The sequence below is a fragment of the Tinamus guttatus genome, unplaced genomic scaffold, assembly GCF_059628265.1.
Source record: "Tinamus guttatus ecotype Peru unplaced genomic scaffold, ASM5962826v1 Tinamus_guttatus_pri_ptg000314l, whole genome shotgun sequence".
Lineage (NCBI taxonomy): Eukaryota > Metazoa > Chordata > Aves > Tinamiformes > Tinamidae > Tinamus > Tinamus guttatus.
Genome location: NW_028288848.1, coordinates 12,453,549 through 12,595,645, shown reverse-complemented (window position 1 = coordinate 12,595,645; position 142,097 = coordinate 12,453,549). Strand labels below are relative to the sequence as shown.

The window sequence follows — 142,097 nt, the reverse complement described above, 5'->3', positions numbered from 1 at the left end:
TGTCAAAATCAGTGGTAGCTTTTCTAGGGAAAAGGGTGCAGAATCAACTCTGCTGAGCTTGAGTAAATATGTGTCTCACAGAGATGCCTACTATATGCCTCTGGATGGCCCTGTAATTCTCCCTTTCAGGCGCCTTTCTAAGGAGCATCTACTTAAGGTTGATCTTTGTCTTCCATCCACTGTTTAACTTGTATAGGACTAAATATGTAACTACCTCATCATTGTATCAGAGCAAGGGCTTAGAATCAGGGCTCCTGAATCCTCACTTTGTTACTGGGGTGGCCTTCAGTAGATGGTTGCACCTTTATGTCTGTTTTCTCATTCATGCATTGGGTAGATGGCAGTGCGCTGTCTTTCAGATATGCCTTGTGGCTGACATTGTTAACATATTTTGAGATCCTTGGATTTAAGTGGTACTGGAAATCACAGAAATTAACATTGCTGGTAACTGAACATGCAGTTCATTCTTAAGGGTGTCATGGATTTCCCTTAAGTAAAGGGGGTGTCTCTGGGAGTAAGGGAAATAGAGGCTCTTTGTGGAGTGCTGGGTAGGATTGCTGGCAGTTTGAGGCCACACCACCCGGGGTTAGATCTGGTTAGAGCTGGCAAAGCAAGCAGGATGGGATGGGAGTTCTGCTTGTATCCAGGCTTGCAGTCAGCCTGGAAACTCTAGAAACTCGAGGAAATACTTATTTATATGAGGTTAGGTCCTGGCAGATAAAAAACAGACTGGTCTAAGCTCTGGGCACCAAAGCGTTTCTGTCCCATCAAGCAGCTCCTCCCACTTGTGATGCCAAAACAAGACACTTTTCAGTGTACACAAAAGATGGTCTCAAGGGCTTTGCTTGGCACTCTGCAGTATCTCAAGGATACTCTTCTTTGCATACAGTACAGCAGCATCGATCACATCATTTGTGGTAATTAAAAACCCCATGGCAAGTTTCATCAGGGATGGGTGACAGGTCAGTTAATTATTTTTAGGAAGCAAAATTCCCTCTTCAGTACTGAACAAATTTTATATCTATTTCCCTCTACAGAAAGAGAAAAGCAACTGCAAAATTATCTTTTCCCAGGAGTGAGATGGTGTTGCCATAAATATTAATAGTATTTTTCCCCTCTTACTGTCCCTTTATACTGAAGGGCCAAATTTCAATGAATAGGGCCATGCAGCATACATTAATTACATGTTTGTTTGGTAAGGGACTGGAAGCATCGAGTTATTTAACCAGGGAAACTAAAGCTGATACTATTGCAAAGAGGAAGTGGATCTAACCTGAAATACAGATTTTCAATAGGAGAAATAAGACTAGAAAGTAGTAACATTGATAGAGGCTTAGCTGGTGAGAAATGAGATGCCAATGCATTCTCCAATGTATCCTGAACTGAGGAAGCCAGGGGCCCCGTTGTCCTCCCCTTACATGTTTGCATTATTCTATAGTTGCTTTCAGTGGAGCAGTGCTGGAGAGGGTAGGTTTGTCCATTGAGTTCTCACTGGGGCTGTTGGTTTCTAAGCTGCCAAATTAAGGAGCACAAGGTCCAGTGAAGCACAGAGCTGCCTCTACAGAATCAGCCCACCACAGAGTCCCTCCTTGCATGGGTCCTGGGAGACCTCGCTTGGAATACATCACTCATGTGAGACATTCGGGCTTGAAGTGTTTTGTCCTGGAGCAGGAGAGGATGATTGCACATGCTCCCTGTATTGTGACTACACGTAGGACAGCGTAGGGTATTTTGACACCGAGAAGACTTGATCAAAACAGAACACATTCAGAGAAAGGCAAAAAAAAGGCTAATATTCTAGTGTAGGCTGACACCTGAATGAATGAAAGAATGGACAGATGTGTGCTTAGGTTAAAGAGCGCCTTGTGACTCCCAGCAGAAGGGAAGTGGCGATGTATAAACATCTAAAACGTCCAAATATTAAAGGTTATGTATAAGTGGGTTATGGGGATGGACTGTATGGTGGTCTAAAGATCCACTCTTACCTGTTTTTTATTACTTTAGCAGGTAAGATGAAGAGCCTAATGTGAAGTTACTGTTTTGTTCACCTCATTTGAAATTTAACAAGTGAGTTCGAGAGCTAAAAATTGAGAGTGCTGTAGCTGAAGCTGTCACAGGTAGATTTGGCATAGATAATAGTCTTCCTGGGCTGGGCACACAGCAAACCCAAAAGCCAGAGGTAGGTTATCCCGAGCTCTCCTCTCAACTATTAGGTTTGCAGAACTGCTGGGCAAACAAGATGCCCACAGCCCAAAGGTAGGAGTAGGATGAGAAGGCTGGTATAGGTGGCTCTGTGTGACATGAAGTATGGTCCCATGAGTGTCTCTGGAGGGGTGGCTTTTGCGAGGTTCCTCGCAGCACGGAGTTCAGTGGGGTCTGCTGCTGTCACAGGTACTCGAAACCAGGGCAGGTGAAACATCGAAGTTCCTCTGTAGCTGCTCCTTGGCACGGGCTCAGAGTTCCGTGCTTGCTGCTAATTCTGCCAGGTCCGTATACCTGGCTGTCTGCTGTGTCCAAGCAAGCCATGTTCATCACTTTATCATCACCATTCTTCTCCAGGCAACCTACCACCTCTACCAAAAACAAGAAGGAAAGAAAGCCTAAAAGGGTAAAGAAGGATTTTCATTATGAAGTTAATTAGCTTCTGAGCCAAGCTGCACCTTTTCAAGAGGAGGAATTAGAGGGATTTAATTGCTTTATCAGCCTTCTCTTTGATTTTCAGCAATCAGGCCGATTCCATTTAATTTAACTGCCACAGATGAGAAGAAAATTGATGCACTCACCTGCCTTGGAGCAGAAAGAGAGAGTGAGAAAGAAAAGTTGGAGAAATTGGCAAATGTAGTGTCTGCAGATTAATGAAAACCAACAGCATTTGCTCACAATTGGAAATGATGTGCCTGCCCTGAGGTGTTTGGAGCTGCGTGTGTGCTGCTGTGCATGGTGATGTGAGACCCATCTTAATGGCAGAGAACAGGGAAAGGGGGTGGACCTGCCCTGGGGTAAAGAGGGGAATATATTTGTAAGATGATCAAGGATCAATTAATGGATGGATAAATAGCAGGGCTAGAGAGGAAAGGGAGAGGGAAGCGCACCCTAAAGTCTTGTGCATGAGCAGGGGAGGTCTGTGTGCTGAGCAGGGTTGCTGTGGTATTTGTTAATCCTCTTCCCGTGGCCTGCACTGGTTGCAGGCGAGACTTGGTTAATGCTGTTAGTAACTGATAATGTGTTCGTTCTGTGTAGGTACAGGAAAGACATTAGAAACTCCAGTGCAGACTTTTACTATGTACTGAATTCCCTTCCATCAGAATGGAATTTGCTATGGCTCCTTCTTTTATTCTTGGAGATACTTAATGGGAGGGAGAATGAGAGACAAGCAATGTGATGAAGGAAGCGGACAACAGGAATGAGAGGATGTGACAGGGATGGCTGAGGGGACAGTTCATGGTGAAGTGGTGAGGAGTACGTGGAGGGAAAGAGATTGAGATCCACAGACCCATGATCAATAAAGCCCAAACTATCATCTTCCAGCTAAGGAGCCTGGTGCACCAGGCTTTGCAAAGGGCCTGGTGATTTTTAAGTCCCTTAGACAACAGCCACGTGCAGCTCTGCAACCTCAGCAACCATCCTTGAAAGATATCTGGTTCTTGGCCAGAAGCTCAATGCCCCTTGCTTTTCAAAAAAATCAGGGCTCTTGAAGATGCCTTGAAACAGTCCGTCAAAAATGGACTAATCCAAGTAATTCTGGAAAATCATGACTCCAAATTATAATGTGGGTGTATTGAGAAGCCTGATTTTCCGAGGCGGAGGGCAGTAGGATTCCACTATTGCATTGCTCTTGAGAAAGGCTGATTCCCTCGCTTTCCTGAGACCTTTGTCTGATCCCTTCCACCCAGCAAGGGTGACACTCATCCTGGCTCTCAGGTCAAGTCTGTGTTTGAGTGAATATGGTGAGGGTGGCTGAATAAAAGTATTCAGAAAGATGGCATTTCATCTTAGTCTGACGTCCCATCAGCAAAGCTGATCGGCAGAATTAGCTTTTTTTTTTTTTTTCTTTAATACATTGTTCTCCCACCAGAAAAGTCTGTTCAGTTGAAAATAGAAACTTGTTTCCAGAATGTCAGTTTTACCAAAATTTTGTTTAGGAAACATTTTTAACAGAAGCCTCTCAAATGTGCTCAACACCTTCCATTTCACTATTGTGAGAATTAAATTTTTTTCATTTCAAAATATCTGTTGTCCCAAAATATATTTCATTTTATACCATTTAGAAGATTATTTAAACAAGAATGTTAAAATAAAACTTTATTAAATGCTTTATTAAATAAAGCATTTTGATTGACCCGAATTCATTTTTATGAGGAAATTCATTCCACCACAGATTTCTTTGCGGATTATGTCCAGTCCCTTGTTAAATACATTTGAAAACCAAAAGTTTTCTAAGAAACAGGAATTCTCAGATCCTGCACAGATATTCTGTCTGGAGGCACATAGTGCCCTGGCATTCTTGGTTTCTTTCTATTTCAAGTTTCACGTTTTTACGTGTCATGAGATCTTTGATATAACCTGGCAACCTGAATAATGTGTAATTATTTGTAGGAGACCACACTAAGGTTAGAGGAGGTTGGCTGTATTATTTTAGATATCCCTACGAAAACACAGTAAAATACAGCATCTCTTCAAGCAGCAGAGGGAGGACAGAAAGCGTGGAAGGGGAAGCAGAGCTAGAGAAAGCCCAAGTACCCCAGGCTGCACTGTGAAGCAGTGAGCAGCGGGCTCCAGAGCACAGTCTGCATCTACTGACCTGCAAAGAAGGGATTTAACTACCTGTCCATGCGACCTGGGTGCTAGACCATCTCTGAACTTGAAAGCAGTGATCAGTCCAGAGTAGTGCTAATAGGGTGTGTTTAGAGGTGAGATGTGTCACCTCACTTGAAAGTCGATCTGTACATTCTTCCCGGAGAGGTTGTGGAGTCTCCTTCTCTGGAGATCTTCCAAACCCGCCTGGATGCCACCCTGTGCCATGTGCTCTGGGTGTCCCCACTTGAGCTGGGGGTTGGACTAGATGATCTCTAGAGGTCCCTTCCAACCTCAACCGTTCTGTGATTTTTTGAGAGGGAGTTGGTTTTTTTTGCTCAAATCTAACACCTTTATGCATAGGCTTTATAGAGGAGCAGCTTTGTGGGCTGTAATGAAGGCTCTGGCAGGGACTTTCTCCCGGTGCTCCTCTCTGCTCGCCCACGGCAAGGGGTTAATAAGGGACCATTTCCCCACAAAAGCGCTGAGGGTGCATTTCCTCGCTGCGCGCCTGCCAGGCCTGGCCCAGCTCTGTGGATCAAAGGCTGGTTATCACTAATATTGAGCTGTTGTAACCTCTGTCCCCTTTGATTAACGTGGCGCTGCTGTGAATTTCTCAGTTAATCACGCCTTGGCTCACAGGGTCAGCTTGCAACTTGGCAAGTTCAGAAAACTACAGCAGAGGAGAGCAAGGTAAAATGTGTTATGCAAATGTGGTTATGATCGACTCTCCCCGGCGTGGGCCCTCTGCCACGGTGAGATGAGCAGGAGCATGTCCAGAGCAAGGGGTTCCCTCTGAGGAAAGTGGGATGGAAGAGCAAACTCTCCTGTCTTCCCCTGAACTTTCCACACGCCTGAGGAATGCGGGACTGGGGGGCTCTGACGCCTATGGCAAGGTGCAGGGTGTTGAGGGGAACGTGGCCTCCCAAACATTTTCCATCCTGAGAGCTATGGTTTGGTTTTTCCGTGGACTATGCTGAAACAAGAGCTTTGTCAATAGATTCAGGACTGCTGGCTTTGCTTTCCAGTCCAAATCATTTCTCAGAGCCTCAGGATGAGAGAAATTGGCAGGCACCACAGCAATCCAGTGGATCTAGTTTTAAAGCCTCCAGGAGGGTGAGCTGGTGTGCAGGCCATGAGGTGAATGTACAGGTTAAGAATGAAGGTCCGAGCCCAGGTATGGCCACAGCTTGAGATGGGAAATTCAGCGTAGCTGGCAGTGAGTTAGTCTAGGCAGCACAATAGCCTAGCCCCCATTTTGGGATGCTGAAGGATAGAAGTATTTAGTGGAAAGAGAAGGTCAGGAGAATTGAGTCTTGTTAGGAGACTTGCTCTTTCCCATTCTACGCTTCATTTTCTTGCAGGCACTGAGGTATAGTGGTACTGCCAGGCACGAGGGAGGTAGACGTGAGGTCTCCTGAGCACTCGGCTTATGCTGGTGCTTTAGGAAGGTGGCCTGTTCCTAGCAACCCCACAACTGACAGCCCAGACCTGGACTCTACAGGCATATGGGCATGCCATGTGTACATGCAGAGATCTTAATGATGTAGAAATACCAGCATATTATAACAGTGAAGCACTTCTACTGTGCTTGCAAAACTGAGCTGCATGCTGTCCTGCTGTATCCAAACGGAATAAGCTATGGCTTTATCCCCATGTTTGCCAGTACTGCTGGCTCTTCGTGGGTGGCTTTGCCAGCCTTCTATTGACCAAGGACTAAGTCCTGGCTGCTGGAGCTGCTCCTTGATGGTCTGTGGTGTAGGCGAGGTCTGTGCAGACTGGTAGTACGTGTGGCAAGTGTCTAGGCCACGGCTACGAGCAGTTCAGTAGCACTGCCAGGAACCAAACCCAGTGCTCTGAGTTCCAGCTCCTTCTGTGCTTTTCCTGGCTCTGTTTAGCTGCAACAGTGATTCTCAGACTCAGGATGTTGACTGCAGAGAAAGGGAATTTGCTCTTTCCACCAGCCTGACAGAAAGTTCCTTCTTTTAAAGGCTTCCTTATCAGTTCATATTCTCTACAGATTATCCCAAATTAATTTGCTAAATTGTCGTATCTTCACCTTCCTTCTTGCTCTATCTGCTTAGTGCAAGGAGTATTTTCCTGCCGCTCTTGGGACCTGTCGTACTCCCTGGCCGTTTTATTAAGAAGGGGTAAAACCACAGAGGGAAGAGTCTAAGGTGCTTGCAGGGAGACCCATTCTCATCCAGGAGAGCTGGTTGAGGTGGCACGGAGGGATCTTTCAGCTCCCATCGTGCCACAAAGCGCGTGTGAAGGGGTGAGCAGAGGTGTGGGCGCCTGGTGCCGCAGTGCCAGGCTGAGCGCGGAGCAGAGCACGGCAGGGAACAGCAGTGCTGCAGGAAGAATGAGCACGGCGGGGCATTCCTGATCAGACCCACTAATTAACTGCTTGCTCTTATTTTATTTCCTCCAATCTTTCTATTTTTGCATCATTTGTTTCCTTGTTCAAGCGAAACAGCAAGAAACTTTTTAAAATTTAGATTCAGGAGTGCTGGGGCTGAGCCCCTGCTGGGGCAAAAGTCCTGGAGCTCGGCTCCTGATGGCTCCTGATGGCTTTTGGGACGCCTGGCAATGTTTCACTGCCTCTCGCTCTCTTCCGAAGGCAGGTGCCATTCTGCTCAGCTGGGGCACGTGTGTCATTATGTCGCTGAACCTCGCGAGCGTGGGAGTGGAACTGCGGTACCTGCTGCTAGCTGAAAGACCCCTAAGCTTGAATTTTAGTGGGTAACGCATACAGATACCTTCCCACCATGGTCTCTTCACATCCATCTTTCCCTTGTATGCTCCTCGACACTTTAGCACTGCTGTGGTGTCTTACATTCCTGATACACAAATATCCTGTGTTTTTTAGAAATGTTAAAGCTACCATACAAGTGATTCATAAGAAATGGGCAGGAAATAATGAAAAATGACAGCTACGTACCTACAATCTCCTCTTTTTAAAAACTGCTAAACTGCAGCGCTTTTGCCAAAGTGCTTTGGGAAGATAGCGCAACACTGTTGTCCCCACTGCTTGGCTAAATCGTGGTTAGGGAGAAATGGTTCACCTGAGGGCATGCGAGAAATCAGGAGCCCAGTCAGGACAGGAAGAGGAGCTTGTCGTCGGTTGTATCATATTCCTTCTCTCTAGAGAAACTGTTTTTTCTGCAGCTCCCATTTCCGCATCTCTTGAATTTCCCTCTGATCTCAAGCCCTGGGTAGAGAACGTGGCTTCGCTCCGGGACGCGGTGGTTACCGGTGTGCTGGGGACGAGCACGTGCCACACGCTGGGGTGCTCCCCGACACCTCCTCCTGCGAGCCGCTCACAGGACCAGCAGTTTCACAGCCCAGGGGACTTCACCAGAAGTCATGTTCGGAGGGGAAAGTGCAGTCAGCCCAGCTTCAGGAGGGCTCCACAGAAGGGGAGCTGCACCTTGAACTTCCTCTCTCTACATTACAAGCAGCTGGAACTGTGAAAGAGTATGGTGGGCCGGACCCACGTGTAGGGCAGTTTCAGGATCTTAACCCACACGTACTAGGTTTCCACTAACAACAGTTGGAGAGCACAAACGAGCCTTCCAGAACCCTCTCAGTGGTGTTCTTTGCAGATCTGGATCTCTCAATCTGTGATCTTAGGATCTAAATGAACTTCGGTGCTAAATGAAATTCTAATCCCCATTAACCTAGAGGTCCAGGGTAAAACCTCGAGCCCTGTTTTTATCACAGTTAATCAGTTTCGTAGTGCCCCTCCCCATAGTGTCCTCATCTTCTGTCTGTCCTGCTTTCTTCCCCTTCTCCTTTTTCTTCTTCCTCATGCCCTTCTTTTCCCTCCTTTCTTCCTCTCGGCTTCTACTTTCCTGCCTGAGTTTGCTGCCTCTTGATTAAAATGTTGACTTTAACTTGGAATTAACCTGATTAATGTAATTGAAAGTAAAAGTCCGCTGCTCAGCACTTTGGGTGATGAGTGGAGATGGATTGAGAAAGAAAGCTTTCAGATTGAATACACTTCTCTCCTCTGGCTGTTAATTGCACCGTTTACTGGTACCTGACTCACTGACCGTCAGTGTTTAGTCCAGTTAATGATGATACACAGTCCATACTTTCCAGAGATAATTAAAAAACATTCCAGCAGACACTGTGCTGCAGAGAGCTTTCCTGTCTGTCGCAGTCAGCAGGCCCCAGGGGTGAGGGCTTGTAGTGTGCAGAGACAGCCAGCCCTGTCTCGGGGTGCCCCGCGCCGGGCTGGCCTTGGTTGTGCAGGTGTGGAGAGAGAGGAGGGGAGGCAGCCTCTCCACGTGCAGGCTATAAAGCGTCTGTCTCTGAACTATAAAATAATCTACTTGGGTGAGCATGAAGGCTCTCTAGGGTCAGGGGCCCATTTCAGTGCTTCCAAAGCACTTTGGCTAAGAAGCAGGATTTTTAAGTGGAGTTTTCTCCCTGCAAAGTCATTTGAGCTTGTATCCGTAGGGATATATCAGCACTGAGATAGTGAGAAGCAGGAATTGAAAGGCTTTGTGCATCTGGACACTGGTCTCTTGTGGCATACTTGTACATCTGTAAAATAGGGATGCTCACACTTCCTTACAGATGGGGAACTCTCACATGACTGTGGACAGAGATTCAGAGCAAATGCCTTGGCTGCTGCTTTCCAGGGACTCCAGGACACTGAAGTGGTAGCAGGAAAACCTTTCTCTCAAATAGAAGATCCATATGGAACCACACTGCGAAGAGGTGTGGAGAACTCTGCTGTTGTTGAATGGAGTATTCAGGCAATTTGTAGTGGTGCCAGCATTGCCTCATATATTTGCTAATGATCTGAAAAAAAGAAGGAATGAACAGAGAGCGTGAGGAACCATCTCCCACCTATCGCCAGCACCTCGCTCCAGCCCCAGCTAGCTCGGGTGCCAGCGCTGGGTGGGCTGATGGAGGTGAGGGAGGTCAAAAAGGAAGAGCTGAGGGAGCCGACCGCATCGGTGAGCAGATCACACGGGGAGCAGGTTCACTCGCGGGTATCTCCAATGAGGCCAACATTGCCACGGGCCCGCCCAGGCCCTTCTCGTACTCCTTTGCTGAGTTCTGCTACTTTCGTTTGAAGAACCTTTCTTCCAAAAAGCCGTCTTGTCTTGATCTGAAAATATCAAAACAGTAAGAACCCACTTTTTCTAATGCTATTTCGTTCCAGTAGTTAATCAGTGTTCATTGAAACTGTGGGCTGTATTTTTCATTTGGATTTGTCTCTATTTTAACTTCCAGCCACCGATTCTTGTTAAGCCTTTCTCTGCTGAACAGCACTTTCTGCCTTACATTTTCTCCCTACTCAGACACATCTGCATTAGACTCAGTGTAACACAGCGCACACCAGAGGCAGCGATTTGCGTTTCTTGTGAGCCTTCTCCTGTCAGCTCAAGGCAGAAGAGCTGGGTGTCACTGAGACCAGCCCGACAAGCAGGAACGCTCAGTTCGGCCCCGTCCACCCTCTTGTGTCCCGCTGCCATTTCCCTTGCACATCGACTATAGGCAGCGACCTGACTGCGCGCAGTGTTGAAGCTCTGGGGAAGAGGCTGGGATTTTAATGAGAGGAATGGGGTTAGTCTTTATATTATAGCGGCAATGAAAGGCCTCTCATGAGATCAGAGCCCTTGTCATGATAGGTTTTGTAAAAAATAGGAAGAGGCAAATTGTATCCCAAGGGATTTATAGTCCAAATAGCCTGGGAAGACTATATTCTCACAAGCATGGGGAATTGAGCCCTGGACACAAGAGGGAAGCAGAATAGGGACTGGCACCCTCATCTCCTCTTAGTCCAGCCCTGGAAATGAGAGAGCATCTTGAGAAACACTTTAGCTGCTCTTGCCATGCAGAAAGAGAGGGTGTTTTTTTTCATAGCATCTCTTAATCTTAGTTTGAAATCATTCCCAAAGCACTAGGTCTACATGTAACTGGATATTTTGTATCTATATATTTAAAAATACATATATATAAAGTACAGTAATACTTCAGGGGCTAAAAGGCTCCCCTCGTTGAGGCAGGCCATACCTGGAGGTGATTTTCACGTATTTGCCCGGGGCCCGTTACAGACGGGGTGACCCGTCTGGCTGTTCCCAGGCAGAGCCCCAGAGGCTGGGTTGCCCCCGAGCAGGGCCGGGGGCGGCGGAGGGCTCAGGGCCGTCCCTGGGCCGCGCTGCGGGCGCCCTGGCGTTGGAGCCGCCGCTGCGGGTGCCGGTGCCGCGTGCCCGGGGGTGCCGGCCGCGCTGCCCGGCCCCGGGGCGCAGCGCAGGGCGAGCGGCGAGGAGGCCGCGCTGGCCCGCGGCGCCGGCGGGGAGGCCACCTGCCTCGCGTTTGCTATTCCCTGCACACGCGCAGGGAGCCTCGTGCACTAAGTGACATCAAGGCTCATTATTTTCATCAGATGCCACATTTGTAACCTGTTACCGAGTAAATTGTGATAAAATAGGCTGGAGCAGCCCAGGCTCTGACTCCTGGTGCTGCGGAGGTTGCTGCGAGTGTAGCGGGCAGGCACAGAGCCTTCCGGGACTGCCAGCTCCGGTGCCTTGGGGAACAGCAGGGGACAGTAGGAAGGGGGTCGGGGAAGCTCTAGGGTGCATCCTCGTGGCAGGGGCATGCGATGGGCTCCCCGCTCGGAGCGCAGACACGCTGGTTGGGGAGCATACAGCAACAAAGTATTCTGAGGCCGGGCTGAGATATCTTCAGTTTCAACATGGAGAAACTGAGGTGTTGAGAAGCTAAGGCAGTTCTACAGGGTGGCCCCGTGTCTTCAGGATGCGCTGAGCTGAGCAGGGAGGACGCCCGCGCGGAGGTGCCTCCCACGAGCTCTCTGCGCTGCGTCCCCTGGCACCCTGGGGCGCCTGCCGCTGCCTTAAGGGGCCGTGGAGGAGATGAGATGTCCTGTGCTAGGAGCTGTGCGTGGACGCAGTGGAACTGTACCTTAACGTGCTCCGTGGAAGCTTTCTGGCTTTTACAGGCGTAATAAACAGCACATACGTAAAGATGCTTTGGGCATGAGTAGTATGTGTTACTGGTGATGGAACAGTGGGATATGCCAGAATATAAATGTAACTAGGAGGGGGGAAAGAACTTGAAAGTTTCTTAGGAGCTTCAGTACATCAGAAAGTGTGCTGTGGTCCAGGACAAGAGTAATTTTGGGGAAGTTTCGACAAAGTAGTATCATTTGTGATCAATGCTTCGCTTTGGCCAAGTCAAGATTTTAGAGCCTTTTTGGACTTTAATCTTCTTTAAATAAAAGATTGAAAGAAATGCTGAAGTGAAAAAGTTTTGAATAAAAATGTGAATGTTTACCATGTCCCTTGCAGAACTGGAAACACTTCTTTCCAAATTTTTGGATGTTTAAAATGTCTAAAACATAACGAAACTATGAAGGGCATTACTGATGTCAGTAATACTTTTTTTCTGTCAAAAAGCCACATAAACATTTTTTCTAACTATATGTACCTACCGCTGGGCTCTGGTTGGTAAATAGCTAACTAGATCCTGCTTTTTTAAAAGCTTACTGGCCCCCTATAATAGAAAGTCCCACTGTCTGCCCCAAAGGTCCCTCAGTTCCAGCTGGCAGCTCGGAAGAAGCGTCTCCGGGTCTGAGGAGGCGAAGCAGCGCGGGAGCAGCTCCAGGTGCCGTGGAGGGAGGCCGAGCTCTGTGCGCGCTCTGCCGCCCCGGGAGCCGCTCTGCTCCCGCTGGCTGCGGTGCCGGGGTGGCCGCCCGCGCTGCCCAGCTGTCACCGTGCTTGGCTGGCAGCCGCTGCAAACCGTGGAGCCTGCTTTTATGGGGCTAATTAATCTCTTTTAATTAAGGAAATCCTTCTACCTCATGTTCCTCCCCTTTCCTCTTTGCCTCTCTCCACCCTCCACAGCTGAAATGTGAAGTCCTTGAGCAGGAGCTGGTAAAATCTCCATCCTTAACAGCTCGGGTTATTTGTGTGGCAGTCCTGTGGCAGTGCTCGTAGCCCTTTGCACTTTCCTCCTTTGGTGAGGTAGCAGCTTCATCTTCATGGCCTGCTATCTTTGAGGCACCCTTGATTTCTCAGAACAACAACTCCTCCATGTAGACTTGTGGGCATGACTGGCACAGTGAGCTCTGCTAATGCCACTTGCATGCTCCAGGACTGTGTTTCTCCCCTTTAATTCTAATCCTTACTGCTTGCTCAAAATTTTATTTTCTCTCCTTCTCTGTGCACAAAGTCTAATGCTTTTACTTGTGTTATGAAACTTCTGGTTTCAAGGCAGAAAAGAGACACAAAAGTCGCAGGACTGGATACACCTGGCCTGGCCATCCCTGCCCCACAGAAACCCTGCTGCATGAGCAGTGCATGAGTTCTGCTTTTGCAAAGCCTGCCACAACTGCTGCTCCGTTTGTGAGATTCTTGTTCAAGTTTCTTTCCCCTTCTCCATACCTACATTCAGAGTGTCTCCCCTTTAGCTATGGGGGCTGATTTACATACAGAAGGGTGATCAGCTGTGGGAAGAACAGGCTAGCGGATCAAATACTAAGTGACATTAAGTGGCATCTAAGTGACATTACTTCGATTCTTTGCTGAGCTCTGTGTTGCAGTGTGACCATGCACACAGCAATTAATTCCCGTGCCTCTGCTCCGCAGCTGCGGAACGGGCCTGGCTGTGGGATCCTGCGAAGCCCTGCAGCAGCCTGAGGTCAGAGGGAGCGGTGCCTGTGCAGAGCTCGAGTGATGTGGTGGGGACATCCATGCAAATATTTTCTAGCTGCTAGAAAAGCTGTTCCTGTGGTTGGGAAGAATTGTATCATGCCTTGTTTTATGATGGAGCTTTGACATACACGCTGCATGGACACCCCATAGTTGTATTAACTTCTGCTTCTTCTGTTCACCCCTGCCCTTTGAGTCAGCACAGGCCCTCAGCCCAGTGGAAGGCAGAGCTGCAGACTGGCTACTTAGCACGATGAAGACCCAGGAGGATAAATCAGTACAAGGAGACACTTTGGCATCAGTAAAACTCACATGGCTCATACAGTAATTTCCAGTTTCCTCAGGGAGATGGAGGAATGCTTTAAAGAGTGGTCATAAGCAGGAAAGTGACTGTAAAGAATTAGCTCTGTCTCACTGGGTGCATCTGCTTCTACTCAGTCTTATTCTCACCTTGCTCATAATGATGTAAATTCACAAATGCTCTATTAAAGTTGACATGAGGAGTCCCTTCACGTATGCATTCCCTGTACACAGACTTGGGTGTAGCATCAAGCCTTTTTTACACCAGGGACTGTAAATGGCCAGCGCAAGATATGCATCTTGTAGCTTGAAAGGACTCGATCCAGCTCCTGGTTGTGCTGGAGACCACAGTGGCTTGGTGAAGGGTCTCGGCTTCCTCCCCTTATGGCTGCTTGCAAAAAGTCCACCTCAACATTGGCTTAGTCCCAACCCAGGAATACTCCTTAAGTGTTCCTAGCAGAGACCTTTGCCTCTGGATTGGTAAGGATTGCAGCCAAACTGCCATGTGGAAACATTGAACTTTCCTCCTTGAAGGTCAGTCTCATCCATCCTTAACAGGAGACCTGTGGATCAGCGTTTGCCCTCATGCATCCCCATGCTTCTCAAGTGGTGAATGAGTAACACAGGAGCTGAGGGGGCTGCAGGGTCACCAGTGACACGAAACCCGTCACCGAGCTGCCGGTACAATGAGCGCTGGGAGAGCTGCTGGCCGAGGATCCGGTGTCAAGGAGAAGTGGCAGGAGGTGAGAAGTGCCAGGAATGCTGCTTCCCAGCTGGCTCTGGAAGCAGCGTGTGCCTGCATCCGTCTGCGCTCAGATCAAAGCCTCCCTGAATTATTCAGGTGCTCTTTGAAAGCTCTCATCATGCAGAAAGTGAAGGCAGCTTGGCTCTCCTTGCTGGAAAACAAGCCCTCATTGTAAGCACCAAGGCCAGGCCAGGTTCCTCTGCTGCTTGCGGTGGCAGCATCGCTGTCACCGCTGCAACAGGAGTTCCCTTTTGGTTATGCTACTCTCACCTCCAGGCCTGCAGTGCATGGGCTGCCGGTCTTCATGGGCTTCAGCCAGTGCTTTGCACCCAAGCAAGCCCATTCCTGCAGGTCCACATTGACCCCTCGATGCCAGCTCTGCCAGTGGAACCAACATTGCTTAGTTTAAAGGGTTAAATAAGGAAGAGCCAACGGGAGGCCTCCAGGCGTGAGCCCCTCTGTGCCGCGTGCCCTGCACTGTCTGCATAGACAGGGCTGGGATGAGTCCGTCCAGCCTCACCAACTGAGATGTCTTCTAATATTTAGTTACATTTATTTTCTAAATGCCACCTCTAGCAGACAAATGATTCCCTTAAAACACAACTTTAATATTTTTAAACCCTGTTTTCTAGCCATGTCATTGAGAAGAAGTTGAAGGGCATCAACAGCAGCTGCAGCGCTGAATTTCACTGCTGAAGTTCACTTTTTGTCCCATCACTTTTCAGGTGAAGTGTAGGAACAACGCTGAAGCAGCAGGGATCTCTGGGGTTACCAGGTCTGGTTATTTTCATGGGAAAATGACTTGGCTAAGTGATGCGTTGTATTGGCTCCAAAAGAAAGCAGAATTCTTGTTATTTCTGCATTCATGTTCATCTTTACACTGCTGATGGTTACCTAAGAGTCTAGCAAAGGTTATTGCAGATCATGCATCCTGCAGCCCAACTAAAGATCATCTTTTCCTCTATACTTATTAACTGGGATGTCAGATTCTCTTCCTTTTCTCATGAGAAAATAAAGAACAGAAAACGTATTTTTCATCTGAATTTCTACATGAAATATTGGTTGCCTGCAAAAAAATGAATGCTAAAAAGCTCATGGAAAAACAACTGCAGTTGATCTTGGAAGGGATTTGTAGGCATCCCGTGTGACTAATAGTTGTCTCTCAGCTGAGTTTCCTGATCAGGCTTTATTTTCCATAATGCACTAAGATTTATTCGTTACTGGGTGGTGGTTCTGTGAAGATGGAAACATAAATATAGATACCTATAAATGCCTAAATACAGATTGCAGTTGAATCAGATATTCACCTTTTGAAAAAAAAAACTATTTTTTGGTCAGGATACACCCTTTAGTAAACCTCTGCCATATGGTAGAAACATATTTCCCTCTTTTACTCAAAGGTAGAGATGTGTGTCAGAGCTTGCCTGGGTTTTCTGGGAGGCCAGTGAATGTTCTCAAAACATAAAGCCCAGCAGGATGGAGAAGAAGGGTAGTCCAGCACGGGAGCAGATTGCTTGGGGAGGTTGTGTAACCTTCATCATTGCTCTTAAAGTAGGCTTAAAAAAAGGGTCAGAAATCAGGTGTTGTTGATCCCGCCTTGGCAGCACAGGTCTTGATGACTTCTTAAAGGCTACTTGAGCCTTTTCTGTGATTTTGTAGAAGAACAGAATGGCTGTTCCTGTTCCCACCGTGCAAGGAGCGCTGCTCCAAGAGGAGAATCCTGCTGCACAGGGAGGAGGGACGGTCCTGCCCTGGGAGAGCCTCAAGTGTGAGGCGAGAGGCAGCGGCGGGGCCGGCGAGCGGAGGGGGTTCCGTGAGCAGCACGAGACGCTGTTGGCGGCGGCGCGGGCAGCGCTCCGAGCGCGTGAGCAGCCCCGCGGCTGGCAGGCCGGGGCGGGCAGTGGGGCTCAGGAGGGTGCGGAGGTGGCAGACGAGGAAGCTCTGCGAGGGAAACGTGCAGGCGGGCACCCCTCCGCCCCGGAGCGGGGCTCTGGCGACCGCCCCCCGCGCAGCCGGCTCGCGCCGGGATAACGTGTTGCTCCCGCAAACTTCCTGCCGCCTCCGTTGCTTCAGCGTGGCAGGAGGAGGCAGGCGCGGGGTAGGGCCTGGCCCGCCATCCCACATGCTGTGGCATCTCTTCCAGTGACAAGAAGTAAAGTTGATGAGTCCGTACCAAGACAGTGAAGTGACCCCCGTGCTGCTCCACATAATTAATAAATAAAGCACTGGGGGAGTTTTTGCCATGCCGGCTGCTATGACAGGGCTGTCTACGGTGCACTTAAGCATTAAATGACCAATTTCTGTCAGACTAACTTCCCAAGCCTCTCTCTCTCTCTCTCTCTCTCCCTCACTCACAAAGCTAGCTTCCTCGCTCCCTGCACTTGGAGTTTTTCAGCAACTGATGGCTCCTGGTTCATTTCTGTGGAATTAATTGGTCCCTGAATGAATTCTGTTGACAGGGCAATTTATCATGTGTTTGGGTTGACAGTGTTGGATACCGGCAAAGGGGGGGAGTGGTGTGTGAGTGGGATGAGGGGAGATGGACAGGGTGGGGGTGGGTGGGAGGATGAAGAAGAGGAGGAGGAGTAGAAGAAAGAGGAGGTGGACTGGGAGAGAAGGGATGTTTAAGAAAAGAGAGGTACAATTCTCTCCCCTTTGGCTCCCTGCAGTACTGCTCTGTGCAATCGCTAATGCAGGGCAGGGATAGCGAGAGGATGGTGGGGAAGGCAGTGCTGCTTCTCTCATGGTGGGAATCGGATTGCTGCTTTTCCACAATTTGCAGTGTAGCTTGGGGGGAAAAAAAGTAGCAGATGCCTAAAGAAGTTTCCTGGTGTCTTCTTATCTCCGAGGTCAGTCACAAGCCCTGTTGTGTGTTGCCCATGTTTGTGCTTCCCTCTCAGGACAGTGTGAGTGGGAGACTGGGGACAGGTACAGTTAACCCTCCAAATGCTGTTTTAATAGGTGCTGAGTAGTGTATAATGCATTAGTATCAGCCACTGTATCTGCTAGTGAGGGCCACCAGAAGGCAGGGTAGCTTACAAAGCAGTATCAGTAATTTGGGTGCCTGGTTTCTCCTCAGTGTGGAGGGGAAGGGGATGTCTAATCTCTCGTGTGAATTTGGCAGTCTGAGGTTGCATCATTTCACAGCCTCCAGTTCTGGGACAATGAGGGACTTGGCAGCGCAGTTCGAGTCGCATCGTGGTTACATCGGCATAAAGATGTGGTTACTCTGGATTTTGGAATCCCTTTGTAGGCGGCACAGTCTGGGTGATCATTTTAGTTCCTCTGGCTTCACAGCTGCTGCCCTGGCTGCTGGTGGGCGGCTCAGGCCGCTTGCAACGTGGTGGCTCCGCTCCGTCCCGCAGCGCTCGCTCAGCTCCTCTCTCTCTCAAGACCAAAGGTTTCAAGGAGGCAGCCGATACATCAGTGCCCAGACCACAAAGGCAAAATCTGTCTGAAGACCAGGGTGACTGCTGAGTGGCAAGCCCCAAACTCGGGGAATGGAGAAGGGTAACTGGTGTGGTGGTAGACAGGCTCTTTCTTATTTTATTTGTTCAAATATAATACAGTGCTCGTTGGGTGAAAAGGGTTTTCTGAGCAGCAAGGAGATAGGCTCCTTGTTTAGGTTTGTCTTGATGATTTTGTTCTTACTCTGCGTTGGGGAAGCCTTGCAGCCTGCATCCTGCCTGAGAATATGTGAGCACCAGAGGGAAAATTTATTTCTAAACCCTTTTATTTCCCTTCTTTTGGTACTAGCACTCTAAGAGAGTGGTGCAGTCGGCTCCTTCTCTAGGCTCTTACAACAAGCTTTCCTTGTAGTTATGTAGCTAAATAAAGCTGAGATTCATCTTCAGTGCAGGGAATCAAACCTAGAAATACTCCTAGCAGAGGTGACAGGACCCAAAATAACAGTGGTGGCCTGAGATAGCTGCCCTGAGGAAAGGCTCCTGTGAAAGGAGCTGTGTTCAGTGTGGGATCTCAAAGCGTAAACTGTCGGGGGTGAGGACCCTCTCTTTGTTGCGGTGTGTAACGCGCCAGGTAAAATTGGTTACCTAGGAGCTAACATATACAAAATGATAGTGATGGCAATAGCAATACTGAACAGTGATTTTTTTTTCTGATTCAAAGTCACCCAAACAGATTAAGCTTAACCCAGAAAGTCTGGGAGACAGATGTGGTGCTGGGAAAGACCAGTCTGTGTTGAGGTAATCTGGTTAGCTAGAATTCCACAGGACAGGAACATTGTTGATTGCTAAGGAGTAGGAGCTGCACAGAAGTCTAATGTCTTTTTGTAAAGAGTGCCCTCACACACAGATAAATTATGTCCAAATACATATTTTATATATGTTTTTCCTATTGAGTACAAGATTAGTAGTGTTACAGCTTATAAATACCAAAATGAAGGACATAAATTTGGTAGCAAAGACTTTGCAACCTAATATTCAAAGATCTGACAAGGTCTAGCAGCTACAAGTTGAAACTGGAAATAAAGTGTGTTTTTAACAGTGCAGGTAATCACCTGTCAAAATATTTTAGCTCAGCTTCAGTATATTTTCCAGCACTAGATCGTTTATCCTTAGTAGTGAATGTTGGTCTGAAACAGACTCTTTTAGCTCAACCTCAACTACTGAACCTGCTGCAGGAATTAATTCAAAGAAGCCCTATGAGTATCTCCTATCAGAGGCCAGACAAGATGATCGCAATGTGCTGTGAGTCTCCTCTGGGGTGGCTATGGCAATGACCTTGAAAATGGCTCTCTCGAAAAGTCCCTGCCTGATTCCGGTTCCTCTTTCACACTGTTCATGCAAGTGTCACTCCTTTGACTCAACCTTCTGATGGAGAATAGTAGCTACAGAAGGCAAATGAGGCTTGTGGGAGGAATGATCAGGCTGTCCCGAACCAGTCAGGTGAGCGTGGCAGGGGATGCATTAATGGAGCACTTGCTGTCATTGAACTACATCAGCCAAACATCTGGGTCAAAGTACGGATGTTTGTATAGCAAAGTTATCTCCAATTATTGAAAAGACTAAAAACTTAAAGGCTCGTGTTGTGAAACAGAGATAAAAACAACTCTTGTGGTAGAAAAGGTGCCCGTTCAAAAATGAAATCTCCATTAGACAGTAGAAACGAGCAGAACAAAGTCAGCTCCAAGCAGGTTGCACATGGAACGAGCCAGGATACAATAGCTGCATAGCCGAGATGGCCTGACACACGGTTTACAGGTTATTCAATACGCGGGTCCTGCATCAGTGGCCATGATTAGAATTGTGGGCAAAAGTTATAGACTCAGTTACCTTAGTAACTTCCTGTGGCTGCCAATTCAGTGCTAAAAATACAAGTTCTTGGGATTTTTTTTTTATCAGTTTTGAATTTGTTGCTTTGTAATCTGATCAAATGTGTTCTTTTTCTTGTGTTCTTTTGACCTGCAGGATCTTGTTCTGCTAAGGAAGCCTCGAGCTTGACTTCTGGGGAATGTTCAGGAACTATTTTGATGAGTTCCAATTAAGGACTGTTTCTGACAGTGGGAGATGCAGAGGTCAAAGAGTGCCCTGAGCAGTACAGCAATAGACCACATGGAGCATAGATAAAAGGTAAGAAAATGGCATAATTGTAAAACAGAAAACAGAGCAGAAAATTCTTGAAGACATGAAAAGACTGAGAATTTGCAGGTTCCTTGAGTGAATATTTCAGCTAAGATTTCTGCCTGGAGCCTAGCACAATTCGATAGAGATACTTGAATACTTTATGGAGAAAATAATAGTCATAATAATGCTTTGCCTCCTTGCATAGTGTTTAAATTGTAATGGAAGTTTACAATAAATTTTAGACAGTCTGATCAGAAACAAGAGGTTTTTGTAGCCATGTCAAACGAGTAAGGAAGAATTACTGTGGTTGCTTGAAGATCAGAGATCCTCGAGTGCCCTCGCAGATTCCAGCTGGAGCTGGAGCAAGTCTGTTGTCCCTAAAGATCATGACAGAAGTGACATGAGAAAATGCCTAATCTTGGGAGAGAAGCAGGACAACTCAGTTTCTTGCAAGAGATGACGCTGACGATGGCATAAACAAGCAACTGAGGCTAGGAAAAGGAAATTCGGGTGACTAAACCGCCAGGCAAGCGGATATTCAGTCATGAGCAGGGCTGGCTCACTCTCATTGACATCTGAAGGGTCAATCCCGATCTTTAGATGTTTAGCAGCTCACAAGTGGCTTGCCATATCGATATTGTAGCTTTAACTGAGCTAAATAGGAGCTCTCCAATGAATGTGCTGGACTTAACCTCAGTCTAGAGAAGCATCCAGGTGGCTATAGGGGTGCAAAAGGCAGAGGTGTTGGTCAGAAAGGCCTCGTTGTTCAAGTTGAGGCCCAGAACTCATGGCATAAACAAGCTGGCCGTGATTAGTATCAAATGTGGGACACTCTGGGGACACTCTGGGACTTACAGCAGGAACTGCTCTGGTTCTTTGGTAGAACAAAGAGTAACATGACGGAGCTGTTTCTTACTGTCTTTGTGCCAGGGTATGTGGGATCCTCCACGGAGGAGGAATGGCTCATGTATGTGTCATGGGTGATGACAAGGGCCTTTAGTATCAGCCTCTCTCCTTTAATGATCCTTTTTTTTTCTCTCCTGTCTTTGGCCTCTTCAGTCTGGGCTGTATTCTGGGTGACTTGTGCATCATTTGAGTGAGAGATGACTGGAAAAGCTCATTTCAAGGAAGAAGTGTACATAGAGCAGGGAGCAACGGCATTACCTGGATGATCTGTGGCTTATAGATTCACCACACTTAGGTGACTTTTAGATTGGGTTAATGCAAGAACATGGGAGAGGACCTTCAATCACAATTCCTTTTGCCTGAGGAGAAGGAATAAGAGGATGCTTGCAGCTGTCTTTTTTCTTTCATCAACTTATACCTCCTTTGTCAGCAGCGTGGGGAATTTTGGCATGAGATTTGTATGTTTTGGAAAATTAAGAGCAAAGGAACACTTCTGCTGTTCTGGTGCATAAGGCAAAATCAGTAGTAAGATTCCTGTTGCCTTTGAGTCGTTTGCTTGGACATTTAATGCCTGCTGTGACACTCGCTGTTGCAGAGCACAGACGTGTATTGTGCACGACAGACATAAGCAAATCTGTACCTATGTAACCAGATAATCCAGGCTTGACTTCTTTGTGTTCCGAGTGGCTGCATAAGGGGAGAACTCCATCAAGAAGCTTTTACTTTTCCCTTACTAAAGCCCAGTTAATTCAGGGATTACACAAAACTAGGACTTTTGCTGGTGTATGGCTGGGAAAGAAGGACCCCGGAAGGCTTTGCCTCCTTTCCTGCCAGTCACCTCTGGACTGAACACAAACATGATGAAGTTCAGGCCTGTGATTTAGCCACATGAGCATCTGCTTTTCCCTGGCATATCCTCCTCCGTAATTCCCAAATGCCCGGGTGTCTCCCTCTCTTCCGAGAGAACAGGTGATGTCTGTGATCGGTTTCGGTTGGTGAAGGCAAACAGGTCTCAAAGCAAATCAAAATGTTATTGATTTTTTGCTTTCTCTATATCAGCCAACCAAAAAAATACATACGAAGAGGTAAAACACATGAATAACTAAACAATAACAGGTCAGAACAGGCAATCCATACTCAAAGATAAAAACAGAGAGGGAGCCGCAGGACAATATTGGAGGCATCAGCAAAGCCTGTGCCAGGTTTGCAGAATCAAAGACTGTTCCTAATTCCCTCTAGTGTTTTCACCCCTGTCCCCTCCTTTTGGTGCATAATTTTCTGGGGAGTCAGAGTAAAGACAGAGAAGTTGGGTTAAAGGAAAATAAATTTTTGGCGGCACCAGTATTTTTGCCAGAAATGTTGCTTTGTGGCCTTTCTCAAGGAAAGATGTTGCTGTTTGCTCTTCATTTTGTGGTAGTTCCCAGGGGCTTCAGGTATGGACCAGCTCACTATGCTACCTGCTGTACAAAGGCAAAAGAGCAAGAGAAGTCCCAATTCCTAAGACTAATAAGATGGACCAATGGAAGAGGAAGCACAATGGAAGGGTTGGGAAACAGGGTAAAATTTAAGTGCCTTCTGATTTGTAGTAAAATTTAAAAAGATGTTGGATAATGAATATATATCCTTTGTCTGCTACTGGTGGAAAAAGGGGAAGATTTTCCAGGTGACCTCAAATAATTTTCAGAAAAGGGTAAATTTAAATAAATAAATAGATAGAGAAATAAATAAATAAATAAAGTTCCAGTGCAATTAGGCACAGGAAAAAAAAAAAAAAAGATGGGTTTTCAAAGGTCCCTACCAACTATTGCCACAAAGATTTTTGAAGGACTTAGTGTCAAATGGCGAGGGTGAATAACAAAAGGTTACACAGTTCAGAAAACTGTCCAGTGTCCAGCTTGTTACTGGCCAATATATTATCAGAGTAAAATATCGACATGGGAAGAAGTGACGGGGAATCTTGCTTCACTGCTGCATGCATGTGCAACAAGCACAAGTGGCTCATGGACTGCTGGAAGAGCTGGGCTGTCCGTGGTTTTGCATGACTGCAGTGTTTGCTTAGATCTCTGAGTATGGGCTACGTTTGAGAGCTGTTTTTGGAGGTCTTGGCCAAGCCTGTGCCACAGCTGCCAGCAGTGCTTAGCAGAGTGGAGTGAGTCGCTTCCTCTCGCGGTGCTGTGTGACTGGAGGCAGGCTGGGCAGGACGGCTGCTCAGGGTGGCAGGACAGGAGCTCTCACCCTGCGCAGTGCCCGAGCCCTCATCTCGGGGACTCCAGGCGATGCTGTAATGTGGGTCATAATCACAGTTCACAGGGACCGTGTGTGGCTTCCGTGACTGTAGCCTGTGGCTCTACTGCTTTGTGTCCTTACTCAGTATCCCTTGAGCTGCCTTCTCTCAGCTATGACTTCAGTAAGGGTCTTCTCAAGACCCTCAGCAGCGATGTACAGATTGTATTTTGACCCTATACTCGCAGCCCGACAAACGTGTCTGTGAATGCTAACCAGCAGAACATGGTCAATGTTTGACCAGCTTCAGCTCTCACAGGTAAATCAGTGCTTTGCTTGCCCAGTCTGGCAGGCCTCAGGCAGTCGCTAAGCAAGAGCTGCCCTCCTCCACCTGGAAGAGTAACAGTGTTAGCAGAAGATTTTTGCTGTTGGTTTCTGAGATGCAGCTTTTTGTCTTGTGCTTTTGAGCCTGTAACTGAAAGTGTCTTGTGTCACATTTAGCATTCGTGCTACGTCCTTTTAGCCACCAGAAAATCTGCACAGTGTAAGAAATCAAAGCCTTTGCTAAATAAAATATGTAAAAACCCACACCTAGAACAGAAAGTGATACCAAGTCCTCGCCTTTCACCAGAGCCACGAGGAAAGCGCCAAGGCGCAGATGTTACTGGAAGCGAAGCGGGTGAAGCTCCCCTCTCCTGTCGCCCACCCCAGTCCCCAGTAGGGACTCAGGGCTCCAGGAACGGAGCCCCGAGCGCGTGCGGAGCCGGGGAGTGACAGGTGCCTCCTGATATGCCTAAATGAGAAGGACCAATCCGGGGAGCCTGCCCCGCTTTTGTTGTCATCTGCCTTTGCCCACGAAAGATGAGTTTGATTGACAGATGCATCAAGGTTCACAGTTTATTGGTTTTTGCAAAAGAGCCAGATCTGCCAATTTAGACAGGGGAGTGACACAAAACTTTCCATCTAAATGGACTAATTTTACCACAGGGAATTCCCAGGCAGAGAGCGCCAAGGCAGGCGCAGTCCTGTTTTATTTTTTAACAAGGACTGAATGACAAATATAAACGACAGTTCTGGGCTGACGGAACATCAGCATTTGACACTTCACAGGGGAGCGCTGAAATAAACAATAGGCAGAGAAATTGAATTAGAATCAGATGAGAGTCAGCTAGAGAGAGGAGGGCCTGATTCTCCACCAAATCACTTATAAAAGAGCAAACTGAATACTAAGTAGGTACAACATGCTCCCATCCTGATTTATTAACAATTTTAACCTATTAGTAGACCGCGCTGGCACCATGTAGATGAATCACTGGGCAAAAGTGTATGGTGGAGGAGACCTGTATGCAGGGGCAGGAGCGCACGAGGGGTTCCTGTTTGTGGCGTGGTGAGCTAGTTGCAATAATCTTAACCTGTGTTCCTTGCAGACCCTCCAAAATTAGAGAGGAAAAAGGATGACAAGTCCGTTTAATTTCTCTCCTGTTCCCTCCAGCGCATTTCGTGTCGAGTTCTGTCGAGCCTTCCCGTGTTACCGTGGAGCACCCGGCCTTGCCCTCAGCCATGGCTGGGTTCTTTCACTACCGTTTTTGCTATAGGCTCCGTCAGCTGCAGACACGCGATCCAGGGCACGTGGCGGGAATGGTTCTGGGCACAGGCGCGCAGTGGGACCTCCTAGTGCGGACACTTCTGCTGAAAAGAAAAGATTGCCTTGCTTGATAGTGTGGACAAAGCTTTAATAGGGAGAGAGGTTCTTGAAAGTTCCCTGTATGTTAGTCAGGTAACTATGTTAGCTAGTTATTGTGTGGTAGAAATTTGGATTTGTAAATTTTAAATGTATCTAGAAAAAGAGGCCTTCAATCTTTTTCAATTAGCACATAGTAAGAACAAAAACAACAAAAAGTGGAAGATAAGCTGCTCGTATAGTGAATGTAGGCCCATAAACTCGCTTCCCTTAGTTACACTAAAAGCAGCTTTCTTAAAAATAAACTGGAGAAGGTCTTGGTGCTAGGGGCTTTGGGGTGATTTGCTCGTGAACGATGATTTGACTTTCAGAGATAAGTCCCAAGTGGAGCCACGTTGTTGTTTAGGTGCTGTGACCGAGCACTTCTGGCGCGGTGAGTGGTGCCGAGGGCAGGTCCGCGGTTAAAGCGCCTCGTGACGGGGCTGGCGGGCAGGCAGGTGCTGTGTCTGGGTGGAATTTCACTCTGCTTAGGCTTAGAGCCTTTGGGTTTTCCGTGTAGATTTTATTTGTCTTCTTTCCATAAATGTTCAGCAGGGTGTGTGTGAAATTGGTCTCAGGCTGCAAGTCATTATGTTTGCAATATTTCATTGCCAGAGTGCCTTCTCCTCCTGAGTGGGCACAGAGGCAAAACCAGAGTAGTTCTGAGGCAAAGAGTAGGTTTTAAAAAGAGACAGTTTAGAAATGAAGCCTTTGTTGTTACGTTTTTCATAACTGAGAATTTGTCCTTCAGCCAAGACTGGCATGCAGTGGTGCTCTCTGAAACCAAGGCTCTGTGCTGCCTTGAGTTAAGGCCGTCCCTGAAAGGGCTTCCTGCCACTGAACCCATCAGCTGTGGCGCTTAGGCCGGGCAGCGTTTACTTACCAAGCTGGCAATGGGAGCCGAGCTGCCCGTAGTGAAGTTCTGCGCTGAAGCCTGGTTACTATCGAGCCGTAGAGCAGGACTGCGGAAAGCAGCAGCAAACAGCGTTAACGCGGTTAAGGACAGAGGGATGGAGAAACCCCCTCTGTGTGTGGGGGGAAGCTTGTAGCGTCTGAGCAGGGAATATAGGGGACAGGAAAGAAAAACAGTGCCCCAAGGAACATGCAGGGTTTAGATATGAGAGGGTAGTAGGCAGAGAATGCAAAAAGGAGAGATTATGGAAAATCCATGTCTTCCGTAGAGAGTGGAATGCAGAGGGAGAATGTGTCTGGGCCGGAAGACTTGTGAAGGCAGGAAAGGGAAGGAAAAGTGACAAGGAGACTGGAGCTGTGGGAAACGGTCAGGGTTTGCCAATGGGAGAGAACCTGCCCCAGGGATAAAGAGAAGCGTGAGAGAGAGTCTTCTCTGAGCAGCTGCTGTACGCAGAATTTGCAGGTTTCGGGGAGAGTTTTGAACCTGAAGGGATCACACTCTGATTTAGCAGCTTCCACCAAAACTTCACATAGCAGAAGGTAGGAGAAAAAACGAGTCTTTGCGCACAAGCTCTGCTATCAAATCAGCTCCTACCAGCCTCGCCAGCCCTTACAGGTCCATTCCAGGTCTTGGGACATTTGAGCTTCTTGGTAAAGCTCTAAAACTCAGCATCCCTATGATGAGATGAGAGGCTCACTTCCCACAAAAAGAAGCAAATTTCTGACCCTTGGAGTGGAAGAGACATTACTGAGACATGTCTATGACTGTGGTCATCTTGAAAATAGCAAAATTAAGTCAATTAAAAGTTCTTTTTATTTTCCATACATATATGTGTATAAAAATATACATACCCAAAATGGTATCTGGCGTTACACAAATTATGATTTCCAGTCTTGTGATTTTTTTGTGTGCTTCATTCATGATTTTTAAGTACTTGGGGCTGGCATTGCAGGCTCTAGCAGCCTTCTTTCGCTTCATTGCAGACAGCTTCTGAATCATGGTAAATTAACTGTCCTGAGAACGTTCCCAGCTTCTTTTCTAAAGCAGTCAAGAATTTGTAATGTACAGGCTGTTTACTATGCATATCTTCATTAACTGCTAGTTGTTCAGTGAGCTGATCTTTCCCTTAGCATTTTAAAGCATTTTACTTTGCATACAATCATCAGTGTGTAGATTTACTAGACAGTGATTTTCATGATCATTTTAAACATTGCTGCTGTGTTTGCTGTCCTCCTGTCTTTGGCATTTCCCCAGGTCTTCGCAGTTTTTCAGAGCTGATTGTGCGTGGTCTAGTAAATGTATCTGTGAGCTCACTTACTGCCTTGCAATGTGCATTGTCTGCGTGGATGTGGCACTGTGGATGCCTATGTGTACCAACTGTTTGCTTGATGATACTTTATTAGGCAATTTATTTGTTTTTAAATAAGGTTGTCTTCATCTCAGAATATTCAAACTTTTCTTTATTTTTCCTGCCAGAGTAATTATGAAGAAGATTTCTTTTAGGTTGCATGGTCTCTTAAAACATCCTTTTCCTCATTTGGAGACAGACTGTGGTGCTTATTTTAGTGTTATCAATCACAAGCATTTCCATACTGAGAAATGCCATTGATTATGGCAGGATTATTAGAGGAATGTAATAGTAGGCAAAGTGGTAGAAATTGCTCTTTCACACAAATATTTTCATATTCCAAGATATATAAGAGGGTTCGTGGAAGTTGCAAAAGTTTCACTCCAGTCATGGAGACTTATACAGGAACATCAGGATGCAGTTTTCTGGGCAGCTTTATGCAGGATATCAAATTAGATGATTACCCTACATTCTGGCTCTTTCTTCTAATATTATTTTATCAGAATGATTTTTGAAAGTTCGTTTTATTTGCCTTTGGTTCACCTGTTTGTTGATTCTTGGTCTTTCACCAGAGATGAAATCCCCTGGTGGTGAACATATGTTAGTAATTTCCTTTAATTCCAGTCAGATTAACTTCCAGGATCTCATGTATTAGTCCAGTGGTTGAGTCTCATCACCTAAACTCTGGTGGAGAAAGGTAATTTTGATGTCTTTTGATTTCAGAACTCTGAAATCTATTTTTTTTTTTGAGTTACGATACAGGTCTCTCACTGTATCAGAGTCTGGGCCTGTCGGTCTGGCAGCCTGAGGGCCCTGGAAACCCGGTGTCTCTGGCTTCAGGAAAGTTGCTGGGCACTTTTACTGCAACATTGTGAAAATTGAATTGGTTTTACAGACTGTTTAGATTTGAAAGTCAACAAATTGACTTTCAGTTATGGAAAATGCCCTATTGGAGGATTTTCAGCCAATTCTGTTAATGCTGGAAAGGAAAATATGAACTGAAACAAAGGGAACAATTTTAACTGACTGATGAGAGGAAGCTTCATGAAAGCATTTGATTTCGTGGAAGCATTTCTATGCAGACTTTCCTTAGGATGCAGGCACACCAGCAGAAAACCTGGCCCGACTTGCATGAGCTCTTGTGAAAACATTATAAAATGGCTTAAAAAAAATGCAGAAACAAAATGGATTTAGCCTAGCCCAACTCTGTGCTACAGTTTTACTCAGCCTTTATGACATTAAACTGCTTCTGACTTCTGGAGAATTAATGCTTGGCTGAGGGAAAAATGAGTGAGACCTCTGGATTTGGTATGTTTGTAGCATACCTTAATATCATGTCTAGCTCTTTGTTAGGCAGACGATGAATAGTTTGGAGAATGGGTTATTAATGACTTTGCATTTGGTTTTGCCCCCCAGCTGACCAAGACAGATAGAGATTAAGAGAGCGCAAGCTACAATAAAACATCAGGCTAATGGGATTCCTCTCATGAAACGAAAAATGGGGTAGCAGGGAAGTGGGGGTAAGGGATGAGCTGTCAGTCATCCTCCCTCCTGCTGAGACTTCACACAGCTCCCAGGGTGCTTCGATGGGGAGTCAGGGCCTGTTCTGGTAGGTGAAAATGCTTTTAGAGCCATGCTGAGCAGGTGGTGCTAATCCTCAAGTGGGGCTGTAAGGAAACAGGGGTAGAGTTGGAAGGGGTTTCAGGGTTACCCCGCATGTCTTTAATTTTGGTTTTCTGAAGTGCTTGGGGAGAGCGGGTGTATTATGGATCACTGGGAGATGGATGGAGGAGGGAGTGCTGCTGGCAGCACGCAGGAGCACAGGGGAGGTGGCGCAGCTCGGGCCTGCCGTGGGACCCGGTGCTGCAGACACGTGCAGTGCCCTCCGCCACGCGCCGCCGCGGCCGCAGCAAACACCGTGCGCGGTGTTTACATGGTGCCCGAAGGGCGCGAGCTGCAATGAGCACAACCTCCCGGAGACCTCCGGGGGAATCCGCCGGAGAGAGAGAAGTGGAGAGTGAGAGAGAGAAGGAGAAACAAGCCGGAAGCCACAAAAGTGACATACAAAAAAAAAATTGTTTTTATTTCTCATGTGCACAAAAAAGAAAAAAGAGGAGAGTCAACAGAACTGAAGCAATGAGGAGAAGCCAGGAGTGGCTGCAGCAGCCCAGAATGGGTATGACCCTGCGCCTAGCAATGGCCCCCTTCCCCATCTCAGGGCTAGCTCAGCCCAGTGAGCATTGGCAGAGCTGCTTATGTTAGATTTGTTTTCAGTTCTGGTGCTGTTGTTATCTGGTTCCTTTTCCTGGCTTGCAAGTTTGCCGCCATCCTGGACCCAGCCAAGGAGCACATTGTGGTGTCATTTGAGGGGTCCTTTGGAAGCCCTCATTCAGTCAATCCCAAAGAGGGCAGCTCTGATTCAGATTTATTTTCACCTGGGGCTGCTTTTTCTTAGGGAAAAAAAAAAAGAGTTTTGTTTTGTTTTGTTTTCTCCAACAGTTCAGTAAACCAAAATTCCTTTGGGAAAATGTTTATATGCACATATAATTATATATTCAAGAGGAAAAACAAGTGCAGTTTTTAATGTTTTCTGTTTCTGTTCATCATCCTCACATTCATGTTGTGATTAGTCCTGAAGTCTTGTTCTGAATTAGAGTCCTCACTATCGATGGGTCCGAAAGCATGCAGAGTTGGCCCTGGTTGAACGCAGCAGGGCCCATTGCACCGTCCCCCCCAACATTTACAGGTCACAAAGGTGTCTACAGCAATGGATTCACCCAGGCTCTCCTCCCACCCTCTAGCCCCACATCCCTTTGGGCTAAAAGGACATGGGAGCTTCAGAGAACGAGCCTCCATAGTGCTGCCCAATTTAAAATACAGGTCCCCATTCCTTCCAGCAAAGCGTATCATTTGAGAACTTACAAGATTCCTCCCCTTCCAAGAAAAATTGTCACACAACATTTCTGCTGGGTCACAAGCATAGCAACAGAGTTAATAGTGGAAAGAAGAAAAAGAAGAGAAAGCTCAGGAGGAAGAATAAAGAAATGAAGAGTGATTGATGAGGAAAAGGAAGGAGAGGGAAATGCAAAAACATTCATTATTATTCATAATAATACTCTGATAGAAATTTCTTTCCAGGATCTCAAAGCACTGAGGCAGTGCTATTTAATGCAGCTCCACAGTGCTCCAGTGAGCTCGGGTGTATCAGCTATACCCATTTTCAGGAGATTACAACTGAGGCATGGGGAAGAAATCAGACTTCAAAAGGTTCTCCAGAGCCAGGAGAAATGAGGAGTTCTGTCTCTCCCAGGTACTTGCTCTGATATCTGGATTCTCTGGAGATAAAAGTGCGCGGGGAATACACATTTCCATAGTGGGATGGGGGAAGTAGTGGGACCAAATATATGAAAGAGAGGGATAGAAGTAGAATGGAAAGAGGATGTAAGAAAGAAATGTCAGAGATGGAAAAGATAGCAGAATGACAGAGAGATGTGAGTGACAGACTTCGCTGGATTTTGCATAGTGATTTTTTTTTCTCCAATCTTTTTTGTTTTCATTTTTTTCTGTAAAATTCTTTTAAGAAACGTGAAAGAAAAATCCATCTGTAATAAAGCAACTGTTGGCTTTTTGGGGAAGGAGTCCTTCCAAGGTTTGGCTGTTCCCTCAGGTTTTGGATTTGTGCTGTGCTTTATTGAATACATCGTTTTGTTTTCAGTGAGCACAACGAGACTCGCACAGTACAGACAGCGTGTTCCTTATCTACAGGATGAGACGAGGCTGTTTTAATAACTACCATGATGAAGATGGAGATGAACTTATATACAAGAGGAATTGCCTTCACATTACACACATTATCTTCCTACAAAGCAGCAATTGTTTTTGCAAATAACATAATATTAAATAATTGGTAGAATTTTTGCGTTTCCTGCATAGTCCAGTCTAATGGAATCTATATGAATATTGATGGTTTTCTTCTGCATAATATCACCACATAAATCCCCGTGTCAGCTACTAGACTTTAGCTATAATACTGCTTTACAATGCATCCACCGACTGTAAATCAAAACAACCAACACAAGAAACTCTTTGGCAAATGTAATTCAGTACATTCGCATGGGGGTCTACAGATGGTGGTGGAAGAGGATTAGACTGCCCAGTCCTTTGCATAATTCTGCTATCCTTTTATTTTTCCTGATTCAACTGCTTGCTATAATCATGAACTTTTCAGACCAATCCAATGCCTGGTGAAAATCCCCCTTTATCCGTGGAGTTACACCAACAACGGACTTGGTCATCCAAGGACCAAATCAAGCCAGCCATGAGTGAGCTGACCATATTCTGCTTTCCCACCCTCTCTTGTATCCCAGGTTTAGCAAAATGCCATTCTAAAAATAAGCATTTCTCATCTACTGCTTTCTCTGGAGTGGCTTCCTGGACTGCAGGTTGCCAAGTGTGAGGTGTGTGAGTCTGCTGCTCTCTCAGCTCTTCAGGAGGTTCTGGGTGCCAGTACCCTGATTTACTGCCTCTGCCCTTGACCGTATGCTGTGTGGAAAGGGGTTGTGCAAAAGGAGGATGAACACTGCTGACAGACTGCACGGGAGACTGCTAACAGGCTTCAGCATCCGCCTGGTGTCTGTGGAGGAAAACAGAAAGGGTGCTAAAAGGAAATTTTTAGAAATTACTCAGAATTTGTTGAGTAAATGGTCAGAATAGAATGAGATAATGGGCCAGATTCTGGTCTCAGAGTGTAAAAACTCCGGTATTCACTGTAGGATGTGCACAAGACATGCACAGTAACGCTTAAAAGATCAGGACTAACCTCTTTGATTTTGTGCTGTATAGGAAGAGATTTTAGCTCTATATCTTCTGTGTAAGCACACCCTGACCCATACACTTATCATTTGGGTATCTCATTAAGAAGACACAGACCTGTGATCAGCTAGAGCCATGCAAAGGCTAAAAGTGTTTGGTGAAAGGGGCTTTCGGATCAACACAACTGTTTAGTGATGATGGAGTTCATACACACAAGTCGGAGACAGAATACTGAGTCTACAACCACATCTCCTCAGAGGCTGGGAACTTTGGGGTTTATGCATTATGTTGGCTATACACATTGCTCCACTGTTCACTTTTATGCCCTCAGGGGTTTGATCCTCATTCCTGTCTTGGTTCATGGGCAGTAGCCCACTAGTTTTGTGTGATACCCCTCTAAAACAACAAGGATCTGCTTTGGCAGACTTGATGCCCTGAGGATAGGCCATAGCTGCCTTCATGTTTCCTGGGAGTATGTTTTAGGAAGTGCCAGTGCAAGAAACAGTTTATGAGATTGCTGACAATACAGGAGTAATAAGTATTTCTATTGACAGTTAGCCTTTTGCAGAACAGTGTTTGCCAGCCACTTGAGAACAAAAAGAGCAGATAATCCCTAGAGAATCATCAAGTGAGCATTTGGGCTAAGGGGTAAATATTAGGGTGCACACTGTAGGGTGGAAGATGAAAAGATGATCCTGTATGTGGGAAATAGCTGGTAGGATGCAGACATGTGCGTTTGAATGTAAGCATACAAATTACTAGATGTGGAAGGGGACAGAGTGGGAACAAAAGAGGCGCATGCAGCAAGGCTGTAGTGGTTTGGAAATTAGGTGTTGGACACGGATAATACCAATATGGCCGTCTGGCTTAGGAGTCTGGAGAATGGGTGTAGGACATACCTAAAACTGTAGAAGCGAGGGCATAGGAACCTAAGGGCTAGGGAACCAAGCAATCACCCCAGGCAGTCCTGAATGTATCCATCTCAGTCTTAGCTGTCCAGGGGGCAGTCAGAAGGGCCCCGGGAAGCCCCACACTTTCCTTTCCACCACAGAGTGCAGCTAGAGCACGGCTGGGCTGGTTTTCTGTTTGCCAGCCAGTGACATGGAAAACATTTGCTGTCTCAGAGCACTTTTTTGTCGCCTAGTATGTTTGGAAACTTTGTCAAATGTGACTTGTCCACACTGCTCCCCAGAGAGAGAATTTGGGAAAGAGGGAGGAGGCGATGGGGGCAGAGCTGGCATCCAATCCTCTCCAATACCACCATCCCACTGTAGTGCAAAACAGAAAAGAAACAAAACCCGAGATTGAGAGAGGAGCATCAGTGTCAGAGGGACTTGCCTGCCACTTGGGTGACAGGGAGGAATGGGTTTGGAGTTTTATTTTTGTAGCTTTTTTTAATTATTATTTTGTGGGTTTTTTTGTTGTTTTTGTTTGCTTGGGTTTTTTAGAAAATCGGGGATTTGTTCTTCTTGTTTTTTTTTTTTCTTTTTACAGACCTTCATGACAAAGCATAAAAACACAGTTATATTTATATATCTATTTATATATTTCTTCATTTCATCAGCCGGTTTGTGAATGTAGCTCCGTCCTCCTGCCTGAGCTGATTGTGTGTCACCGAAATTGCGGGCGTTGGTGTGAGTTTGACCCCAACGCTGGCCTGCAGAGTCACCACGCGCGGTGCCGCCAGCCGCGGGGGAGGCCGAGCGGGAGAGTGGGGACGAGGTGCACAGAGAGCCCCTCAGGCTGCCGGTGGGTGCTCGGGCCTTTCCTCCCTTGCCAGGTGGGTCAGGGCTCTGTGCTGCCTTCTCCACTCTAGCCAGGCTGTTCCTCGGTCCTGGAAACAGGGTGGTCAGCCAAGGTCTTACATTTTGAAGAGTCCACCACAGAAGATGATTTCTTTGGGGAACAGTGTTTTGTGAGTGGCTTTCTCCCCTGCGTCTCCGTGCCCTTACCACTCCCAGGAGAAAGGGGTCCTGTAAGGCAAAGGCTGCGCTGCTTCCCAGTTCCCCTTAAGTCGTGGAAATCGCGGAGACTTTGGAGGGCTGGGCTTTGCCGTGGTGCTGCGAAGGGCCCCTGCAGCGAGCGGCCGGGCCGGGGGCCGTGGCGGTGCTGGCGGCAGCGGGCGCGCGGGCAGGCGGGTGTCGCGGGGCGGGAGCGCGTGGTCCGGCGCCGCCGTGGCGCGCAGGAAGGAGCTGGGCTGTGGGGAGGAACGGAGGAGTTCTCCTCAGCCGTCGCGGGGATGGAGGGAGCTGATCAGACAGGTACAATATGGAGGCCTAAGCTGTCGCCCTGCAGTTTCATGTGGTTTCCATGGTAACTAGTGGCGGTCATAGGCAGCGGCAGCAGTGGGAGGTGCGGAGCCCCGGGATGTGGCACTATAATAATAAGGGGAACCTGAAAGTTAACACAGGAGAAGAATGGACTGGTTGAAAGGACAAACAGTAAAAAAAATAAATAAATAAAAAAGTAAAACGATCAAACGAAGAAAAGAAACGAAGGACAACTAAAAACAAAGGAAAAGGAAAGGAAGGAAGAAAACAAAATCGGAAGAAGTATCTTGAGAGCTCAGCTCTTGTTGGGAGCCATGAAAGGCTACCTGCTGAGGCCAGCCAAGGACTGACCATATGTAAATGAAGAGAGATTACAGGGTCCCCTGGGTCTGAAGCCCCTCTAGGGCAAGGGGATTTTTTGCTCCATGAGGAAATGGTCTTGAATGGTCCTCCATGGTTCATGAGCATGAGGAAGAAAGAAGCATGTGAGCTTCGCAGCAGAAGAATCTCCTGCCTGCTCTGCAGTCACAGGGAAGCTGCCAAGGGCCGGATGCCCTCGGCATGTCATGAGTCAGTGTTAAAATAACAGGAGGGAGAGATGAAACAAAATTCCATTGTTTCATTGCTTGGGATTTTGGTCACATTTGGAATGAAAGCTGCTGGATGGTTATTGAATGTGTGTTAAATAGTGATTGATTATAAAGGTCATATTTACAGAGGTTTAACAACCCTGGAATAAAGTGTGCATCTATTATCCAGTTGTTAAACCTAAGTAAATATGTAGTTCATAATCACAACTGATTTATTTTACGTATAATAAATCTCCTCCTGTTCCCTTGCAAAGAAATATTGTGTTAGAAGACAGAGTCTTACAGGAATATTTTTTCCCTTCTGAAAAAAAAACAACAAAAAAGACTTTTTCTAGGCATGTTAGTGGAGCTAAATATACTGTAAGAAAGAGCCACCTGCCATTTATAAACATAGTTATGGAGCCTATCTGCCATACTGGACATTGTTCCTACTGGCCCTATGAGAATAACTTCTGTGAGATTTCCAGATTCCCAGGTATTGACCTTCAATTTAGATTGGGAGAGTAGTGACCCCGCTGTGGATTTTTGAACAGACCTTGAATGGATGTGATGGAAGCCTGTGAGAGTAGCAGAACCTGAACTGAACTGCTGATCTAGTCTGGAATAGACTGTGGATGCAGCCAAGGAGAAGACAGAGCTACCTTCAGAACAGACACAAAATGCATGTCAGACATACACCTATCTAGACCCTAGACTGGGGAGTGCGGAAAAAGGTCTTTCATGTGGCCAAACGCTTTTCAAAAACAAACAAACAAAAGAAAACAAAGAGACAAACAGAAGGAGCGCGAAGCTGGGAGTGTGCTGGGGAGAGAGGTACTCACTTAGTAATGCCGGGTTGCTGAATCGCCAGGCCTCGTTGTAGGTTGTGTACTGAGGGTGGCTGTACGGATTCCCCGAGAACTCGCTCCCTGGAAGGAAGCAAGCGATGAATGAGACACGGGCAAGAGGGAAGGCCTGCGGCCCTGTCAAGTGCATCTTCACGTGGAATCTCTGTGCCATCAGGTAAACTGTTACATACGGCTTCCTTGTCCATTTGGGATCTTGCCCTTCAGGACAGTGCAGTGTTATTTGCCTAAACAATTAAAAATTGTAAGACTGACCTCTTCAGAATCAAGGAATTACTTAAAAATAATGAAATTCAATAATACAAACTAATTTGTATTACGAGTGACTGTAAGCTTCTGTCTGCTCTGGGTGAGGAGCTGGAGTTCTTGTTTCAACAGAAGTATTTGGAAAGCACCTAGGGTCCCTGCTAGATACCCTGGAATGGGAAAGGCAGGCAGGCAGGATACGCTAGTGCCTGTAATACAATTACCAAGAATTGTCAATTAATTATACTGTAATCTCTGCAAATCTCCCCTCACAGGAGAGTCAAAGACACAGATTTTCCAATGAGGAAGTGAAGCCTATTGAAGTCAGTAGATTTGCACTGATTTAAACTTGAGGAGGATCTGTCCAACTGGGTCTTTTAAAGACATTCAGAATAATAACACAAGTAGTCACTGTGGAAGGGTGTATGTACCAGTAGCAGTCACATCCAATAGTCTTGTAGTCAGAGTAGCTTTTATTTACAGCATAAAAATATTTATTTTTTGTCAGACTAAATACTGCTGGTAATGACTCAACATGTTTTCATATCTAAAATCTGAATTCTTACACTGAAAATCAGGTAGCTGGGAAAGAGAAGGTGAGACCTGCTAAGGTGATCAAGATGTTGGGGGAGATGATAGAAGAGCACAAAGCAATGCCCTGGTTTAGATCCACCGAAGTGACTTATCTGTGGGATATAAAAATTTAACACTGGCGTAAGGAAAAACCAATGCAGATGCAAATTCCTGCTTTGAATTGCCTCATAAAAAGATCGCTTCTCTGCATCAAGAGAAGTGCTGATATTTCCAGGTTTCTTTCCAACCCTCTCCTGAGCTGTCACCCTAAACTGTTTATAGTGATCCTGAGCCACGGGTTAAGTAGAGGAGAAAGAGCCCCAGCTATGGAGAGCCAGCGAGGAGGAGGGCAGCCACTGGAAACAGTGTTTATTGACGAGGAGGAAAGCATGCGTGCAGCAGGATAATGAGCTTTGGAGCTCAACTGTGACCAAGAGGAACTGAGCTATCGCCTTCCCCGATCACTAATGAAACAAGTGTAATTTCCTCATCAGCATTGGATTCTGTTTAACGACTCCCTGCCGTTGCCATTGCCAGCTTTCCGCAGGCTCCGCGCTGCTCCGTGCGAGCTGCCCTTCCTTTGGAGGAAGCTCGCCTCGCTGAGCAGCTTGCAAAAACTGGATGGCCTTTCTGGGAATGAGGAGGAAGTTAGTGAGGGATCAAAGGTGCTCTGCTGCCTGCGTGGGGAGCATTGCACAAGCGCACAAATGAAGTGCAGCACAATACCTGATTCATCCTTCTCTGACTGACTGACTGACTGCTGCTTTTTCAAGAGTGCACACAGGGACTTACTGGCTTCCATCCATGTCTACAGCCTGTGATGTGGAGGTGCAAATGCAGAATATACATCTGAGCACATGATCCGCGTGCGTCTCCGCGATACCTACATGAGTGACCGACCGTGTCGCATGGATGCCGTGCGTGGAGACAAGCTCTTCTCCAGACTGTACAACTGCAAGTCTCGTGAAAGGTTGTCACAAATAGAACAGAGCAGCCTTGGTTAGCGCTGGTCAAATAATCCTCTCAAACAGCTTGCCCCTGGAAAATGCTGCCTCATCAAAATGGAATTGTTTTGCATGAGCCTGTCGGTTTCAATGGAGTTTTTGAAAGAAAAGTTTTGAAAGGATTGCAAATTGATACAAAGTATTATGTTTCAACTTTCTGGTTTTGTTTCATTTTGCCTTTCTCATCTCATTTAATTTCCTTTCAACTCTTTTATTATTGTAATATTTCTTGGCATCCAGGACATGTTGACATTATTGAAATGTTTCATCTTGATGCTTGCAAATTGAACTATTGCAAGATTCTGACTGCTCATCCCAATGCAAGATGAAAACAAATGTCAAAAGAAACCCAGAGTTTTGCATGGGTTTGAAATTCTGTTTTCTGGCCAGTTTTAGTTTTAGGTCAGAGCCTTTATTTAGAGAAGCTGGAGCCTCTTCCTCATTTTCATTCATGTATGGACGATGGGGTTTGTTTGCATGTCTGTATGTTCGTTAAAGGTATTCCCTGATTGATCATCTTGCTTTCTTCTTGTTTTCCTGTTTCTTCTTTAATTAACTGAAAGCACTGGCCCCTGATCTTTCTTGGCACTGGGGCATGTAACAAACCATTAGCAAAATCATATTTTGTTTTCCCTTTAATGGGGGGGGGGGCAGCAAGCACTGAGGAGCTTATGAGGCCTATAATCTACACAGTCCGTGCTCTGGGAACCTCTACGTACAGCTTTTCTTGGTATCTGTTTTTAAATATTGACACATTTAGTCTTTTAATACAAAAACTATGTGACATGAAGCGAGTCTAGCAGGGGACCGGATTGTAAGAGATGAAGGGAGGTAGTTTTTACGCAATCTGTAGTTAACCTGAAGAACTCTTTGCCAAGTTGCTAGAGATGTTACAAGCTTGTATGAGCTCAAGAGAGACTTCTCAGGTTTGTGTCGGTTGATCTATCAAGGATGATTAATACTAACTTCCTTCGAAAGTTTCTGAGCTGCAGCCTACTGGAGTCTGGGAGACTTTCGGGGGAAGTACCACTACGTGGCTTTTCTGCTCTGACATCCTTATGCAGCAGCATTTGCTTTTTGCCCCTGAGAGAGCGCAGTAATGAGAGAGGCGCGATGTGCCCCGGTAAAGCCAGTGCTGGGCTCCTTCCCAGGAAGCCTCACTGTTTCCAGCTTGTTGGCTTCTGTAGCATTGCAGGACTGGGGCAGGAGGCTGCCAAGCGGGGTCTGGCCAGTGGAAAATCACTGAAACAGCCAGGACTTGATGGTTTGCAGAAGGGTGCAGCAAGTACTGCAAGGTGCGCAAACAGGCCACAGGAAAAACTTTCTCTAATTGAATGTTACTGAACCACCCCAATTCAGCAAGCTGGTCAATTATTCCAAGGGACCGAGTGGCAATGATCCACTCTATTTTCCTGATCTGGAGGTTGATCATATCATCTTCACAGCCCTGCCCGGATTTTCTTGCGTATTTTAGAACTAAAGGCAGTGAGTAGCTTGTTCACTCTGGAATGAAGTACATACCAGTACTTGATGAGAAAAAAAAACAATAATTTGTCATTTGAAGATACTAGGATTCTGACCTGCGAACATATTGTACCCATGGTAATTTCGCTGATAAGCTGTGTTCTCTGTAGTGTAACTGATCCAGGATTTGGACAGGAGTTAGGTTGGGGTTTTGACTCATGAGCTGGCACAAACCGCAGCAGGATGGTGCAGGAGCTCTCTGTGCTCAGATCACCTGCAGTTCCAGGTCACAGCTGCTGCCTGGGGCCGTCCCTCCTGCAGCACACGGTGCAGAATCGTAGAATCATTAAGGTTGGGAGAGACCTTTAGAGATCATCTAGTCCAACCACTCTGCACACACGGGGTCATCTGGAGCACATGGCACAGGGTCACATCCAGGCGGGTTTTGAAAATCTCCAGAGAAGGAGATCCTTAACCTCTTTGGGCAGCCTGTTCCAGTGCTGTCACCCTCATAGGAAAGAGATTTTTCCTTAAGTTCCTGCACAGGACAGTATACCTGCTTCTGAGCCAGCACAGCTCACAGCCCGGGGTGCTAACAGAACTAAAAATCAGTGGCAGATGCAGTTCTGAGTTCTGAGCTATCATGGCTGAAAAATGGAAACCTCGCCTATTCCTCTGTCTCCTGGGACTAGCTTCCAGCAGAGGGACGGGGAATACAGCCTGAGCAAAGAGCCCTTCGCTTCTCCCTCTGCTGTCCCTGAAGAATGGGCAGAGTAGATGAATTTGCCAGGAGAAGGTATTTCTGTGAAAACAGGGGTTTGCTTTCCAAGTGCAGGATAAGGTCAGTAGTTTCTTAGATTGTATTATTTTACTAAGAAGGTAGGAGCAAACAGGATGTGGGTAAGCAGTTGGTTGTTGCAAGGCAACAGCTAATTTCTCCTGAAATACTGCTAATCAGTGCTGAGTATTTAGCTAGTTTAGGATGTGGACAGTAGGTCTCCAAAAACTGCAGGTATTAAATTATGATTGAAGTTTTTTCCGTCAGATGTCCTGTCTTTAGATAGAAGGTAATTTGTTACTCAAGCTCGTGGCTAGGTGAATATCCTGAGCCATGAGCAATACATAATAATCTGCATGGGCCACTGGAAGATAATTGCATTAGTTAATGAATACTAGGGTTAATTAATTACCAATTAATTACCGTAGGTTATAGATAGTTAGTTGCCCATAGCAGCAGTGAATCAGTTACTGAGGGGAAAGGGATATGTTACAAAATGAATTGTTAGTTACAGTGGCTATAGGAAGTTGGCATTTACTTTCTGAAGAGGAGAGGCCTTAAGAGCAGGAAAGCCATAGCTGTAACTGTGAAAGCTCTCACAGTACCACTGCGCTGTTCAAACACTTGCTCACTGTTGCTGAAGTCTGCAAGTTGACTTACCAGGTACCATTCCTGCAAGAGTTGAGGTTGGGTAGCTGCCTTGTCCAGTTGGGGGCACGTGGGGTGGGTAGCCAGGCAAGGTGGTGCTTGCCATATCACGACCTGGAAAGGAAAAGAATCAGGAGACATGATCAATAGGGATAAGATCATTCAATATTGTTTTGATATCGTCTTATGTCCCACCATGAAGTGACTAGCAGCTTGATAGGCAAGTGCTGTGTGACGTGCTCGTATGTCTGCTGACCTTCCAATGAAAATTTTGGCAAGAAGACTGTGACACTTTTGATCTCAAGCTGTAAAGATGGGTGTTAAAGCTTGTCTTCTTGAGGCTCAAAAGAACTGGGTTTATTTCGCTGTAGGTATTTGAGCCTGTTAGAAATTCTGGATATGTTTCTGCTACATCGGTATGGCCCAAGCTGCGTAGAGAACGGCAGCATGTTCATCGCCAGAGTAGCTGAGGTCTTACATGCAGTGGATGCAGTTCCAAAACCATGGGTGATGTCTCAGCGCACAGTCAATGTGGAAACCACTGCAAAATGACTCAGGAGTTCTCTGTGCCTCTCTCTGTTCCCACCTCTGCCGTTTCACCTGCTGATTATTTTAGCCAAGTCACTTCACTGCTGTGTGCTTCTTTTTCATGCTGCAAACTCTTTGGGGCAAGGACACACTCATTACTTTTGCACAATGCCTAATACAAGAGACATCTAATACCGATTAGAATCCTTCCAGTACATATAATAATAGAGTTGAGGAGCTTACTTTGATTTCCACTTCATTTTTATCATAGGTACAAGTTTTGTTAATAATTGCCAAAACCTTGGTATCTTTTTTCCACCAAAAAAATAGAGAGGGGAGTGAACTGGGTGGATGATTACAGTTTATTTTTCATCTCTTAGGAAGTGCAGCTGGAGGCTTCTTGGTTGATGCCAGAGGCATTTCCTCATTTGGATTGGTTAGTCTGAAAATGGGCCAGCCAGAAGGGCATTTTGCTGTTAGCGCTTATTGCATTTAAATGAACTAAAATCATCTCAGAAGCTGCTGGGAGTTTCAAGCCAAAAACAAAAAAAAAATAAAAAAGGCTAAATAAATTAAGATAATCTTTCCCCCACAGCTGCTGAGAGATTTACAGCTCAACCTCCAGTGCTGCCTACTGAGATCTCAGCTTGCTCCAATCATCCAAAGCCTTTCACATTCCCTAGGTGAGTTGTAGCTCACCAAGAAGTTTGTGCCGTTTCTTGTTCCTTTATTAAATTTTCTCTCTCCTGTCTGTTCTAACGGCAAGGGGACTGCAGCCTGATTCTCCTTTAGAAATGCCAGTTTAAGTAAGGCCCGTTAACACCACTGGAGCCACTGGAACTGTGCTGAGGTGTGTGAATGGAAGAAGAGTAAGAGTTGTTTTAGGTGTATGATAATTGATAAAGTAGGTGTTGGGACAACAAGGAAGCTTGGCAGAGGAATTAAGAACAATTAAAAGTTACACAGCAGAGCAACGATTGAATCAACGTGTAGAGTTAATGCTAACTCCCCAAAGAGGAAGTTTCTCTAGGAATGGGGGGGCTACGCCAGTGTCACTGCTCTCACAGATTTTGACTAAAGATTGCTGAAGTGATTTGTTCAATAAATAGAAAAGCAAGTTCCTTTTTGTACCTAAAGAGGTTCCTGACCCCCTCTTCTATTCTTTTATCACTTTTATCATTATCCTTGCTTTAGCAATTTGTAGTTAAACAGTAGGGCTAACACCTACTAGATATGTTTCTTTTTATCTCATATGCTTTTGAGGAAACAAAATTTTGTTTAAAAATCTTGTCCCCTTGGTTTCCTAGGTTGTCTAGTCTGAGATATAACTGTAGGTGATGAGTGAGAAAACCGTGTTGTGAAAAGTTAGAGAGAACATTGTATAGTGGCAGGCAAAATTAATTCCTTTGGAGACTTCCATTCAATGGGAACACACACATGCTCTCCTACTTGATTTAGGCGTGTAAGCCCCTATGGTTTTGTTCAGATATGAGTGCGCAGAGGCTGATATTCAAAACTCAATATGGATAGTTCACTGGGAAGTGGTCATCTCTCAAACCCAGAATCAGGAGAAAAGAAATAACAAACCAGGAGAGTATCAACACAAATAAGAGTCCCAGAGAGAGAATCTCAAAATGCTGCTACATACAACCAGCCCCCTTCCCTTATGTCTGCTCACAGTAAACAGGTAAAGAGGATTATTGAATTCTGGTACTCCATGGCAAAATAGCATGTGTCCTGTTAACAGCGTTTCTCCAATTCCAGCTACTCCTCCTACCTTCTCCAAGAGCCTTCAGAGTGATAAACACAGTGCCTTTCTCACTTTATCATAGTGCCTTATCCTTGTGTGAAAGACACGCTTTCTCCTGTCTCTAATTCTTCAAAACATATTAAGGCAACTGCATCTCTTGAAACACAATGTCTTCTAGGTTAGAGGATGAGTATATGTGTCTGTATCCCTGTAGGACTGTACTATTGGAGAGACTCTGTCAGGGAATCCTTGTCTTGGAAAGTGCCAGTGCCCAGAGCATAGGGATTCTTGCTGGCTCCACTGAGGTTCTGGGCCAAGAGCACAAAAGTCTGCTGTTTGCTTGCTGCAAGTTTAGAGTTTCAAGTCTCACCCGACAAGACAAAGGGAGAATGTTGGATCAAAAGAGAAGAATAATGTAGGAACATGGAGGAGGCAGAGGCAAGGCTTGTTTCTTGCATCAGGAGCTGTAATCTGCGCTCTGAACAACTTGACTGTTGGAAAAGCCCCACTAATGTTCTGTGACAGTGGGGTAAGAGCAGCCTCAATAGTCTCCAAGTCAAGGTCTCTGAACACTAAGATGTTTCTCCCTGTTTCATACCAACCACCCTTCACGTGCTGCAACGTGATGCTTCAGTCACCTTCCACAAGAGTTTCCCCAGGACCTACCGTAAACATCTTCCTCTCTTTCCCTACTCCCACCTGCTGCTGCCATCTCCTCCAGTCTACTTTCTTCACTTGCACATTTGAAGGCCTTAGTCGTGTTTCTTTGGCTATAAAACTGTGGTCCCTGCCCTCCCTTGCTGGTCATGGCTGGCATCGTGCCCTGCTCCTTGGCTCTCTGTGTGGTGCTGAGGTCCCCGCTCGCCCTGCCAAGCGGGCAGAGCCATGCGCTGCACCCGGAGCAGCCGGGCGCTGCTCACTGGCTGCTCCTGCATTTACCCAGCTTCTCAGCAGCTGTAACAACCCGCGCTGAACGGCCCCGCTGACAGTCCTGAGCTGCCGGGGTCACCCAGGCTGCAGTCATCTGCCCTGGACTGATGCATGGTGCTCTGGCCATGCATGCAGTGCACAGGGCCTTGTGCTGCTTTAGGTAACACAGGATTTCACTGTATAAACGGTTCCATACTGAGCCCCAAACCCATCCAACTGGGGCACCAGCCACTTCTACATAGTTACAGCTTTTTCCCCGCTTTACTCTACAAAAGTGAAGGCCAGGCCTGAAACGCGCGGAGCTGCGAGCACATGCTGCACAGGCAGACGTGACGAAACGTGGCTGTGGTTGGCCCCTGCACTCAGAGAGCTTGCAGCATCTCCTGGCCTCGCCGTGAGACGAGCGCGACCCCCTTCCAGCAGCATCCCCACTCGCTGCGTGCGCGGCCAAGGCCGTTACCTGCTATGAGCGGCTGGCTGCCGGACTGCCCAAAGTGGGCGCCGTGGTGGAGGAAGGCGCCGTAGCAAGGCGTGGACGCATCGTCGGACAGGGCCAGGTGGAAGGGCTGCAGGTCAGCCTGCCCAGAGCCCGCCGGCGTGGTGGGGGTGAAAGGGGTGAGAGAGGCTCCATGAGGCTCTTGCTTTATACTGAGGGGAGAGGAGAGGTTTTCTGTGGTAGGGCAAGGGATGGACACGGACAGACAAAGGGAACGGGGACGGGAAGAGGAGGGGGGGAGGGAGGAGAGGAAGAACAAAATGGGTAAATGAAAATGGAGTGGTTAAAATCTACAGGGAAATTAATTTAAAAATGGAAATAAACATAAAAATAAAAGGGTTAGGGGTAGAGGAGGAGCCAGTGCTGAGACAACAGCAGTGAACACACCCGGGGGCTAGGCCTGAACTGCAGTGATGCCTCTGCAGGGCAGCGGGGTGTGAGGGTGGAGTGCGGTGGCAGGGGAGGGATGGGATGCGGGAACGGAGAAGTGAGCGGGAAGCATGCGAGACGGGAGGGACAGGATGAAGCATAGGGCTGAGGAAAGGAGAAGGATGCTCTGAAGCTTCTGTGCTCCCTTTCCTACTCCTTTTACTTGCTGGCCTGGCGGCTCGGGAGGTGCAACACTGACACAGTTTGGCCCAGGAAATTGACCACTTTGTTTCCTCAAACCCAAGGTAGCCATCCCTAGGAAAGCTGCACGATAATGGGCATCTGTTAAACAGGATGCTCAGTGAAATGGCCAAAGCCTGCAAAGCCAAGCTCCATAAACACTTTGACAAAAGAGGTACAGGTTAAAATGAAAAATGGGACTGTGCCATTCATAGGAGGATAGATGGATCAATCAATTGATCTTGTTTACACTGGCACAGTTGGAAGCTTTGATCATAAAAGCTCTCAATACTGACTTTGGTAGTTCCTAAAGTACAGGGTTGCCAGGCAGATATCTTGATGGAGAGACAGAAGGGGAGAGGGATGTGGGGGACGTTACAGAAGGTCTTATTGTCATTGTCGTTTTCAGTGGGTCTCCATTTCTGTTGGGAGAACTTGCACAGGCAAAAGATAGAATCCTGAAACTGCTCCTAGCCTGGCTCCCACTTAAGAGGTGTGGGAATTGTAGAACTCAGTGACCTAAAACACGGGTACACCAGCACCCCCAGTGTTGTTGGGTCAGCCGTAATAGAGTCCTGTATTTGAACACCTGAAAGGGAAGTTTGGATGATGTGATCAGATCCTGTCCAAGTCATCTAGCAAACCATCCACCCTCAGGTAAACACAGTAAAGCCAGTAAACGAAATCCATTTCTGTGCAATGCCAGCAAGTATAACCAATGACATATGAGATAAGTTAGCTCTAGTGGTTTTGATTTATAAAGAGAAATATAAATGTGACATATAATTAGGTCGTAAATCTGACTTCATTAACGCAGAACTAGCTTAATGAAGTCTGGGCACCTTATTGTAAAGCTGCAGTGTTCACCTGGACAGTAAAGGGCTGGGCCGTTTTGGGCTGCAAATGCTGTTTATCTTGAAGGATTTGTCTCTTAGAGGTTTGCTACTGGCAAAAATGATAGTTTGCCATCTGTGCTCTCCTCCAGGCTTTTCTGACCTAGGTTACTGAGACTCCTTTTCAGGAAAGATGGTCATCGATCAGACCGTTGGGAACCCTCAGAAAGATCTGGCCAGTAGGTTGCGGTTCCTCTTCTGTGAGCAGAGGTTGCTTACGTGAAGCCTCTAGGGTGCCAAGTAAGGACTAACATTTCTTCTCCTATTTTGCCATAGGAAACTCTTTAGCAAGGACCTTTCCTGGGGGATTATAGTGAATAGAAGCTGAGTGTGCAGTTAATTAGAATCATCAAAGGAAGCAGCACACTAGCATCCAGATTCCGCTTCACACTGCTGTGTACTATCCTACAGCCCCACACGTGACTCTCTACATCTCCTTGCCCAGTATCTGTAGACAGAGAGCCCCCAAAGCTGGTTTTCTCCTGGCTCCTCTGCCATTGGGTGGCAGGGGCGCACAGATTTACCTCCAGGCCATGCAGGCAGTCACCAGGTGCTTGGCAGTGCTGAAGCCTTTATCCAAAGTAGGTAAATTCTACCTAGATGCTTTGGATTAATGCTGTTACAGATCTATCTGCAGACAGAGGGCCGAAAGCTTCCATGTTTGCAGGGCCAAGGGTCAAATGATATTATTCAATGAAGCCGTTTGACCATCATATCTAAGCAAGATGGGGACACTTCCGTGCTGGGTGTTTTCCAGATTCCCTTTACAGGCCTGCCTAGAACACAAGAGAGGATCCTAGGGCAGGTGTAGGGAGCCCCAGGGGAAGAAAGGGCAGGGGAGGAGGTGGACTCGGGAAACGTGGGTGGGCAGAAGCAAGAGGTGCTATGGGCAGAGGTTAATCCTGTTTGCACAGCCCCCAGGCACATTCGGCTTCCTGGTCCCTCCCCTGCTTTATTTCTCTTTTAAAGCGTGGAATTTTCAGCTATAATCCTTTCTAAACCACAGCATTTTTCAGGCGCTCTGTGTAAGTGAAACCATAATCTCTGGTAAAACAGACTGCTTAAGCTGCTGTAGCATTAGGCCAATCTGATCCAGCCCTTGGATTTCCTCCCTGCCCAGCCACCACAGAGAGGATTTCAGCCTGAAAGACCGTGCAAAGCCCTTGCGCTGGGAACAACAGTGGCGGGCCTTGCCTTGCAAAGCTGAGAAGGGTTAAGGGACCAGAAGCTATTTGTCCCAGCCTTCGGAGGCTGTTAAAGCCGCTGTCAGACTCACAGCACAGATGAACCCGGCCCTTTCTTGAACACATCAAGGCTTATGAAGAAAAATTCCTCACACCTTCCAGAGGCAGCAGCACTTACTCAGTGCAGGGGGGATAAAGAAGTCAACAGTAACACGGCAAAGAGACAGGGATACTGTGATGCTAAACACTGTGCGTGCTAACAGCAGTGGGGAGGCTAAGGCCAGACAGCAAATGATTGCACAGTCAAAATTCAGTCTCTTATGTGTCTCTCTGTTTATCTGTCAGTCTCTCTGCAACTGCATAGCCATAACTTACATCCTGTACGTCTGCACTGGCGAGTGGCGTTTACACAGTTTTACTTCTGTGTTGTCCAGCTCTCCACTGACTAAAAGCACCTAAATTCTGTCTCCAATATAAGTCCTGCCACTGCTATGCTGGAATAATTGCCCCAGCAGTGAATTATAGCTCCAAAGTGTGCCAGTGTAGACGAGATCAATTGATTGATCTCTCCATCCACCTATGAGTGGCACAGGCCCATTTTTCATTTTAACCACCTCAAACTTTGGCTGCGTGTTTTTTGTTCTCACTTCTCATGCTCTCTTTTCTCTAATTCTTTCCTGCCTGTGAAGGAGAGAGATAGGAATTCCGTACTGCCCCTTTCCCTCCCAGGTCCTGCTCGTGCTGTCCAGCCAGCAGGCCATGGAGCTTTTCATGCCGGTGCATCTCGCTGCGAGGGGTGTCCCTCAGTAAGATGGCATTAGGGGAGCCCAGAGGAGGTATCCATCAATGTCTATTGGCATGGAAATGGCCTAGTAATTGAGTTGGGAATGGAATGAGTTTGCAGCCCTCTCCCAAAGAAGCAGATAGCTCTTCTCATTCCAGGCTTCTTTCTTCTAAATGGCACATGGTATCCTTGGTTATAAGCAACCTAAAATATCAGCCATTGTCATGGTGGGGGAAATCTGGAAGGATCAGCAGGATGGGATAAAGCTGCAAGTGTAGCAGAGGACTGAATATTTTCTGCACCTTCAGCTCCTCTCTTTCTGACTGTACTTGCTGAGTTATGGCTGTTTTCCTTCTTTTCTAACTCTCTCCTCTGTTATTCTGGCGGAGAGCTAGAACTGGCCTAAATTCCCCCCACAAATGAAGGGATTTTGGCCAGACAGGGTGAGCGGAAGATTCACGGCTTTGGGTTCCTACAGAGACTCATCTGAGCTTTTATCGTGCTCCCTGCTGCTGTTGGGAAGGGAAGCAGGGGGGTTCACAGGGCCGGATAAGCTGCTTGTTTTTCGCTGCTGGTTTCCCGGCTGCGGTCAATGCTCCTTTTCAGCAAACAAGACTATCAAGATGGCACATGGCTGCTTAGGGGGCTGGCTTGTGCACACCCCGGTGATACAACCCTGCCTGCTACCGTTTTGGCAACAGCTGGCGTCCTTCGCCTTTTCCTGGGATCTTCATAAGATGCTTACCCGATCTCAATGCCTCATAGTCTTTAGAGCACATATCCTTACTGCATCCCTATAGGGATCGCCGCTTGGTCCATAAGGAACTGACACCAGAGAAGATAAGGGGTGTACCCAAGTTGATGTAGGAAGTCTCTGTCAAAGTTGAACTTTCTCCTAGGTGTCTTGAATCCTATGCTTAGCCCCTAGCCACTGAGATGTCTTTTTTTTTTCCTCTCTGTTTACATTCTGTCCATTCTAATAATCTCATTCTTAGAAAGAATGGAAAACAGAATGGGACGGAGTCCTTAGCAGTCGTAAACTGATGGATTTACACTACAGCCAGCAGAGCCATTTCACTTTCTGCCCTGTGAGACCTTGCCTCAGAAATTCCCAAAGCCATGCGGAAGACCAGCATGGCCTGGCACGTCATATTTTTCAGTTTTCCTCTCTGTCATGTGAGAAGAATCCTTTTTTTTTTCATTTTTTGGTAGTATCCCAGCTTTTCTTCTGCCAGAACCTCATGCTCAAGATATAAATCATCCCAAGGAGTTTGTTTTTTAATTATCTGCATTAATATCAGCCCTTTGTTAGACCAACTGAAAAGCATATAAACACTAAGGTACTTCTGGTTATACCTTTCTTGCTTTCTCTTTTCCTTGTCTGCTGACTGGGGAGGGAGCCTTGAAGGCTCAGGTTTATTTTCTTTTTTGCACAGACCCGCTGAACGTCAACTCCATGAGGCTCTCAGCATATTTATTTGCAGGTGGAGCTGGTGAACAAAGATATGCTTTAAAATCAGGGGCGCGGGGAAATGATGTGCCAGGGTATTTGGCAAACAGGCAGGTTCAGTGAATTTTGCTCTGCTGCCCCCTTCCTTGAGTCCCAGCCCCTGAGGGTGTTGTGTTTACAGATGACTCCCTGTCTTACAGGGAAAGGGAAGCATGAGCTTAAATTCCTTGGTGGTTTGGGCTTGAATGTTAGCACTTAAAGAAGATGCCTTTGAAATAGATGCTGGGAAATGTAATTAGAACAGAGCAGCTGGCAGCTCCCCGCAGCCCGTGCGGGCGCAACGCGGGGCTTCGGCACAGAGACCCCCACGCATCGTAGCATGGGGCAAACCGCCCTGCGCAGTCCACAGCTATCCTACCCCACCGAGGAAGGGGCAGAGGCTGCCACAAGCTCTCAATTCCTCCGAAAGACACTAGTGGGCAACGTCAGTTAATGGGCAAGCATCTGACCTGGGTAAATCCAATGCAGCTGATGATGTTTGAAAGTTGCCAGCATCTGCTGACAGGGGTTGCCTCACTCAGCTGTAAAGCTCAGTCTTTCTGGTCAGTGCACAAATACCACGTCACAAATAGTTTCATCATAGCCATCTTATTTAGATCCTTCATTCATCCTCAGAAGAAAAGCTAAAATCTAATCGTTTGGAAGCCTTTCTCATTCTAGTTCCTAAAAGTCCCTTTTGGCAGTGCAGAGCGTGGCAGCCGGCAGTGCTGCCCTCTTTCCGAGGGAAACGGGTTGGGAATGTCCCCTCGCTGCTCTTGCCATGAGCCAGCTCACTTAAACGCTGATTTAAGGCAGGCAGGAATTCTTTCAACAATGGATTTCATCCATTTCTGGGTTTCTTGCTGCAATACTTCTCCAGCCTACAAGCCTTCTTCTTCAGCATCATAAACTTACTGTTAATGAATCTTCCATTGGAAGCATGGAAACGGTTTATGTGAGTCCTTCCTTCTCCCTGCTGTTTCTGTCTGTTCCCGGGATCTTTTGTCAGACTTTATCACCCCCGGCCATTTGTTCAGGGGAAGAGTAGTAGTAACTAACGCCTTTTGCCTCCCCAGCTCCCTGGCAAGATAAGATGTTATCTTTCCTTGGGCATGAGAAGCTCTTGATGATGTTTAGAGGTCCTGTGAAAATCTACTTCTGCTGATCTTAAGCAGCAGATGAGCAGCTTCTCACCGCCTCTTTGCAGGAGTGAGCCCTTATTTCAGAGCGAAGCGGGCGCTTCGAGGGCAGCCCCTCACCCCTCCACCTGGAGCAGCTCTGCGCCCCAGCCTGACGTACTCAGCACTGCAGACTGACTCCGCGGGCCCCATCTCCCCGCTGCTGCTGCTGCGAGGTAGCCATGGGGCTACCACACGGCACGCGGGCACCCAGCGAGGCGCCAAGGCTGCCCCACGGCTGACAGCCCGGCCGCGAGCGCCGCGGCCAACTCTGCTTTGGTGCTGTCTGCAGGATTTGCCGTCCCTTGAGCCACTTCTTGGCTCCCCGCGGGTGGTTACGGACGTGTTACTCCAGCCCTGAGCAGAAATTTTCACCAGTGTGAACAAGGAGAAGGGGAGGGAACTGCTCCCCCTCTCAGTGTAATGATATAAATACAGCTGATTCTAATGCCCGTTTTAATCATGATTTAAAACAGCAAGCGGGATCAAGCATCATTTGCACTATGTAGATGTTTTCTAAAAGGTTGATTTTTATGGGCGGTAACAACGACATATTTTGACAAATATAACATTTACACTAAACATGGTATTTCTTTTCTGCTAAGCAGATGAATTACATCTGTGCACATTTATTTAAGCAATTATATTGTTTAACATAATTTGTCTCTACATATTATTGTGGGAAAATGGTGAATGATGAGTCCATGTTATTGTTTTATTAGATTATTAACTTTTTACTCGTGATTTGTGTCAAGTTATATATGGATGGAAATTAGAATTCAATTAAAAACAGTAATTATAATTTATTCCTACTAATTAAATAAAATGACCACAAGTACCCTGACTTCCTAAATAGTGGAATCAGAAAAGCAAGCTTCTCTAAAAAGTATATTCTTTCACTTGCTAAGTGAAAGAAAGGAAATATGTATATGTAAAAGAAGGAAATTGAACTGATTTTGGAACTTGACTTTAGAACGAATAGATCTTATCCCTTCAAGCCAAGCTTAATCACTCACTGACAGAGGAAAACAAATGTTCCTGCTTTTTCAAATCCTAGTTTGCTTCTTAGTTTTGAATGAGCTAGTTGTTGAACTGAACAAAATTCTCTTCATTCACTCACTAAGCTGAAATGAAGGAAATATTATCTCTTCACCTTGCAGGAGGCTGAAGTTGTCAAAAAATGGTTTATCATTTCAACAAACTTTTCATGCAGGGGTCCAGCCATGATTTCTCCATGATTAACATCACAACTTTCTTCAAAACTTCAGCAGAAATCGGATGCTGTTTAAGCACAACTTCTGTGTAATTTAAGGGTCTTTAAGACATAGCAATATTGGCCTTAATATAAGTAATTATGATTTAATTTGGCCTAAGTTTGTTTTAAAAAGGAAAATAGTAACTCATTTAAAAAAAAAAATAAATGAAAATTCTGACGCTATGACAGAGCCTGGAGGAAAGTGAGATCTGTCGAGTTGCTACTTTTTTGGTGCCTTTGTTTGAAACATCATGAACTGCCTGTCAGGATTTCTCACTTTGGATCATATTTGTTCCTGTGGGGAAGAAATGTCTACTTAGTTGAAACTGCCAGGATTGACATTTTCTTTACCTTTCCTATGGTCTTAGGGACCATCAAGCTGGTAAAAGCTGCTCTGTTGCGGTGTGTTAGCCAGGAGGCGGCAGGCCGTGTGCGGAAGCCTCCCGTGCCGCGTCTCGCACTGCGCTGCCTTCCTGCCGGGCACGGCCTGCGCCGGTGGCCAGAGCTGCATCCCCAAACTGTTCCTGTAGGTCCCCAGAACTCAGAACTGGGTTCGGAGCTGCTTCGCTTCTCTCAGGCAGGCCTGAGAGCATTTTCTAGACAGAAATTACCTGAGAGATGGTATTTGGTACTGGCTCTAGGTAACTGTGCTGCTAGAGACCGTCACTGAATAGAGGGGCAGGGAAGATGACTGCCCCTTTTGCTGCCCTAATGTCATCTCCAGAAGGACTCCTTGCTCTTGTGCTAGGACACCCTGCAGAGTCAGCCATTACCTTGAGCAGACCTACCCACACAGTACAAAGTCTGTGTGTAGTCACCTGAGGGTGTAAGATTTAGTTGCAGTTTATAAAAAAGTCTCCCCATCTCAGACTTCCCAGACAAAAAAAAATATCACCAGCTCTTCCCAAAGCAAAGCCTTGTTGTTCTCAACCTTCAGGAGGACTTTAGAGCCTCACTGACCCAGGACTAGCTGGATGCTACAGCAAGCTTCCTCAGCTCACACAGTTCTGAGAAAACATCCCTCCAAAAGTCATCCAAAACATCAACAATAAGTAATTATCCAAAATCATGGATAAGATTATGTATCTAACAACGTCATGAGGTATTTAGGTATAAATGATGCAGAGTTCCCTTCATCTATGTCAGAGTTCAGTGATACTGAGGAGCTAGAAATGTTACGTTATTTGCATTATCCCGGTCCAGACAGAGGCCACGCGCCTTGCCCAGTGCTCGGTATGAAGCCTGAAACCCAAATTCCTTCCAAGTCAAGAGCAGCTGCAGTCAGCAGACACGTGGCCCAGGACAGCAACGCCAGCCTGCGCCAGCCTGTGCACTGGGTCACGCCGAGCACCTGCAGGCAGCACCTCGGGGCTGCGCTCGCTGCAATATCCCACTTCGGGGCTGCCCGGGACCGCGGCCCCAGCCTCTGCCTTCCTCAGGAGGCAGCACTGAGCCCCTGCCTCTCTGCTCCTTCCTGAAAACACTGCCCAGCCCCATCGCCAAAACATCATGAATCATTCATCTTTAATAGATTATGCAAATAAAGGACATCAGATCGATGAAGATCAATAACTGCGACCATTTAATTGCCAGCAAAACCATTTTAAGAATGAACATTATCTGCAGTCCTTTCTTAGGTAATGGCACCATTAATCCAAACGCTGGATCCTGGCCTAAGTGTAGAGGAAAAATTCTCCAGCCCTCCTCCCCGCTGCATTTCAGGGTGTCGAGGTTTTTTTCCCCTTTCATTTCCAGTTTCTGACTTTCCCCATCATTACCACCAATGAGCAGCTCCTAGCGCTAATAGTTCTGCTTTTGTTACTCTGCGCTGATTGAAATGTCGCATACAGATTGAGATGTTAGTGCTAAGTTGCCACCTGGGAATGTCAAGCTGGGTCTGAAATGAACTTTTCTCACTCTTGGATCCAGATGGATCAGATGAGGATGTTCCCAGGCTGAGCTGGGAGTATTCCAGGGACTGGGATGGCGCTGGTACAGGGTGAGACATGGGGAGGATTTTCTGCCTCTGACCACAGCCACTTCTGCAAGACTAAATCTGTCTTCTCCTGTATCCTGAGTCGTCATGTCCTAGGTTTGGGCAGTATCTCCTGCCTTTGGGAATTCATCTCTAACGTTAACAGGCTCAAATGTACCATTTCTCTTAGGGAGAAGGACAAAAGAGAATCATCTTCATGGCCCCTTTGAATTTAAACTCTGCAGCTTCAGGCATCTCACCTCAAGATCCAGCTAAGGGGACCTGCCTTCCATGAAGGAAAGACAACCCAGCTGTTCTGCTGGCTTTGCCCTCTTCGGATAGGGAAGTATTTCGTGTAAGAGATGTAGGTCTGCTAGGTGGTGGATGCTGGATTTTGTCTTGCATATGAGTATACTCAGAAAAGTGACACAGTTTTGCCACAGGTGACATGTTTTTCTGGTGGGTGAAGAAGCTGTGTGGCTACAAGGCTCTTCTGCACCTTTTAGGGACTCTCGGTGTACAGTGACCTCGTGGTTCTCCGTCACACCCTGCAGACCCCACACTGGCTCTCCTTGGTGTTTGGGGTAGCTGTCGCTAACTCTATGTGGTCCAAAGTTTCTGGTAGCTAAATGTTGCATGCAGCAAAATCCCTTTGCAAAGTGTTTGCTGTACAAGCAACAGCTGCCTGCAGCTTCAGGGACCCCAGGGGCTACTACTCGTTTGTTTGTTTTTTCAGGAAAAAGCAGAGATATGAGCTCCAGCAGTCCTGATTCTGCTCCATCACAGGGCAGCTCTGGCCAAGAAGCGGCAGCTCCTCCCTTTGCTGACAAGACACGGCTCTGCCGTGGGTTATTTCCCAGCGCATCCTGCGGGGTTTGGAGAGTGGGGAGATCCTAACTGGGACAGGGCACCTGAGCCGTGCTGGCCGCTTTAGCTGCCAGAGGGGGCTCTCAGATCTGTGGTAGCTGCGCGAGCAGGAAGCCCTAACGGCTGCAACAACCCCTAGAAGCCCCCTAGAAGAGGCTGTGGCCGCTGGTTATCTCGGGTGGCCCCAGACGCACCCAGACCAGGCACTCTAAGGCAGTGCCAGCACGGCATGCCCGGGGAGCCCAGGAGAAGCCTGTGCTCTTCAGGTCGTGCGAATGCGCCCAGCATGGAGCACATTTCATGGAGCGGCTGCTGCAGCAGCTGCCTCTGTCTCTGCGCATCCCACGCTCTGCTCTCTGGCTCTTCGTCTTGTGTCCTGCCCTGGCTTCCCAGTCACACCTGGGTTTAATGTGCCCACAGTAAGGGAAGGAAGGAGGCTATGAATAAATTCCTTATGCCAGATGCTGCTGGAGACTCATGGGCCTGAGGAAGAGGGAGTTTAGCAGTCACAGTTCAGCGAACTTCAGTATTTAACTTGCAAATGCCCCTTCCAAATTCCAGGGGTGAGTAAAACATACATTATTATCGTTCTCCTAGAGCTCCAAGTGTGGATCATGGCTAAGCCATGAACCTCATATTCTCAGACACAAGGAAGAAATCACAGTGCACATTCGGACATACTCATCCCCTGCCGCCATCCATCCCTAAGCCCCATCCGGGCACAGCTCCTGGCTCCCTCCTGCGTTCCGTTCCCTTGAACTCATCCCTTGGCACCTCTAGCAGGACCCCAGACTGCCAGCACTCCCCAGCTCAAGCTTCTCTGCATCTCTTGCTTCCTCCACAGTCTTTCTGTCTCTTTCCGTGTTTGCCACAGAGGGGTATCTTGCATTAGCAGAAAAAGCAGAAGCTAATGGTGATGAGGGAAATAAATAAAAAGCTTGAATCTGCTGTTTGGTCAGGCAGCTTACCGGTCACCACAGGGTATGTCTGGGGTCCTGACACGTTGGTCCCCAGGTCTGGGTTAGCAGAGGTGGATAGACTTGATTTGACTTCATCGAGACCCGGGGTCAGAGCTGGGAGGGAGTACTCATTGCCCTGGGGAGGAAGGAGAGAGACAGCTATTGATGCGCAGAGAGGGGCGGCCGGGCGCAGCTGGTGGGGAGGGAGAGGGAGAAGCAGCCCTGCACAGATGGAGGAGGAGGAGGAGGCAATGAGGAAGACAACGTGGCGAGAGGGCTGGCTGGGGAGGTGGCCGGGACGGGCTGCTGCGGCCCGCGTGCTGCGGCGCAGGGGCGAGCGGGGTGGCTGAGCACAGGCCTGGCCTGGGGGGCCGGAGGCCACCATGTCCTGCGTGGCTGTGGCCAAGGGGGCGTCTGCAGCGCGAGCGCGGGGTGCGGGAAGGAAGGGGAATGGCGCGTCCCCATGGCACTGAGCAGCAGGAGGGAGCAGCAGCACCCGCGCTGGGCACGGGGAGGCAGGGCCAGGGGCGCGCGGGGCTGCCCCGGGAGGGCTCTGCCCCGCCGGCCCCGCCGGCGCCGCCCTCGCGCCTTGCAGACAGACAAAGGAGCCTCCCGCGCGCCCTGCCGCGCTGTGCACTGGCCTATGAAATTGGGGAGGGGGCAGCCACATGGCCAACAGAAGGGTGGGAGGGGGAGAGCCATTGAATGTGAAAGGGTGTCCTGTCCGGGAGGCTCTGGTAATTGCCTTTTTATTGTGGCAGCCTCCGGACCAGACGCGGGAGCTGGAGAAACCGGGAAGGCTACAAAACAGCAGGAAAAGTTGCTCTGATTAATATTACGTTAAATTAAAACTGATTTTCTGCTCTTTCTGCTCTGTTTTTTTCCATGCGCTTCCCCAGCCCCCTCCGTGTGGCTCCCCCCGCTCCGGGGGGCTCCCCGCGCTGCCCCCTCCCCGCCCCGGCCCTGCCTGCCCAGGACTGCCGAGTCATTTCCAATTCCTTCTCGTATTGATCTTCCTGTAGAAATCAGTTTTGTAATTAGCTGCAAATTAGGCCTTCTACTGGGGGTGAGCCTGCCCCCTGATTTATCACCAGAGTAATTCGCTGTGATCGGAGAGAAATTAAAATGAACTCAATTAGGCTTCGGATTTGCTTTATGGGCCCTGCTCAGAGTTTCAGGGGGAAAAATGACTGTGCTGGTGCTTAATAGTCTAATGAAAGTAAATAAAGGTTATTCATTGTAATAAACCCAGGGACTCTGGGATGAAGGGAGTCCACAGCCAGCCTCTCCTTCTCTTCCTTTGTTGGTTTATGGCTTGGGGCGGTTTAAAAAGACTTTTGATTTTCATTTTATTAAGACAAACAGCTTTTGGGATAAAAGGCTGGGGAAACAGGGGAGTGAAGGGAAGGGAAGGGGGGCAGAGCTGCACAAGTGCAGAAAACTAGGTTGACGACCAGAGTCAGGTCTCAGCTTTGGGCCGCGAGGGAAGCTCCTCACAAGTCCCTTGCGCCGGGGCTGCCTGGCTCCCGCAGCGACACGAGCCGCCAGCGCGCGGGGCAGCGCGTCCGCGTGCGGGTGTCCGTGCAGAGCCGGGAGCGGGGCTGCGCAGCCGGGAGGAGCACGGCAAGGCAAGGCAAGGCGGGAGCACGGGCAGAGCCGCCGCGCACACGTGCATCAGCGCAGTTGCAAATGGAAAGTGCTGTATCATGTGAACGCAGCATGGGCATAACAGCAGGACAGCGCAAGAACAAGGGATGGAGAGAGGAGGAGTGATTCCAGTGAGGGAATCTCCCTGCCCTCGCCCTGCGGGCTCCTCTGGGGCTGCATTGCCAGGCTGGTCCTCACCTGCTCAGATTTGATGTGTTCTGATGTTTGAAAGACGTCAGGGTAAGAAGGACGCTCAAAAACTCGATCTAAAGCTTCCAGCTGCTGCTGGGTAAAAGTGTCAGCACGAAGGTGCTTCCGCAAACTGTCCACGCTGCTCTGGGAATCTCCGTTGGGAACCGAGCCCTCGGATACATCTGCAGGGCACAGACAGAGAAAACGGAGTTAGCACCACCCTGGCTCGGGTCAGCAAGGGATGGGAGCAAGAAGGGAGCGGGAGGAGGGGAGCCCTCGGCTGTGCACAGGGAGCCATGTCCCTCCTGTGGGGTGCGGAGGCTGGGGAGACCCGAGCGGAGCCCCTTCCCGGCCTGCCGGAGAGGCTCCCGCTGCCTCCGGGGCGCTCTGCCCAGCGTGGCTGGGGCTGTGGAGAATGGTGCTCAGCTCAGAGATGAGTTTCGGTTCCACTGATTTTCAGGGTTAAAAATTGCCAAATCCCCAGTGCTGAGCATAAAATGGGAGCGAAGCACAGCGATTAGCGTCGGTAGAGGGCTGCTGGAGAGGCAGCTCGCAGACCGGCTGGCGCGGAGGAGGGAGCTGTGCTGTCCTGCCGAGGGCTGGCGAAGCCTGAAGCGGGGAGAGTGCTCTGATACAGCTTGGGAGCGAATCCGTCCCGTCTTCGCTCCCTAGTCGCAGTGGAAGTTATGTCTCTGTTGTGATTTATCTGGTATCTGATCATGCCCTGTCACATCCCAGATGAATCTTTTTCCCCCCTCCCCAGATATCCTGAGTGATCCCATTTCTGACTGTTTCACACAGGTGAGTCTCTATGGAGCCTTCTGTCCTACCCAGCATATGTTGGTTTCTGTTCGGATCTCTGTGCCCACAGGTAGCTGTTTATTTATCACATCCCCTATCTCTGTTATAAACCTCCCACCAAAACAAGGGGAATCTTTGTCTGTGACTGTCCCTCTTCTTATCCACATCCCAATCCCACTCTGTGGGAATCAGCCTCCACTGAAATCCAGTGTTTTATCTAGGAGAAACCCCTCTTGTGGGATAAGCAGCATCAGAAGCACATCTCTGTCCGCAGCAACCCTTCGACACGGTCCGATCTCACTGCAGAGCGTCTCCTGTCACCTTCCAGGTGTCTCTATCTCTGTCATGCCACCCCATGTCTGATGTGCTAAGTCTGTCTCTGTTAGAGCCCACTCATCCCCTTCGAGGTGAGCTGAATCCATTATAAATGTCCTGCCCCATCCAAAGTGAATCTTCCTGTGTGATAAACCATCTTTTCACCCATCTGTTTTTTTTTCCTGTTATCCCCCAACTCAAATGAGGGGCATTTATCTCTGTTATAACCCCTTCTTATCTGAAGTGAGCGAGTCTCCTGCTATTAGCATCTGTCACAGCCAAGGTGAGTCTGTCTGTTATAACCTCCTGTCCCAGCTGAAGTGAATCTCCCTTTGTCATAATCCCTCATCTCATCTGAGGCAAGTCTGCTCATTAGCATCTTCTCTGGCCGTGCTGAGGGTCTTTCCACTGTCACCGCTCGGTGTAACTTTGGAGAGCCCAGGTACACGCTCACTCTCCCGCATCCGATACATCTCTGTATCCACCGTTCTGAATCTCTGCCTGCTGTCTTCATTGGACAAAGGTCCGACTGTCCTATGACTCTGTCTAACCTACAGTCGGGTTCTCCCTCCTACCTGCAGCTTCCTGCCTGTTTTGCACTGTTATTCCTGAGACCTCAGCCTCTTCCAGCAGCTTCCTGTCCCTGGAGCAGAAGGAATTTGCTGTCTGGCAAGGAAGTGGTTGAGGCACCTGCATCACCCTCTTCCCTCCACCCCGTGATGGAGAAGGTGCTCATGGCAGGACACTGCTCCTGCTCCCGTGAGACGGGAGTGCCATTCCCTGTGGGAAGGCCAGGAGCGTGCTGCTCGTCCCCATCAGCCCTTAGCCCATGGACAGTGCCATGCTGGCTGCTTTCCTGGCACACTTCATGTCCAACTGGTGGCCCAGAGTAATAACTGAGCCTGCAGCCTCCTGGCTATGAGATATATCCGTTTATAGGTGATTATATGATATGATATAATCAATAGTACATTATATACAGTAACGTAGTACAGTACCACTCACAAGACCATAGACAATATTACATATTGATTTGTCCGAGCCAGCAGCCTTCCCCTGAGCAGCCCCTTCTTTCTCTCTCTTTCTCTGACTCTTTCCCTTCCACCCCTAGCCAGAGTGGGGCCCTTAACTGGCACTCATCCCTGGCGGGTTCGCTCTCTTCAGGCTTATTCCCACAGGGGCAAACCCTGATGTTCCTGAAGGCTGCAGCACATGACAGCTTTGACAAAGAAAAAATAAAGCAGGAACCTGCCTTGCTGGGCTGCATGCTGTGTTAGTTAGTGCAGACTGCGCTGTTGCTCGAGGATTGGCTTTCAGAGGACTAATGTAACTTGGGTCTCAAGCTCCTAACTGCACTAGTCACTTCTCTTTGGTCCCCCCTGCAGAAAGCTGCCAGGGAGCTTCTGGGTCCAGACTCGGAGGGAAAAAAATGTCTCTGTAGTGATGCTTGTCGTGCTTTGCCTGCGCCTGTGCGGCCACTTGCCTGTAAGGCTGTTTTTCCGCATGTGTCAGTCGGTGTGCGTGACTGTGTCACCATTTTGTTAATACGCCCCGGGGTTTTTGCAGTCAGTCACCGCCCTGCTCTGCTCTGCTGTAGGTTCTGTCTCACCCTATGAGTCCGAGCAGCCCTTGGACTGAGGGGGCTCTTCTAGGTTTATTTGCCTTTCCAGGATGGCAGCCCTGCAGCACGCACGGTGCTTGGTGTGCGTGGCGGGGGCTCAAGCAAACACTCAGGCTTCCTTGCTTGTCATGAAGCCGGATTTTACCCTCTGCAGCTTGCCCTGCCCTGCAGGCCTGTGCACACAGGTATTCCCAGCTCGTGGGTGTCCCCGCGCGCGCGGCCCCTGCCTTTGTGTGCAGGAGCTGAACGCAGAGCCTGCCCAAGTTGCTGCAGGAGTCTTTTTCCCTTCATTTATTCAGGGGCCCTTCAGATCTTGACAAATCTGTCACTCTAAATTTGCGAGAGATTATGGTGCTCTCTCCCTAGCACGGAGAGAGGTGATATATGATATCTGCTGCCCCTATTGATTGCCTGATCTGGTGGCAGAGGGCTGGCGAAATGAACTTGAAATGAACATCATGCCTCAACTCATTGTGCGTATAATACACTACTTAATCCCACATTTTTCAGCCGCTATGGAATTCAATTGATCAATCATGTCCCTCTGATAGTACTGTTTTAGGGGTTATTGCTGCTCTGCTCACTGACCTTTTTTATTTATTTATTTATTTGTGTGAGTGTGTGTGAGGGTGTCTCTGTGTGCGTACATTTGCCAAACTCAGGGCCTGCTGATAAGAAAGGTCCTCGTATAGCCGGTGGGAAATGAAAGGAAAAGATGATGGGAGGAGAAGGAGAAGCGGCAAGGTTAGATAACGAAGCAAAACGATCGAAGCAAGAGAATAGGCAAGCATGGGAGGAAAACTTGTGAGGAGGAGGGGAATGAGCACTCGGACAGGAGGTCTGGGTGTGTGCGCGCGTGACAACCCATGAAGTCTTGACCTCTGCCTTTAAAATCTGCAAGGACAGAATTCAGGCAGAGAACCGTAGGCTCTCTGGACACGGCCCTTGTGTCACTGCCTTGTACCAGGACTGGACTGAATGATGGCAGGGCACACAAATACCAAACCCCACTGCTCTAACATGAGTTGTGCATGCAGCAGTTCACTGATGAAGCAGTGAAAATTTCAGAGAGATGATCCCGAAAGATAGAGATTTATAGGTCTTGTATTGCTAGCACCTCAGAGGTTCACAGTCATGGATCAGTATATTTGCTCCAAAACCAAAGGAATGTAAATCCCCTGTTTAGTTACTAGTATCAGAACATATGGAGGGTAGTGGGTTTTTTTTTTTTTTTCATTTTTTTTCTCCATAAACTTTAAGGGGCAGAACCTTGCATCTGTTTTTAGATGTAAGTTGCACAGGGCTCTGCGAGTCACAGTTTTGGGGGAAGCGCAGACACTGTAACGTGCAGCTAGGCCAGGGGAGCGGGTTCGAGCAGCAAAACACAGCGAGGACGTGGCGAAGGGATGGCGCCTGGCATAGCCCAGCCTGGGAGCACTGGCACTGCGGAGGGCAGCGCTAGGCCCTGCTGATGGGCCACACTGCCAAGAGTAGAAGCTTCATGGAGGGGCTGTGCAGAGAGAGGAGCTCTCGGAAAGGTGACGTTTCCGCGGCAGGAAAACGTGGGGAAGCTGCACTAGCTTCAGCATTAGGAAGCACCATCACTTTTCCCAGGTCCGTTTCTAGTGGCACGGGAATCCCCGGGACCTCCGGGGCACCTCTCTGTTAATTCTGGGGGATCTTAACAACTTCTTGAGAGGTGGACCAAGGCCTTGGTCATGGTAAGGCTGCTCATAAGGCACAGTGTGATCGGTCAGTGTGATCGGAACTGCACACGCAGCAGGAAGCGTCTCGCTCCCGGGGCTGCTGAGGGAACGTGCAGAGCCAAGGCTGGCAGGAGCTTCGCACAGGCGCAGAGAGGCTCCACAGGTACCACAGAAATGCCCTGACAGGTAACAAGGAAATGCTCTACCAGAGGACACAGAAACAACTGGAGCTGCATCTGCAGGGAATGTGCCCTTAAATAGCTCCAAAATAAGAGAGACATTTGCAGGGCTGGAAGCTACAGAGACACCGTTATGCACAGGGGGCACAAAGCACTGTAACAAGTAATATACAGTCCCATCCCTAGCTACAGGGGACAGAAAGCAGCCTTCTCCGGGTAGGCCCAACTTGCTCAGCCAGTAATTTCTATGCGCTCCTATTATCTGTGCCTTAGGATCACCGTGAGGCTTGGCAAGGTGGAGGACGCCGCGGGACGCCGGTGCCGCTGGCACAGAGGTGAGCGGCACTGGGCAGGGCCTGCTAGCGCCAGCGACACGTCTGTGCCGCGAGGGCCCTGAGCCTGGGGGCTCCTGGCTGCTATTGCGGGCACTGTCAAGGCAGACATGGGTGGCACGGGAACCCCCAGACAGGCCACGCAGCAGAACCCCCAGCAGAACCCTCCTCGCTGCGAGTCTCCCCCTTCCCGAGCCTCCTCTGTGGAAATGCAGCTCTTGCCCGTTCTCTGGTTTCCCTTCTCTTTTTTCCCTGTCTGATGTGTTCCCGTGTCCCAGCGCAGCCCGGCCTGTCAGGCCTCTTTCCTGGACATCCCCCGGGGGCCCTTTCACAGCACTGCCAGTTGTTGCAGTTTCAAACTCAATTGTTCTCCTCGGTACTGAGGCAAATGGAGTCATTAATTACCTTCTATCGGCTGGGCCGAGTTCAGAACGCGATCAATAGGCAGCGCTTGTCATTCACGGCAGCCCCGCACAGGCCCGGGAAGCAACTCTGCCTTCCCAGCCCTTCCCGGGGCTCGGGACAGGGAGTTCTGCTGGGAATAGCCAGCCTGGGCTCAGCCGGGCCCGGACCACGGATGGGGACCTTGTTCCTGGGAGCAGATCCCTTGTGCACATTGCTTGAAGGGTGTCCTGGTCTAGACAAAGTGATTAAGTTTGACTGTTCTGATGGTTCCAGAGGGTCCCACCTGCATCCCCGGTGATTAAACTAATAGTGAATCCCCCATGGTAGGAACCAGGGCAAAGAGTGGCAGTCCTAATCTGGTCATCTTTTTATAGGTCTTGTATTGCTAGCACCTCAGAGATTCACAGTCATGGATCAGTATATTTGCTCCAAAACCAAAGGAATGTCACATTTTTGCCCTACTCCACTGAATTTGGAAAAGGAAGATGGTGAAAAAATTGATTTACAGTCCTTCCAAAAGGTTTTTTCTATGTTTTGGGCAGTGTGAAAGGAGGCTTCTTCTCTAAACAGGGCTGTTACGTATTTCAACCCTTAGAAGGGCTGCAGGAGTCATCATGGCTTTGATTGCAGTGATGGAACTGGTAGGAAAAAGGTGAACCTCAAAATCAGGTGGAGGAAAAATCCAGGTAAAGGCAGGGCAGTGAGAGCAGAGCATGGAAGGTGCTGCAAGATCCAGCAATGTGTGGAATAAGAGTAAAATCAGGGATGTACACTGGGACAGTGAAACAAGATGTGCTAAGAGCGCAGGTTCTTTACAGTATCCCTCAGAAACAGGGATAATAGAAGATGAGTGTTGGAGAAATAACACCTACAGGAAGGTCATCAGCCTTCCTGAACTCCATGTTTGTTTAGATTCTTGCGTACATTTGCATCAAGGGAATCCACAAGCCTGAGTCTGAGTTGGCAAACTCATGGCTGTGCTGGTCCATATGCTCTGCGAGTGTGTGGGCATTTGTTTGCGTTTGTTACTTGCATGTTCAGCTTTGGCGAAGAAAGGCTTGGAAACAAAGGGGCCGTGTGTTTGTGCGTGAGGAGCTGCTGGGCCCGTGCGTGGAGCGGGGCCGGTCTAACGAGGGCGAGGGCGAGCGCGGCGCGCGCCGGTGCCCCGTGTGCGCCAGCTGCAGCGCTGGGTGCTCGGGCCGAGCGTGACGGGTGCATCCGGCGGAGCCGAGCGGGACTGCGGGGCTTGAAAGCAGGGCTTGCATGAGCAAAATGCTCAGGGAGAAGGTAAATGAAAGGGATCGTGTGTGCAAATGTGTAACGGAGTGTGTGCTCGGATCTGTCTTGGATTGTCATGGGAGCATGCAGATATGCACTTAGGGAAGTGGAGGTGTGTATGTATATGAAAATCCTATGTATTTACTGCATCATGTAGGTGTATGATAGCAAATTTGGCTGAGATGGTCTGGGAAACTAAATCTGTGCAAACCAAGTCTGCAGTTTTATGTGTTCGATTGCATAACGAGCACATCCAGCCTCAGTGAACACACCAGAAAAGGCCTTTCTAGGTGTGAGGCTGCCAAGAGCGGCCTCAGGTGTGTGCACATCCCATGCTGCAGCGTTTGGAGGGGGGATACGCTGGCCAAAGCAGCCCAAACTGTGGCTGCTGTGCGAGCAGTCACCGCGGATCCATGACCTCTGGGCACACGGAGGTGAGCGGATACACTCTGCTCTCAGCCACATTGTTGTAAATCCGCCGTGATTCCCTCAGCTCGGAGGAGTCACTGGGGATTTATTTATACTTTTGTAACGAAGGACGGAGGGTGGCTCGGGTGGCTCCTACTAGCACTACTGGGCTTGGCTGTTAGCCGGGTAGAAGGCAGCAGCCTCAGGAGCTGCCCCGCTGGCTTTGTTTGTGTTGGGGAGCAGCAAGCACCACTCTCACACGTGGCCAGCGCCCAGCTTAGTGCAAATCTGTAATTCTCTCTCCTTCTGTGGAGCTGCACTGGTTTGCACAAGCTGAAAGTTCCCCAAGGTTTGTCCTGATTTGCGCTGCTTTGTTGCCCACAGCGCTGCCTCTAGCACGGAGCCTGGGCAGAGCAGGGCACCAGGCTCTGCTGCTGCCTCCCACGGAGCAGGGCACCTCCTTGGCGCGGGTGGCACGGACTGTCTCACCCAGCTCCCTGCCCTCGCCTTCCCCAGCGCGGGGGCTGGGGACCTGCAGGATCCCCTTGGGGAGCGCATGGAAAAGGGTGGCTTTTGTTAGCTCCAGAGGACAGGAGCAAGGCAAAAAATTACATCGCATGGAGCCCTAACTATGCTTGTTTAGAGAAACTGCTTGCATTTATGAAGTCTTTGGTGCGGAAAGCAGGGTTGCAAATGACTGCATCAGAGCGACAGTAAAGGCCATTAATTTCCTGTTATGTTTTCCTGTGTTGGGGGCTTTATTAATTTAATTTTACACTGTCGAACAACAGCGAGCGCTGACACTGCCACACTCGGAGGCTTTTTTTTTCCCAAGCAGTGCTTTGCTTGACATGCAAATCAACACTGCTATCAGAGGGCGCGAGATGAGGGAGGGAGCCGGCAGTGGGGCTGTCCCTGTCCAGCATCATCCCCTGTCTTCAGGGAGACCCCGAAATGGCACCTGAGAGGGCACCAGCTCAGCAGATCGGCATCTAGAAAATAGGAACGCCTCTTTCTCTAGTCTGCTTGGATCCATTGACTTGGTCCTCCACTGAAATGCCTCTTGATTCCTCTCTTCCCTGCGTTCCCCTGCTCCAGACTCCCCCTTCACTTTTTGCACACTTTGGCCTCAGCCTCTCCAGCTGCTGGGCCAGGTGCTGGTGCATCCTGCTATGAGAAGCTCTTCTGACTCAGCACTGAACCAGGGCTCAAGCAGAGTGTTTTTAGAGCCACCGTTTTTTTGATGTGCCATAAAACAAAGGCTCCAATCACTCTGAGTCATTAAAATTCCCATGGCATTTTTTGCAAGAGTGCAGACATTAACCTGGCTGTCCTGAACAAAATCCAGCCTGAGTGATTACCCACAGCATATCTTAATTCTCCTGTGGCTTCATTTGGACATGGCACAGCAAAACTGCTGTGTTGTTGCTGTGCATTGGTCAACATCTGCCACACGCCACCCCAGAGTCAGCCACATTTCCTAGGAAATGAGATCTCAGAACAGGGAGGTTAATAAACAGTGTATCCTATAGATGGGTCACTGCAAAATGCCATGCAATGAAACAGCTGCAGGCTGCAATACGCTGCAATTAGCTTGGACTGTCACCATGTAAACTCTTTTTCTGAATTCTGATTCCCGTAATAACTATAAACTCTTAGTAAAGTAATTTGGCACCTTCCTGCATGAACTCATACGAAGTCCCTTACTGGTAGGTGGAAGATCCTATCCGGATACAACCCTTGTCAATGCTCTATGTCTGTGATATGTTCAAAACCGCAGGAGGCCGGTCCCAAACACCCTCAGTTGCCATTGGTTCCACAAACTGCAGAGAGCCGGGCAGCAAAAAGCCCTAGCTATGATTGAGGGTAAGCTAGTTACTTTGTATTCACTGGGATTTAACTGTCTTCTCCCAAACTCTAGCCTGGTTCTCATCTGCTTACAGAGCCAGTTCTTGTGTTCAAGGCCTCTCCCATCCCACACTGCATGTTGAAAGTCCAAGCCAAAACCAACAGCTGCTTTGGAAGGCCAGTCATGGCACTGCTTCTGTCCTGTAAAACAGCCCTCAAAGAATTCTGGACAGAAAAACAGCCGACAAACATGTCTGCTTATGTCTAGACAGGTATCTGCTATAGTTAACTGCTTCTGTCGGGCCCTGTGCTGTTCCCAGAGCTGCCCTACACGTGGAGGGAGTCAAAGCCTTGCCCAGCCTCTGCAGCAACCACCAAATGCTGCCTATTTCAGGCCTTGCTTGACAGCCACAGAAGAACTGAAGGAAATCCATCATTCCCTGAGAGGGTCTTGAAATGCTCGCAAACTGCATTTTTCTTTAGTGCAAGTTCTCATGGCGCAATTAATCACAAGCATTTCCCTCTCTGTCCCTTCCAGTCCAGTCGCCTCCTTGCCCCTCATCTACCCAGCCGTGATTGTCACGGGCTAATCAGTAGGTGAGATCTTGTTGCTCCCTCCCGAGATCCACTGAAACAAGGCCAGAGGATCTGATACTATCACTTAGGGAAGCAAAGAGCTCCTGCTTTCCTCTCAGATGACTGCAGTCCCCATTTGGGGAGGAGGAGGGGTTTCTCTCTGGCCCCAGCTGAGAACAAGGTGCCTGGTGTTTTCGTTCAGCACAGGAAGCCATGCCCCTGTAGGGATGATTTCCATCTATGAGCAGCAAGCGATGCTTAACGTTACATCAACACAGACTGGAGCGCAGAGATGGCCAAATTAGGAGCTAATCTGTGCACTGGGGGTTGGCTGCTGCACCGCCCTGGTTCCCGGGGTGAGACCAGAAAGAGCGAGAGAGGGAGAACGGGAGAGAGCCCGAGCCGTCCTCAGCTGACGCCGCGGCAAAGGTTGGGATTCCGGAGGCCGCCGTTGTCTAGTGCTGTCAAGGTCAGCAGGTTCAGGTTCACTGAACGGTCAGGATAGTTTGAATTACTGGCAGTGCCTGCCGATTCCTGCGCGCACTGCGATCCGTCTCGCAGCGCCTGCCGTGGGATGCTGCTCCCGGCACGCGCTGCGCCCGGCGTGGGGCACGGCCATGTCACAGAGGCAGATGCTCTTGTTAACAGCATTGGTTTTTAGAAAGATTTAAAGAGCCAAGGCAATGCCAAAGAAAGGCACATTCCCTTGCACTGAGATCATGGAGAAACAGCTGTCCTGCCCGGTTTCCTTTTACCTGGAGAGGCTCCTTCCCCCTGTCCCAAGTCTCTGCCTTTAACGACCAGTAGGAAAGTAGCTTGAACAGGGTCTATCAAATCCTTATGGGATTAAAAACTTCTGGCGAAGATTTCTTCTGCCCAATGCTATGTAGATCACATGCTTAGTGTGCAATGAGTGACACACAAGTCTTTATGTGAGCCGCCCTCTGGGACAGCTCCTGCTCGGACACCGAGAGGTGTGTGAGCAGGGACAGCACATGGCAGCAAGGCTGCCTGCAAAGAGCAGCAGGGCTGCTTACGCAGCCTCCCGCCAGCGCCCTGGCCTTGCGGGCAGGCCTGATGGCACTGGATGGAGCTGTGACAGCGGCACAGGGCGCTGGTGCCATGTGTGCCTGGGTGTTGAGGAGTGGCAGGGGACAGGGTGGCTACACGTGTATGTCTGTGCACATATTGTGCGAGTGCTCTGCAGGCATTCGCAGCAGAAACAGGCGTGGGAGAGAGCGCGGCGGGGGCGCACGGTGCGAGCGGCAAAACGGAGCCAGGGAGCGACTGGACGCTGCGCGCATCCTGCCAACGCGCGACTTTTGCAAGGATGTCAGGCATGGTTCACTGCCTTTCAGCGGGCCTGCACTAGGAAATCTGCCCCTCTCAGTTCATCAGCTGGAGGGGGTTATTTTTACTTCTTGTTCTGGGGTTTGTTGTGTACCTCCATGAGTCAGTGTTCACATCTGGATGCCACATCCAGCCACAGCTGCATCTATGTATATGTAGCCCGGGCACTCCCACCTCTACCAAACACGTTCCTGCACTAGTGCCCTTGGAGGAAAATCAGCATGACCCAGAGTGGAGCTGCAAGGGGCTGCCCATATCTTGTGCCAATGCACAGAGCCTCTTGCTCAGCACTGTTGGTGCTTAGCAAGGCCTGGAGGAGATCAGGGTTAACTTCCCGAGTCTCCCCTGGAAGCGGGAAGCTGCGGGCCCCCTGCGTCAGTGCGGGCCCGCTGAGCAGGCTCTGTGTGGGGCCGGCTCCTGAGCATTAGCAAGTGCATGGTGCCGGCGTCACCTCTGCCCGCGATGCCTCTGCCAGGCCCCTCTTCCCCTGTGGAGCGAGCGGCCCTGGCAGGAAGGGTCAGGGACGGTGCCCAGTGTCTTGCTGGTTTACATTAATGAGATACACACAGAGTAATCCAGCAGTGGAGTCAGCTCTACAAAAGGAGGTAATAGCAGGCTGCCATGAACAGAGCCGCTCAGGTAATTGGTTTATCTATCTAGAAGCAGTAGTAGCAATCTCTGCACAAACAGAGTAGCAGTAAAGTCTCTTCCTTAAGGCTATTTCCTTTGTCTTTTCAATTGCTTGCACATCCATGTGAGATAGAGAGAGAGAGAGAGAGAGAGAAAGAGAGGGAGAGCTAGAGAGAGAGGGAGAAATGTTAATTTGTGAATTAATGGCTTTTCTCAGCGGAATTGTAAATTCAAATGTCACCTCACAGGGTGACACTACGCTGGGCTGCTGAAGAAGCAGTGATAGGATCCCCCCCATGCCCCATGCCCGTGCCGACACACAGCCGCGGCGCTCCCCTCCCTGGGAGATCGCTGCCGAGAGGGACACGCTACTTTTAATTTGCAGCAGCACCGCAGCAGAGGGATGCGAGAGCGGCTGCTTTCCGACCCTCCTCCCGCAGCAGCGGGGCCACAGCTTCCCCTCTCCACCTCTACCTCCTTCACCCCTCCCATCTTAGGCTGAGTCCAAGACAACAAATTATCTCCACTCCCCCCACCCCAAACTAATCAAAGGATGAGCTAAGGGAGGGCCCTTTGGAACGGATGCCTCTGCAAGCCTCTCCTCTCCTGCAATAATCAGGTGAATTAATGACCCTGAAGTTAAAGTGAGCGCTGATATTCGGCATTGTGCGGCGCAGGGAGAAAAGCCTTCATTGTTTTCGAGCAGGAGGCGGGCAGCAGCGAGGGAGATTCATGGATGGAGATTGAATATGCAATTTTCTTTCACCTTGCCAAGAGCTGCCCCTGGGCTGTGCCTGGCCTAAATTTTTTTTTTTCCTCTTGCCATCTCTGCCTTATCCGGCCCTCCCACCTCCCTTCCATTCTTTCCAGAAAATTACCTTCAAAATTGATTTCCACTTTTACAAACAAATATAATGGGAACATGAGGGGGGAAAAAAAATCTTGGGCTGTGATGAATTAGGGCTGTCAGGTGCTTCCAAGTCTCCTTTGTTTTTGTTTTACTGCCTGTTAGGTTCTTTGTTTTTCCAGCAGCTGGGAATAGTGCCCCTGCCCACATGCTCCCTATGGCCCGTGGCCACCATCACGGAACGTGCCCGTCACCTGGTGTCGTCACTGCGCTAGCCGTGCTCCGCACTGCCGCCATGGAACGGCCGCACTGCCGGCCCCGCAGCAGGATGCAGCTCCGGTCCTCGCAGCGGTACAACAGGTCCCGTGCTGCTGCTTCCCAGCTCCTGCAGCCTCCGTGTGTGCCCAGGAGCTGCCTCAGCTCTTCCCTGCTTTGTTCCTCCTCTTCTCCCTGACCAGGTTAAGCTGATTCTTGCTGGTGATTCCCCTACTCTTGTTTTTCTGGTAGGTCAGACCTAGTTGTCAGAATGTCACCTGGATCCCTGTGTGCCTCTGTGCCACCTCTCCTTGATTCCATCGCTGCATTGCCCTTATGCCTCAGTGCTGTGTTACCTGGGGCCTGTAACAGTGTCAGCCCTGTCTGCTGCTGCCGTGGCACCCTGGTTGCCACTGGAGCAGTCCTGCCTCCCCCGCCAGGCCCACAATGGCCCTCTGAGACCTTCTCAGGCCTTGTCCCTCACACACTGCCACCTCACTGACCCCTCTTGCAAGGTTACTCTGTCATCCCCTGTGCATCAACCTGGGATCCTCCTGGACTTGGTTGCAGGCATCATGCTCCCTCTGACTCCAATGGTCTTTCTATCTGGGAAAAAATACATCAGCCACCTCCTTGAGTGCGGGCAGGCGCAGGGAAACTGCACGCAGAGAGAACAAGGTGCAGAGAGAGACAAGCCCCAACGGGCTAGGGAGCAGCCCCTGCAGCCTCCTGATGCCCATGGAGATGCTGGCAGGGACGGAGCCACCCGACTCCTGCTGACACGTGCGCTGCAAGGGCCCTCCCAGAAACGAGTCACTGTCAAAACCACAGAAGCAGAGGATCCAGCCAGAGACTAAAACCCTCAGATACGCAGTCAAACACACACATTCCTTCACTCAGAAGTAAGATTCAGAAAATGTAGTAAATAACGTTTAAAGACAAATGCAAACTGGGACACAAGGAAGTACTAGTGCAAGTGCTTGTCAATTAAATGTAATTTCTGAATAAGCAAATAATTTACAAAAATGCAATACACTAAAACATACCTCTAAATGAAAACCTGGAACCCAGTAGAATTCCTTATGTTCACATGTACAAAATTAAACCATGTACACAAATACAAACTATTTACATAAATAGACAACCTTCACACAGGCAAGAACAACCAAAATATATGTAGAGAATATACCCACAGATATGTAACACCAACACAAATACACATCTGTACAAACCATATACAGAAGTGCACAGCACTACCAGACTACTTATCTGAGAAAATCTCACAAACAAACACAGTGATACCCCAAGTATGTAACAACACATACACATAGAATATACATTAAAATATACAAAGTTCACATATATGCTCAAAATGTGAATAAATACCTGGCATTCGTGGAAATTCATAGGACTAATACTGAGCCATATATGCGCAGACATCCATACGATCCACAATATGCATACTCCCACCAGGCAGTGCTATACACAGAATAACATACTCATTTTCTAGGTCTGTGAGGGCATGCACAAAAATACGGGTCCAACCTGCCACTCAGCCCAGTACACAAACACAGATAACCAGAAACCAGCAATCCCAATGCACAGAAATGCAGCAAACAAATGCACGTGCGTTCCTGAGCAACAAATACCCACGCCGGGACACACGTGAGCAGGGCTGAAGGCAGCCCAGCTGTCTGCAGGCCGCCCCGGAGCACGCCGAACCGAGCAGCAACGTGAGCTCTCGCAGCAGAGCGGTCTGTGCAAACTGCCCTCCGTGATGCAGGCATGTAACTGCCCCTTACCTGAGGGCATCCAGCGCACGCCCCAGGCCCCAGGGCTGTATCCACACGCAGACACTCACTTGTTCACGGCCAGACCTCCAGATCTGTGCTACAACAGCCCTCCTTTCTGGCAGCGTGGTGCTGCTTACACAGTATCATCTCCTTTCTCCACTCTCCCCCTCCTCTCTTTCCCCACAAATACTCTCCCTTCCCTGGCCGTCCTCCTGCAGTTTACTTGGAGAAGTGCTGGATGAGCGACAGGCACCTTCCTTATGTTCTGCTAGGAGTCTCACCAGCAAAAGATCCGCGGGAGGAAGAGGTGGGTGGTCACTGAGAATAAATTGCCTCTTCAGTTTATATGTACATCTAGCCTGGGGATCTGTTCCTACGCTCAGGTATAGAGAGGTTCCCCTCGCTGATGCACTCACTGCAAACTGATGGCCACTGGAGACCGAGCCATCCTGTGGGAAACAACAGTCCCCATGAAAGTGGGACGAAGGCAAAATCAGAGTGTGAAACTGCAGAAACTGCTGTCTCCGTGTGCCCCGCCGTAAGCTGCTGGGTGCTCCCCCTGCAGCTCTGTGGTGTGTTTGGAACACAGGGTTAGCACCCGAGGCGATGTAACTACATGGTCCCCGGTGCCACTGAAGCTGCTGCTGACCTGCAGTAAAGCAGGCATACAGAGTAATGCAAACACATCAGCTGTGGTGTCAAGAAATCACAGCATGAAACAACACAGACATGCCGCAGACAGGAATCCTGTAGGGTCCCCTGCAGGGACCCCAAAACCCTCTGTTGTCATCAACAACCCAGCACTGTGGGGAGAACACACATATACCTACTGCACCTGAGACAGACAAACACCAGGAGCCGTGATATAATCAGCTGCAGTGACTCACTCATCCTCTTTGCAGCTGCATGCAGACAGCATGACAAAACAAACGCGGTTCCCTAGAGTGCGGACAGGAGCTCGACCCTCTGCACTGGTGCAGCGGCAGCCCCGGCCCGGCGCAGTCCTGCTGCGGGTGCGTGCGTCGGCGCGCGCTCGCCTGCACTGACCCGGCTGCGGAGGAGCAGCAGAATCGCACTTGCAAACACCCCGCATCCCCACAGCGCTGCAGTGCGCAGGCCTGTTGCCTTCACCATCGCAACCGGGTGACAGTCTGTTGCCAGTAAACAAATGACATCAGCTGCAGTGGCAACTGTATATGAGTTGTGGTGACAGCACAGTACAGCCTGCAGTGGGGTACCAACCATTCCCACATGGAAACAACCTTAACTGCATGCAGTCCAACCACCAGACACAAGGCACAGCCACTGCACTGAGAGTGCAACGGCACTGAGTGTAATGGGGCAACACAGCAAGCAATGGTACAGTTAATCCCATCATTAGTGTCACAAACTCACAACCCATAGCCATACAGTTAGAGTAACATGAAAACCACTGTCATGCTGCTGCAGAGACATATTAATGCCACTGACAATGACACAAAGTCACCCAAAATGTCACAACTGCATTTCCCAAGTGATATAATCATTGCCATTTTGGACAATGCAGACGGCGTCAGACTTGCAGCTGCACACTCACCTGCTGCACAGCAACTCAAGCCTCCACGAACACATCTAGAACATGAGATCCCTCTTCTGCCTGCGCTAGGTTCCACTGAAAGATTGAGTTCAAAATTGTGTTTCTTTCCTTCAAGACACTGGGTATCCTGGGACAGTATCTAAAAGAACAACTTTCCAGCACTAGGACTGTTGCAGATCTCCCTACCTCACAGTCCACTGAAGGAGGCATTTCTACCTGCCCAACGGGAGAAAAGAGTGAAGTACGAGCTGAATTCTGCCAGGACCCTGTCCCAAAGTCACGGTCCTCCTGCTTGGAGTGTGGGGAGAGCAAACCACCAGTATCAGCAGTCCCACTTCTCAGAACAGGGTGCTGTGGTGGTGAGAGCTGGCAAACGACTGCAGCGCCCAAAGGCCAATCCGCGCAGCCACAGCGCGGGACTGCCCGCGGTGCAGCCGTGCCGCCGGGCGGGTGCTCCTGCGGCTCGTCCGCAGGGCCCGGCTGTGCCCAGCGCGTGCCCAACCACGTCGGGACAGCCAGCGCGCTGCGGAAAACACCCACGGACCACAGGAAGGGGGTGACCCCTCCTGTTCCCTTCCCTGACACTGCCCTGCGTCACTCCCACGTCAATCATCCTAACCTTCCAGGTGACGGGTGAATAAGGAAAAGGAGGAACTTGGACTTCCTCAGGTTCGCTCTGCTGAGGATTCCTTTCCTGCAAACAGCCTGGGTATTATTGCCACTTAAAGTAACAATCGCTCCATCCCCTCCTCTCCCACAGACCTACTGCCAATATTAGCGCTGATCATACTAACAAGCCTGTGGGTTTTATTACTACTGATACTAATAATACTGGACACATTACGTCTGCTCCCGCCAATAACAGGCTGCAGATATGATCCCTGCTAATGCCAATAATACTGGGGAATATTATCTCTGCCATTGTCAGCACTGCAGATGATATTGCCAGTAATGCTGTCAAATACTACAGATATTGTCGGGAACCAAGATTAATAATGCCATGAGTTTTACAACACTAGCTTCACTGGAACAAGAATCCCAAATGAGAATTTGGGTCTATAAAGGAAGTCAGTTTGTGGATGGCTATTGAGAGAAAAAGTTGTCTTTAATAAGGATGGTTTTGCAAAGATCGCAAAGGTTTTACCCAGCTGGAGATGCTATGGAATGTAGGAGACAGTTTGAAACATTTCTTTAGTCTTAAATATTTATCAATCCATTCATCTGGTTCATCCACCTATCCATTCATCTTTCCCTTTTTTCTTTCTATACAGCGCCCAAGACAACAGTACCTGCATACTCCTAATTCCATGTTAGTGCCCCTGGGTCACCACATTCTCATACTTTTAGCCATCAAACAGGCGTCTTCGCCTGATATCTTCCCCCTCATCCATCTGGACTTCTCACTGCTGCTGCGGTCTGCGAGCTGCCTTACTCGCCCTGAGCTGCCACCACAGGATAGCACAACGTTAGGGTTGCAGAGAGCCGGAATTCCCATTCCCACCTGCAGCTTGATATGGATGCTCGCAGTGACCTTAGGAAAATCCTCACACCCTGCAGTACCTCTGGAACCCTGGAAGCACCAGGGAAGGTGGGAAAGAGAGGACTAAGTGGTGGGGAAGGTCAAGAGGAGATTGCAGCAACACTGGCTACGCCCACAGATTGCAGGAAAAGGTACCTAGAGCTAGACAAGCAGTTACCTGGAGCTAGACAAGTGCTGAACTTTTTATGCCAAATTCAAAAAATATGATGGGTGTCTTGTTCTCTGCTGTTCAGTTCCAGTCTGTCACTGAAGCCAGAGGTTCGCAAACACCTGACAAAAGCCAAAACTGAAGGAATACGTGTTCTTAACAAGGCGAACCCTGCATCTCCTTCCTCAGGACGCCTGGCACTGGAGGGGACACTCTGAGCTGGCTTCTTCCATCAGCTCCTTCACCCTGCGGCTCCTGCGGCACCTAGACCCCCGTGCAGTGGTTGGGACCCCCCGTCTGCCCTCGAGCAGTGCCCAGTGAGGGACACACCTGGCTGTCAGCGCCGTCGCGAGCCACCTCCTGCATCCGCCTGGCTCCTTCTGTCCAACTCGGGAGTTCTGCTACATCATCTTGACACATAATTATCTCCCTTCTTCTTAATCGTCTGTGCTACTGTCTAATGTAGGCACCAGCTGCAGCAAGGAGGACCTGGGGGAGGGGGTGTGCTCGGAGAGAGGCTCCTCTCTCTTTCTCCCAGCCTGTTCCCCCATCACACAGGGTGCTGGAAAGATTTTCATGAGCAGGGGTTCAGAGCAGCTTCCTCCCTCTCTGCTGAACGGCATCCTCAGAGCATCAGCCTTGCAGCAGAGCAGGTCCCACGGAGCAGACAGCAGAGAGCAGTGCTCCTTCCTCTGCTCTGCTGAAGGAAGAGCCACCCACAAAATGCCAGGAAAGCACATTTGGGAGCCCGTAAGGAAGAGCTTTCCAATACAAGCTACAGAGCTGCAGCAAACAGTGCTCAGCAGGTCTGGGAAGTACTGAGGCGTTTTTTACATTGAGTGTGAACGTGACAGAAATACCTACACTGGATTTCTTACCTTAAGCTGCTTATTCCCCCCACCTCACCTAGGAGCAGTTGGTACCCTCAGAGCTACAGGGAGATTGCCCAGCAAAAAGTGCAGGTCACGGACTGTGCAAATCCTCCCCTTGGAGCCTTTTGGCTTTGGGCTCAACCCTGCAAAATGATGATGTCTTTCAACATCTCTTAAAGTGAGCAGAGCCATGGATAACTCGGCTCTTGGATGGGGAGTTTCAGCAGCTGGCAGGAGGTCCCTCGTGAGCCTTCTCTGGGACAGGAGTGGGACATCCCCTTGGGGCAGGTATCTGGGATGACAGAATGAAGGCTGTTCTCTAAGGCAATCAAAGCCATTGCAGCTGCAGCGTGCAACTGCCACCTGAAAGTCTGCGAGCCAGAGGCAGGCAGCACCTTCAGAACTGTCTGGTATCTCTCTGATTTCTAGTGGGGTATGTGGCCTCCTGGCCATCAACAGGGACTTGCAGAAATTCTTTTCCTTCATAAATCAAAACTGAGATGAATCAAGACAGGAGGCAGGAGTTGTTCTTAATGTCATTGTGAAGCGTCACAGACTTAGAGGCCTGTTTGATTGTTTCTGTTTATTTGTGCTGCTACAAAGAGCTCAGATTCTGGGACTAGAAATGACTGAGCGGCTGCATCTAAACTGGACTCATCTTTCCTGGTATTTGGAAAGAATCGCCACTAAAGCCGACCTGAGCTACTTCCTTTGCAAATGAGATACCAAGGCACCATGTTGAGAACTGGTAATCACCAAACTGGAATGCATGCAAACTGGTTCACAGAAATGCCAAATACTGCCAAGAGATTTGCACAACTATTAGATAAACTTGTCATTTTGATTGAAATGTCACTATCTCCTGTATACATAATGATGAGGAGTACTGGAGGGGTTTGCAGCGTTTGCAGACTCTTACTCATGACATTCTCTGACTTTGAGGCATTGACTCAGCCCTTCCATTGCGATACTTTTCTCTTGCTTGGGCCCTGCTGCCATCTAGCTGGGAAATGGATCTTCCTCTGGGGCCTGATCCAATTTCCCATGGCTTCAGCAAAAATCTTTCCATTTACTTTAACAGGAACTGAGTTGGGTCCTTGTTTACAGTGTCCAGTTTTACTTTATTAGGCCACAACAGTTGCCTTTTTCCTGAGATTACTGGGTTTATTTGGATCCCAATCTTGCAGATGTGAAACTCGTGAGAAAAAAACACGGAGAGAATGACTGGCATAATCCCAAAGAAGGACAGCATCTCTACTAGGGGCTTTCTGTTCCCATCACGTATCATGGAGAACCCCAGTGTTAGGCCACAGCCTCAGGATTACAGTGAGTCACCTTTACTGCTCGAGGTCCCCCATGCAACAGGCAGCAGTGGAAAGCAACATAATAAAGGCAAGACAGAAACAAACAACCTGCTCAGGTACCACTCTTGGGAAAATTGACCTCCTGGTCCTCAGTTTTTGAATGTATCCAAATAAAAGAGCAAGATTTAAGACAAAAGATTTACAAAGTCACCATAAGAGCACCAAGACTTTAGCCACTTCTCCTGACCTTGTCCATCTGGTCCAGCTTGTGGCTCATTTCAAGATTCACTGTGCCCTGCCTCCTTCCCAGGTAGGAAAGAGAAGGAGATACCTTAAGCCTAGTTTCTCAGGGCACTCAGGAAAGGCCCAATAACACTCTAGGGCCACAGAGCTCAAAGACCTCTTGTTCTGCTTTCACACTGCTTGCAGTATGGCAGTTCTGCAGCAATAGACACTACCCAACAAATCTAGGCTCTTCTGATCATATCAACTAATGTAGCTCATGGCATATCATAAGGCAGGAGCTTGTTTGCAAGGGGAGTGAAGGATCCTCCCACATTGCTGGTGCTTCTCCACGGTGGCATTTTGTTAGAAAGTGAGTCAGGGAAACCTTGTTTGCCTGTGGTTCAGAACCCGGGCCCCTGCCGGCACCCGGGGAGTTCGGTTCCAGCCGTTTCCAGCAGCGAGCGAAGCTGGGATCGGCTCCAGCCGCGGAGACGGCCCTGTGCCTGCTGAGCACATGTCTGCAGAGCGTGGCCTGTCGCGCAGAGGCCTCGCGAGAAGAGCGCTCCAAGCCAGCAGGGCAGTGGCGGGGAACGGGTCTCTGGTGCTAAAACTGATCTAGTCCCTGGAGCAGCTGCAAACCTTGGCCTGAAATTGGAGCCTGTACATGGGGACAAAGAATATAAAAGGGAGGATAAACTTCTCCCCTCCCCCTACCTTCATCACGTTTCCTCTTCTCGCCATTCGACCGAGGAATCCCCAGGATCCCGTTAATGGAGTAAGAGCCCACTGGATCATTGGAGGCACTGGAGACGGGAGGGGATGCTGTGCTGGGCACTGGACAAAACGAGAAGGGAGAAAGGGCCATGAGGAGAGCAGCACAGCACTCAGGGAGCCCCAGCTGAAAGCTGTACTTGCCACCAGGCTCTCAGAACGCCTGGGCACTAACAAAATCCCAGTCCCTCACAGCCAAGGACTCACCCTAATGCTCCTGTACTACTAAATTCCAGCTTTGCCAGTCTGATCCTAAGCTGTAGCACCACAGCCTTCCAGTTGAGGCCAATAGCAACAGCAAGTTTATTCCATCAAGAACTTCAGCCTTGTCCTGATGCTGCAGTTCAGAGCAGCCTTCCCAGCGCATGCCAGCAGAGTTGAGTGCCACATCTGCATGGGCCATATTCACTAGTGACTTTCTAAGCTAGCTGTATTTTGACAGCGTAATACAGATCCTTTCCTCCCAGCACTTATCCGCCAGGAATGCACATATTCTGTCTTAGCCAGATGAGCCTCTTACATGTCCACCCAGTACACTCAGTGAAAATTCTCCTCCTCTTGGCGTAGATTGGAAGCACTTCAGTGCCAATAAATTCAGTTCCCTATTAGGACAAATCATGAGCTGATGATACGTTCTCCAGCCCAGACAATCTCATGTCTCCTTTTGCACTGAACAGTGTAGACAAGCAGACTCCTCCTGCCACTCAGGGCTGGCCAGGTTTTCCTTGTGAGTTCCAGTGTATCAGAAGTGACAACTCATCCAGATTAGAAATAACCACTTCATGATAACCAGGGCTTAGAGTACAGACCAGGAGGAATTAAGCATCCAGTCGGCAGGCCTATCACATCCCAGCGTGCCCCAGTAAACAGGAGCATAGCCCAGTTCTCTCATAGAGTATCCATACCCATCATCCAAGCCATAAAAAAGCTGAACTAAAGCAATTGATACCTTCAGTTCAAGCTTTCCAGGATGGAGCAGAACCTGCCAACAGCGTCCAGTGTTGACCCACTTCCCGGTCCACCCCAGAACGCAGGAGGCTCCAGTAGCAGCACTCCCAGCCGCTATCTCAGCTCAGCCAGCACATTCCCTAGACACTGCAGCTCTTCTCCAAGAAGGAATAATATCTGCCAGCTCCATCTGGTGCGGTCAGTGCTTCCCTTTCCCGTGAGCAAGTCCAGTAAAAAAGGGCATCCAGAAATGCTGTTCCATAACAGGCCATTCCATTATGGGCTGAATTCCATTTTGTCCCTGAGCACAGTTCACCTACAGGATTGTACCTGGCAGCAATGTCCATGTAACCAGCCCTTTCCAGTCAGTCTCTGTACTGCAGTTGTTTGTCAGTAACCACCAGTCTCCAAGGCAGTGTCTTAGGCCACAGCCGGCCCCGTGTCTCACAGTATCCCAGAACACAGCGTGTTTCTTTCTGCCCTGAATTGTTATGGGGTTACAACATGTTAGCAACAACGGGCTTGTACCCCATGCAGACCAGAGACATCAGTGCAAGATAGCACGCATCCAGCACCGTGCCTTTAAACACAACAGACTAGCAGACGTTTAGACGTTTTGAAGCTTTATTGCAGTCTCTGTCTTCTGCTCATCTCAATAAAGCCATCTCCCGTAGCAGCAAATATATTTTCTCAGTGAAAAACACCCTTGGGATACCTGCCTGCAGGGCTAGAACAAGGAGGAACTCCGTTGCAAGGCATCAGGAATATCTCACTCTAATCTGTGTACTAAAGAAATGGGCCAGTTCCAGCAAGGGGAAGAAGAGAAATGGAAAGAGAAGGGAAAGGCAGGCTGGAATAAGGAGACAAAAAGTAAAGCTGGAACTTAGATGGGACAGTGGTAGGTGCTTCTCTCTAGGGAGTAAAAGGAGTGAAAGTAAAATGGATGTAGAGACTGAAATACTTGGAGCAAGCTTATACCTTGCTTATACCTTGAGCCAGTTTTTCTGCCCTCATACCCCTCTCTGCAACGTAGTTAAGGCAATGGAGAGCAGAAACTTTGGTTTCTGATGAGCTTTCTTTCCCTCCACCGCTTCTCCCTTTTGCTCTGCCCGAGCACCTGCTGATTGGACCCTCAGCGAAGCCTCCTCCCCCTTCGCCCTCGTCCCGCCGCCCCGCGTGCCCGGCCTCTTACCGATGGTGTGTCCTGGTGCAGTCACGCCTGTCCCGCTCCCGTCCGGCGTTGGGTGGAAGGGTTGCTGAACTTTGGTTCTGATAATCCTGGAAAAGAGCAAAACGGGTTCAGAACTCAGCTCCTCACGCTGTGGTTCGTACAGCAGCAGTCGCTGTTCCCCAACCCGAAAACCCAAGCTGGCCTTTGGGTGCAGCCTTTGGTGGGGAAGCATGACTTTTGACTCCCTGTGGTCTTGATTCTCCTACTTTAATGGTCTTAGGACTTTAGCGTCAGTTCCAAAAGGATTGTCCTTGCTGACTCCGTCCTCCCCAAATCTGGATATTCACTGCGTAGCTGCAGTGCTCAATGAGCTTGGACCAGTCTCTCCTGTGTGTTAGCAACTGCGTTATTGTTTATGATCTGATGGCAGCATGCCCATTTGCAGCTTGGTCATCAGGCAGTCTTTGCAGCTCGTAGAGCTACTGCTGGATTTGCAAATAGCGCAGATTTCATTTTGTTGTGTGCCTAGAAAATACTTCTCTGGCTTTGAACTGACTAGAACTTACAGAAGGCTCTACAGAAGCCCTTATCCTTCCTAAAGAAGTAGCTGGGAACAGAAAGCATCAGTCAGTGGGAAGAGGTGATCGGATACACATCACCAGGAAAAAAAGGAGCTGTAGCTTTGGGCTTTATCGGATGGCAAATGAGTGAAGCATGGGAACCCCAAAAAGGTGCCTCAGTAAATGCCACTGAGCTCATAATGCGGCTCAGATTGAAAACGAGCTGAGCTGTAATTATCAGTGCTCCAGTTCTTGTTACAAGGCATCTTTCACTGCTAGGTCACTGGTTGCAGTGCAGCTGAGGTCAACAGTGAAAGAAAATCACTAGCACCTAATAGTGGGCTGGTGGGGCCCTGTCTACTGGCAGTTGGTGGGTATTTGTGGCTTAGGAAACACTCTCTCATCAATGAATTTAGCAAATCAGCCATGAAGTGTGGAGGCCATGGAGACAAAATTCCTGTCTGGAATTAAAAGGAGTCTCTCCGCTTGGGGTGAGGGTGTGCGTGCTCTTTGGGCTCTGTTTCTGGATCTGTCCGCTCTGCACTAGGAGAGCTTTAAACTCCCCCCAAATATCCCTCCAAAGTGAAAGTAGCTAACTCGGGCCTTCTCCCTGCCACCCCAGGGCTTCTGCTGGGAGGCTCTACTCCCAGAAAAACACATTCTGAAGAATGAATGGGCAAAACTTCCAAGAGCAAGTGTTTGTCTAGTGGGCCATATGGCATGGATAAAGCAGCCTTTGAGGTGGGCAGAGACTTTGAGAGGACTTTTCTGAAAAAGCATCACTTGTGAGAGTGAGAGGTTCTGAGGGAAACGGAGCCTATTTCAAAGCTTATCACTTCAGCATGATAGCAAATTCAGTTATTTACACGATGAAATCTGGGCAGTAATTGGAGTGGTAGAGAACATGCCTGGCACATAGCTGGAGACAGGTGATGTGAAGGTTCCTGGCTGGGGATGGAGATCCAGATCCCCATCACACACAGCTCGGGGGTACTGGGAGCCCTTATTTATAGCTGCTGAGCCCCGAGGCATAAGGGCTCAGAGGCCCTAGGGGCCAAGGGGCCAGATTCTGAGGTCATGCTGATGGTCACTAGCTGAGGAGCTGATCTAAGAAGTCTAGGCCAGGGCAAATAATGTAACTTTCTTCTTCTTCTTCTTCTTCTTCTTCTTTTTTTTTTTTTTATTTTCCTCTCGCATTCTCCCTAAAGCCCCCTGAAGTGCCACTCTGGTTGTGTGAGTTTATTGATTCCCCCCAGCCCAGAGAAACAGAAAGAGGGGATGGGGTGCAGGCAAAGGGATGGAAATAGAAAGCTATAAATTATTTGTGACAGGAAAGCAATAGTGCCAGAGTGCTGAGCACAAGTCCCGTGTCACTATTAGATTCCTTTTAGCCTGATGACACTGTAAAAGAGGTTAAGTGTCTGATGGAATCGTACACCTTGGGGGCAGGGGCAGTCCAGGAGCAGAACAAGCCACAGAGAGCAGGTATATCAATTCTCCAGGCCAATAATATTCCCCTCATTGATCGCAACACAAAGTTCAAAAATCTCATTATAGCCAGGCAGACCTGGAACTTTTTAAAAATCAATAGAGTGATATAATGTGTGTATACTTTGTATAAATGTATCTATCCATCCATCCATCCATCCATCCAAAATGTGCCTGTGGCGGTCTGAGGTAACCTACACATTATGCGATGTTATGTTCTATTGTTCTGTAGCGTGGGGAATGGCTTAGAAGATTCCCCTGCAGCCTCAGATGACATCTTATAAAATGTCCTATTAGCTTGAGATGACATCAGACAGCTCCAGCCATACTGAGAGGTGACATCAGAAGGTTCAGCCTCTACTCGGGGCATCCATAGGATGATCCTCGTTCCTGTGAGATGTGCGGAGTCATGCTGCATGAAAACTACCACGTTTGGCAAAGCTATTTAGAGTGAAAGCAGCCTGTGAAGTAATGGTGGTGTAAAACTGCCGCCCTTAATGCTTCAGAAACTGAGGCAGGGGATGAAGAGGAAGGTTCACTCTCCTTCCCGTTGAGTTGGCGGTCACTCAGTTGACAGTGCTGGTTAGTGCCAGCTGTGACTGTGTCTGCTGAGACGTGTCCGTTAGGAGCTGGAAGACCACCAGCCCGTTTCACCAAGTAGCCATCAGCTGGTAATGATTTTTGGTCACCACCAACCAGGGCCAGATTTCAGCTAGTGACCCAGAGGTGAAAGGCTCTGCTGAAAAACTTTCCCCTCTTCAGAAGGAAACTAGTTTTGTGTCACAAGAAAGTGTCTGGAAACAGTGAGGAGAAAGGGGAGCATTTCTATTTGTGCAACCACTAATGACTTGGATCAAATATTTCTTGGCGTTGAATGACTGAATCTAACGAAGTCCCAGCACTGAAGGTATTTCCTATGGTTAATAGAAGAGGCTTTCCCCAGCAGAGCTCCTTGCCTTACGGTCATGGCTGGACTCAGTGTAAGGAAAGGAGAGAGCTCTCAGGACGCTAACGCAAGTACAGAGCACGGCCATGCACCGCCCCGCGCCAGTTCATTTAGGGATGGTGGTAAACAGCAGTGCTGCTAGGAGCTGATGCCCTCGCTTGAAGGGGCTTTAAAGAGTCTGTTGTACACAGGACCACCTGATGAGACGGCAGGTGAAAGATGAGCAAAGCTGACCTGATCCTGCAGCAGCACATGCAGTATCATGAAACTTGGGGGTTGCTGAAAGCTTCTGGTCCTTCCCAGAGGCCAAAACAGGCACTAAGGCAGCTCAGCCGCACCAGCCTGGCGTTTCTGGGTTACTGCTCTCTAAGAGGGAACAAAACCTGGATCACCTCTTGCTGCTCTTGATGGCCTGTTCCTACCTCTGGGGACTGCAGAGAGACCTGCCTTTTGCAGACCCGTTGCTCAACTCTTCCTAACAGAGGAGAGAGCACAAATCTTGGCATGCCACTCAACAGTGCTGATTTCTTGAAGTAAATGCAGATTTTTCAAATGTCTTGCTTTTCTCAAAAAGAAATTAGCACTTTGGACTAAAATCATCCCTGCTCTAATTCCATCACAGTCAGTGATTCCAATAACAGCATTTGTGTTTAATTAGGAGCATAAACTCATGCTTACTGTAAATTCCCCTTTTTCATTTTCCAGTGGGAGATTTTTGTATAAGTTGTCTACTTTGAGTTTCAAATAGGCACAGATTAAAGCTTCTGAAGCTTCAGCAGCGGGGCATTTAGAGATCTTTGGTTGCAGTAAAGCAACTGAACTTCATTTTGCAATCTGAATTTAATATATGATATTATGTTAAGAAATGGCATGTTATATCATTACAGGACATATCATCACATCATGAATTATACATCCACTCCTGAGATTCATGGGTTACCACAGCTGATTTGCTACACAACTTCCTACAGTTAATACCTCATCCAGCTTCAACTGAAACCAGCTGCCTGTTTTCAGACACTTCTTACTTTCCTAAGTGTTCAGCATTAGGTCAGGAATTTTTAGTGACTGATTTCTGTTTAAATGCAATTCCTTTTGCTGATCCTGAATACAGATGAATAGATAAAAATCATCTATCCTCATGAGAATTATAGCCATCTCTAATCAAGTTTTAAAGATAAAACTAGCCAGGATATAGTCCTTATTGAGAAGCAAAACTTTATTTATTTGTAAAAAAGCAAGTGAAAAATCACTTTTAAATCTGCCTAGGAATTATTTGCTGCAAGAATGACAGACTAAAAGAAATGTTGCCCTACTTCTTGACACTACTTTTAGACCCACTTCTAGTTTGAGGCACTTTGTGGTTTCACCTCTCCTGCTATTGCTGGAAGAATCTATAGACACTATCTCAAAGAAAAAAAAAAATCTTAGCAAAATGGATGCCCTTTCCCAGTGTAGAAATAAGGCATCAGATGACAGCAGTTTGGAGGGCGCTTGCCTTGTCTTCCTTGCTCACTGCAGAGTTCTTTACTGAGGCTAATGAGATGGGGAAGCAGTAGGTCTGAACCGTCTGGGGCTCCAGGTTTAGCAGTTCCTTTAATCCTGGAAGAACTGAGTGAAGTTGCATCAAGAAAAGGAATGGTGTGTCCTGCTGCCCCAGGGAAAGACCTTGACAGACTTCAAAAAGCACCCGTATCCTCACTCGGATCATATTCTTCTGCATTGGATTATTTTCAGAGCAGAGGAATACACAGCGCAGAGCACCAAAGTCCTTTTAATTCTTTTGGAGTATTCCTGTTTTAGACGCCCCGTATTAGAAGCGCATTAGGAGACCCCGGGGTGTGCATTAGTGGTCAATTAAAGCGCTGCTTGGACGGCTGTCGGTGCTGAGCCCGGCTGCGCGGCCAGGGGAGGCCGCGGTGGCCGGGAGCGCGCGCCGCGCCGAGCAGCGAGGCCAGCCCGGAGAGGCGCTGGGGCTGGCCTAAATGGCACGGCAATTCCCTCCCACACCCGTTCCTGCAAAGAGCCTGGTCACCAGCCCGGCGTTGCTGGCATCAAAGTGCATCTGCAGAAGAGGGAGAGCAGGCTTTAGGCTCCTTGCTGACAGCAGCCAACAATATCCCACGTAAGGGCTGGTGCTGTGCAGGCGTGAAGAGCTCTGAACATGGCTTTGGTTCAAACAGGAGAGTCTTCTGTTTCTATGCTTAGCTGAAGTCACGGCTGAGCAACAGGGAGGGACGAACGTGTTGTTTGCACAAAGTTCAAAATAGAAAGCAAGCTCCATAGCATGGTGAGGGAACATGACCAAGGGATTTGGGGGGGTGAAGGAAAGGAAATAAAAGTCTGATAGAGCCTAATCCGACTTAAGGAAAGGGCTTTGGTTCCTCGCCCTGTCACGGACCTCTCATCCAGACTCCGGACAAAACGGTATTTCTCTGTGTGCTCTGGTTCCTGCCTGAGGAGTGCAGATAGGAGCATCGCCTTGCCACCTGGGGCACAGGGAGGACAGCTGGAAGGAGGAGTGAAGGGCTCAGACTCAGTGATAACAGAGGCCAAGTAAGTGCTCCAGCGAACTGTGGCGCAGCGTTGGCTCCATTCCCCTGCTTGGAGCAGAAGTGGCCTGTACGCCGCTGACAGTGGCTGCATGCGAAGGCAAGGGAAGACAGTAAGAGCACAGGAGCTGTGTCTCAGCTACACTGACCTCAGTGGTCAACTGCACATTTAAATTTGCAGCAGCAGGTGTAGTTGGAGCTGCAGTAGTCCCCCAAAAGCCACAACAATTTCCAATAGGATGTGCTGGGGATAGCAACTTCTCCTACTGCTCTCAAAATCTACCACGACACTTGCAGCCCTCAGAACAACAGCTGATGTTGGCAGGAGCAGCGATGCAGCTTCTCGCTCGCTGGCCCCAGGCTCCAGCCCTGCCTGCCAGGACAGCAGAATGCCTTCAAAGCCGGCTGCTTCCAGGGCCACGAGCAACATTCACACATTCCAACTCTCTTGTCGTGAAACTTATTTCTTTCTCCCCACCTTTCGTCGGGGGACAGAGAAGAAGGGTTATTGTCTACTACCTTAGCAAACCTTAGATATGATAGTCTGATTAGACAGATAGGCAGATAGATAGAAGGCCCTAGGAGGTAGCTGATTAGGGTTTCCTGTTTCTCTGAAATAGATGAAAGATGGAAATGGAGACATCTTGCGTATCTCAAAACACAGACCCTCCTTGAAGTTGTCTGGCTCCTCATCTACTGTTAATCTTTGAGGTTTTGTCAGCTTCACTAGTGCTACCCTGACATGAATACCTGAAAAGGTGGGGAAAAAGGACCACTTGGTTCCAGGTTAGCCTGCCCACAGCAGACCACAAGAGAAAGTCCAATCCAGTCCTTTTCTCTTGCTGCAAAGAACATTTCTTGGCTGCACTCTGAGGAGAGGCAGAATTCATAGCAACAGTTTTACTATCTGAAAGGCTTAGAGAGGAGCTAGGATTTTTTTGTTGTTTTAAATCAGTGACCCATGATGACACCATATGGTTTTATTTCATTTAATTTGAGCAGAGCGTTAATGTTCAGCTTCTAGCAGATCCCTGCCCATGCCAGTTCTGCTGTACACTGTACAAGTCCAGAAGAAAGGAAGAGGGGCGGAAGGAAAGCAGGGCCAGGTGAGGGCTGCCCACCTCCCATGGATGGGGGTGTTGGCCTGCGAGCTCGGCCTGGCGAGCAGGAGCTCGCACCGCTTCACGTCACGGGTGCTCCTGGCGCTGATGGTGCTCAACCCTGTGGGTGCAGGGTGTGTGGCCTGGCCTCCCACCGTCAAGGGCAGCATTAGGCTGTGAGAGACACTCTCGCATTTATCCAAGAGCATCAGTGTTAGCCCTTCGCACACGGGCACGATAGGTAGTTGCTGTGCGCTGCAAAGCGGTGGCTGCACAGCCGTGAAGGCCCAGGCCAGCTAGCCCAACCTCTGCAGGAGCAGCGTGGCACTGACTGCACTGCAGAACTGTCCTGCGGTAGGTGCTTCTACTGCAGTGCCAGTGAGTTCACGTTTGCAGGGCTTGCTTTGCAGCCATGAAACCCAGAAATTCATTAAAATCCAAACATCTAGAAGATGTCATGTGATCTACAAGATATGGGAATCAGACTGTATCTGGCTGCAGATCCTAGGTTTAAGGAAAATTAAGGAGAACTCCAAGAACAAAATAGGTTCTGCTGATCTTGGACTTAGCAAACACAGGCCAAGGAGAAACTACCTGGGTCATCAAATCCAAATTCCAGTGTCATAGGCAACCCGCAAGCAAACATTCGCCTCGGAGCGTCCATGAGAACATCCATTCCAGCAGCTGTAGACCCATAAATCCCCCTCAACAAACACATGATCTCTATGACAAATAACCAAAAGCCCAAAGAACCACAATAAGCCATGGGAAGAGAGCAGGAGAGCGCAAAGGCATGGCCAGTGGCTGCATCCCCTTGACTGGCAAGAGATTTGTTCAAACAAAACATGCAGATATCTCTGAGATCTTAGGAACTAGTCATTCTCTGAGAGTGCATCTACTTGGCACTGCAGCTCAAAGCAGCAACTTCTGCACCTACATGCTGGGCTGCCCCAACAGGACCCGGCCAGACGGTGAGTTAAGAGACTTTCAGGAGCATACGGGCTTGCCAAGGTTAAACATCCTAATCTGGAGCATGGGAACTTTTAATTGAAAGCTTTGCTTTGAGCCCGTTTTCAGTTATTAACATTCAGGAGCCTGTGCTGAATTCCTTGTGGACATTCATTTTGATTAACAGAAGACATGTGTGCATGAGGAAAAGAGTCTTGAACTGGGGAGAAACAGATAAATGCAACTAATATTCTCAGGTCTCTTGCAAGTCTCTTCATACTTGGTATTTTATATAAAAGCTCAGATCTGGAAGATAAGCAATTATGTGAAATCTCTGCTTTCCTTTAAAACCAAGGTATTTCTGGAGCTCACAACTGCAAAGAGCAGGTGGGAAGTGGGCCCTGGCAGCCTCCCAAAGGCCCAGAACCAGAGGCAAGAAGGAAACCCACGTACGTTCTTATCCAGTCTTATTTACAGTCTTGTAAATCTTATGCTGCTCCCTCACTTTCGAAGAATATTGACTTAGGTTTTTTTTTTTTTTTAATTTGGGGCTTGGCAGCGTTTTATACTAGCAATATATTGCAGTATATGATCTCTATATGCTCTGGAGTTCTCCGTCTCAGTATTCGCTTGAGTCTGTTGGGGAGTGATCCCATTTAGGAGGGTGTCACCTTTTTTCTATCAGAATCAGGGAAAATTCTATAATGGAAAATGATGTTTGACCAAACTCAAAGTAAAAAGAGTACTGGGAGTATGTCAGTTTAGATCTACTGTTAGTTTTATCTTGGGTTTTAAAGAAGCAAACCAAATTGTCAGAGGAGTTTCAGCCCTATCAGAATGGGGGAAAAAAAAAGCCTTCTTAAATTACCTCTTTGGTTACATTTGAAGCTATGTTAAAAAACAAAATTTGAATCATACTTTTTGATTTTATTGAAACCACAGTTTCCAGCTACACTGAATATAGTTGTAGATTTTTTTCTGAAGGAAGTTCTGATTAAACAAAAAAAAAAGGAACTTTCTGGAGAAAATCTGACTCTCCCTTCCTGTTCTTGTCCTTACTGCTTTTTCTTATTTATTTCTTGTTTTTTTTTTATGTTGCCGAAAGCAGCCAGCCACAGGCTAGTGCTCCAGGACGCTGGTGCTACGCAGACTTCCAACATATAGTTGTTGCTCATCTCAGAATAATGTAGTGTAGCTTTCCTGTTAATGGGACAGAGTCGTCCTCTTATAACCAGAGGACAAAGCAGGAGCGGGGCTGTGCGGCTCCATGTGAGTCATGAGCAGGTCTGAAGTTTCACGAACATGAACTATATGTTTCTTTACATATCTGTGCTGTGCTTGTGGGCTAACGACACTAGCAGATGTTAATCTATCATTTGAAGTTGTGTGTACATGTTTATCTTTGCCCATAGATCTGTATTTATGACTGTGGCTATATGTGGTTAGATATTTGGGTCACATATTATATTCAGACCCCATGCAGAACTAATAGATGTTTTAATAAACATTTATTCAACCATTACAGTTTTTAGCAGAGTTTAATAGGCAGATAGGCTGTTCAGATCTGTGGCTTATAACCATCAACAGCCAGCTATATTGATGTTTTTGTACAGCACCCAGCACAGTTATTACAAATAATAAGTCATAATCATCTAGAACTCATCCATAGCGAGGCTATAATATCCATTATGTAATATCTAACATGTAATAATACTGATGTATGATTTACTTGGAACCTCGCTATGTTATAAGGCTCATACATCTGTAGGTTTTTGCATGGTTGTATAAATTAGCGAGTTCAGGTGTGTTTTATTTTTAAGTGGCATATCTGACATCCATTTAAGACACTGCAGAAGTGTGGGTTTTTTGTGGGCTTTGGACAACCTGGCTGCCATTGATGGGACACTGCGTTGCTCCGGTCTGGCTGGCAGAGAGTACCCTGCACGTCTGAGTGCCACTGTCCTGGCCCCTGCAGAAACACAGTCGCTGTCCATAGGAGTTAGCAGTGTTGGGGCCTACCCATGGGTGGCTATGCAGAATAACTGATTGGAATTACCTGGAAGTGCGAAATTAAAATGCTCTAGTTAAACTACATTACACCTCTGGCTCCCTTGTTTAGAATTAAGACAGCTTTAATTTAGTTTAGCTTAATTCACTTTGGAAATGAAGTAAACTAAATTGAATTTAGGACACTCAAATTTTGAATGAGCATCCAAACAGCATTTTAATGGCTTTAACCAATCCACTTTCAGAGTTAATTCAGATTAATTCTCCTGGCTTGCCCCTGCGTAAACGAGCCTGACGCCTGTTCTTTGTCAATGAAACCGTCTCGGCTGAGGCCCCGTCAGCAACTGCCGAGTGACAAACAGCGTCCCCAGGGCGGCAGCGCTGAGTGCCCCGGCCGGGCCCAGCGTTTGGCATGGGCACTAGCTGGGCTGAAGGGAAAAGAGCTACAGATACTGGTTATTTTTAATGATCGAGTGCTGCTGTTTCGGCCTTTGCCATGGAAACCCGTGTCGTTTGCAGTTCTGGGGAATCACAAGATGCCCTTGCTAAAAATCACGATGTTCTAGAGAAATTGCCCCGTTTTTATGCAGTTGCATTACTCCAGTCTGAATTAGGTATCTCTTCCCCTAACAGATCAGCATGCCTCCCGCCCAAAATGAACAGTTATTACATTGCTTGAGTCAACTTAGCATGGGAACAAGCTCCAGTGCTGTACGGGTTTGTAGGTGTAGGAAGACACGGGGACAGAGGCAATGATGCTTAGAAAACTCTACTATTTCTACATTGTTTCTTGAATAATTTGTAGTCTAAGAACACAGAGGGTACATAAGGTGGCCCAAAGATTTTACCTTGCCGTTTTTTAAAGGTAATTACAAAATCAACCATGAACAAAGCAGTTAGAGACACATTTTCTCACACACCAATGCTAATATTTTACAGCATAATTATGAACATTAATTCATACCTTGCTTAAATTAAAACCACTTTGAGTATTTGGTCAAAGCATACTTTAGTAGGAAAACGATGTCAAACATCGTTTTCATCAGAATACAAAAAAAAAAAAAAGCCCTTGAAAAACTGTATTTTGGAAAACCTCAATTCGGATAAAACACCTGCCCTGACTGCTAAAATGCCAGGCAGACAAACAAGCCAACCCCCAAACAGAGGAAAAAGCCCTTCCATCTCCCAAGCCATCAAGTACTTCTAAACCATTACATGGTTTAACTATATTTTTGTGCACTTCTTATTTTAGGGAGTTAGTACTTCGAATAAATGTTGTTTGACTGATACTACAGGATCCCATCTTGGGCTAGTGTAAATTAGCTTGGCTTCTTTGAAACAGTTACCAGTATAATACGATAAGGAGACAATCCTGTACATTAATGTGCTTGCTCAGAACGTGTTTGCGTGGATCCGTGTGCCTGTCTCTATGCAGCCTGCTGAATAGATATGGCTGTAAGTAAGATGTTTGCTGCGGACACCGGTGTGCTTGACCTTTTCCGTGCATTTTGGCTTGGGCAAGCAGCTGCCGAGGGCGGCAGCGATGCCTCGGTGAGTCCGCACGCCGCTCGCGTGCGTGTGCCGCGCGGCAGGTAGCTTCCCGCTCCGGGCGCGAGCCGGCGGCAGCACTTTGTGAATAGCAATGAGCTCGGCGCGGCCTGTGCGCGTTCGTGTCTGCGCGCGCCTGTCTGCGTGCGGATGTGCTAGCGCCGGGTGCGCGCGCGGGCTCACGCAGAGGATGTGCGTGTGTCCCTCCTGGGGCAGGGATGTCCTCCTGTGCGGGTGTGCTGGCACCGCCTGCGTTTTCACTCCTTAAAGGATGGCATCCTTCAGCAGCTGGGCGCTAAGCGGGTGCCTGGGGCCCGGATCCCAATCCCTGCCCGGGCTCTGGGGCTCTTAAGTCACTCCATGCCTCAGTTTCCCCTCCTGACTTTTTTCTACAGGGCTTGTGGGCAAAGATTGTCTTTCCCAACATGGATATGAATAATGCTGTATCTGATGGTGTCCTGATCCTGAGAGGATCCTCTGGTGTTACACCAGTGCCTTACAGCAATATTCATCCCTGCACATGCGCCGGGGTGCACATCGGTGTACTTAGTGGCTGTTCATAGCCCAAACTGTGGCTTTTGTGGAAGTGTTTATCTCCCCATGTATGTACAGAGCAGAGGGAGGTGGAAGGGAAGGAGTTATTAAATGCCAAGCGGATATGCAATAAATCCCATTGATTTTACAAACTCCAACTTGTCTTCAATCTCTTTTCATTCTTTATCCTGGGGGCATTGCAACAAAACCCTATTTTAAATACCTTTTCTTCCCCCTCCCCCACTCCCCCTCCTCCCACTCCCCAAAAAAGTGTCAATATTTTATTTGGATTTTTAACTTCGCTCCATAACAGTTGTTTGACCTCCTGACTTGTGCGAGTCACATAAATTCTGGGACTTTATTCAGGAGCCATGTTCCTGCTATTGAATAAGCAATTTGGGAGGGTGAATTAATGACTTGTGCTGTTGCTGGAAAGTCCCTGAAGAAATATTAAAATTGCTTGCAGACTGAATCAATACTCACTGAACACCCAGCAGGAGGACCTAGGCTTTTTAATGGCTGCCAACAGCCGACTCGATCAAGGAAGGGGAATTCCTGCGCACACACACAGGACAGCAGCCTGCCCACAGCTGCGCCATCGTTTTCACTAACAGCTGATTCTTAGACACAAAACCTGCCTGTAGCTCATGCCCCGGTGCCCAGGAGAGGACCTGGGAGATGGGTCCCCCCATCGTTTCCTGTAAGAGCACACGGGATTTGCAAGAGCCGCCGTTCAGGCCTCGTGTTAAGCACCTGGGTCAGCTCACAAAGAAGCTTTCTGAGCTGTGGGAGTGTGACCCCGCTCCATGTGGGAGCTCTGCTCTGCTCCTCTGCTGGGGAAGGGCGCTGGTGCTGCGGTACATGCGTGAGCGCGAGCGTGGCTTGGGAGCAGGGTTTGTGTTGTGCGAGGCCTGGCTGTGAGATGATTCCCTTGCTGTGGGTGTTCAGCAGTGTTTGCATCCCTCGCAGCGTGGGCACGTGGCATTTATATTAGCCAATAGGTTCTGCTTTGCTGTGTGGGTTTGTCCTGACTCCGTGCACCCCTGTGTGCATCAGCTGTGGCCACACTGTGCCTTTGGTTACAGTGTCCTGTCACTGCAGGGGTGGCTGAGGGCCCAATGCTGCGTGGCACCGAGCACCTGGGGCGCCACCGGCCTTGCCAGGACATGAATGTGCTCTGGCTTGGGGCTCTTGCTGCCTACTGCTCCCCAGGCCGATGGGACGCAGCCTTCACGCACAGGCAAGTCCTGCTCGCGGCCCCCTTTGCCAATGGCAGGTTTTGTTGCCGGAGTTTTCCAGCCCCCTTTGAGAGGGCGGCCTGCATGTTTTGCTATTGTATTTTTGAATGGCTGTTTTGTATTCGCTTGTTGGGCTGCTATTATTGTGTATTAACACCGGGGTGGGTGCGCTTTGTATGACCGCATGTCCGTCTCATTGATTCCATCAGGATTATTTTGTAATTGTGTGTCGCCGTGATTGAGTTAGTGTGCATTTCAGGGCTCCTGTGTATTGAATAATGATGTCAGGGATTGGCTTGTTTGACTGGGTAATGGCCTCTTTTCAGTGCTGAGAGTGAATGTGTCCTTCTCGTGTTTCCCTGTGCCGGCCGGGACGGGATCACTTACACTAGGTGATTCCTCAAGATGCTCACACGCCGTAAGCAAAACAGCCCTTTGGCTCTGCCTTCCCGTTGCTGGTAGCTGTGCCACCCGTGCTCCAGGGAGCGCAGCCACGTGTCCGTAGCCGTGTGCATCTCACACATGTTTACAGGTGGGAATGTTTCAATGTGTGTACCCATGGGCACGCTTCTGCTCTACGTAAGACTTGTACATTATGTTTTAGAGCAAGTCTCTGTGCCCTACATTTCTGGAAGCAACACTACGTTGTGCACTTCCAAATAGATTTGCAGAATCCATGGAGATCTGTGAGTGACTACATCAGTCTCCAGTGTAGTGTGTATTTGCCTTTGCAAGGGCCTTTTTGTGTGTCTTCCTATATGACCACATAGGAGGGCACCTGTCTGTTAGCAGAGGCGTGTGCTGTGTGTGTGGCTGCCTGGGGATGTTCATGCATGAAGATGTCTGAACTGACCGGGGTCATTTCTATAGGAATGAATGTGATTCTGTGTCAGCAGTGTTTACTTGTAAATATATGTGCTAAGATATATTAAATGTGTAATGAATCTCTGGGTTTCTGATTGTGTGCATAGTAGGTAGTAATGCCCTGTGACAGTGTAACTACGTTTGGTCACTTGAAAAATAAACAAGGCAGCTCAGTAATTTTTCTACTGATGATTAGGTGTCATTGCTGCACAGATTTATTTGCTGTGAGCAGGCAACGTGGCGCTAGAACCTTTCTGTGCTTCGTGAGGCGTCAGGATATGGCTCAGCAGCAGTCACATCCAGACAAAGTCATGGCATGGACTACAAAAGACCAAGACAGCTTCCCAAGAGAGCTCTCAGGGGTATCCTGTCACCACAACATCCCATCGGGGCAGGCCTGTGACCTCTCCCAATCAGGTCATCTCTACCGCTGGGACTCAGCAAGGCAGTGATCTTAGCTAACACTGCAGCGTGGTTGCCAACAGGTAACTCCTTCCCTCCTCCCTGCATTAACTCAAGCCGTGTTCCCGCCCCTGCCTTCTCCGGTGGACTCTCCCACTCTTCCCCCTTCCTCCGCTGTTCTCCTGCCTGCCTTTGCCCTTGAGCAGGTGACACGGTGCTCAACCCCCGCTGCTCTCCCGCTGCCCGCTCCGCACCCAGGGGTGGCAGCCCCACATACAGGGCCAAGGGAAGGAGAGCGAGTGAGCAAGGGAGAGAGCAAGAGAGACCTGGTGGGAAGTAATTGGAGGCTGTTAAGGAGAGGAGCCCAGCATATCACCCCGGTAATGGAAATAAATTCCATTGTATTTGCATTTTAATTTTCCACATAAACAAAGGCCCGGAGTACGCTGGCTTCGCCAGAATCACCGGCCAGAATTTAATTAGAAATGAAAAGTTTATAGGGTCCTCTTTAATGCGATTAATGCACAGTTAACATTTATCACATACATATGCTGGAATCGCCTATTTTAAGCAACCACCGTCCATGAAATGAATTTCTTTTCAACTTTTTTAGCGCGTGTGAGGAAGGCTGTCTCTGGTGAGGCGGTCCAGTGAGCACACTCCTGACAGCTTGGTAAACTGCAGCCCGCAGAGGCTTAGCAGCCCCCTTCCTCAGCGAGGAAAGTTCAAGGTGGCTTAGAGGGAAGCATGGTCTACTGGTTAAAGCCCGAGGTTGGGAGTCAGGGGATCTGGGTTGTATTCCCAACTCTGCCACTTGCTCACTGCATGACTGACTTGCTCTCAGTGTCTGTTTCTCTGGGTGTTAAAAAAGAAATCAGCTGGAAGAAGATATCTCAGCTGCAGCCCCCGGTGTGCCTCAGGCTCTCCCGGAGCTTGCCCAGCCTCGCAGGATGGGATCTGGGAGGGCCCTGCGCTGGGCTGGCCTCTCTGCTCCTCTCCCAGGGCTCGAGCTGCCCAGGACGGGAGAGCGGCCTGTGCAGTGGCGACGCTTGCGCAAGGCCGGGCCTCCCGCACGGGCCTCTCTGCACGGCCACGCCAGGCCCTGGTGCCGCCTGCACGGAGGGGCCTGCAGTGCCTGCTGAGGCTGCTCACACGTGTCTGAGATCCTCCCGTGCCTGCTAGGGACTGCCTGGGCACCTGGGCGTGTGAGGCCTGCGCAGCAGCTCCTGGGGTCAGTGCGGTGGGGCCTGGCGCGCAGCCCCGCCATGCGGAGCGGTGCCTGCTGCTCCAGCACCCAGGATCTCGGCCCCATGCGCGTGTGCACAGAGCTTTAAGCTCGCCTGCTGGGGAGCACTGGGAAAGGCCACTGGAAATCTAGACAAATTATCAATATCCTTCCCTCGCTGAACAAGGCCCTGGGATAAAAGATCAAAGGTGAGCACCACCCCTGTGAGCCCGTGCTCCCCTGCCAGGCCCAGGTGGGCATCAGCCTTGTCACATCCCTGCCTCCTCCCGACTGCTGCACTGTCCTGCCCATTCCTGCCCCCAGCACCTTGCTGGACACTCTGTTTCCCCCTCCTCTGTTCCAGCTGCCCACACAGGTGAGGGCCTCCCCGCTTCCATTCCTCCCTTCCTGGCACACAGACAAGCGGAGCAAATAAACCAGGCTCATGGGCACACGGAGTTCTTGTGTTAGGAACACAGCAGGGAAAGGAGGAACCTCTATTGATCCCTTGAGGAATGATGTCCCTTCCTTATCTTATCAGATTCTCTTAATTCTTCAATTATAGTCTGTTGAAATTGGCCTCTTAACCCAAACAAGATAACCTGGAGAGGAGAGGAGTGTGAGGGCAGGGGAGAGAAGGGGAGAGTGCAGTGCATTAAACTATGGATATTATTAGAAATGTCTCATTTGGCATAACCCCTTTCACCCCCACTCCTCCAGGCACTGCCTTCTTGCCGCCCTGGGTGCCTGTACATTACAGTAGCACACATCCACAGCCTGCCCGATACACGGTGCCAGACACGCTCTTCCCTCGGGCACGGGAGGCCCCCGCCTCGGCACATGGCATCTCTGCGCAGACGTGTACCCATTCCACCATGTGCCTTCTGTGTTCACCCATCCCAGCACACGCCACTGCCACAGGTGCGCTCGCAGGCAGGGTTGTGGCACTAACACTGCCTGTCACACAAGGTGACAATGTGGCTTCCACATTGCCTTGTTGAGAGGTCTGCACAGAAGGACTCCTGATAAATACACGGGTGTGCACCCGCATGTGCATCTGTGCTGGCCACGAAGAGCAAGTGCGTGACACTGTTGCCCTGCCAGCAAGAAACACACTGCTTCACAGTCATGCAGAGTACATGACACAGCCGCACAAAACTAGATAGGCTTCCGAAATACATATGCTACTATGCCTTTGCTCTCCTCTCTAACTCCCAGCGTGTACCTGCGGAGTTATGTTTTGCACAGAGAGGATTGTACTTAGTCCTTGCACAGGCCAGTATACACACATGCGGATTCTTGCTAGAAGCCTATGCTCCCAGCTGGAGCTGCCCCAGTGACATGCCCACACTCCTCCTCATACACATGTCACGGGTACAGGGCAAGTGTAGCCCAAATATCCATTACAGAGCAGGCTGTCGGATGGAACAATAGGGGCTTGGCGGTCTGTCTGCACAAGTGCCTGTAGCTCTCTCTGCTCAAATTACTTCGCTGAGCACAGAATGATCCAGGAGCGCATTCAAATCATGCAGAAGGTGCTTTCATTTTGGAAAGGTGGTGCTCCAGGCAGCACAAAGGCTTCGTTTACAAGGCCGGCACCCTCTGCATGCTTTCTTCTAAAGCCCGTGTTCCCCATGATCACATTCCCCCTGCCTTTTGCTCCTCCTGGTTCCCTCTATGGGCAGACACCTGAGATGGCCCACGCTCTCTTCCACTGCGCGTGTCCCTGTGCCACCAGCTCTGTCGGTTTTGCCTGCTGGGCACCAAGCAGTATCTGCTTTAAAGGGGCAGTCACCTTGTAATTTTCTTTAACTACCACTGCAAGTCACAAAAAGGGTATATAATCCACAAAAGGGGTTAGCATCACAGAAACCACGTTTTCATATGTTTACACATGTGCTCTTACGAGCAAATGTCCCCCCACACACATGCAACTCCTCCCTACTCTCCAGCTTGCGTATCTTAGCAGAATTCATGCACAGCCACGTTCACTTATTCCATCCCAATCCTTTACATGTCTGCACGGACATAGACGAACCCTGACACGGGTACACATGTAGCCTTGTTAAAGCTGCAGAAGGGACCTGGGTGTTAATGGTGGGTGTTCCCTCCTGTGCCCTGTTTGGCGCAGTGGCCAGGCTGCCCCGCAGCAGGTCTGCTCCTGAGGGCGTCCAAGCCAAATCTCCTGGAGCCTTGCACTCCTGCATTATCCCGTGCCCTTTCCTGCCATCCACCGCATCCAGCTCAGCTCTCCACCCGCTCAGGAAGGTCTCCTCTGTTAGAGACAGCACCACAAGCACATAGTCTCTCTAAAACTTGAAATTTGCTCTTTGTTCCATATGGAGAAGGAATTTGTGGCCTTATTCATTTTCTGCTCTGCCTCTGCTTACGCAGCCTTGGTCCATTTGTACCCCACGGATACACTTCCCCTTTGCACTTGCAGTATGCAAACACGGATCCCTTTCCCTCGAAAAATATCATTACTTCTTTTCCTCTTTCCTTCTGGATCTCTAATATAGCCATTAATTTTATATGTAAATATATATGTGTTTTGTGTATACATGTATATACAAGTTTGAAAGCTGAAGCTTAAATAACCAAGAATGGTTCCTGAGCCTAAATTTAGGCAAATACTAACAGTAGACTCTATTATATAGCTACATTATGCCACAATTTTATTTGTTTTAGAGGCTGATTGACCAAAAATGTTCTTAAAGAATTTTTAGAAAAATATGACTATGTTGAAAGGCAAAAGCCCTTTAAGAAGTGCCCAAACATAGTGCCCAAAGACTCCACAGTTTAAAGAGAGAGTTTGAAAATGGGCGGCGGGTAATGAGTTTTCCCTCATATTTTATCCCAGCCTGAAGAAACAGAAGCTCTATTAAAGAAAATGAGGTCTAGCACTGGGAATCAAAGGCTGGGCTATTAGCCCTGCCTAGCTAAAGCAATTGGTACCGTTTCTGTTGCCAGAGCCATCTGAACTACCCGTAAAGACGAGGCGGTGCGGAGCATCCTGTCTGGCAGATACCTGAGAGTTTCATTTGTGGCTTTGTTGTCTTGTCACATTCTCTGCTTTTCTGGTCATAAATTATGAGCAGAGATCAATTTACCTTGCAAAATATGGATACCTCTCAACTGAAACACAGTGGTGGGCATTCTGACCAGAGCCCATGGCTATTTTTGTTGCAGTTTGCATTCCAAGCAGAGATGGAAGTTTAGGCCTGTGCCCTGAAGTCTGCAGAGAGGAAAGGCTGCTCCCCTTGGCAGAGAGGAGGAACTGCTCAAAGTGGAACCAAAGGAATAGAAATTAAATAGGCTCCCAGGAGAGGAGAGTTAATAGAGGCAAACTCTAGCATTTCTATGTGCAGTGTGTGTGCACACATGTGCCCGTGTTGCGGGGTGCTGAAGGTGCTGGGAATGATGTGCCATGCACATTTGAGAGACTGTGGGGATGGCAGAGCTAGGAGATGAGAGCAGCAGAAACATCCCTCGTGCAGACGGACAGGCCACCAGCTTCCTCTTTGGCAGGTTAACGGTGACGTGGGTGGATGGCTCGTACCTAGCACTTTCTAGGAAGCGTGTTTGTGAACTTGCAGGCCTTTAGCTCCAGCTTTTGGCACATCACTCATTCTCCTCTCTGTCCAAACTGATACACACATAAATCCCAAGCCAGACAGAGGACAAAGGAATATCCTTCCCTGCCGCACGCGCCTCCCGCGTTGCTTCCTTTACCTTACGGGCACTTTGTGCCACCATGCATGGGCCTGCCAGGAGCTGCATTTTCCCTGACAGATACCAGTATATCCATATGCAGTATCCAGCTGCCAGGCATATTTCCGCAGAGGCGCATGCCTGCCTTGTCCTCACAGCCCCGTATAAGCGACCTGTACAAACACGCAGTGTAACCCTGCCCTTTCTCCTTCCCTGGACCAACCTCCAGGCACGCTGACCTCTCTAATTTATTGACTGTCTGTGCAAAGGAACCCTCTACACTCCTCCTACCCCTCACTCCTCCTCACACATCTATAGGGACAGACAGTCTCTGTCCATACGACTCAGGCATATCGTGCATTCAGCCTCGTTCTTCACACCCCAGGCACAGCGAGTTCTTGCCTGTGGCTGTGGTGTTCAGCTATCATGTAGACCTTTCCCAGCGACAAGGGTCTTGTTAACGGGGTTATTGACTGGTTTTCATGCAGACAGATGGATCTGTCTTTGGTCTCCCCACCAAAATCCAGCTCAATATGGGCTGGTAGTCACGGCTCTGAGGATAGGATTTCACCAGGAGACCACCCTCCATGCAAACATCCTTCACCCAGGCCACGGATGGTAATAAATGGAGTCAGGCTGAGCCATAATAAAAGCAATTGAGTGGGTTACCTGTGCAGACGTGAGATTTATACCACCTCATATTTGATGTGATTGTTTTATTGAGTTCTCAGCACAGTTAGGATGCCGTTTATTTATTTATTTATTTGCCTACTTATCGGGGGAGAGGGGCAGGCTGTCTCAGTCTGGCTAGTGCTCACCCTCGATCTTGTCAGATACGAGCCTGAAGGAGAGGGCTCCCCGCTCAGCTTTGGTGCGTGAGCCCTGGCCACATCTCTCCTTCTTTATGACAGATAAGGATGTTTGTTAATCCCTAAAACCACAAGGACTGTCTGCACTGCAGGCCTAGCAGAAGTTAAGGGAATGGCAGAAAGACACATGTGCATATGCTGGTTTTCTAAAAGAATCTCATGAAAGAAATTCCCCTTTGCACAGTGCCTTTTGGGGCAGTGGGCTGTGCTCTGTGCACAGAGCTTCTTTATATTACTGCAGGAGAAACAGTAAGCACCACCATTGCATCTGGCTCTGTCAGCACACGTGAGCATTCGGAAATATTAGCAGGTGCAAATTGATTGGAAATGAATATTTGTAAGTGCACTCTGAGGAGTTTGAAAACCAAGTGATTGGATTTGTGATTTTCAGCTGGGTAGATAGCCATATAAGTGCTACAAAATCAGCTTGCAGTTACTGGCACTAGAGAAAATTGGAGGCTAACGCTGAATATCATGCTGTCTAGTGTTTCATCATGAGCCTAACAGTGTTTGTTGTTGGTTTTCCAGCTCCTCTGGCCAAAGGATAGTGTGAGAATTTCAGTTCTCATTTAATAAAGTCTGTTTCCAGTGCTTTGGGGTATTTAGGAGTCTTAAAAGGAGGCCTTTCTACTCCCTCAAGAGGCAAAGGACCGTGCTGTTAAGGTATTTTTAAAGTCATTTAGTGGGAGTCAGATATCCAAATCCCTTTACAAACTTAAAATACAGAAGTGAAAACAGGTAAAAACATCCACTTTGCATTACAAGGATTTGTGATTTTTATGCTGATCTCATGATCTGGGGCTCTGTCTCAGCATTTTTTTAACTGTTGAGACTGGTAAATCTGCCCCTATGTGTGTAGACTACAATAGATTAATTCACATTATGGTGGAAAACCTCTCACCGTCATCAGCTCTCATCAAAGAATTATTGTTTGGGTGCAAAATTCAAACTGCTTTTAAGAGTTACAATCAGAGTCATCTGCACATGGATGGGATTTCCTGACGCCCTGGTTAGCTGCACTGTCAGGGCAATGACAAATGCTTTTGGAAGTCTCTTTCCTTCCATTCAAAAAGAGCTTTCCTAAAAGTGGGATCCCTAAGTACAGTGCAGATCGTAAGCAGTGAGCCTAAGCTCCATTTAAATGTCGACATGCCTTCGTTAAAGGCCGTGTCGAGGTAAACTAAATGAAGATCTGGCTGTGTCCAGCTGTTTTGAAGTATCGTCTTTCTATTCAAGTAATACAGAAATCATTTGTTCGAATGGGCTTTAGGATCAGAGACAGTCTTTTTGATATATTTGATATATGGTTGAAAAGGTGGCTTTGTATGTTTGTATACATTGTGGCATCATACCAGAGAGGGCCCAGCTGGTCTACTAGAGCATTTTCCATCTTTTCAGTCAATGTAGGAATATTTCCTATTGTGTGTTTGCTTGTGCTGTTAATCCCATCTAGTTATATATATTCCTCCACCCCAAAAAAAGGAGTTCCAAGGGATGCAATTCCACAATTTAATGGAGCTTCCTACGAGGAGATTCCTGCTGCTACTATTTAAATGTTTGCTTTCTTACTGCCCTGCCTTCATTCCTGGCTCTACTGCTTTGTTAAACCCTTCCCTTGGAGGGACTGTGCCCTTCAGATCTCTGTATTGTTCTCACCGCTTCATCACTGCATGGCCAAGCCACTTGTATTTTCTCCTTTTTCTTCACAAAAGTCAAATTATTAAAGAAAAAAAAACAAACAGTGATTCTGGTAAATGAGGTTTAGCTCTGTAAGACTCTTTCACCCAGTGCTGAAATGCAGCTACCTTTGTGGTGGAGTGCAGTAACCACTTACTAAATGCAAATGCTTGAAAATATGTAACTTCCAACAAAAATGAAGCTTTTGATGCCTATACAAAAGGAATGACTGGCATTTTTATATGATAAGGAGACTGATGTGGTATCAGGCTTCTAGGTTCACACAACAGGAAGCTCAAAACTTCCCACTCACAACAATACCGCATCTACTGAGCTGATACCTGCATCACAGAAAAATCGGGGGGAAAAAAAGTGACTGCTTTATTGTAGTCATCTCCATACAACCTTCCAGCGACCAGATATGAGGAGTAAGACAAAGCGGAACGCTGCGAGCATTCATTTACCCTTGCAGCTGCAGTAACATTGTCTGTAACCTCTGCTTTATGAGCCTGGCCTTTATTTGCAATGATGAAAAGATGACAATACCAGGTTTGTGTCTGATGGCAAAGAATCTGAGTTTAAAGGGTATGTTCCTTAGAACGAAGCCCTGTGTGACCCAACTGCATTCTTTGCTTGGCTGAAGGCAGCTGGCAGTAGAAGTGTTTTACCCCGAGAGGGTGCCCTGGTGCAGAAAATTCAGTGGAAACCTTGGACTCTGCATCAGCTAAATGGGAGGATCCCTGATAGGATCCTGAGTTGCTCCTGCATGCACCAAAAAGTGAGAGGGCGCAGGTTTGGGCGACGCAGACATTCGCCCTTAGATGCTGCGCGATTCACCCAGCCTTCACTGCAGACCTCGCAGCGGTCACTGTGTTTGGTCACTGAGAACACGCTGCTGGTAGAGCTGCTCTGTGCTCCTCACACTTCTCCCTAGAATCATTACATATGTTCCAGGAACCCCAGATTTTACATCCTGTTTGGTGGGAAAGGTAGGGGGAAATTCACCAGCGGCATTGGCTGGAGTGTTGGTTCTTTGTTGAGTTCTTTGTGGAAGGATTACACTGATTTTGAGAAGGTAGCTAAATATTGTTGTTTTTATTTTGCAGGTGTTAAAACTACCGCATGAGAAGCTCTTCTGATAGACCGAGATCAGTCAGAAGGCTAATGGGAGAATGGTAAGAAAAACCTGATCTCCTAATATGCCATTCTTTGCTCTGAGATACAAGCCTGTCCGTGGTCACTGAAATTGGTCACAGGCTCAATATTTCTTTGTAGATTAAGCAAATTTCCTTGGCTATTATGACCTGAATCAATGTCTGTCTCTTCCCATACGTATTTATAAAAAAACACATAATTAATGGAGGTTTTAACTAGGAATGATTACCAGTTGTATATAATGTAGCAGAAAACATATCCCCAAACCAAGCACATAACGCAGGAAATTAATATATACTTAATACCTAAGAGAAACAGCAAATACATCTGACAGCCTGACTGAGCTGATATGGCCACTAAGCTCCATTCCCTGCCATGGGATAGCGGATCTGCTCTCAGAAGTCCACAGTCTGGGATGTACGCAGAAGGCGACTGTTCTGTAGTGTAACCCCACAGTCCTTTGGCTTCTGCATTCCTTGGAAAAGCACTGACAGAGAGCCCCAGGCACTGACCACGGGAAAGCTGGGATAGAGGCACAGATTGTCTCCAAGAGGGTTGTTCTGCTCTGCCTTGGTGGAACTGAATGGAATTCATGTATTTAAGAGAGACAGAGAATAGTGCTAAAACTACAGCAGCTATTGCATCTCCGGCTGCACAGCCATGCATGTGTGTGCAGTATGTGCCTGCTCCTGCTCCCACCAAAGCACATGGTCTAATTCCAAAGATTTTGCTCGAACTGGTTATTATCGCATGAAACGTGCGTTCTTAGGCTAACTGTACGTGCTACAAACAAAGCAAAAATTCTCATTAACATCTGCTGCCAAGTTCATTCTTGGGAGGCCACCGCAAGGCTCGCAGGAATGCCTAAATGAACCCGGTGGAAGTGTTCTAGCCCACAGTGACCAAAGATAACTTGTCTGTAGCCACAGGGTAGATGGAAAAGTTCTCTTAGGACGCCCCATGCTCCAGAGATCTGCAGTAAGCGCTAATTGCTTACCAAAGAATTAAGAATTTCTGTCACTCAGCTGCTTCTCAATTACATGTGCTGCATATGCCTGTGTATATTTACATATATACTTGTGCGTATATATATATATATATATATTCATGTGTGCGGGTGCTACATGTATAAAATAGCCGTATAATGTATTGCACCCACTGTATGAAAGGAGGACAGGAAGGTCCCATTGTAGAGACAACTGCTTTGCCTTGATGCTCTGTTTTCATGAGCTTTACCCAGTAACTAATGCACTGCCTCGATTTTTTGCCACCATTAAAGCAAGGCCATCACATAGTGAAAGGTAATTTTTTTGCTGATTCTTGGGGGGGTAGTTAAGACTTTTTTTTTTTTTGGATGTGCCTTGTATTTGCATGAGGTTGAGATGATGAACTTACTGACAAGTCTCAATACCGTCTAAATTCACCTCGTTCGTAGTCTCAAGATACTAAAACCCTCAACAAAGTAGTTCTAACAGTTCTGGATAATGGGCCAAGGCAGTTTTCCCGTGGAAATGCCACATTTTGAGAAAATACAAAGATAGGTATTTCTAGCAGATTGGTTTTAAAAATCGGCATCTGCCCGAAGCTACTCGGGGAGTCAGAACGTCAGATTAAGTCCAATTTATGGCCACACAGTAAGGAAGGGGAACACAAGGAATGCGCCGTTACAAATGATTGCCCAATTCTGTGTGTTTACTTTGGCAATGGGGAACAGCAAAATGTATATTTGAACTGTGAACTTAGCCCTGTCTTTGTGTTTTGTGAGCTGGTTACTGATTCCTTGGCGCTGGCGAAGCCCGCGCTGCCGCCCGCAGCAGCCGGCTCGGGCCTTTCCACGCTCGCTCCTTCCTGTTTTGTGGGAATTTTTTCGCAGCCCAATGTCCTGCTCTCACCTAGCACAAACCTGCTGATTTTCTGATCTGTGGTATTTTGGGTTCGTTTCCTCACAAATAAGCATTTGGGGGAGCCCCATGCAAAGGTGAGCACTGCAAAGCTGAGCCTGAGGTTTTGAAGGAATGGGGAACGTCTTAATGACACAAAGCCAAAATGCCCTGTGCTTTGGTGACTACACACTGAGATGCCGTCACTGTCTGAATCAAATACAGTGGGTCACAGCTGAGCCTCTTCAATATAATAATACTTAGCAGTTGTGAAGCACTTGTCCTTTTCACAGCATTTTATAAGTGCAAATTCACGGACACCTGTTCCCTCCTCCCTCTGGCAAGGATCGGCCCTCGTTTCCAGGATGGAAAATCGAGGTGCACCCCCCCGAGCCCGGCCACAAGCTGGTGGCAAAGGCAAGAGCAGAATAGCCCAGGACACGGCAGCCGTGACGCAGGGCGCCGCGTTCGGAAAGCAAAAGGCTGGGACTCCGGTCGCCGATATCCTTGAAGCTGGAAGTATGTGTGTGCCAGCCCTGGTTTTCTACATTTCCCAGAAAACAGGATTCTGTTCCTGCAAAGAACAGAATTCCCAGCCTTTCCTGAGCTCCCCTCTCCCTGGCTTCATTCCTTGCAGGGAAAGCTGCCTGTCCTTCCACAGCTGCCTTTGCAAGGTGTCTGAATGTCAAACCGTTATTATTTCAGTACCTGACTGAGAGAGTAACAGAGACCTGGAGGTTTTTTAGGAGGGTGTATAATTAGCCGATCAGTATTATGTTACCCTGTTCATAACTTAATAACCATTTTAATACAGATGGCACACACAGGGATAATTTCCTAGGGTAGCCTAGCAGTATATTACAGAGACATTGTGTCTGAGGGAATCTTCCCCAGCCAAGGTACATTCCACTAGCTAATTCTACCTGCTGTTTTCAAGATGATTTGGGATAATTCCATATCATTTGCAAAATATTAAAACCCATTTATATAGGATGCCAGATTTAGAAATACACAGCCTGAGTTATTAGACATATTTTGATAAATCTGCTATGAAAAGTGCAAGACAAAAAATACCACTCTGTTTCCCCTGCTATTTATTTTTGTTTCCTTGCCATAAATTCACCAGGTTTAAAAAAAAAAAAAAAAAGGCTAAACTTGCTATATATCAAAAAGACCAACATACCGACTCGCGCATTTTTTATCTATGAATGCACTAAAGGAGACTGTGTGTGTGTTTGCATATACCTTATATACATTTATTTGGGCGGGGAGCTCTGTGCTGGGACTGTGTGCAACAGAACACAGTGCCTGTTCGTGCGCTGTGTCCTAGAGTTTGCGTTTCTGTGGTCGTAGCCGGTGTGTGTGAAGATGCTAGAGCCCAGCAGCGGGATTACTTTGAGCGGCTGCGTGACAGGGCACCCGCGTGCAGGCAGCGTGCGAAGAGGCCCCGGTGCCTGTGAGCAGCGCGAGTGCTGCAGCGTGTTCATATCGGTGATACGTATCGTGGCCTTTTCTTATTTTTTTCTCACCTACATCAATCATTTCCTATCTGTCATATGGTTATTTTTGCCACCTCGAATCTGAGACCGTGAGTGCCTCACAACAAGCATCCCTCCCTGGGAACACCGCGGGCCGTCCCCGCGGGCCGAGCCCGGCTCGGCACCTTTGTAACGCCTGGCAGGGCACGGGAAGTCCGGGAATGCTGCGGAGGGACAGGGAAAACCGCGGGCTAGGGCTGCAGCCCCGCGCTGTGCAGAGCCGCGCGGATCTAACCCGGCGGAGGAGGCACGGGGCGCTCCCCGCAGCCTCTGCGGTGGTTTGGGGGCCCGCGAAGGGGCGCGCGGGCGGGGGCGGCAGGGCTGCTCCTACCTGTTTATGGAGGAGACGCTGGGCACCGTGTCGTTGTCGCAGATGCCCTCGGCCAGTAGCCTGTCGCGGATCTCCCAGGCGAACATGGTGGGGTTTTGTCTCTTGTACTCGGCGATTTTATCCACGACTTTGGGGGTGGCCACTTTGGGTTTGGAGCCGCCGATCACGCCGGGCTTGATGCTCCCCGTCTCGTAGTACCTGCCCCGCCGGAGCACAAAGGGCCGCGGTTACCTGGCGGGCCCACGCGCCCGGCCCCGCGCAGCGCGGCGCCCGCCTCGGCCCTGCCCGCCTCGCCTTGGCTTCGTTTGCGCCTTACTAATTTGTGTTTGTTTGTGCGGAGCGAGAAGCGCGGAGTCTTTGGCTCCCGCATTTCACGCACCTCCCTCGTCCCGCGCCGGTTTGTGCTCCGCGGGCGCCTCGCTGGCGCTGCCGGGGCTGCGCGCAGGACGCGGAGAGCGGATCATTCCCTCCTGTGTCCCTGCCCGGGGCGGGGGCGTTTGGGGCAGCCACGTTCCGTGTCCCCGTGGCCATGAGCGGCGCGCGGAGCCTCCGCTCCGCCACGTGCCGAGCGGCGGCGGCGCCGCGGGGCAGCGCAGCGCAGCGCGTCCGCGCAGGGAGGCTGCGCGCCCGGGCTGCCCTGCGGGCCGCTGCCCCGCGCTGCGGCGCTCCGTTCCCTCCACGGGTCCTGCCTCTGCCCCGCTCCCTGCCCTTCTGCTCCCGCGGGTTTTGCCAAGCTGGGACCTGGGATGGTGTTTGAGTGCATTTCTTTTCTTTCCTTTTTTTTTGTTTCTCTTTTTTTTCCCCGTTTGTTTATTTTCCCGGCATTTTTCCCCCATCCCCGTCCCTTCCCTTGCCGCCCTTCCCTCGCAGTGCGCGCGTCCCCCCCGCGGTTCGCGAGCCCGGCGGCGGGCGGGGGCCGCTCTCCTCCCGCGGCCGCTGCGGGCAGGGCCCGAGGCGGCAGCGGCTGCCCCGGCCGAGCCGGGGGCTGCCCCTTCCCTTACCTGCCCAGGATCTTGCTGACACAGCCGTGGCTGACCCGCAGCTGCCTGGAGATGTCGCAGGGTCGCACCCCCTGGTGCGCCAGCTCCACTATCCTTTGTCTCACCACGTCAGGTAGGGGCCTGCCGTTCACAAACACCCCTCCGAGCTGGTTCACACCCCCGTGCCCTGCTGGGGAAAGAAAGAAAGAAAAAAAAAAAAAAAAACACAACAACCCACGCACACCAGAAACAGACCGTTAGTCGTGGGCTCTTCGCCGTGCGCACTGCAAAATCTCCATTGACCAGAGATGGATGGGGGTGATGGCTGAGGGTCGGGGGGGGGGGAACGGGAGGCGGGGGAGAGGGAGAAAAGGAGAGGAAGAGAGAAGAAGAAAAGAGGAAGGAAAAGGGGGAAAGAGAAAGGAGGGGGAAAAAAGCGAGCAAGAGAAAGGGAAAAAAAAGAACGAAAGAAAAAAAAAGAGCAAGAGAATAAAAATAAAAAGAAATAATGTGAAAGATAAAAAATAAAGGGAAAGAAAGAAGAATGAAAGGAATAAGGGGGAAAAAAAGGAGGGGGGGGGGAGAGGGAGAAAGGAAGAAAAGAAAAGGCAGGAGAGGAAGCAAGGAAGCCGAGACAGGAGAGGGAATTTTCCCGAGTCGCTGGGATTTCCCCTCGGCTGCCGCCTCCCTCCCGGTCGGCCCGCGCGGCGGCTCTCGGGGCCGCTCCGGCGGGGACGATACCGAGGACGGTGCCCGGTGCCGGTTCCGGCTCCGCCGCTCCTTCCCCTAGCGGACAGCGAGACACGGGGCCTGGGGCCCCGGGCAAGCCCTGCTGCCGACCCCGGTCCCGCTCCTGGCTCTCTTCGCACTCGTTTTGGGTTTCTTTCCGCGGTTTCGGGCTAGGCGGTGGGTTAGGGTCTGCGGCGGACCCTGCCCTCCCTTTCCCCGCAGCCTGTGCCCCGCACAGCTCCTCATCCCCTTTTATTTTCATATGTGAGTTGAAGGGGTTCGGGAAGAGAAAAAGAGAAGGAGAAATAAATGGAGAAAGAGAAAGGGGGACAGAGAGAGAGAGAGAAATAAAATATTTTGTGTCCCGCAGTCGATGTTCGTTTACAAACAACACTTTTTTTTCTCATCAGTTTTCGATCTTTAAGCAAAAAATCCTCTAGTAATAAAATCTAACAGACTCTCACCGCCTGCGTCAGTTCGGGAGAACTGGAAATGCTCTGTTTTCCCCTTTCCAAACAAAACGGCGCTCGCTCTCCTGGAGGGCTGCTAGGTCCCTTTTCCCGAATCACCTTCCTCCATTCGGAGCAATAACCTGGCGCGGTGGGGAATAACGGCGCCCCCGGGGCCGGAGAGCGAGTGCCGGGGCCAGGGGCAGTGTCTGCTGCGGGGCTCGGGCCCGGCGCGGAGCCTGCGCGTCCCGCGGCCACGCCGGGCTCGGCCGCGCCGGTGCCGCCGTCTCCGTGCGCGGGTTGCGCGGAGAGCTGCGCGCTGCGCTGCGGCTCTGCCCTCACACAGCCTTAACCTCCCGCACCCTCCTCGCAAAGAGATCTCACTTCGGTTTTGCAGTTTGCTGAAAAATGATCTGTTTGTGTTTTCGCTGAGTTTTTTTTCCCTTTTTTTTTTTCTTTTTTTTTTCCTCCCCTGCTTCTGACACTGACTTATTGGCTCTGAACTTAGTGGAAACTCTCATTGCCTTGCGATCGATCCGAGTCCTTTCTCACAAATAGAGTTTTTTCCCTCTCCCCCACCCGTTCCCGAGCACCTCGGCATCCCGAGGCGGGAGCCGCTGTCTCCCCGTCCTTCCCGGCGCCCGGGGAGTCCATGTTATTTGTTGCCATCTTTTGTCACGCTTTCGTAAAACATATTTAGGGCTGCCCGGGGAAGGGGACATTATTTATCTTTCTCCACTAAAACCTGCGGGTCGCCGCTACTGTGTGTTTTCTTCATTTGTCCAGAGCCCCTTCTGCACATGTTGCCTCTAAAGTTACAAGACAGCAATTTCTTCGGCAAATCCATAATAAATAATTCAAAGCACCTTTGATAACTCGCATTACAAAGTATTAAAAGGCAACAGATGCAAAAAAGATTAAAAATTAATAATTCAAATTATTGCACCTGGCTATTTTTTTCACTATTCTTTTAGCTCCGCGTCGTGCTCCGCGAAGGTTATTTCTACAGGAGCAGAAAGATATTTACGTATATTTATCCGTCTAAATGCCCGTGCATTTGTACACATACACACCCCGCTTTCGAACAGATTGTATTTTGCTGCCTGTACGTGTGTGTGTCAGGAGTCCGCGCCTCTCTGTATTAGAATCGCTTGCTAATACCCGGCTAAGTCTAGAAAGACATTTTAGGGACCAGATCAAATGTCAATTAAAAAAAAATCGGGAGCCAAGCAAAATTATTCGAGCAGCTCGGCGGAGTTTGTGAACATCGGTGGCTCCGATGGGGAGCGTCTCTCTCGGCTCGTGCATTTTCTGGGCAGCCGAAGGCTGACTCGCTGCTACCGTTTCGAAAGGAGCGTCGCGTCTGCGAAAACTAATAAAATAACGCTTAGTGCGCAGGGTAGGTTGTGCTCAAGGGGGCCGAAAATGTAATCCTTCGATTCTGAGCAGTATAGCCGAGAAATCATTATTTGTGGAGAAAAAAAGCAAGACAGTTACCTACATCCACAATATGGGATCTGAGTTTTTAAAAATATATTTCTGCGCTTTCCCTCGCCTGAAAAAGTCGTAATTTTACAGACTTCAAACATTTTAATTTTAACGTAAGTCTTTAATTTTAGCGAAAGTCTTTTCGGTTTGTTTTTATGTAAAGGGCAGGGCGGGTCCTCAAAAGTTTCGATGTCAAAAGTTACAAATTGCTCTTAATTATTCATTTCCTGAGTCAATGTGCTCTCAATCTCGGCTTTTTTGTATTTTCTTCGATTTAAAGCTGGGAGTTATTTTTTTTCTCGGTGCAGCGAAATTGAAATCCCTAAAAAACACCTTACTGCGATACTTGGGATCTTTCTACTTTCCCCCTCCGGTGGAAATGGCCCCGTACCTGCGAGAGGACCGCGGCTCCCGCTCCCGTGGGCTGAGCGCGCGGATAAAATGCCCATCGAGGGTGTGCGGCGAGCGCAGGACGGGCCGGGCCGTCTCGGGAACCTCCGAAAACGCCGTGATTCGATTCCTGGCACCGCAATTGCTCTGGTTGAAGCCCGAGCTTCTCGCAAACTCCAGCGCTGCCCAGCCCGCTGCTAGTTTGAACCTAACGAGACTGCCCTGGCTGCAGCGGGGACCCGAGCCGGGCACCGGGCACGGCGCGCACCTGAGGGCAGCGCTGCCCCCGGGGGGCTGCAGCGGCGCCGGGGGTGGCCAGAGACGCGGCCCAAACCCGGCTCCGCCGCGGGAGCCGGGAGGGCCCCGCGCGCGCCGAGCGGCGAGGAGCCGCTGCGGGAAGGAACGCGCCGCTCCGGGGCCGTCCCCGCGGAGTCTCCGCGGGCTGGCCGGGCCCGTCGCGGCACCTCCCTAAGCCCGGGAGGCGGAAAGGCTGGAGCCGAAAGAGGCTCAGGTGAGGGAGGATACGGGGAAAGGAGGGATGGAGGGATGAGCAGAGGGAGAGCAGCGGAAGGAGCCGGGCTCCAGTACTCACGGTGCATTGCTGAGAAGGGGTCTGCCTTGCAGTGCATATCCATGGGGAGGCAAAAGAAGGGGAAGAAATCGGCTGAAGCCGCCGTGTCGCCTCTAAAACTCAACTTCAAGACTTAGGGGAGAAAAAAATAACAAAAAAAAAAGCAAACCAAAACGGCGCGCAGGGAGCAGGGCGGGAGGCTGCGGCGCCCCCCGGCCGGCGGAGCGGGCGGCAGCGGCGGCGGCCGCGTCAGCGCAGCCCGTGCGCGCGGGGGGCTGGCGGCGCCGCGGGGCACGCGGCTCTCATGGCTGGGGGGCCGCGGCGCTGGCCGGGCCCGTCTCGCTGCAGCCGCGGGGGCACTTGCGGGAAGTTGCGCGCGGAGTAGCAATCCCCGGGCGCGGAGCGGCGCGGAGCGGAGCGGGGCCGCCGACTGGAGCCCGCCGGCCCGGGGCGTGTGTCTCTAAAAGCCGCAGCGCCCGCGCCCCCGCCCGCGCGCGCCGCGCACTTGTCAGACAAAGGCAATAGATTCCGACACTCTCTGATTCGCCGGCGCGAGCCCCGCGCGCACAGGGGGCCGAGCCGCTGCGCTGCGCTGCGCTGCGCGCGGAGGGGGCGGCCCCGCGCAGCGGCCCGCGAGGAGCGAGCCCCGCCGCGGGCCCGCTTTGTTGTGCGCAGGCCCCGGCCCTTGAAGCCGCGCAGTTAACGCGCGCGGAGCGCGGCCCTCGCTGCTGCCCGCGCGCTCCCACGGGGGAGGGGTGCGCGGTGGGGGGGCAAGCAAGGCGTTTTGGTGGGAAACTCGGTGGGGTAAAGGGAAGAGGAAGTGGGGGAGGAAAAGGGAAGGAAGGAGAGAATAAATGGAACGAGGGGAAGAGAGGAAGAGAAGAAGAGAGAGAGAGAGGAAAGAGAGACAGCTAGAGAGCGAGAGAGAAAGAAAGAAAGAAAGAAAGAAAGAAAGAAAGAAAGAAAGAAAGAAAGAAAGAAAGAAAGAAAGAAAGAAAGAAAGAAAGAAAGAAAGAAAGAAAGAGAAAGAAAGAAAGATTTAAAAAGAGAGAGAGAAAAGAGACCTTCTTGCACCTTTTTATACCAATAGATTGGGACCATTTCAGTGATTGCAAAGTTTCCCTCGCTCACGTATGCGACAAGAAAAGCCAACTCGGCCTATCGCTCTCACCTCACTGCCTTTCTTTTTTAACGCTAGAGTAGGAATTGGGCACTACTTCACAAGATGGTTTGCAACTTACAAAAAAAAAAAAGAAAAAAAAAAGATGTGGCTTTGACCTAGGCAGGCGGCACGAAGCAGGAGGAAAACGCCTTCTGAGGGCAATAACCAGAAGTAAAGAGGCAATTTGGAAGTTCCTCTGAGCCCAGGCTCTTTTCTCCAACTCGGAGTTTATCATCACCTGAAATACGTTTTCTTCTTCTTCTCTTTTCCCCCTTCATCCTTCCCCAGCCCTCGGCTGCTCTGTCATGAAACAGACCCTTTGTTTTCTAACGGGTTAAGTGAAGAATCTCCGAGAGATCTTTATGAAATATTTTCCACTGCCTCATAAATCACGCTGGCACTTCAGCTGAGGTTTTATCTCTCTCTCTCTCCCCAGCCCCGTCTCTCTTTCTCTTGTGTGAAAAAATATATATATGATGGTTTGAAAAAGAAACATTTTTTTTTGCAACGCCGCCGAGGGCTGGACGCGGGGGAAGCCGCGGGGTCTGCGCCGCACACGGGACGCGAGTGCGGCCGCGAGCAGGGCAGTTTCCCACGCGTGGGGGCTCCGCGCCTCCCGCGCACAAGCGAGAGGCGCCGCGTTGCTGCTGCCCCGGTGCAAGGAGAGCGAGCGGCCCGAGCGCGCGGGGATGGGCGCAGCCGCCAGCGCTGCAGGCGGCGCCGCCCTGCAAGGGCCGCTGCCCCCTCCGCTGCCCCCTCCGCCGCCGCTGCCGCCGCCGCTGCCCCGCTCTGCGCCGAGTCGCGGGGCGAAGCGGGGCCGCGCGCAGGTGCGGCCGGGAGCGGCGCCGCTCCGCGCCCTCCAGGTGGCGCCCGCGGGTCGCCGCGCGGCCCCGGCACCCCGGCCCGGCGGCGCCCGCACCTGCCGGCAGCGCGGGCTGCTCCGCGCGCGCCCGCACTCACCCGCACTCCCACCCGCACACTCATTTGCTATTAACTTTTCCTACCCCTTTGACAACTGCTCTTTGCGCCGGGGCTGGCGCTGCGCCCCTGCGGCCGCCCCTCTGCTTGCACCGTGTTCAGCTGAGTGCGGCCCTCGCTCCCCTTCTCTTTAGAAAACCGGGGCGCTTCTCCTCGCCTAGCGGCTCCCCGCTCGCTCCCCCCGCGGCCCGGGGTGACAGGTCGCCCCGCAGATCACCGCACGTTGTGGCCAGCCGTGAGCGTGGGAGCCCCGAGCAGCCTCATTAGGAAGAGAAACGCCCTCCAGCGCTATATCTGCTTTTCCTAAGTGCCCCCATCCCTAGGACTCCTCTTCCCAGGGGGCTTCCTCCTGGATTCCCTCCTGGAGCGGTCATTAGCGCTTGGGGACTTCATTTGGTGTCTGGCTGCTCTGGACCTCTCTAACCGCTGCTAAGATAGCAACTTCGTGGGGCGAGGAGGTCGGCGGTCGGAAATGTCTTCTCAACAGTGTATTTGCCCTGATTTCCTCCTTCCCCACTGCTGTCTGCCCTGCTCAATGCTGAGAAGGGCGGCGATGAGAGATTCGGCAACAGACACTGCGACCGGCGGCAAAGCTGCGACGGCGGCGGCGAAGCAGCCCCGTAAGTGATAAACCCGAGCGTTTCCTCACGAAAAAAAAAAAGAGGAGGAAGGGACAGAGAAAGCGAACAAATTAGAAGAAAATACAAGAAACAAAAGAAAAAAAAAAGGAGAGAAAAAAAAGAAGAAATGGGAAGAAAAGAAAACAGGAAAAGAAAAGAGAAAAAAAGCTACCCGGCCGCTTGCCCCTTCCCCCACCGCACATACCAAAATATCACCTGGTGCCCCCTTCCCACACCAGACTTCCTGGAAGAATTGCTTTGTCAACACTGAAATCCACCCAACAATTTCTGACCTGATTGAAAACACCAGCCCGTCCCTCGGCCCTGCGCTGATCCAAGCGGCCCTGCGAACCAGGGCAGCCCCGGAGCAGGGCCTGTCCCCCTCCCCACGAGCCCCTGGCCCCATCTCATGTGCTTGGGCACCTTCGTCCCGTCTGCTTTTTAATGTGTAATTGAACCTCTTCCTCTTTCTTTTTCCCTCTTTCGCTCTTTCTTTCCCTCTTTCCTTCTTTCCCTCTTTCTTTTTTTTCCTTCTTTCTTTCTTTCTTTCTCCCTTGCTTTCATTTTCCTTTTTCTCAACGAGGATCTGAGGATCTCCCCCGTCTTCTCTAACTCCCCCCCCCAACCTACACCCATTTACACTTCAAAAGAGGCGCCCGCCTCTCTGCGGAAATTTCAAGAAAAATAAACTTTTGGGGGGAGTTAGGGCGATAGCGATCTCTGGATCTGCTTCATTAGCCGCCTTTCTCCAACTGATCAAGCCTAAACCTTCGCTCTTGATCCCGGTGTCTCCTCCTGTCCCGGCGCACGGGGCGCCACGAGGGGCTCGCGGGGCTCCCGGGGCTGTGCTGCCCTCTGCTCCTCCAAGCAACGTTGGGCACCGCGCGGAGGTGGGTGGAAGGTTCGGGCCTTCAGCAAAATCGTGAAAAAAAAAAAATGCCTGCGACCGTCGCCCCCGAGCCAGAAGTTTCTCCCACGTCGCTTCCCCGTGCTCTACAGACTGGCGCCCAGTTACGCGCAGTCTGTTGCCGTAGACGCGGCCTGCTGGGAGGGGGCGGCGGGGGCAGTTCGGTGCTGCTCCCTGCTCGAAATGCTGCTCTCTCTGCAGTTCGGCAAACGCTTTTCTGATTTCGCCAAGTCTGTGAGCGTTTTCGGCCCAAGCGTTAGTAGTCTGGGGGAGGTTGCACAGTCCCCGATATTGTCCCGCGCTGCATTTGCGAATTTACACGATAGATCTACCCCGACCGTCCATGTATATTTTTCTAACCTGTGACAATTAATTTAACGTCGCATGAGAAAATAAGGGGCAAAATCCCTGGCCATGAAGGGAAAAGAGGACCTAGGGATGTGAAATTCTGCGGGAATGAATCCTGGGGCGGAGGGAGGGGGGCGTCGCTTCGATAAGATCTGTACTTGTGACTTCGGGGTGCCGGTGGGGAGGGCGATGGTCCCGTCTCGCTGTCGTGCGGGGCCACCGAATTAAAGGGTGTCTGGGGAGCCACTCTCGTCCCCCGCTCCCCCCCGTCTCCCCCAGCCCTTCCCGCTCCGGCCGGGAGGCTCGAGGCGGGGACTGCGCTGCCGGGCCCAGGTTAACAGATACACCCAAAGTTTCGTTTTAAGCGAACAATTAAAAGGAAGGAAGAGAGAGGATGAAGAATAAAGGCCCCCATCCTTCCCCTCCCCCTGTCTCCGAGCCCCTCTCCCTCTAAGCACCTCTGGTCACGTTGCAGGATGAGTTTTTGGAGAGCTTCTGGTACAATATGGAGCACCACGGGCTGCAATTTCACACTCCACAGCACATTCCCCCTAAAGCTACTTTCCTTTTTTTTTTTTTCCCCTCCCCGTCTAAGACCCCCTCATCCCCCCTCCCCGCCCCCCGCTCTCCCCCTCGCTCCTTTGTGAGCCCTGGGCGGGCAGCGCGGCGGGCGCGGGGCGGGCAGGGCCTGGGGCGCGGGTGGGCGCGGGGGGCCGCGCTCCCCCCGCTCCGCGCGTGTTTGCCCTCATGGTAATAGCCCACGTGCGCGCCGCTTTATTCCGCCACCGACACTTTAACCTCTCCTCTTTACAAGGGAGCGTTCGCCACAAAAACGAGACAAGCTGGAGACCTTTTACAGCCTCGTTGGGGGGTGGGAGGCGGGGGAGGGCTGGGAGACGGGGAGGGGGAAGCCCACGACGTGAAGAGGCCCTTCTGCCACAAAGCGTCCCCTTAGCGTCCCGGGCTGCGGAGCTGGGCCGAGGCTCCGAGTATGGGACCGGGCCGGGCTCGGCACAGCCCCCGCTGCCCCCTGCCCCGAGCAGGTAGGAACTGGATCCGTATGCGAAAGTCACCTGGCCATGGGGGGCTCTTGGGCCCAGATGCCATACGCTGACGCCGGAGGCGGGGGGGTCTCGGCCGCCGCCTACCCCCATGCTGGAGACGGCTCTTTTTTTTTTTTTTTTTTTTTTTTTTTTTTGTCCTCGTCTAATTTCTCCATAAAACTCCCGATGAGTGAATTAGACGCTTATTAAAGTCTCCTTTTAATCAGCAGTAATGGGAGACCCTCCCTCTCTCTGCCCGTCCAAGGTTAGTTTGCCTGCGGGCCATTTGCAAATGTTAGGATTTACAGTTATCACACGCAAAAACATTTATATAACCCCTAACTATAATACACCCATAAAAACGGGGAGGGAGCGAAAACTGCTGCGGATCAGCGAAAAACCCCATCGCTCGCCCATTAAAGCCCCCGGAAAGGGTGATTCCAGCAGCGAGGGCGCAGCGCGGTAATGAGGGCCGGGGGCGCCGGGCCCTGAGCGGCCGCGCAGGGAGCCGCGGAGAGGGGCGGCCCCGCGCTGCGCCCCGGGGGCGGGAGCGGCTCCCCCGGGCAGCGAACGTAACCCGTTCCCGGGACTTTTTCTTTCTTTCTCTCTCTTTCTTTATTTTTCTCTCTTTCTCTCTCTCTTTTTTTTTTTATCTTTCTCTCTCTTTCTTTATTTTTCTCTCTCTTTCTCTCTCTGTCTCTCTATATTTTTCGCTCTTTCTCTCTCCCTTTTTTCTTTTCTTCTTTCTCATTTTTTCTCTCTCCATCTTTTCTTTCCTTCTTTCATTTTCTCTTTTCTCTCCCCATGTTTCCCTCTTTTTTCCCTTTCTCTCTCCGCTTCCCTTCGTTCCTTCTTCTCCATCGCGGCAGAGACCGGACAAGTTCTCTCCACACATGACCCCCCTCCCCAGAACAGCTCCCGGTGCACGCGGACTTTCCCGCAGCGCTTCCCAAGCCCCGGGGTGGATCCCGCCTCTCCTTCCCTAGGCAGCGGGCGGCTCTCCCGTGCGAGGGAGCTGCCAGGAGCTGCTCCGGGGAAGAAAGGCTCCTTTTCGCCACTAAACAAAGCCTGGAAAGGCACCAACAAAGGCGGGGGCGGCCCCGCCCCGATGCGGGGGCGCAGGTGAGGGCCGGGCGGCGCGGAGGGGGGGGCCAGGGGGTGCACGCGGCGCCGCCGGATCATTAGAGGCTGCGCGGAAGTTTGCGGGGAAACTTTATCCCTCTTCCCCCCGACACACACTTTTTTTGTTGTTTGTTTGTTTGTTTGTTTTTCCCCTCTGGAAAAGCCGGGGAAGTGGCGCAAGCCGCGGTCTCGGCTCCTGGCCCGGGGGGGATACCCGGTACTCGGGCTGAGAGCAGCGAGAGCCCAAGTTGGGCGCCTCGTGAAGAAGAGCGGGGGGAAGAGCGCTCCTCCTAACACGCTCTGAGCGGCCTCGGCGGCTAGCGGGTCTGAGCAAGGAAAATTAGCGAGAGACACGGAGGCAGAAACGGAAGGGGCTCAAAGAACAGGGAGTGTCTCCAAGGGAGCGGGGGAAGAGAAAGAGGGCGAAGGAAGGAAGGAAGGAAGGAAGGAAGGAAGGAAGGAAGGAAGGAAGGAGAGAAAGGGACGATTTTAACTTAAAAGAGGCGCCGCGAAGCGGAGGGGGCGGGGGCAGCTCCCGCTCGGCCGGGGCCGCCGCTGCTCCCGGCGCCGCTCGTTGCCCCGGCCGGCGCCTCGCGAACCAAGCGCCGCGGAGCCCCGCGCAGCCGGAGCCGCCGCACGCGCAAAAGCCGCCGCTTCCGACTGCCTCGCAGCCTGTAAGTGCAGCATGACGCCCTTGTACGGCTTGGCGAACTTTCCTTTACCGGAGAGCCCCTTTCTCTGAGAGAAAAAGCAATTGTCACCATGTGACGAGCTGATTCTGACACGCGGGTTTTACCCCTCCCCCAGCGCGGGGGAAAATGTCTCCCGTGGATCTGGTAACTGTGCACAAGCCCTAACTTTGGCAATGTATTTTCAGAGCGTGTCTGCAGGGTTAGGGGAAGTGGTTGCATTCTGCTAAATGGATCCTTTGTGGTGAGTGCAGATTTATGCCCAGTTTTGATTTATAATTAAATTAGCTTCTAATTTGCAATATGTGCGTCTGTGTTTAAAATGTATCTAATCTGTGCAATGGAGGACAGGGGCACTTTAAATGAAAATCTACCTTTCGCCTCAAGGGTTTCTTTATGAAGGGATAGCCGGGAGGGCAGCGTTCAGCAGGAGAGCGGGGCTGCAGTTTCCATTAGGGGATGTCAATCAATTCTTTTCAATACATCAATTAATAAATGCGATTGGGGCCGCGGGCGGCCTCCGCAGGACACAGGCGATGGAGAAGGCAACTTCAGAGGGGAGCTGTCCCCAGGCCGGACCCCGGGCCCCTGTCCCTGCTGCGCCCGGGCTCCGCGGCCGCTCAGAGCCCGGCGGGCTGAGGCCGAGCGCGGCGCGAGGCCCCGCAGGGCGCCCGCAGGCGCGGGGCTGCCCCGGCCTCTCCGTGGGGTCCCTGGGCCGCAGGGTCACGCAGCCAACCCATGGAGGCGGGGGACAGCAGAGCCGCTGTCCCCACGCGCGCTGGGCCCGGCGCTGCCACAGGGCCCGGGACATTTCCCCCCCCCAAAATGATTTATATTTAGGCTTCGCTTGTTTAAACGACCCCCGCCTTCCACCGCTCTCTGGATCCCACCCCACGCAGCTCCAGCCCGGGCAATAAACATCATCGTTTTGCTGGGGTATTTTCAAATGGAACCGCGGGAGCCAGGCTTCATTTTTCACAATTAAAAGGGGGCCGGGATGCTGGGAACCTCCCCCCCCTCCTCCCAGGCTGGCAGCGCAGCCTGGCCCCGCTGCTCCCCGCGCTGCTCTGCTCTCCACGCACACGAGTGAGCGGGGAACAGGACCAAAAGATTATACCCTTATTCCTGCTATTCCTAACCGGGAAGCGCCGCGATCCGGCGGTCATTCCCTAGCTGAGTGGTGACACCCGCTCCCCTCTCCTTGTCAGCGGCGCTGGCGGCTGCGTCCCCCGCAGCGCCCGTGGGAAGCCCCAGGTCCCCGGCCGGGCCGCAGGGCGCAGCTCCGTGCGCCGGGGGGCCGGAGGGGGCCAGGAAGGGCCAAGGCCCTTGGGAAGCACCGCTGCGGGCGTGGGGGGCTCGTCCCAAACCCCACTGATACGGAGAGAAAATCCGTAAAGAGGGAGCGTCCACCAGCTACTCCACAGTCATCATCATCATAATAAAGCCTGTCGGTTTGATTTAAAAATAGCACGTTGAGAACATGCCTGTCACTGAGCGCAACCTCCTCGGCGCTTCCTTTTTTTTTTCTTCTTTTTTTTTTTTTTTTTTTTTTTTTTTTTTTTAACGTTCATTACCTGCAGGTTTTGAGGGTTTTATTTGTATCGTTGTTGACCGCTGGAGCTGCCCGGCACCACATCCTGGCGCGCCCCAGTGTGCGGGTAGAGCCGCGCAAGGCAGCGCTGCGCGGGCGCGACCCGCGAGCCGGACTTAACTTCGGGGGGAAAGAGGTAAAAAAGAAGGGAGAGATGGAGAGAGAGTCTCCCAGGCAGCTTGATCCCATTAGCTCCGTCCTTGGGTTGCATATTTATACGGTCTAGGAGGTGAACAGATGGACTATCAATTTAATTCCATCTTCAACACCATCAGAGATTGATTTTCTACTCGCTTTTAATTTTGCCATAATTAATTAGATCATTACAACTGTTTTCTATTGATCTCCCTATTTAAACCTCAGATGCAAAGGGACTTCAGCAGATCCTTTAAAAACACAGAAGGGAAAAGGAACAGAGGGGGTTGCAAACTTTCTGGAGTTTTTTTTTTCCCCCTCCTATTTCGATTTGTAAGATTTTCAGTGCAGAAGAACGATAATAATAATAGCAACAACAATAATAAAGGCGCTATGGCCTTCTCTTTTATATGGCATTTTTTCATTGCCTGTGATTTTTTTCCTTTACATTTTGGTGAATCTTTGTGATATTTATATGTAATATACAACATAGGTCATATATTTAATTTTTCCGATTATGAAAAATACGACCATACATGTGTATGTATATATATCTATGCACAAATACAATATATTTAATACTAACATTAATTGATGTGGTGCGGCATGTATTTATACATGGGGATTTTTATCGATAGGAAGCAGATTTCGTTCTCTAAAGTGGCTGCGTGTCGGGGGAGTTATTTGCCCCCTGCCTGTGTCTCGGTACGTGGATCACTCCCTGCGTGGGGGTGTCTGACCCTGCGACGCGACCACAAGCGACAGAAGGAAACGCGAGCAGCAGGAGCTGCAGGAGCGGCAGGAGCTGCGCGAGCCGGCGCCTTTCTGCCCCAGCCTCCCCTTTTAGCACAGGGGCAGCACCGGGGCAGCAGGACGGCTCTGCGCTCAGAGGTGGTGGCGTTTGCGTTTTAAACCTCCTTCTAGGTTTCTGTCTTTTGTTGCCGTTGTTGTTGCTAAACGGAAGGCTCCGTTTCCGTATGGAATTTGGAAGGGACAGCCGCGTAGTCGCGCTCTCCGCGCGGGCGCAGAGCAAGCGCTTCCCTGGCCGGGCAGCTTTGTTTGCACAGCCCGGAACCGGGCCGGGGGGATCGGCCCCGCCGCCGCGCGGGGCCCGAGCTGGCCCGGTCCGGCCCGCAGAGCCCCGGGAAGCCGGCGGAGCGGCAGGGAAGATCTGGGTCGCTACCTCGGGCTTTCTGCACAGGCCGGAAAACTCCGGTGGGCGGCGAGTTGCCAAAAGGGGAGTTGAGGCGGCGCGGGGGTCGGCGCGGGGCGCAGCGCGGCTCCCACGCGCGGCCCGCGGAGCCGGCGGCGGGTGCGGGGCGAGCCCGCCGGAAGGAGGGAGCTGCGGGGGGAGCAGCCTGCGCCCGAGGAGGGAGTCGGGGGTGACGGTCGCATCCCGCCCTGCTGAATATTCAGCGCCCCCCTTACCTGCTCTGCCCGCGCTCATGGCTCCCGTGCCTAATGGCGCGGCCCGCCGGGGCGCCGCCGCCCGCAGATCCGCCGCGGCCTCCGCGCTCCTCGCCTCCCGCCTCGCCGGCTCGCTTTCCCCCGCTGCCTTTGGAGATCTAGGCGCAACCACCCAAAACTAAACGGTTTAGATAACAACACACACACACACGCACGCACACACCAGAGCACCGGCACCACCACCACCACCACCAAAAAAAAAAAAAAGCCACAGAGAAAGCAAGACCGCTCTACTGAGCCGGGACGGGCTAAAAGGAGGGGAAAATAAATAACAATCAAAGCAAATGCGGCGCTGCTGCTTATAAAAGTGGAGAGGGACTCACCTGCTCCAGTGCACGGGGCTGTGCGGCGGGAGGGGGCTGGAGGGACTGGGGGGGGCGGCAGCGACGGACTTTGAGTCTGATACCCCCTACCCCCCTCCTGCAAAGCGGCTACCTGTAGGGGAGCCTTGTTGCAACAGCAGATTAATTTGTTGTCTTATTACCATAAAAATGTGCTCGGAAAGAGGCTGGCGGGGCGAGGGGCCCGGGCCGAGGAGGGAAGGAGCGGGACGTCCCCGCGGCGCCGGGGCAGGGGCTCCCTCCCGCGTGGGGCGCGGGGGCCGGACCCGCCCGTCGCCGCGGCCTCGGGGCGCCCCGCGCATGGGCTGCGGGGAGTGCTCAGCTTTGTGCTTCCCGGGAGCCCCTCCGTGCTCCCCCCGCCGCATTTCGGTACAGATTTGGCGATTGGGAATAAATAAGTAAAGAAAGCAAAGCTACAGAGAAAAAGAAGAAAAATTCCCAGTGCTAAAGACATCACCGAGGGAATATTTTTCTCTCTCTCTCTTTCTACCCCCCTCTTCCATCTCCCCATTGATTGAAAGTCTCTCTCAGCTCCAACAAGGAGTCCTAGGAAAAATGAACCATTCTGCTATCGATTCTTCATTAAAATTACATTTCTGCATTTGCTAAATTGGTTTTAAAAGCTTCCCCTGATATTATTGTCTTGTCAAAGCCGGCGGTGTTGGGCAAACAGTATTTAAAAGCTTGGGACCTCTCCAAGCTGAGCCTGTCGGGGGTTTCGTGCGTGTATGTGTTTCTTTTTCTGAAGTGTTTAGGAAAACGCTAACAAAGCGGGCTGGCAAAACGGGAGCCACAGGCGAGCGGGTTGTTGTGAAATGAGAAACGTGGCGGGAGCGCTTTCCTTCATAACACTTAAAACCCATCGATTGTCGCTTCAAGCAAAGAGAAAAGTTTCATTTTAAATATTAAAGTGGGGCGCAAGAAAGTCAATAACGGCAGCGATGAGCATTTTTCCGAGGTGTCCTCTCCAAACCGCCTCTAAAGCAGGCACCACATTTGCCGAGCGCGTTTCCTCGCTGCCGGGGTCGCGGGACGTGTCGTGCCACCAGCGAGTCCTCGCACAGCCAATGTCCTCCCCAAAGCTGGCCCTAACCCACCCCAACGCATCTCCGTCCTCCCGCACCCAGCCGCGCTGGGAAAAGCCCAGGAGGGACCCGGGAAGATTTACTTTGAATTCTGCAAATCTCTCTCGAAAGAGCAGGGAAGCAGAAATGTCTTCCTGATGTGTTTATCCCCTAATCAGTTCATTAGTTATAAACAACATGACATTAGAAGTTAGGAGGCAGTTGATATTAATTTTTATTTAACTAGTTGATGTTTAATCCGTCACGCCAGGCTGCTTAGAGGGAGCTGCCTGACACAAACCAGTTAGAACTTCAGAGCGGCGATGATCGCCCGGGCAGCGGCACCAGCAGCAGCGAAAGGGGACGGGGGCGCTGGGGGCAGGCAGAGGGGCAGGATGGGGAGCCCCTGCCCGAGCGCAGGGAAGCGGGAAATACCCCTCGGAGGGAGAAGGAGAGGGGAAAGAGAAAGGAGGACATGAGGCGGCAGAGAGGAAGGAGAAACGGGGGGAAAGACCAGGGAAGGCAGCAGCGGGATGGCTCCTGCATGTGATACATCCCGCCGCTGCCCGGCGGCCGCCCGTCCCCGCGGAGCAGACGCGCCCGCGCACGCAGCGGGTACCGCAGGGCCCCGGTGCCTTCACGCACACGCGCCGCTTCCTGCTTAAAGCCGCCTGGGATACCTGGCGGCTGGAGTCACCCGCTCGCCCGCTGCCCCCCGCCACCAGTCGACCTCGCCGCGTACCCAGGGAAGCGGGGAACGCGCTGCTCTCTATATGGGCACATATGGGCTCAGCAACTCCTGCCCTGCGGCCCCGCCAGAGCCTCGGTGCCCTCGGTGCCCTCGCTTTCCCCCGGGGTCCCATCCTGGCAGCGCAGCCGCCTGGGGACCTCCCTCTGGGCAGTCATGTCGGGCGAGTTGTTGCCCGTGTACCCTCTCGTGCCCTGCATTCAGCATTAATATTAGCCTCTGCACTGCTGTGTTTGGGTATATCCACGATTTCTGTACTTGTTGGCGAGCCGGGAAAGCCCCCGGTAGTAGCGCCGTGTGTTTCTTTCCCTCCACGCCTGCCCCTCCTGGGGCTCTCGCCGTGCGGGTGACTGCGGGGAGAGGGTTCCTGCCTGCGACTCATGTTTTAATATAAATTTCCATATTAATCAATCACCCGATCTATCTGCTGGATAAAGGAAATGGTTCGCATTCCTAAGAAAATTGCTTAAGAAAACTGCTTCTTGAAGTTAATAGTTAACTCCGGAGTAGAAAGTTCCCAGGGAAATGCAGAGGCAAAAGGAGAGCGGTTCTGTGGGCAGCCAGCGAGCGCCGGCCCCAAATTCCCTTGAACTGAGATAGCTCCGTTCATAACCAGCCGCCCTTACCCCCCACCCGAGAAGTCGCTCCTCCGCCGCGGGCTCGGCCGCCTGTTCGGCCTAGGAGAGAGCCGGAGTGCGGGTCCTAGGGCCTGACCTGCCGGCGGGGTGCGGGCAGGAGGGGGACAGACTCGTCCCCCGCACGAGCAGTGGCCGCAACAGGTGCCTGTGGCGGGGGCGGCCCCGCGGCCCCGCGGCCCCGCGGCGGGGACGAAGAGCCGCCCCCGCGCCCCGCTGCGCCCCCCGGGCGCCCCTCGGGCGCGGAGCGGCGGGCGGGCGCCCCGGGGCACCCTGCCACGTTTGGCAGCGCCGGGGAATCATTAACGCGGGGCCGCGCCGCCCGCGAGGCCGGCGCTCGCCCGGACCACGGCGGGGAAATGTCAGAGGAGCCTCTTCCGTGGGCTCCCCCGGGCCGGCCGAGCGGCCTCGGCCCCGGGCCGGGCGGCCCTGCGCGGCGGGGCCGCCAGAGGCGGCAGTTCGGGTCGGCACCGGCCCGGGGCGCCCGCGGCTGCTGCTGCGGACCGAGCCGCGGCTGGGGCGGCTCCAGGGGCTCCCCGGTGTCTCCGCCGCCTTGTCCCGTCGCCCGTTCCCGGAGGCGGCAGTCCCAGGCCGAGGCCCCCTCGGCAGGTCGCTCGACGTAACTTGTAGCTCGGGGCGGGAGAGGCATCAGCCGGGTGACCTGCGATTGCCCCGCGCTACGGGACAACGTGGGCTGGAAGGGCCTGGGGAGCTGCCCTGAGGGCTTGGGGAATTTGGGAAGTCGCCCTGGTGACTGGGTGGACAGGATGAGGACACACAGGCTTTGGCCGTAACTCAAGGGAAGGAAAACTGAAAGCTCGCGTCGAAAGAGAGGTCGGAGAGAGCGCGTACGTTCTATTAGTGTGCGAAAGAAGAAGGAAATAGAAGAAGGATGGAAGTAGCGAGAAGATGAAAATCAGGATGGATGGATAGATAGACAGAGCGACAGACATTGATTTTTACTAGTATTAGAGAAAAGAGACTGACTAAAAGAAGGGGACATTTAATTTGAAGATGAAAAGAGAATAAATGGATGGATGGATGAATGGATAAATAGAATAGTGATAGAATTATAATGCGAAAGAAGAGGAAAAATAGAGAAAGAAGAAAACAAAATGAAAGAGAACCTGTACTGGTTCTGGGCAGAGAGATGAGTGAGAGGGGCAAAGGGAGAGAGGAGAAGAGGTAAAAATAAGAAAAAAATAAAAATTGGAAGAGAAAAGGAGGAAAAAAGAAGAGGAAAGGGAAAGGGAAAGGGAAAGGAAAGGAAAGGAAAGGAAAGGAAAGGAAAGGAAAGGAAAGGAAAGGAAAGGAAAGGAAAGGAAAGGAAAGGGAAAGGAAAGGAAAGGAAAGGAAAGGAAAGGAAAGGGAAAGGAAAGGAAAGGAAACAAGCGAGGGGACGTTTCTAAGAGAGTCAGACAGTTGGTAGATATCAGAATTAGAAGGGAAAAGCAGGAACATTTATTGCAGTCCTCGCCGAGGCGATTTCCCCACTAGCATTTTATGGCGCTCCTAAATCTCCGCCTCGAGCTCCTTGGAAGCGTAGGGCTCCCTTCCCGCACTCCTTCCCTGGACGCTCCCTTGGCCCGCGGCTACCGGGAGAGGCGGGAGCCCCTTCCCGAACCGCGGAGCAGGAGCAACAGTTCCCTGCACGGCGAGGGCAGGAGAGGCGGCTCTTCCCGGGCAGGGACTCCCGGGCTGCGGAGCGGGTCAGGGAAGCGGTTCCTGCCCATGCTGCCTCCGCTCCGTGCAAAACTCCAAGCCTCGCTGGAAAACCCCCGTGCCTCCCGCATCGGTGATGCTCCCAGAGCCACCGTGGCAGCGGCGTCAGCAGCGCATTTCCCGGTATTAAACCCGAAGAAATAAATGTCCTCGTACATCCGCCGTGTGAGACTCCCTTGATCTCTAGCCCTGGCTGAGTTTCCCGAGAGTTTGGGGGCTGCAGTAGGGTCGGGAGAGGAATATTGATGGGCAGGATAAAAGCTGGGGACGATGTAACTCGTGTGCCTTTCACCTTATCCCAGGAGCAGCGGCTTTGTCCTCGGGACACGAATCCCGGTTATGGTCTGGGAGCTGCGGAGAAAAGGGAAGTTTGCGGGTCTGTCTCCCAACTGGGCTGCTCGCAGCCCTCCCCGCCGCGCGTCCCCGCTCCTTGCACCAGTTGATACAAGAGTGTGTGAGTTGGGGGAGTCGCTCGAAGTTGCAGGCCCTCATGGGGGGAGAAGGCTGCAGGGGCAAAAGCCACTTAATTTCCAGGCGGTTTCTCATTACTCTTCTTAACGCTTATAAGGGAGAGAAAATTAGGCACACAGCACACGTTTTGGCCACTTCATAAAAAATGCAGATTTGAGAGATGATGTGAAATGTGCCCCGGAGTCAATGATTAAAGATAGCTGACTACATTTTTTTCCCTATTTGGAGTTGAGATGAGAAGTGCCCCCGAGCTCTCTAGGTCCGGGAAGAGCCCTTTAATAACTGATAAATTGGCCCCGGTCCCCCTGCCCGCCCCTCACCGCGGCCCCCGCAGGGAGGGAGGGGGCAGCCCGGCCCCGTCCCCCCCCGCACGGCAGCACACGCGGGGCGCGTCCCCTGCGCGGTCCCCATGTGGCAGCCACTGTCCCCTCCGCGACGCCCTTAGCTCGGGCCAGCCAAGGGACGGGGGTTCCTCATCCAGCGGGGCTAAAGACTCGGGGCAATTCAGGCGAGAAACAGAAATTTATTTGGTTCTCTTTTGAAAGCGGAGAAAGTGGCAAGGGGCCGAGCGTCCTGAGCACCCGGCAGGCTGCTCGCCCAGCGCTTTGGCGACTCCCTGGCAAAGTTTTGTCATCTCCACGCGAAGGACGGGCCCATCGCCCCGCCACGGCCACTGGCAGCGGCCACGAGAGGGACGTGGGGAGGACAAGTGACACGAAGAGCGGTCACTCTGCCCCTTCTCCCGCTCCTCCACGGAAGGGGGCAAGGCTGGACCCGCTGCAGTGCGAGGGGTAGATGCTGAGGGAGGGGCGACGCCGACGGCCACCCTCGGAAAAAAAAAAAAAAAAGGAAAAGAAAAAAAGAAAAAAAAAGACGGGGAAAAAAGAGCGATTCTGTTTCCCCTTTCTCAAACGCAGCCCTCGCTTCGGCCCCACCACCAACTTCGGAAGGAGGAAAAAACAGAAAGAGAAGGAAAGAAGAGCGAGAGAAAATAAAAATCGAAGCTTTCCAGCCCGCTGGAAGAAGAAATGTGTATTTCTTTTCTCTAAACACTCCTAATTTTTCAAGCCAATTGGAAATAATAAAATGTATAAAGAAAGCAGGGATGCAGTTTTCCAGAGCTCAGCTGCTGAATAACTCCTCATCAGCTGCACCGATTTCTTTGATTAATCCCGAGGTCTAAAGCAGAAGCAGTTCCAATATGATACCTTGCACGCCAAGCTGCTCCTGCTTCCCTACTTTGTTAGAATCGTTTATGTGCATTTTTTAAACAATAACTTCAACTCCTTTTCCCGTTAATAAATCCATTCCTGAAGCGGTACCTGCTTTCTAATTGCCCTGAATAAATGTCTTTTTCCCCTCTCCCGCTTCCCAAATCCCCCCGCGCCGGCTGGAAGGAGGGGGCCGGAGCCCGCCGGCTCCAGCGATGTCCCCCGCTCGCCAGGCAGGAGCCCGGTGTTGTCACTCGGCGTGCGAAGCCCCTCTTAATGGGACTTAATGCAACTGTGCAGGGCTCTTTATACAGCCGTGCAGCTAACGAGTTGTCTTCCTGCTGGACGTAGCGCCAATTCCCTGATTCCCGGTGTGGCTGTAAGATGTAGGTTATATTCACAACTGCACGCACACACACGAAATAAATACGGCTGTGGAGAGGAATATGGGGAAATATATAGAAAATGCATGATATAAAACCAAATTTCTATATCAAAACGAATGGATTTTAATTTCTGTATATTTTGTCGCCTCTAACCATTTCGTTTGGGAAAAGGTAGGGAACATTTAATCTTGGAGAGATGCACCTGTGCAGAGGTTTGGAGGTGAATGCCCCTGTGTGGCCGTGCAGCCTGTGTTTGTGCACATACATCGCACATATATCTCTCCCTTTCGCCCTTTGTGCACATATAAATATCAGCGCGGGGGTTTAGAGAGGCTGCAGGCTCCGCGCCTCCCTTCGCCCTCTTGCCAGGCGATGCCGTTGTTTATAAAACCGCATTTCCCTCCCGCGCGGTGATTCACCCCGCACCGCGGCCGCGCTGCCCCCCGCCCCGCGTGTCCGTGCGGTTTTCCCGGGCTCGCTTTGGGCCGCTTCGCAGGAGGCGCTAATTAGAGTGTAACCGCCAGGTCCCTGATTTCGTGTTAGCGGCGCTGCTGTCGTGGCGGGTGTGACATGAAATATCAGGCTCGGGGAGGCGGGTAGGGGTCTCCTGCGACCTCTGCAAACCCGCAACGCCCCGAATCACCCCCCAGGCCCCGGCCGGGAGCCGCGACCCGCCGCGCGGGCTCTGCCTCCCTTCCCTTTGTCGCTTTGTCGCGAGGCTCCGTGCGGAGCTGGGCGCGGGGAGCGTTATCGATGACTTTTAACTAATAACGAAGGGAGAAAATAAAAATAATTAGCCCCGCCTCTTCTAGTTTCAATTACTCTAATTAAAAACCCGAAAGGCAATTCCTAGGCAATATCTAATAATAGAATTAGGAATCGGATCCATCATTTCGCTCGGGGATTTACTTGCAGGGTACTCTGCGAGCTCTATTAATAATAATAAAAAATCCTGCTAACCCTCTTTTTAAAATTAATAACTCTGTAATTATAATAATTTTATGTGCCTTTTTATAAGAAGAGGTTAATGTTGCCACAGTCTGGGGATGGGAAGGATGAAGTGAAGCGAAATACTGCTGCTTAAACTGACACCTTCCTATTTTATTAGGAGACATTATTATTATCAGACATCTGCAGGTAGAGAATTAAAATTAAAATCGCTTTCAACAATTCAATACACTTTTTATCAGCCATCTATCTGAAAATCATGAACATTCATCATCGGAGGCATTCTCCCTGAAAACAAGAACCCATTCAAATTTTATACAAATTATCATATTTATCATAGTCTGAAACTCGGGAGTAGCATCTCCGCAAAGTGCCTGCCAGCTCCCCGGGGGCCCGGATCCCGCCCCGCGCTCGCTCGGAGCGCTTCCCCCTCTCGCTCTCCCCTGGCCCTTTCACACTCGCTGCCTCCCGCGGCTCCGCAGCCCCGAGGGGAGCGGGCTCGGGGAAGACGGCGCGACGAGCAGCAGCGAAGAGCGGACAGCGCGGCGAGAGGGGCTCTCCGGGCGGCGGGACCTGGGAGCCCCGCGCCGCTTTGCGCGCGGCGGCCCCGGTTCGGTGCCGGCCTCGGTGCCTTTGGAGCGCGGCGGCAGTGGCGGCGCGATGCGGGCCCCCGCCGCCCTTCCCGCGCTCCCGCTGCCCGCAGCATCCGCCGGGGCGGCGGGTGATATTGGCCGTTATTTATATGGGCACTTGGCGCTGGCGACAAATGAAACGAGTCGCTGCTTCCTGTGCCGGGCCCGGGCTCAGACAAATCCCTTCCCACGCCTCGCTAATGGCGAGAAGTTCATGAGCGCGGGGGGGGGGGACACGAGCCGGGCGCCCCCGGCCCCGCCGCCCCCGCGCCCCTCGGCCCCGCGCCGCAAAGTAGTTCCAATACAATGTTTGTTAACTAGGTTATCTAGGCTGTAGAAGATTTTAATGTTGAATTTTATAGCTTTACCACGCTCTACCGTCCTTGTGAATATTGTAATATTGCATTTTTTACAAGTTACTCTTCTGTTAATGTTCCAGCTAGTAACTTTTATAATCCTCCTCAATGAAATTTTTTTGTATTCTTCCGCACCGTTAACCTCAATGGCGGCACCTCAGCCCCTGGCAGGAGGCAAAGATGAAATGAATTCCTCTTTAATCAGAAATAATAATAATAAAAACACACACAAGGCTCCCTCTGCCTTTTATTTCTGCTTCCCTTTCTGGGGAAGGGGGTGATGCCTCAGGACCCCCCAGCCCCCTGCCCAATGCCGCGTCGTGGTCTGGGCTGCGGCAGCCCGAGCAGATGGGTTGTGGCGGGGGGGACACGGGCTGCGGAGTCCCGGTCCCTCTGTGGAGAAGCCGGGGGGCCTGCGGTCCTCGCCGTGGATGGCTGAGGCGCTCCGCAGAGCAGCACCCTCGGAGCAGGTCCCGCAGCTGCAGCCGGCCGAGCTCCGCTCGCTCCCTGGTTCCTTCTGCCCGCCTGGCGGCTTGTTGGGCCGCGTGGTCTGAGATGGACCTGGAGGTGGAACGTGCGCTGGGATGAGCTCACACAGGCCTCTAATGAAACATGTCCCTTTAGATGTAAAATAAAACTAGAAAACACTCACACACGACCCGCCGCCACACACACACCTTTAGACACCCTTACAACCGAATGAGGCCCGTGAGTGCAAGTGATCAACAGCCAGCAGCAAAAAGAACCACACAGCAGGAAGGCACCGAGTGCCCTTTAGCCCAGGGAGCACATTTGGAGCACAGATTGGAGGCTGTTGCTTCCCCCGGTCGTTGTTAGCATTTAAGAACTTTGTTCTGAGGCTCGGCCTGGCTTTTGCATGAATGTAATATTGGAAGGATCGACGTATTCGTTGCAGGGCATGGGCAAGGGGGGCCTTTTAACCTTATCTAGCAGCTCTCTCCTGGAGGTGCCTGCACGGTCCTTGGGATATTGTCACAAATCTTATCCTGACAGCAGTTCCTCTCAGAGCCCCAGCTCCCGGAGTGAAGTGATTGCATGCAAATCCCAACGACCGTGTATTTAAATAAAAGCAAATTTTTAGCCTAATGTGATTGCAAGGGAAAGCTTAATTCAGACCTCAACAAGCAAATGAAAAGGATATAAAATTTACTGCTATTTTGCAAACATCTCTGAGTGTATCTGATCCATGATTACTGTAGTGTTTGGGGATGGCAGTGTATTCCTGCACATTTTGTTAATCGTAACACTGTTTTTTGGTTTAAAAACACAAACCAAGCCTTCTGGTCATTTCAAAGTATAAAGATCATCTTCCTCCCTCAGGATTCTGAAGCCAGGTAATCACATGAATTCGTACGGTCTGTGGTTAAAGAATAACCTGAAAGCAAAACACACACCAAGCAATTTATTTTGTATTTTTTCCCTGGTTATACTGTATAGAACCATAGTAACTTTCACTGGTATTGTTTATTTTATATATATTTTGAAGGTGAAGAAGTCCAGTAGGTGCAAGTTCCTCTTAAAGAAGGGAAGTGGAACAGGGTGAATATTATTTTAATGGAAGCATTAATAGTTAATTAATTATTAGTCTGATACTAACTTGTAAGGCAGGTACAAGAAGGTCCTTACTCCAAAATTTCCTTTTAGGAAAGAATTACTAGTCCCTAAAACACCTGTCTTAGGGCACCATAGGATACTTTTCAGAAAGCACTTTCAGAGTTAGAGTACAAAGCAGATAAAGAGGATGCCTGTGTTTCAGTGTTTCCGTGTTACTCATGAGGAGCAAAGGCAATAGGAAAGATCCAAAGGAAAACAGTGCCATAGCTGGAAACTGCATTACTGGGAACTTCCTGCAGGCCTGTGAAACAAACTGCCCAGGGTGCCCCTCGCTTGGCGCAGGCCTCGAGGGGCACGACTGCCGTTGTTGCCCAGAGGGCAGCAGGGTGCGTGGAGCTCCCCATGCGCCGGACGCTTTTGCACAAACGCACCCAGGCTCCTCGAGCTCCTTGCAGAGCTGCCCAGCTGGGCCCTGGGGGCTCTTTGGAGACACCTCTGAAGCAGCATGGGCTACACACTGCTCCTCCCTGGCCAGGAGTTGGATATTAGACTGATTACAGTGCTCTGGGACAAGATCCTCTTGGGACGGTGAGTGCACCTGGGCCTTAACGACCCTAACCAGCCTCACCTGGGCCAGGAGCTCTATTTAAGTGGTGGCCAGGGCAGTGCTTAGGCTTTTTTTGTGGCTGTGTCTCTGACTTACCTCTTGATGGGACCTCAGGCCAACACAGAGGTAATTTATCTCTCAGGTGGCATCCTGGGCTTATGTTGTTGTTTGTCTCCAGTCTTTCTGTTGCCCATGACCCTGGTATGGGCTCTGGATCTGCCCTGTAGTCTTTTCTTCCTCACTGTGCTCTCGCAGACCATGTTTGTCACCTGCTTTGTCTGGGGCTGAAAATGGAGCCTGCTGGCAGTACCTGGCTCTGCCTGCTACCCTGTGCCCTGTCAGTGGGGACATTCCCTGTGCTGCGGTCCCTGTCCCTTAGGGAGCAGCTGCCTCTTGCTGTTCCCTGGCAGAGGCTACTACTGGTACCACTGAGCTGCTGCAGAGCCTTGTGCCTTTTGCTGTGGCTTGCACCCATTCTTGAGAGTGCATGATGCAAAGGGCCTGCAGTGTTGTGGTGTGTTTCTGTTGAAGAATTACTTGGGATCTTGTTGCTGTTTATTTTGACCTTTCACACCCTAGCTGCAGGCAAGAGGTCAAAGGATTACGAAGGGTCCTTACTCCCTGGTGTTTACTCACCATCGGCCTTCCATAAATATTCACAGAATCACAAAGTAAAAGTTTAATGTTTGGTGAGGTGATGATGGGAGGTATTTGTCCTTCTTCAACTTGCTGTGAAATCATTACTTCAGGACTATTTTCCAGGCCCTACAGAGTTTCCCTGATGAGTCAAAAGTCAATGGATAGATTAGGAGCAATTGCTTTCACTGTTTCCTTTCCTTGTCAGCCAGTATCCTGTTGTGGGGGCTGGGAAACGCGTCAAGCCCTTTCTGTTCTGTGCTTATTCCTCATAGAGGCCTTAAACTTGTTTCTGTTCCCTGCTAAGTGGAAGGAGTTAGTCAAAATGTGTACTGTAGAGCTTGCTTTTCAGATGTACACACCTGTGCAGGGGAAGTAATAGGAGCCATTACTGGAACAGTAAGTGCCACCATGATGCTGTTGGAGCACGCTAAAAGTTAACTAGAATTTCTTTAACTACTGAGCTACAGCAGAGAGTTTTTCCACTTTATTGTCTTCTACTCCACTCTCACTGCTTCTGTCCCCAGAACGCTTGTATTTGGTTTAAAGCTAGCCTGTAACTTCTGATGCTGCTTTGAAGCAGATCTCCAAAGTCTGTCCCTTGTAAATGCTGGCCCCTTTGGAGGATGGAGTACCCCATGTAATACCTCTCACCTGCTAGGGGCAGGAGAAGGAAAAGCTGTGACTCTCCAATAAGTTCCTGCATGCTGCTATTCTTTACTACCACAGCTCTGACTCCTGAAGGACTTCTATTTTCCAGAAAGCTATAGAAACTCCAGAGGTGTGTCTTAGACCATTGTATTGTTTGAACCTAGCCAATCTGGCTGTAAACTTGCTAGCCTATGTATTATTCCTGAAAGTCCATAAGTCCTGCTGGGACTAATTAATATGTGTTTTCCCCTCATGAGGGCTTTGCAGCTGGTGTGAGTTGCAGGGCCAGCAGAAGCTGAGGGCCTTGTGCTGTGGCTCCTCCAAGGAAGCTGGTGACACCTGGATGTGCAGGGGTGGTCTGAAGAGCAAAGCTGGGGCCCAACAGCAGAGCTGCAGCCCTGGGAAACCTTGTGCTGCGAGTGGAGGAGGAGACTGTGCAGGTGGGCACTGCTGACCTGGGCAGGTAGGTCCTGTCCTTCTGCAAGTGCCTCCTGTGCAGCATGGAGCATTGGGGGAAATAGAGGATTCAGGTGCTACCTGTAACTTTTGTAGGTCCTAGCACAGTGTATTGCTGACCCATAGCCTGGGGACTGGCACTGCTGCAGTACTGCTGGTGGTGGTGGCAAAGAGCTGGGCATGAGGAGCAGGGCAGTATTTCTGTGGGGTTTTGAGACTGGTTTGAGAGGAGGAAAGCACTTTTAGAAAGATGCAAGTTAACATTATGAGGACTTTTTGCTGTTTAATGTGGTAACAAAAATCTGCAGCTTAAGACTCCATGTTCCTGCCACCATAATGGACAGTGAAGAGGCAAGGATTTGATCATTAGCAAAGAGAATAATTCTTCCCCCTTTAGTACTGTCAGCACCTCACTTCTCAGTAAGGCTGCTTTGTACATGACATAACCTAACAGTTTATCTTGCTGTAGGTTTGCAGGCTATTCGCACTCCTTTGCTGGTGTGCCTAAGTATGTGTGTTGTCTGCATGTGTTCTGTAATGTATATCTAATTATATATTTGCTTAGCCATGTACATGCCAGTCTCCATGTCTTAGCATGTGATTTGCTTACAGTATCTGTCCTGAAATGTGTGAGTGCTTGGGAAGGAGTGTGTGAATGAGTGGCGATGCCCCCTTCAAAGGCAGCATCAGACATGCCTGCAGAGATGTGCTTAGGTACTTTGCTCAGTCATGTCATGCCAATATTGAAGCATATATACAGGCACATGTGCGCATCTCTGAGCGTATGGTGGGTGTCCTTTCCAAGGCCTTCTGGGGCTGCTTTACATGTCCAACACGTGTGAATGTGTGCATGAGTATAAATGTGTGGGGATGTGCAGACATGCATGTGTCTGCATAGGGCTGAATGCACATGTTTGGGTGAGGGAGTGTGGGTTGCACATCTCTGTACCCATGCAGCTGAGTATGAGCATAATGCTGCGGTATCAGGAGGACCTTGGCTGACAGCCTGGCAGTATTGGGCATGTTTGCAGGAGAAGGAGCAAAATAGATGACATGAAAGTTATTCTTGTCTATCAGCTGATGCATTATAGAGACATCAATGAGCTCTTGTCTCATGCCAGCTTAATTCCTAGTTAATCAGCAGTCTGCTTGGGCAAAGGAAGGAACTCGCATCAGGGGCTGATGGTGAGCCAAGCTTCCCAACACTGATCAGGAGCCTGCGTGCTGCTCTGCCTGCACTTGGCTGTGTCGCTGCCCTCTGCGCAGTGCTCTGGAGAGATGAGCACTTCATCAGCTGTGTCCTGGTGTGAACTGCTCCTCCACAGGGAATGCAGGCTGCTGCTTTGGCCATCATTCCCCAGAGGGTCAGCAAAGGTTTATTCTTCAGCGTGTGTGACCAGGTGCTTTATCCAGGCAAGCTTTACCTGTCTTAGATGATTCCAAGGCTTCCATTCCCTCCCTTGGGGCATTTCAATAAAACCTGCCAGTTGGCTCTTCCTTGCTGCTCTCCTCTTAAACCCAATAACACCCTCCTCTGTAGAGAGGAAGGTTTCTCTGTAGAGATCTGGCTCTGAGATGTCTCTTTCTCCTTCCTTTGCTCATGGCCTAAAACTGTTTGTTCTTGGGACGTGCAGTTTAGAGTCATCTCTTAATCTGACTTTCTCTCTGCACAGTCCCTTTCCTTGTTCTTCTGGCTGGTTTCTCTGATGACCAGAGTGGTGTTGGAGATGGCTTGTTTGCTCTGTGACTGGCATGTGTTTTATCAAACCTACAGCAAAACTAAGTTAAGTGCTGATTGCACAGATCCTGCCAAGAAGTCTGGCAGCTGCTTTCTGGGAGTGACTGGCCTGGTGTCCTACTGTACAGATGTGTGAACACTTGAACAGGGAGGGCAAAATGTCATCTGCAGGTGCTTGGGATTCAGATAAGCAAGTTACCATGAGGTGGGCCTAACCTGGGGTTGCCTCCTGTTGGCTCTTTGGGGCAGTCTCTCTGCATGTCCTTGGCAGTAGCACCCAGTATCAGTGCAAGGTAATCAAGGGATGACTTTTGGATTCCTGAACCAACAAAAAATTTGGGCTAAACTGTCATGAATTTCCTGGCAGTTAGGAAGTGCCCAGAGGCCCTGCAGTATAGCTGGTGCTCTGCGTTTGTGCCTAGCCCCTTAGGGGATTATATCATGGTTCAGCCATTATGTAACTCTTGGAATACAAGCTTGCCTTTAGCTTTGCTGGACAGACTGATCCTGTATCCTCCTAGGTGCTGAGCAGGCACAGGTCTGCTTAGTATTTACATGGGAAATGACCAAGGAAGCCTGGGTGCTGTGGCCATAGCTGTGTGGGAACATCCTGCATGTGTTAGACTGTGGGTATAAAGCAAATGGAGGAACTTTCCCTGGCCCCATGGTAACTGCTGAACTGGCAGATGACAGAATTAGGTGCCATCCGCTGTTGTGCTTGACGTGCTTTGCCCCACGTCATTAATAAGCCTGTGAATTGGCCTGACACCAACCTCGGCTCGTCCCTCCCCGTGCTGATGGCTGCTGTTACCTTACCCTGTTTTATGGGCCACCAGCCAGGTTGCAGCATGTGACAACACTCTGTGTGAGCCCATCTGGTGTTGCTTTCCTTTTAGGAATTTACCAGGCCCTTTACTCAAGGCTGTTATGATACTGCTGGCCTCTTCCACCCCTGCCCACCCAATGGGTTTTAGTTGTGGTCCAGCCCTTTCCCAATTCTGGCTTTCCTCAACCGGGTTTTATCCTTCCTATTGCCGTGAGCCCTGACAGCCCAGCAGAGGCCAGCATAGCTGTGTGCAAGGTGCTGCACGATGCACCGCACAGGCAGGGTAGAGACATCCGGAGAGAAGCTTGGGAGGAGGAGGAGAAAAGGCACCGAGAAGGTAAATGGCTTGTATTGCTTCCCGAAGAATTCCTCACTGCTCCTTGCTAGCAGTTGGGGTTGGATGCTCTCCAGGCTCCGTAGCAAGTGGAGCTCAGCAAGAGAGCCAAGCTGGCTGGGTTAGTTCTGTGGAGTCATTTGGGCTTCGCTTCCATGCTCTGTTGTAACATCTCTGCTCTTGCAGTCTGCGGTGGGACCTGCTCTGTGGTGTCCCCAGGCAGTGTGCTAGGAGATGGTGATGTTATTTTTGCATGACTTTTAGTCTGCCCAAGGGGAGGGTACAGAGGCACAGCAACCTACACTGAAATATTCCAGCTACTCCCAAAATCAAGCAGAAAATGCTACATGGTTAAGTTTGAGGAAAAATATAACTGTATAGAGGAAACCACAACAGTGTGACTGGTGTCAAATACCAACTTCTGAAAGTGTATTATTATTATTTTGGTTCCAGCTCTCCCCTGTACCATCTTCCAGCGGAAGGGCAGTGCCTTTTGTTCTGCAGCACTTGCTCCTAGCCCTCCTCTTTGCTCTGTGTGCCCAGCCTCGGCTGCCCTGCCTGGGGTCCTGCAGCAGAGCACAGGCTTTTGCTGGGGCATCCAGCAGGCTGCAGCCACAGCCTCGTGCAAAGGGCTGCTGCTCTTCTGTCCTCTGGGCAGGACTTGAGAAATGTTCTCTGTGTAGTGACTTGGTAGTTCTTAAACCTACCACTTAATTGTGAATGAACCAGGAACCTGTTCTCCACCAGGGACTGGAGCAGGTGGAGGGAAGGCAGGAGGAAAAACTTCTTTTGGTCAGAGTGGCTGGTAGACACTAGTACTAGATCAGACTAGTAGTCTGATCACGTCCATCTCCAAGTTGGACAGAAACTGCAAACACTGCAGGTCCTCTGGCTGCATCCGAGTCACTCTGGGGCCTTGTTTCCAGCTTTGGGAAGTGGTCTTTCCAGTTCCCATTCCCCCTTGCTGCATCTGGGTATGTTTCAAGACTCGACTTACCCCATGTCAACTGTAACAGTGATTAATAAGAACACCCATTTCTTGGCTTTTGCACCCATTTTTCTTGAAGTCCTGCCTGCCAGTGGTGAGGAGCCTGAGATTATGAACCACTGCTGGCATGTGGAGGGCCTTGGGGCAGTGAGCCTTGCAAAGGCTGTGGAGCAGCTCCAGGCATGGAGAGCACAAAGCTGCTCAGAGACAAGTTCTGCTGCCAGCTGTAGTTTTGCAGTTGAAGGGGAAGACTTGAATCAACAGTTTGTTGTTATTCACACTGGGTATCTTCTCAGTGGTGACACTCAGGGTGTTCTTCGCTGTCTCAGATATCAAGAAAAGCCAACAAGTGGACATCTTGGAGTATCTTCCATCTGCTTGTGACTCTGCCTGTCGTTTGGTTTCTGAGAACCCGAGGGGCCAAGTGGATGATCTTCTGCCTGCCTTTCTCAAAAGGAGCCTCGTCCAGCCAAATCTCCCCTTGTGATCAGCATAGCTTTGACCTGAGTGCAACGCAGAGCAGTCTCAGTGTAAAAATCCCTGGTAGTGACAGGGATGTTTTTTGGGCTTGTTGCCCCAGTTCTGCCTGCCTGTGGCAATGCCCCATTACCAGTTTCATAATAAAATTAGTGTTTTGTGCTCAATTATTTCTTTCCTGTCCCACCTCATGGGGAAGTAAATGCTGGCACCCTGTTACAACTCCCATGTTTAAACAGCTTCTTGAAACATTTTAATTTGTTTACATATTTAACATTTAGGCCTAAATCAAGTTGAGGGTAGCAACATGCAAGAAATGTGGATTTTTGTGGATTAGTTCAATGTTGTAAGAAACCAGCTGAAATTAGTCTGTATTAGTTTCCTATCTTTGAGAGGAATGACTGATATGATGGTGTTGTGAAGAGACCTTCAGAAAAGAATTTGGTGCTGAAACACCAGAGCAATGAACTCCATACAAATAATTGAATATGTTTTATTGCTTCCTGTTAAACTCAGCCCTCTCCTGAAGAGGGAGAGCCCAGCACTTTAATGCCATGACTAACTCTCACTTCAGCTTGAAGTCAAAAGATCTGACTTGTCTGTGAAGGCAAATAAGAGGTATTGGTCTGCATAACCCAAGCCATTGCTCCGGATGGGTTCTCCTTTCTTCAGTGTTCAAAATTCTAACACAGCCTGCTCTAATTGTGCTCTTAGTTATAGCAAGGGCCAGTTGCTCGTCTGGGAGATGTGAGGCACTAATCCCAGTAGTCACTGGCCCTCTTCATCACCTGCAGCATCCAGGAGCTGTCTAGTTTTTTAGATCTCTGAGCAGGGCTTGAGAATTAGAGTGTTGGAACCTGTCCAGACACTTCGAGTTGGGAAGTGACTGATTGGGACAAGAGAAAATGCTTTAACTTACTTTACTGCTTGGATTAAGTGTGGTTAATTTTATATTTGTAAGTTTACAGAGCTTGAGAATCTACTGATGGAGTGGTCTGGTTTAAAGCTGGATTCTGACGAACCCTTGTTAGAAGGGTCTCTTTAGGATCAATTTCAATCTCTTATCCTTTTCTATTAGTGTAGTGGCTTCATCAGCAAGAGTGAACTACAGTGCTGGAAATCTAGGGAGGGGGACAGGGATCCAAATGACTGGAATCAAGTTTAGTGGGATGCTGCAGTGCTCAGAGCTGCTATTGCTGTGGGTGATGTCTTACCCTCTCTTTACAGTAGAGGTGGGCTCTCCCTTAGGATCAAAGCAAAGTTTTGAGCTGAGGGAGCCAAGAACTGAAGATCCCAGTGTGTACTGCAGGGTGCTGATCCTTAGGGAGATGCCTGGTTCTCATCGGGCCTGATGCCTCTGGTCTTTTTTGCTACCGGGATGGCAGTTGTGGCCATCCCTGGGGTTTGGCTTGGTTTTGGGTCTGGCCTCAAAATACAAAGAGTCAAGGGCCCTAACTGTTACCTGCTGGGCCTTTACAGGAAGGGACAGGTCTGGTGTCCCTGGACCTTCAAGGCTGGCGTTTTAGTTTACTATGCAGATGGGTGGCCTAGCTCTCGAGCCTAGGGTTTGGACTAGCACTTGTGTTAAGGCCAGGATTTGGGAATATCAGGCTCTGAGGTCCCATGCTTTGAGAACAGAAGCGCACACTAATGTGAGAGAAAGTAAAGCCTCTTACTGAGCTAATGCTGCTTGTTCTAGTGCCAGGTATGATAATACTCAAGGCTGATAGGAACAGTGTCTGTTAGTGAGCTCTGCCCTGAAAAACCTAAACCAGAGGAATACATTTCAAATTAAGGATTTTAATTCCCTTATAGAAACTTATTATCATTGACATTGAAAGAAAAATAAAAAAGTGACTTAAGGATCTATTTTAATGCTCTATTCACTAGCTTCTATATCCCTCACACTTTGAGAGGGTCCATGCCCTTGGTGTAGGAAGAGGTTCCTGTCTCTATCCCATGAGTGGCTGGTGTTCACTCTTGCCTTCTTTCTCATACCTGATAAACAGCACAGGCTTCCACTGAGACACCTGAGTGCAGGGAAGGGGTGGGATGCTGCTCCCGAATGGTTTGATGAATCCCTGATAATTCCCAGCCCCCATGGGGGCTCATAGGAAAGGAAACATTTTCATGGACAGCCAGTGCTCAGTGTTTGGTGACTTGGACTCAGCTGCCGGGGCTCAAACTCACTCCTCAGTGAGGGCAGTCAGACGAGGGAGAGGAAGGGGTCTGTGGCTGCAACAGTCTCTATGCACATGAAAGTGCAGGAAAGAAAGGATTTGAGGCAGAAGGTAGAGAAGATTAAAGCTTAGTAAGCTTTAAAACTGGGGTGGACCATGTTGCTTCCAGTAATGGGTCTCTATCCTGCTTGAAGCTGGATGTCTGTGAAGCTGGAGTGGCAAAGGCAGCCAGAATGCACTGGCTCACAAACAAGCAGAGACGAATAAAGGAAGGTGGGAAGAGGTGCCCCTTGGGCAAACACTTGTTAAATTGACAAACTTGTAGAAAATGATTAAGGCTCTTGCTGTTCCTGGTGCAGAGGGGCCCTGAGCTGCTGCCTTGAGCTAAGATACGAAGGTAGTTCTGTGCGAGCCTGCAGTGGACAGGGCACAGAGGGAGGTGAAACAATTACAGCCTGTCTCTGCGGTGCTGTCTCTTGTCAACTGTTATTTATGTTTCCCCAAATGTTGCAGCCTTCTTATGGGGAAAGAAGGCCCTGCCAATCTGTGGGGGGAAAAAAATGCAGATACTTCTCCTGTCTCTGTCTTTCCTGCCATATCTCACTCTTGCCAGGCCGGGTTTGCCTTGGATTTCTTTAGTGCAGAATAGTGATGTAACCTCCCATTGCCAATTTGGATCTCCCAGGATGGTTGGAGAACCCATGAGGGTTCTCTTCTGCTTTGGGCCCTGCTGGGACCCCCACTGAAAGCAACACTGAGACAAGAGCCCTGTGCTGCTACTGCAGTTCCTGCTGGAATCATTTTGTGCTACCTGTCTCCTTGAGCTTTCTCCTAATAGCAAGGGCTGTGATTCAGTGCAAAAGTTCTTCCTACTCCTCTGCAGCTAAGATGTAGTCCAAGGGACTAGGTAGCATGACATACATGGTGGGAACTTGGCAGATCTGAACTGACTCACTTGGGACTGAGGAGAAGGAAAAGATTGTTCAGGTCTCCTTGGAGGTCAGCAGAGGATCTGAGCAGCAAAGGATCAAACAAGAGACCCATATATAAAAGCCATAACGCTTGGCTGTGGTTTCAGACTTCGGGCTTTCCCTCATTTACTGTTCTGTCCACTGTCCCCCTTCTCTTCATTCAAGATATGCACAGAGCCTGTCAGGAAAGGGTTAAGTGCTGCTTACCCAGCCAGCTTTGCGTATTTAAAGTGAGTAAAGGTTTAATTACCAAATGATGACAGTGTCATATGGTTTTGGTGATGGCGTGTGGCATTCAATGAATGCAGAAGAGGGGAGGATGTGAGAAAGACACTGAGTGGCAGTGGGAAGCGAGGAAGCTAAAAATGCCAAAGACAGTAAAACATCTGTAATTTGCAATTCGCTAGTGTTCGCTGATTGCTCATGGATTAAAGATTAAAATCTATTCTCTGGCAGATGGGGGAGAGAGAGAGAGGAAATTCTTACGAGCATGTTTTGCATCTGCATTTCATTCTGCTCCTCTTTGACAATAATCACGGATGAGGAAATAAACCCAGATCTGGGCTGGCAGGAGGCGGGGAAAGCGCACAATATAGGCAGGACTCAGCATGCCTCTCCTGCTCGGAAAACTCCGGGCAGAGAGGAAGCAACCGGCATCAGGATCGCGCTCCTCCGCACTGAGGACTGTCTGGCTGCGTGAGGATGGAGGTTCCCGGGAGGCTTGGAAGTGCCAAGAGCCAGAGCTCTTTCTTCTGGTCACCCCAATCCTGCGCTGGGGGTTTCTTTGATGGGAAGGGGACGTTAGCCATCTGT

The 142,097-nt window shown here is 49.9% G+C and overlaps 1 protein-coding gene across 2 annotated transcripts; it reads right to left on the bottom strand.

Moving 5' to 3' along the window:
• Positions 1 to 34,184: 34,184 nt before the first annotated feature.
• Positions 34,185 to 111,348, bottom strand: PAX2 (paired box 2). Of its 2 annotated transcripts, XM_088528827.1 has the most exons (11): positions 111,291 to 111,348; positions 107,664 to 107,832; positions 106,663 to 106,860; positions 80,111 to 80,196; positions 77,914 to 78,033; positions 57,197 to 57,372; positions 55,361 to 55,487; positions 44,123 to 44,332; positions 40,467 to 40,568; positions 35,718 to 35,804; positions 34,185 to 34,411 (listed from the first exon to the last, which is right to left on the bottom strand). In XM_088528827.1, exons 1-11 carry the CDS (start codon positions 111,331 to 111,333, stop codon positions 34,290 to 34,292), a joined length of 1,440 nt encoding a protein of 479 aa, XP_088384953.1. In that variant the 5' UTR covers positions 111,334 to 111,348; the 3' UTR covers positions 34,185 to 34,289. The 2 variants fall into 2 exon arrangements, with proteins under 2 accessions (XP_088384953.1, XP_088384954.1); XM_088528828.1 differs by lacking the exon at positions 44,123 to 44,332 and having other exon boundaries at positions 34,231 to 34,430.
• Positions 111,349 to 142,097: the final 30,749 nt, after the last annotated feature.

Bases quoted from the DNA above. Each gene is read 5' to 3' on its own strand.
- PAX2 (XM_088528827.1), bottom strand. From the start codon at position 111,333: ATGGATATGCACTGCAAGGCAGACCCCTTCTCAGCAATGCACC. The intron at 57,373-77,913 runs GTAGGGGGAGGG...TGTGCCCTGCAG, and splicing joins GAAGAGGAAACGTGATGAAG to ATGTATCCGAGGGCTCGGTT. The intron at 44,333-55,360 runs GTAAGCTGCCTG...GCCCTACCACAG, and splicing joins GACATACCCTGTGGTGACCG to AAAACCTCTCCTCTCCCCTC.